General features: G+C 34.4%; 2 long non-coding RNA genes across 5 annotated transcripts; one reads left to right on the forward strand and one right to left on the reverse strand.

Moving 5' to 3' along the window:
• Positions 1-14,530: 14,530 nt before the first annotated feature.
• LOC106032303 (uncharacterized) lies at positions 14,531-121,631 on the reverse strand. Of its 3 annotated transcripts, none has more exons than XR_007168099.2 (12): positions 121,429-121,631; positions 116,587-116,664; positions 98,071-98,237; positions 95,478-95,610; positions 89,294-89,437; positions 88,602-88,663; positions 76,696-76,779; positions 76,044-76,247; positions 71,559-71,641; positions 69,735-69,819; positions 63,657-63,691; positions 14,531-15,658 (listed from the first exon to the last, which is right to left on the reverse strand). It is a non-coding gene; the product is annotated as an uncharacterized lncRNA (long non-coding RNA). The 3 variants fall into 3 exon arrangements; XR_007168098.2 differs by lacking the exon at positions 14,531-15,658 and adding an exon at positions 33,610-35,136; XR_001204767.3 differs by lacking the exons at positions 14,531-15,658; positions 63,657-63,691 and adding an exon at positions 33,610-35,136.
• On the forward strand, positions 35,160-44,433 carry LOC125184307 (uncharacterized). Of its 2 annotated transcripts, XR_007168107.2 has the most exons (4): positions 35,160-36,041; positions 42,659-42,734; positions 43,228-43,278; positions 44,296-44,432. It is a non-coding gene; the product is annotated as an uncharacterized lncRNA (long non-coding RNA). The 2 variants fall into 2 exon arrangements; XR_010831159.1 differs by lacking the exon at positions 43,228-43,278 and having other exon boundaries at positions 44,296-44,433.
• Positions 121,632-121,896: the final 265 nt, after the last annotated feature.

Consider the following 121,896-nt stretch of genomic DNA (forward strand, 5'->3'; position numbering starts at 1 on the left):
AAATAGCAGCTGCACAGTGCTCTAAAAATTTCTAACTTCAGTCTTTTGTACACTATAAAATCCATTCTTAACTTACCAGCATAACTCTCATTAATTAATTAAGCTTTCCATTTGATTTCCAGCCATGTGTATTATATAGGATCTAGCCCTTGTTGGAAAGATTTGCTCCAGAATTTAGCTTTTTAAGGAGGAAAAGTGCTCCATGAAAAATCGCTTTTACATTTCTCATGAATAAAAGGAATTTTGCAAATGAGAATAGTAGAAAAGCTATCTATCTTGCTGACCTTGCATTCCCAAATCTACAGAGAGTTCAAAATGTAGTATTTAAGGGTGTCTGCTGTTCTCTTCAGCTGTTTAGCTTGGTAACCTAAGGTTATAGGGTAAATGTCAGTTCTCTTAATTATTACTGCCAGTCTCATAATTACCCCAAGACCAATGCTTTTTACGTAGTATCTCCAATTACTAGTTTAAAAATCTTTTAACTGTTCAATCTGGGGAATTTATGTAAAAATGAACAATGTAAAAGATTCAGTACTGATTTTTCTGCTCAGTATTTTGCATTCTTCAACTCCTCAGATTCACACTCATGACTCAAGAACAGAATTTTTGCTTGCCCAACTAACTACAGCTGTGATGCCAGCACATCAGGACAATTCAGTGTCACATTATCACAGCAATAGTAAGGCCACTGTATTTTTAAAAAAGCAGAACAGACAATGAAGACATAATCATATGATATGAAATTTTTCTTGAGACACACAAGACAAAGCCCCACCTAATGAAACAGTAGTCCAGTTTTCTTTCAGTCAGACATCTGAGTTTTGGAATGGTTTAGTCCACACAGAGCAATCTTTGCATTACTTTCCAGGCCAGAATAAATTTATGCCCAGCTTACTTGGTACACACATAAAGAAACTCAGATCTGTCTGCAGACATATGTATATGGTAGCCATATCTTGAACTCTTTTCTTCTGTGCAGCGCTGTATAGGTAGGAAGCAGGATCAGAATCATAGCAACTATTCTCCTTTCTCATGCTAAAATATTCTGATGGATCGCCATCAGCTGCCAAGACTTCTGCTACAAATTTGCCCTGGGAAATGTGGCATAAGGTGAAAATTTTCCGTGAGAGTTCACAAAATATATGCTTTCACCATATCAGGAGGTACTTCTGCATCCTGTGAAGAGGTGGTGGCTGAGTCAGCATGGTCCGCTCCTCCTTCAAGTGAGGTAGGACTACATTCATCTTTCTGGGGATAAATATGATATTTTTGACTTAATTAGCAGATGCTATTTTTACATCTCATCTATGAAAATATGATAGCAAAAATTCCTAATTTGATTTGTACATTGAAAACAACATTAACAATCACAACTATCTTCCAGCATTTCTTTTTATCTGGATTTATTATCAGAACATATCTTTTAGTATAATAAGTGTTATTCCTGAGAACATCTCGTGTATTTGCTTGTTTTGTTTAGAACCTGGTTTTCACTTTCCTATCTGTATTTCTCATAGCATGAATAGATACTTTCTCAAGGGGTACCTCTGTTTACTAGATATGGACTGAACTATAAGATGAGCTGTTGAGTGGTGAGTGATGTGGGCTCAGGAACAATGGAACTCTAGCTGGTGAGACACCCATATATGGGATTTATTCCTTTTCTATCATATTCTCCTTTCCACATCTGTTCTTTGTCTTACTGAAGGTGATATAATCCTTTTGGGATCAATCAGAGAACTTCAGCATTTTAATGACTGAGCTCCTAACAAGGACTGACTTCACGCACCAGTCAGTCATCTTTAAAATAAAAAACAATAAAATAAACTTTTCCCTTGGTGTAGCATAAGGAACTCTTGAAATACCAGTGGAGGATTTTCTTTATCTGCTTGGATGCTAAAGGAAACAGAATCTTCCTAATGTACCAAGCAGAAAGATGAGCTCAATGAGCTGATAATTCTGTAAGCATTTTTACCACTGCATCAAGAAATGGTTGCTATGGAGAGAAGTTGCTATGGCTGCTAAAGTGACTGCAAAGCAATGTTTCTTTCTTTCTTCCTTTGTTTTCATGAAAGACCTTATGATTTGCACTTGTTGAAATTAAAACACTCTGCTTTTCTTAAGGAATGGAAAATATCCCAACACCATGCATTTGACTTGAATCAAGAGGATAAAAAAACCCAACAACTCCTGTCTTACTGGAAACCTGGTCAATAACTAAACATTCATTATAATTTCAACTAAAACTATGGGATGCTTATATCTTGTTCCTCACTGTCTCCTATTTCCTCTACACTTTCTGCTGCCCATTTGAGATGTTAATTGCCTAAAGATAAAATTGTTCTCCCTTTCATCTCTTGATCTAGTTGAACTCAGTTTCTCAGTATTCTAAACTCAATTAGTTATCCAGCTCCTATTGACTTCTGTCAAGAGATGGCTTCTGATGTAGCAGAAGGATGAGCTAATGTTGTGTTCTGAGTGTATTGCCTGAAATATGATGACCATGATACTGCTATGCTATGGTCAGTTTTCTATTACATGTAATGAAGGTAACCTCAGTTTTTTGTTTTTTGTTTTTTTTTCTGTGATATGTAGACCTTTGCAATCAAATAGGTTGTGAATATGGAAAAAAATATATATTACTGCTGCCTGGAATTCCAACTCAGTATTCAATATTGTTTTCTTTTTCTGTTGAAATTCCTGTTTCATAGAGATAAGTATTAGTAGGTTTTCCATTTAATGAATGTGTATTTTTCATATTAATAATACTTAATATTTAAATGTGTCTTAGCAGGCATAGAAAATTATATTTATTATATGCCTTTTCTTAGAGATTATTAATTTGTATGTGAAGGTTAAAATGCAATACTCTAAAAACCATGAACTTCATTCATTTCAAAAGTTTTCAAAAGACCCACATCAGGACAGGATAAGTCTGTATTCCTACATGGTTGCATTGTGCTTATGCCATGAATGAAGTCAGATCCAGAAAACAGAAGCCAATGAAAACAGCATATTCTACAGCTAAAAGTAAATACTGTTCCTCTAAATGCTTCTATGCTCCTAACAACATATTGAAAAATATGAAATAATCATCTCTAACTAGAGAGGTTTTCTCAGAATCTTCACTTACTTTCTCTATTTATTTACCCATTCATTCTCATTAACAGCTCTCAGAGTTCCAGGATGCCACGAAGGAAATATAACAGGTATATATAGAGAGATATCAGCATCTAAGGAACAAAGATTGTATTTTCTTGAATTCATAAGCTGTCGAAAAGAAGCTATTAGTTATCGCAAATAAAATTTCCTAGATAATAGATATTCAAGTAACCTGTTTCACCTTTTCCTATTTTTAAATTTTTATTTTTATTTTCATCCTAGAGTGCTATTTGAAAATGGGATTTAATACCAGGGCTTGACACTAAGAAGGATGATGGTGTGAGATGGTTAGCATATGGTGAGTAAAACTATCTGTAGCAGAAAGCACAAGTCTGACTCCCTAGACATGTTTCTTTTTTGAACAGATGTGTGGGACATAAATAGACAGAAACAGGTTGTGGGAACCATTTCATCTTGAATAGTGGTAGACAAAATCTGTTGTTTCTTAGTAGTTCCACAGTACTGTTAATCTATAGAATCTTCTTTTAGGGATTGATCAATTTTCTCTTGGCACTAGGGACTAGCCAGCAAGCAAATATATTACTCTTAAGTTACAGTACCATGTGTATTCCACTGCTAGAACTCCAAAATTGGAGTTTCTGCTTTTTGGTGCTCTATTTTCTCCTGTAATTATTAAAGAGTTAAAACCCACTGTTCTACAGTAAATAACACACTGCTGCAATAATTTGCTTAGTGTATTTTAAACACTGCAGTTGCATAGTAATCTGAACTGTGAAGGAATGCATCCATTTTTTCAAAAAGCTTTACTTTGCAGAATAAAATTTCAATTTCCGTAAAGGTGGGATATATATAAAAATATGTATATGTGCATCTTGTGTGGTTTATATGCAAATACATATATTCTGGAAAAAATAACTGGAAAAAAAAATCTTTCTTGTTCTATGCTTCCCTAAAATATATTTGCATTATGAAACAAGCTCTTAATGTTACACTGAGAACAAATGGAAGTATAACCATTTTGCAAAGGCAGAGTAATCACTAACATCTGCATGCACTTCCTACAATACTTGTTGCTTAGCCTCCTCTCATATCTTGATGCTCTTTTTTTTTCCCCCCTCACTTTTCCATTCATTAAGTGGTTTTAGAAAATCTTTTCATGAAGCAGAGGCAAATAAATACTTGATCTTTTCATCTTTATACAAAGTACTTGATATTGAAATTCGTTTGATCCTTTTCATGACTTTCTTGTAGGTGCAATAAAAGCATACATAGCCTTCCAAATAATTCCAGGTAGCTCTCTCATTGTAGGGTGCCATTATATTCCCTAAATTCCTGAACTTTAAAATTAATTTATAATATAAATATATAATTTAATTTAAAATATAAATGTGTACATGAGTGTACAATATTTGTATGTGGTATCAAAATGGAGAACATATAAATATTTTATGAAGACAAACATAAATTGAAAAAAAAAAAAAAGAAAATGCCACCACCTTTTCCTATTTCTCATATATGGAAACAACTGTGATAATTCTCAGGTATCAATACAATTTATCCTTACTTTTAATATCTTATTTTCACAACATTTTGGAAGAATCATTGTTATTTTACTCTTATGACTTCAATATTAAAGGAGTAGAGCAGAGGACATGAATGATATGGGCTGGTCCACAGCTGTGGTGCTTTGTAAATTACGGTGTAAGAGAATATAACTGTAGCTAGATATAGAAATCCTCTGAATAAATCCAAGTCAGCTCTCAAAAAGTAAGTAGCACAGCCTTTTTGGTGTATCAGTGTGAATGTAACAGCTCAGCTGAGGGGTTAGATTAATTATCCTGGTGTCATTGCTATAAAAAAAGTCTATCTTCTTTGTGGGATCCAAGTTAGTAAGACCACAGAGTACAAGGCTGTGCTTGTCAACATGTTCAGTGCTTACTGTGGCATTTCTATATGGTAATGATGTGCGTAGCTCATGTGACCTCAGAGACTACTCAACCCTAATTGACTTTTAGCTCCAACATGCTATTGCTTTCCCCTCCGTTTCTTCTTCTGACCTCTTCTATATCTGAAAATGGTTGTGTGTATATTCTTGAGCAAAGAGAAATTTAAGTACATCTTTTCCTCTGATTTTGATCGGATGCTGGAACTCAAAAATGTAAAATTTGTATCTCAGGATCTTCACCTACTTCTTTGTTTCAATTTCTATCTCATGAATATTCCATGGTAAACTGCTGTCCTGAATTTGTAAAAGAGAAATCTGAGGAGATATTCTGAGTGTCATCTCTGATATTTGCAGTCCCTTGAGTGAAATGTTCGGGAAAAATTATCATAGGCAAAGACTCCTAGTTTTAGATCTTTCTTCTACTCTTTCCATTTGCAATATTTAACTCTGTGAACATTAGGGTGTGCGTACTGTATTTCTGATTCTTTATGAACTATACGACACACTTTCTCTGGTATACTAACTTGGTTATCTCAATTTTCTTTGCACTCACTCTTTCAATCTGGTTGTACATCCATGTCTGCAAAGCCTTGTAAACTCATTCGTGGAATACTTTCATGATGCTAATGAACCCACAGTCTAAACTCTTTGGGAGATTTCATGCCTGCATACTTGTAATTCACCTCAGTATAATATCCTTCTATGCCAGAAACCCCTCTCAAAATATCCAGCATTCTGGCATGTTTTGTTTTTATAGTGACAAAGATGATGAGAATAGTAGACTTCCAAATTGAAGAACGATACTATTTCAATTTGTTGATGCCTTTCTGTTCTCCTTACAACCACTCGGACAAGAGTTTGTTTCTGAATGCTCATAAAGATGTATCTGTTTGGAGTTAATGCGATACAAGCTGCAGATTTGGAGTTAATGGCCTTGGAAGGATGCCTTCTCTTCTTTAGTTCAGTTATATTTAGAAATAAGTAGATGCTGTAAGCACCTCTTATTCAACTCTCATTCAACTTTCAACAACTTCTGCTCAGGGACAGTAGTTCTTTTCTTTCACGATTATCTGATTTGCCAATATCTTCTCTTTTTCCCTACCCACTGCTAAAGATGAAAAGACTGAAAAGTAACACTAGTTACAAGAACATTTTTGTTTGGCTTGTTTTTCTTGTTCTGCTTTGAAATTAATCATATTCTTGCCCTTTCTTTTACCCCTGCCCTGTGTGTTCTACTTATTAGTAAGAAGATTGGAAGCACACAAGCAGATCTGCTTTCTTAAAGCACAAGTGAAAATAACTGCTTTGACTTCTGTGTATAAGCATTTCTTAAAATCTTTTAAATTGCTATCTTTATAAAACAAAAGCTTTGTAAGAACTTAACTATAATTCACTGTAGTTCATTTATGAATCTACAGTTATTATCAAACCAATTTTATGAACACTAAGCTTAGAAAAACTAAGGTTCCTTCTTTTGCCCTGCTTGTACTTTATTCCTACAGAATCCTACTGCTATAGACCAAAAGTAATTTCTCAAGAACAGAGAAAGTCCTCTGTCAGTACAGGTGCATGTGAAACTATTTTATCTGGACAACTCTTAAGGATACATGCTGTGGGTTTTTTTGCTTTATTTACCAGCAATATTGTTTCATTTTTCCCTCCCACAGAAGTTGTATAGATCTGTGCTGCTGTTTCAGGCACCCTTGCCTTGTGCTAGAACTACTTCAGGGAGACATACATACTGTCTCCACCCTCAGCTGGTCTACAGAGATTGCTGTCTGCAGGCCTCATGTGGAGTACTGTCCACTGCAAATTGAATACATACTAAATGGTTCCCCAGAAGCGTCTCACAGTCCACTAAACAGCCTCAAAAAGAACTTTCTCTTTCTCTTTCTTACTAACTCAAATCACTCAAACCAGAATATTACCAAAATTATTTCTGATTATCAATTTTCTGACTTATCTACAGTGTCCCAGCTTGGGGCTTTTATATAATTGATCTATGCTTTTTTTTTTTTCCTTTTTTTTTAAAATTTTCTTTTTTTTCCTTTTTTAAAGCAATAGTTTTTGATTCAAGCAAACAGCTCTTGAGAGAAACTCCAAAGATTTTGCTCTCGCTCCTTTTCTTTGTGTATGGTAAAAACTCTCTATCTTAATGGAAACAGAAGTGCTCACTCAGCCATTTTGGAGTATTTCTTTGTCCTTATGTTATCCTCCATAGGTTCTTCAAACTGTCTCCTGGTTTTATTTTCCAGTGGTTTCAAGTATGAGTGAGCCCTAGTGAGAAAAAGAAGTCTTGAGATACAAACTTTCCTCTTCTTTTGCCCTTTTAATGCTTTAAAATTTATTTAGATGCTTAATCTCCACTTTCCTTTCTCCTAAGAACCCAACAAAATGACAAAATTTTGATGTCGATCTATCACAGAGTGTAAGCCTCTGTCCTGATCTACATATAGGTAAATTGCAAACGTGGATTATGGTCTGGTAATATACCAAACAAACTGCCTCAAACAGGTTGTGACATTTTACTCCTTAGTCTTCATTATTTACTTTATTTTAGATGTCAGTACACACAAGGTGGAGTGGAGGGAGAATAGTTCTTCCGTTGACTCCAGGCACTGGCCCACAGAGGGACTTCTGTAAATAGCACAACTTGTATTCAGCACAGTGCACTATTGCTGGTCTCAAGTACAAACAGACCTTTTACATCAGCCATCAAGAGCTTTACGTTTTGCTAGAAGAATACATGTAAACACAGGGACAGATTAGCCTCTGGATGGATGGAGAAACGAGCAGAAAATAAGTGATTTATGCAGTACACAAGTCAGGTTATGTCAGGCAATGAGTTATTTTGGTTTTGGAGATTTATTCATTTTCTGAGGGGAGAAAAAAAAATGAAAAAGAAGGGGAATATCTTTATTTGAGAAGAAAACCCTTCATTGGTTTCAAATGGCGCACAGAATATAGCCAAAGATTTCAAGACCTGTGAGAGAAATGTGTAAGACTCTGGTACCAGGTGCTGGGGCACAAGTGATGGAGGCAAGGCTGCAGGACCTCCAGGAGGGAAGGCTGGTGCTGCCCTGTACCTGATGCAGACAACCCCAGCTGGCTCCAAGGGCCCAGGGCATTTGGCTACAAGCTGGGGACAACATACCACAATTCTCTAGACTCCAGGGTGAATACAGTATTTTAATAAACATAAATTGTAATGAAATTCTACAGATGCATTTTACAACATGCAAATGAACCATAAATTAAAGGAGTAATTATGACAAATGCATGCTTGTTTGTTCAAAAAAAAAAAAAAAGATTCAAACTAGAGTGCCTGGTGCCAAAGCAGTTACAAAAATATATGAGAGTAGAAAGGGAAGCTGGCATCTGCCTTCCTCCTTTCTTCTCCAAAACTCAGCACTAGAAGCGATCAAGCAGTTCATCAGATTTAAATGTTTTTTGCTGCATTTTGTAGGGACAAAACGAGAGAATTTGGAGAGATCGCCACTGAATGAGAAAATGTATACTGTTCTGTACTATAGGGAACTTAGATATTTTGGTGCCCTGAGCAAGGCAGATATTTTTGGCAGTGTGAGGAAGGGCTAGAAGATCAGACAAGTGTCATTTGTAGCTGTCATTATTGTTGCAAAGTTATTGGTCTCCTAGGAGGCCAAAGAGAGGGCTTAAAGCTGCCTTAACTGCTGTAGTTTTTATTTTACACTTCACCTCCACCCTTCTCCATTATGTTGCTAAGTGAACACCATCTCTCTTTGTATTTTATGGTAATGTTTAAGTTTAGAACAATATTTTGTCAAGTAAGACATCAAAAATGATAGAATCATAGAATGGCTTGGGTTGCAAAGGACCTTAAAGATCATATAGTTCTAGCAGGATGCCACCCACTAGATCAGGTTGCCCAGGACCTCGTCCAACCTGGTCTTGAACACTTCCAGGGATAGGGCATCCACAGCTTCTCTGGGCCACTTGCTCCTGTGCCTCACCACTCTCTGAGTGAAGGATTTCCTCCTAACCTCTAATCTAAATCTCCCCTCTTTTAGTTTAAAACCATTCCTCCTTGTCCTGTCATTATCTGACTGAGCAAAAGTTGCTCTCCATCTTTTTTTATAAGTCCCCTTTAAGTATTGAAAAGCTGCAGTGAGGACACCACAGAGCCTTCTCTTCTTCGGGCTGAACAGCCCCCACTCTCTCAGCCTTTCTTCATAGGAGAGGTGCTCCAGCCCTCTGATCATCCTCGTGGCCTTCCTCTGGAGCTGCTCTAACAGGTCCACATGTGTAGAGCCCCAGACCTGGATGCAGTGCAGGTGGGGCCTCATAAGGGCATAGCAGAGGGGGACAATCCCCTCCGATGACCTGCTGCACACTCTTCTGGTGATACAGCCCAGAATGCAGTTCATCTTCTGGGCTGCAAGTGCACACTGCTGGATCATGTCAAGCTTTTTGTCCACCAGAACCCACAAGTCTCTCTCTGCAGAGTTGCTCTCAATGAGTTCTTCTTCCAGTCTGTACTCATGTCTGGGATTGCCCCTGCCCAGGTGTAGCACCTTGCACTTGAACTTGTTGAACCTCGTTAGGTTCATGTGAGACCACTTCTCAAACTTGTCCAGGTCCCTTTAGATGGCTTCCCTTCCTTCTGTTGTATCAACTGCACCTCTCAGCTTAGAGTCATCCACAAACTTGCTGAGGGTGCACTTGATCCCATTGTCTATGTTGTTGAGAAAGATATTAAACCTTACCAGTCCCGGGACAGACCCCTGAGGGACGCTACTTGTCACCAGGTCCACCTGGACACAGAGCCATTGACCACCACTCTCTGGGTGTGATCTTCAAAAAATAGTGTAATTAATGTAAACATTGCATTAGGTTTTTTAGTCACTTCTTTTTTAAATATTGGCACAGGAGATTTGCACTTGTATGTAATGGCTCCAAGGGACTTACACTGCCAATATTTAGGTTCAATTAATAAAAGCTATACATATATGTTAAATAAACATATGGCTCCTTTACAGCCATTTATGCAAATAGCAACCAGAGATATTTATTTGTTTTCCACAGGTATTAAATTTCTGTTGGCCAAATTGTGCCTGCAGCTATAACCATGCTGAGGTTGTTTAAAATAAGTTTTTATTTTCTGTAATGACGAATGTGCTATGAGGTATCAGGAAACTCGCCTGAAGAAATTTTTCTTGATAGTCATAGGAACAAATCCCTATTCATTGAAAGGATAAAAGTGAACAATTTTCTATGTCTAAATAACATTATAAATTAATGGAACTCCTAAAGAGGGATCAGAGTGATTTTGTTTCAAAAAGTATTTTCTTTTTCTAAGTGTTTCTTATTAATAAAATATGATTTCAAGTATGAAAGTAGATCAAATTGATTTTGTATCAACTGACACAAGTGCCTATAAGACTGGTCTGAGATCAATATAGCAGTACTTAGAACAATGTTCTTAATTTTTTGCTAAGCCAACAAATTAAATGAAGTAAATAATACATATGCAGATTTTCTGAGAAGGAAAATAATCAGACTATTATTAGCACTAGCAGTATTCTTTATTCACCTGTCTCAATAAATCCACAGACTTTTCTGTTTTTGTTTTGTTTTGCTTGTTTTAGCATAAAAAGGCAACAGTGGAAACCAATTTCATGTTTTCTGGAAAGTTTCATTTAGGCTCTATTTAATTTGTAAAATGATGTGATTTTCTTGTTAACCTGAACATTCAGATCAGTATTTTCTGTTTGATTGCTTAGCATTTTGGGGTAATTATTTTTCTGGTCATATTTAATTCCATTTAGACTATAAAGCTGTTGTGATAAACATCAAGCCTTTACATGTTTTTGTACTAGTGCAGTGGTGGTGTTACGTGGATAAGAACCTCTGAATTCATTTGTAAGATAAATTGCAAAATAATTTTAAGTGACTGTCAGAAGTTGCTGAATTCCAGTGACCCGGGATAGTTTTTGTTAGTATGTTCAATTTTAATCATAACTGAGAGAAAACATACCGTGAGATTTTAGTGCTAATAACTAAACTACTGTCAGCTCAAACACTGGAAATGTTTGAAAAAGTCTAACTCCCTGATGCTCCTTGATTCATAAACTTGTCAATTATTTGCAGGAGAAAAAAAAAAATAAAAAAAAAAATGGAAGGGAATAACACTCCAGTACCCAGCAATTTACTAACGTGTTGTAACTGGCTTTTCTTGGAACAATGAGATTATCCCAGAACACATTATAGTTGAAATTACTTAGAAATCTCTATACCCAGAAACACAAAAGGACTTACAGCTGATAAAACCTTCCTGTGAGGCCCGGAACAATCAGAGTAATCATGTGGCTCCTTTGTATTTGTTCTCCAAAAAATGTTAACAAGTCTGACTGGGATTTAAATATTTAGAGTAGAAATCTAATTTTTATAGTTACTATGTGGAACTATAGGGACTGTGGCGAAACAAGCAATAGCAAGCTTACAGTAAAGACAGTTTTAGGAGTGACATTTAGTTCATAAGTGGCAGTATATGCTTTGTCTACCGTCTTCAGCTGTGGAAATGCCCAAACTTTGGCTCTGTTCTTACAAGATGATGACTACCCTCAACTCCCCATGGGCTAAGTTCTGCTGTCTTTGTTTACTGGAGTAAATTTGGAGAGATCTCATTTATCAGGGCAATTGCCATGGATTCACATGAGTGTAAGGTAGCAGAATTCAGGCATTTATTTAGGCTGCAATGCAGGGTGCTTCTGAACATGCAGAGTGAGACCCTTAATTTGCCATATGTTTGAAACAGCAAAATCTCACCAACGAAGTTAGCATATATTTTTGTAATTTTCTCTTGGTCTAATTGCTGGATGTTATCTTTTTTTTTTTTTTTTTAAATCTCTCATAATGTGCTTTACAGATCAAAGGGTATAAAATGCAGAAATATGCATATGAACACCAGAGTGAGAACAAGTCAAGACTGTGTGTCTCCTTCAGATCACCACTGGGTTATTTGCAAGAAATGCCTCCTGGAGATGTTTTGTCCACAAGCCAGTGTAGAACCTGTAGATCCCAGTAGTGGTGCAGCACTGTTACTCTGCACAGTCCTTCTCCCTAGCTACAGCCAAACTACAGTGATTGTTTTCTACCCCTTACTGTACACCTTGGAGCTCTGGGGTTGAGACATCAATTCCATCTGGTCCATGTGCCATCTATATCTAAGATGGGAAAAAAGACAGATGGTTCTTTATCCCACTTGCCTCAAACAAGCCAGCCAGGCATATTGCAGTTCTAATATGTTTTTTTCCATTAAGCTAAAAATTAGCAATTCATAAAGAAGAAATTCACTATAGCGTGCAATCTTTTAACTTCTTGAATTTGCAGTATAACGGTGATCCAAAGTAATTGAAACTATATAGATAAATCATGCTAATACTATAGATTACTTTGGTTTCTAAATTCTATATAGTAAGTTAAGTTTTGTTAAACAACTGTTTATTTTCAGTTAATGTAGTTAACAGTTGTGATATTTGCTACTTTTATGGATGAGTGAGTTGTAGCATTAGGCAGAGATAACTGTTACCCAAAATTGAGTTATTAGTAGCCCTTCAAATATTGAGAGCCAATTTCTCAGTTCAGTCACTCAGTCAGTTAGGGATAATTTGGGACTTGGTGTTTCTGTGGTGTAGGGTTGCAGGTCTTTCTCTCATTGTTCTGGTGCATTCACTGAGTAGAGCTGTTCCTTCACTTTACAGTCTTCTCCAATGATTTTTTTTTTCTTTCTAAAATTTATCATTTGTGCTAGACACCCAAGGTAACACCATATTTAGAGCTCTAAAGTAGTAATATCATGAATTGTGTGTGTGGTTCAGATATTTAGGTAAACTCTGCAGTTTTATTTGTCAGTGACACCATCAGCTGAAAGCAGAGGCATACAATTTCTCCTGACAAAACTGCATCTATTATAAGCAGGAAGAAAGTTGCATGCTATGCCTGATAACTTTCTGCGATCACCTTCCTGCTCATGTAGGAAAAATCTTTCAGGTTGTGGATCAAGTAGATTTAAAACAATCTTAGCTTCATTTAGAACATCTTTGCTTTCAAGAGACACCCTACAACATAACCCAAAGTCCATTCTTTCAGTGTTTGCAAATATTATTAATTACTTCTACGAAGCTTTTATTGTAAAGAAACAAACAAACAAAATATCTAAATATTGTGTAGATTTGTTTGGAGATCAGAATAGTAATGTCTATGTGTATGAATGATTATTATAGAAGAATAAACTACTGATACAATAGAGACAGAATTTGTGCTATCAGCCACAGTCATCCATTTTGTAATTATGGAAATATAGATAACTTTACAGTAAGAGTATCAGTGTATGGGTTTCCATATTTCAGATATATAGTTGCAAGTCTTGTTCTTTCTCACAGAAATGTTTGTGCCTTAGCCACAGAGAATCTGAAATTCAAAAGTTTGCACACAGGTAAAATGAAGTTTTGTTTGTTTGTTTTGTTTTGTTTTGTATCAATCAAACATATCAAGCAAGAAGGGCTTCTGCTTCTATTTGCTTCATCTTTTTGATTGGATTTCTACAGCTAATGACTAGTCATATTGTTAGTAAACAACTTCAGAGAGAAAATAACTGAGGTAAATCTGGGCATACATCCAGTCCTGAGAGTGGTGTTAAAATAAATTCACACAACGTAATAAAAGGACTGCTGCAGGTAAGGACCAGTGTTAGCCCTAATCACTCAGAACGGAAAGCTTATAAGATTGATTTATATTATTGTTTGGTACTTACAGTGTTAGATCTCATAAATTTTCTGTTAGGTAAACTACCACTTTGACAAGTATTCCTGTAGTTTAGTACCTCTGAGCCTCTAGGAGTTGCATTGCAACTAGAAATAACAACTATGAAATGAAGTTTTCTAAATATGCCCCAAAATGAAAGCACTAAGAACTGAGACAATGAGATTTTTAGGTAAGACTCACTGCTGAGGTTTATTAACTCATTTAACTCTTTTTAACTCATCTGAGGTTTATTTTTATTTATTTATTTATTTATTAAGAAAAGAAGGGCAAAATGGTTAATTTTCAAGTTCAAGTTCCACTTTCTTAGATATGGGAATAATCATCATATGGGCATAGAAAATAAAATATTTGCCTTATTTATCTGTTCTGTTTTTGAAATAAACAACAATAAACAAACACCAAAGAGGTACAAGACAAAATATGAATCAAAACAAATTTGTATTTGTTTACAGTAGAGCAAGTCATTTAGTTCAACTTGTGATTGTGAGATGATGCAGTATATTACAGCTACATTTGCAGTTACATATTTTTAACATCTAAACTATTATTTTTCTTAACTTTGAAGTGAATAATTAACTATATTGAATAAGATGCAGCCCCATGTATACTTAGTTTGATTTAACTTTAAAAAAGGGATCAATAAATTGATCCCTTGATAATATTAAATGGAGTTTTATGCCACTTAATTATAAAATTATTAAGTACATGTCTAAATTATTAAAAATAATTTAAAAAATAGGTATTTGATCCAGTATTAAATTTTCAGTGCCAATTCCCACAAGGAATGGAGGGACTTCAGTGTTAAAAACTTGGTCAAATTTTGGGTGGGATGGTCACAAGAACAAAGCTACATTAGTCAGAGGTATATAACGTAGAATTTATTTTAAGCAGGATGGGAGTAGCGGGTGAATGGCAATTTAAATTTAAAAATTTCTGTTATGTGACACTCATACCATACATTCATGCAACACATGGCTCCAGACCCTCATGTCCAGTTCAGACCCACAACAAGGATCTGGGAGAACAGGACATCCACACTCGTGGGACCTTAGATATGGCTACTCCACCCTAGGCTCAGCCTTCTGTACCATGTTGTATGTTTGTTCCTCCAAGTAATACAATGCAAACACTCAAAAATAAAATAAAGTAAAATAAATCCAGAACTAGTTATACTCTATATTCACTCTTTCAATACAGAATCAGTATATTGCCAAAAGGTTACTGTCTCAATAAGCAGCTATTCAGTCTTTGCTTTCAGCCTGTTTATTTGATAAATGTTCATAAAACATTTTTGAAGCTCAATATCTGAGTTATGCATTGAACAAAGAAATACCAATTTCTTCTTAAACCAGCCCAGAAGGCTCACTAAACAATATTTAAGTACATTAGAAATAATACAAATAATACAAAATGAAATAATACAAATGTATTTTATAACATTGAAGTACTAGTGAGTGAAGCATTGATAGCTCCTTTTAAGAAAGGGAGAACTTTGCATGCTTAATTTTATAAATCTACTCTTGAGTTGATGGCTTTTTTTTCTTCTTTTGAATTTTCTGTGGAGAGGTTAATAATTCTGTAGTGTTGCACATGTTCAGGACTGATTCTGATTGACTCTGGATGCAGTCATGAATGCTCACTGTTTCTATACAGGTAGCTCCCGTTGTCTTGGACTGGGCATATAGAACGAAATCTTACCCCTAAGCGCTACTGTCTATTATCATTTGGTGTGCATCATCAATTTGTATTTAGGCAGCTTGATTCCATGTCACAAATTGTACCTAGCTGAAAATAAATAAACAAACAAATAAATAAATAGTTGACTAAGGAATTTAAATAATACCACCATTATTTATCAAATAATTTATTTGATAAATATTATTTTGGCTGCTGCGGTATTGGTTCAATATCATAAGTATTTGTTTAAATAAACTAGTCGAGGAAAAAAAGACAAAAAATCAATGGGTAGTGTATTTGATAAATTATATTTGACAAGCTCAACTGTAGGCAATGTTTTATTTTCTATTCCTGTATTAAATAATTTTCTTTAAAAGCGAGAACTCTAGTTAATTTTCTGTTCCAGATGATTCCCTTTGGCCAGGTGGAACTGGATCTGAAACAATGGATGCTGTTTTGGCTCTTGCAATACTGTTCCTCTAGAGGTCCATGAATGAAACAGATTAGGTACTTTCACTAGAAAGAGTTTTTGTAGCACCCCATATTTTGAATGTAACAGATGGTGTTTTTCAAAACCAAAATTCAATTTTAATCACACCTATTCTACTTTTCGATGTGTTAAATGCACAATGATGATTTGAGACATGCTTTAATAAAAGTGTTATTTCTTATTCTGATTATAAAAAATACCAGTAAGATCTAGAAATGAGTGTCATTCAAAAATTCAGAGAAACGGATATTTAAAACTTACTTTACATGTTGAATTGATATTTTTCGTAAGTATCTTTAATGTACTAGAGGTTTTAGCTACTTGGCTGAGTAGGTGATGACCTTCCCTTACGCTTTTTTGTATGTGTGTGTGTCTATTCTTCCTACAACCTGAGAATCATGATCATTAGTTCCTTAAAGATTTTTTTTTTTTGAGGAACTTCAGAAAAAAAGATACCTGGAAGATATCATCTAAGCTGAAACTGGTGGAGGTTATTTAAAATCAGTTTGTTTTTTTTTTTTTTTCCCTCTAATGATATTTCAAAGATTTAAGATATTTCAAAATCAGCATCAAAGAGATACAGCATCATGTCCTATTTCCACGCAGGCTTCCCTGAAAATGCTCTGAAACAAATAAGACTTATTCACCTCAGACCAGGCAGGGCTCAAATCAACATATATTTCAAAATGTATCTCTTCTCAAACCAAATGATTTCAGTTCTTTGTTTTCTTGGGCATCATGTTTTGTAACTTCCTATCATCCTCTCAACTCCATCAATTTATTTCTTTGGAAATACAGTGACCAAACCTTGATATGGTATTCCAGCTGAAACATTGTATATGCTGAATAAATTAGGAGAAATTTCTCTGATGTCTTACAGATGTCATGTTTGTTTATGCATCCAAGTATACTTTTTCTTGTTTTGTGACAGCTTGATGTTAGTAACTAATGCTTTCTTTGTGATCTGCATAGACTACAAAATTGTGACTAATGAGCTAACTCATATCCGTCTTGCATTGGTGCTTAGCTTTACCTTTCAGTTTATGTTCTACTTGCTTTTCATTACCTTATTATTGCTATTGGGAAGCTGTATTACCACTGGCAAGCTGTGTTTACAGAGGTAGTTTTAGAGTTGAAGTTTTTTCACTTAAAAGCTCTATTCAGTTTTTGATAAAATTGTCAGGTAGATATGAAGGCTCAGTATTGGGTAGGGTTATTTTCAGTAAGAATGAACAGTAAGGGACTCCAACTAGATTAGGCTGTCATATTTCTCTCCCTCTTGCGAGATCATGAATAGAAGATACTTAAGGCAGCACATGCTGGTTTGGTAAGGAGCAATTAAAAAAATGCATACACAAATATGCATTAGATTTGGTGATAATGAGGGCAGTATAGTATTTGTTTCTGGCTAACAACAGCAGATATCAGTGTGTGCCAATGGCAAAGAAAAACACTCCATGTTCTGATTCAGGACGGGATCTTCACCTCTGCTATATCTTACTTAGCAAGAGGTTGTATATGCACTAAAAATCCAGAGTCCCATTAGGTCTTTACCGCTCTTTGTTTCTCCTGTTATTTAAGGTCCTTTTGTAGGGGATTAGTATATCTGGGTAATACCGTTCTCCAAGTACCATTAGGATATTCTGGTTATTGCCTGGAGGCATATAAGATGAATTCAGCAAGAGATGTAGATCAGAAGAAGAAAAAGATGTCAAAGCTGAGAAGCCCCCCTGGCCTTGCAGAAGTTCAGAGAGAAGTGCAGGAATGGTAGGGGAGAATCTCCATCTGTTTGGGGCCTCAGGCACCAGTGGTTCCTTAGTGTCTGCTGTACTCACCTGTAGCTTGTGCTTTAATTTTTCTGAAGACTGAAATATTTTGCTAACTACAGTTTTTCCACCTGATAGAGCATCTCTAAGTGAAACCCAGTGGCTTTTGATGTTCAGAAGGACAGACAAAATAGTAATTGAAATTTCTAAAGAAACAACAGGGGTTAGACATGAAAAGAAGCTTTTGAGGCCTTCGGCTGCCTGTGTGGAGTATGCTGCAATACCCTGTGGGCTGCTTGAGACTCTGCAGATTTTTCTTTATCATTCTGCATTCACATCTTAGGAAGACAGTGGTACTTGCCTAACATATGAGAACATCTAATGATATCTCTGGCTTTAATTTGTATGAAATTATGAAGGTTTCTACAGAAGCAGGCATTTTGTCTTATCTTGTACCTGAAAAGTTCAGTTCTGTCATTGGCCAGACGAAGATAAATTGTGTAAAGAGTCTGTCAAAACTTGAGTGTATTTTTCTGCATGTTAATGATACAAACAGGATGAAATACCGTTTTTGTTGCAGTCAGTGAGATATTTGTTCTTGACTTAGTCAAGACAGAAGGTCACCCACAGAGGCAAAGCTGAAGCTAAAATAACTCTTTGGTCTTCTTTGGATTCAACACTTATTCCAACCACCATCCAAGTTAGATAAGAAACTCAACAGCACTCACTTAAACATTTACTTGGATAGTTTAAATGTTATCCCAGTGGAAACAGTCTCATTCTTTCCTTACTCTCAGGGAGTTTAAATGCAAAATCGTATGTTTTATGATTCAGAGTAGTGAATATTGTCTGAAAAGTCCCAAGAGTAACATCTCTTATTTCTTTGTGATATATAGAAGTATATTCTACCAGTTTCCTTGCATGCTACTTTAATGAGGGGAAAAAAATAATAAAAAATAATAATGAACAAGCATCCAACAGCAATACCCCAAAATGACCTGTCTAAATATTACCTTTACTCTTTAATCTGTAAACAATGTTGCATCGGGAAGCAGACCACAGAACAGCAGTCATTAACCTGAGTGTTGCTAGATCTTAGCAATATCGGTTTATCAAACCACTGCATTTGCTAAAACTATGCTACTTTGCTATGCCAGTGCTTCTGGCATAGGTCCAAGTAGTTTTTAGACTTCAGAGTGATGACAATAGGATTCACTTGCCTGCACAATCAGATGACTGCAGACCTTTCAGCTGTCATTGAATATAACAGCTTTGACAAATGTCACGGTCACATGGAAGCTTGTGGGGTATGTTATCTTGGTTTCCCTCTCATTGCATCCAGAGCGCACAGAGTGAAAAATATCTGGAGGACCTCTTTGAGTCAAAAAAGAGTCATCACAGAGTATTATGAATTATTATTATTATTATTTTTCCTGAAACTGCAGGGTTAGGATGTCTTTGTTTATTTCAGTGAAGAAACTAGGGACTTGATATAATATCGCCTTTAGTTTCTTAATAAGTGAATGCACTCATGTATGTCACCTCTAATTTAACCACAGGTAGTCTGCCTTCTAGGTGTCATGTTGTGCTTTCAGGATAAGATATAGTAGTTTAGACAAGTATATTTTCCTCATGTTCAGCTGGACTCCTACTGAAATTTTAAAGAGAAGTGTCGGATTCAAAATGCTATGCAGGTTTTTTAATTACGTTAATGTAAAATAAGTATCCCACATAGGTATACAGTGCTTTAAGAACCTTCATGTTGTTGCCCAAAGCTGAAGCCATAAACTGCAGAATATGGATTGTACAGGATTTGAAGAGGAGCTACTCTAAAGTAAATAGCATATATATGCTGCGGCCAGATGGGGGGTAATATATTTTCATAGGTTTGTCACGGAGAGCAAACAAAAATATATATTAGTTTTTCATGATGAACCATAGGCTTTTCCCACTAAAGTTGATGTCAAAATTGATATTGACTTCAGTGCTGTCAGAGCAACACACTGACAACTTACAATGCCAAAACACATTCTGACTTTTTTTGTTGTTACGTTTTCCTCCTAATGTTTCTGTACCTTTCATTGTAAAGATCCACTGACTTTTTCTCTCACTTGGCTCAGGAAAAGCATCCTGTTAACAAGAGCAGTGTTTTTTAGCCATCCAAGCATAGTTTTCAGCAATACTGTTCTAAAATGTTTTAAATGATACTATTAGTGTCTGTGTACTGACTGTGTTACCCCAAAGAAGACTTGATTTCACTTACACGCAGAGTAATGAGGTATTAAGAAGTGGATATGAAAGCTTGTGTGTCATGCATTAAAAAAAAAAAGAGAGAGAGAGAGAAGTGACACTGAGCAGGCTAGTGAAGGAAGGGTTGAGGGAATGAAAGGTGAAGTATAGATTTGGCAAATGGAAAGAGCAAGAAAATATAGAAGAAAAAATAGAGGGATGTAGAGGTAGGAGGGGCTGGCTTTAAGCCCAGGACACTGACAGCTTAGATTTCACCATACACGTACAAAACGTGCAAAAATTTTTACATGTAAATATTTGAGTACATATATTAAATAATCATTATATAAAAACGTAAATCCATGCCCGTACATTAAAAAGTAAACAATACTTACATGTGAAATATTTACACAGACTCAACTTTCTGTGAGAAAAATGGGGAAGAGAGAGGGTAAGCAACACATAGCATCCCTCATATTTATCATAACTAAGCTGAGCAGAGAGGAGCACATTTTCAGGGTATCTGTTGGCCAGTCATGCAAAAGGGTTATTTTGTAGGAACAAAGGGGAAGTGCAGGTTGGAATGGGGCCTAGAACTCTGGCTCTGGGACAGTTCAAGTGTTGATTTAGCCATATTTCAATATAAAATTAGACTAAGTAAAACAGTCTGTAATTTCAAGGCAAGATATAAATTTCATAACACAAAAAGTTAATAATGCTAGTGTCATTGTGCCAAGAACAGAAGACTTTCTGGAGTACGTGCTGCTACTCTGGCAGAACAACATCAATTCTCCTGCAGATTAAAATCTAAATTTTATTGAACAAGATCAGCAGTACACAAAAAGGCATGGAGTCTTTTTGACAACAGCTTGCAGAAGCACTGAAATTAATCACCTAATAGCTTTAAGTATCAATCTTATTCTCACCTTCCCATAAAATATTTGCTTGTCATTAGCCTTTTTGAGTTTGGGTTTTGGGACTGGAGTTGCCTTCATAGCACTCTTAATCTAAGTAATTTTTGTAAGTTTAATCTGTGTGAGAGACATCCTGGGCTCAGCAAGAACTACTCACTAGATACTAATGAGAAAAATCCAGTTTGTGGTACCTTGAATATATGCAGGTTAAGGAAAAAGCTTGTGCAATCACTGTGGTATCTTAAGAATTGAGAAGAAAAATAAGCATTCTTACTACTTTGCAAAAGGTTTATAAAATGATGTTTCTTACATTTGCAACTGGCAGCTGTTCTGTTGTTTCTGATGGGGTCCATTGTAGCAGAAAGTGGGCTTAAGTAGGTCACGAATATAAGCATGAAGTACAGAACTTTTGAATTAACACAGATTGTCACACTCAAATATATATTATGACAGTTGAAGGTTTTTTTTTTTTTCCTGTTTCGTTTATATTGTCTGAAACACCAGTGATTATTTTTATTCAGAATATTAACAGCTTGCAGAACAGGAGAATGACATGGTGTTTCCTAGCTACTTTGAGAGAGCAAGGTGCAAAGATGTACAGTATTTTGTTTTCTTGCATTGTATCTCTGGGCTAGCCTGGGAGATGTCACAACTACCAGGCTAAGGAAGGTGGCTGGTCTCCCTAGGTTCAACCTACAGGCAAACTAGAGAGGGAGAGATCCTTTAGGCAGTGAGCCAAAGAAGAAATCAGCATAATTTTCTTCAAAGTACTTTTACAATTGTGTCAAATGACTGGAAAACACTATGAAGGGTACTTGACTAAACTTTTTAGTTTGGGTGCCCAAAGTCAGGTGGTGTGAATGCTATACGAATGTTATATAGATTATGCGATCTCTATAACATTGTCACTGCTGCACAGTGGACTTTTAAGGCATGGAAAACAAAAGCATAGCTACAAATGAAATAATAATTTGTGTGATCCTACTAGCGATGTTTCTGTCCTCCCACTCTGACTGTCCCCACAATTTTGCTACAAAGAAATACGCATTGAATTGCACCTTCTTAATTGAATGAAAATGCATTTTTTGCAATATTTAGATGTTACAAAAAATATTAATTTTGATTAAATATTAAAACATGTAACCTGAAATCTCATGAGAGTCTGACCCAAGCTCCGGAAGGCTGCGGTTTTCTCCAAGAGCATTGTTTTCATCTTGACGTTGCTGCTGACTGCAGCTCAGTATGGATACATAATGGCCCAGTCTACTTAGAGGCAATCAAGAAACATTGCTTCTACTAAGATGTCTGACCAAGTATTGCATTATATTTCAACACCAACCTTTAAATTTGGGGATTATGAAAACCACTGTAAACCACAGAGACTGAAAATTACAATTAAAAATACATCTTTTTGTCTGCAGTGTCATAAATTAAATGTATTAACATCATGATAATGATTATGGATAACATTATCACGAGCAACTGAGGTAAAATGGACTACACAGAGCATACACAGCTACTAATGCCCTAGTATTTCTATTTCCTTCCAGGGACATTATTCTTATTTTTTAATATCATAACCTACTCAATTTGAGTTAGGTGTGCTTGTGATGTTGCCAAATCCAGAAATCCAGGCCTAGTGTTCCTGAAAAGCAAAGAACACATTCATGGTAAATCAAGAAAAGACTAGTTTTCTTTTCTAATTCATGGATATATTGAAGTAACTCGTGGCATTGCAGCATAATGGCAACAAAATGTATGTCTAATCAAGTGTATTGCCGAAAAGCAAACAAAACAACTATTTTTTCCCTGCTCTGTACTGAGAAAGATGTAGTATATTCTCACTTCACAGAATGACTAAATTTTGAATGATACATGAAATAACAAAAACCTCTGTGACCTACTGCTCAGAGAAAATGCAGACAACATTGTGCTTTCATATTTAGGAGAGCTGTATCTGCTAGTTGTGAAATACACAATCTGACTGTAAACTAAGCCCAAGAAGCCTCAAACATCTTCACATTAAAGCCAAAGTAAAAGAGCTGTCCACCTCACTTTGTTTTTTTTTCCCCCCTACTTTCTTTGCCTTCCTTATGAAGTCAGCTGGAATCACTGCAAAACAGAAAGCCCTGCTTCTCACAGACTGCAAATGCACCCTTTAACCTTTAAAATAAAAAATGAAATCTAGAGTATGTATCAATTTAACCTTGGAAAGATCTTTAACAACTTCTGAATAATTTCTTCATTTTTTTTTTCCTTTTCATTTGACTGTTTCTTACTATTTTTTTCACATTTAATCCATTAACTGGTTTGTGTAGAGAAAAATAACTGGAGTTGGGAAGTTAGATCAGAAGATGAAGAAAGTAGCTTTTCAGGGAAACAGAAAGGTGTTATTTATCCTGTTGTGCAGCACAGCTGGAGTGCTCTCAGGGGCAGAAAATGTTCATGCTGAAAATTCAGTGGAAAAATCAATAGCAGTAGGAGGAGGATGCTTTTATCATTTTAATGATCATGCACTCAGCAAAATTTTTAAAGTTCTGACTAACAGCATGATCATAAGTGAGAATGGCAGGTACTACTGGAAAGAACAGCATAATGTCTATCAAAAGCGGTAAGCTGTATTTTTTACACCCTTATAAGCAGAATGATTGTTAGTATTATTCATGACTAGAGACCATGTGGTGCAATAGAAAGTCTTTTACAATGATCTTCTAACTAAGAGTAAAAAGTGCATGGGGCCAGTCCTGTTCTAACTGGAAAGTAAGAGTTTTGCCAGTAATCATACTGCAGAATTTCTGTATCTTCAGTGTAACGCACAGAAACAGTGAATCCTGAAAAAGAAAGGCTCTTGCAGAAGACCAAGCCTTGCATCTCTGGGTAGCTCTGAATAATAGAGCAAACCTTTTCTAACAATTCTAATGCCTTCATTCCCCACGAACTGGTAAAACACTAGATCTCCTTTTATTACCTTACTCTTGCTTGCGTCTTCTACATACTCTAAATGGAAATACATATTTTTCAGCATATATGTAGGAAACATAGGAAGCATATACAAAATGAACTCCTGGTTCATGAAAAATGATACTTATTTTATAGTTACTCTGCAGAAAAAATATGCAAATCCCTTTATGTGAAGAAGTTACTGTGTTTGACCCACCATTATTTACTGAAGAAAAGAATTATTTACTAGAAAAGAACATCGCTAGAGTTTCTGACATCTCTGATTTATCAAGCAGTCTGTGATACTCTAAAGCATTAATTACATTTAACTGGGAAACGTAATATAATGATTTTTGCTGACTTATTTAAGAGATTAATATTTTAGTTTTATGAATAGGCAGTTTTATTTTAAGATGTACTTTATGATCTCTTTTGGTAAGTCCATTCAAAAATGTATATTAAAGTTGTGGGCATTTTTTTAACTCTTACTATCCCTTTATTTGGCTATTATTGTGTGTTTACTTGGGTCTTCTCATTTAGGGTCAGAATTTGCCTAAATGTCAAACAGTTAGGAAATGAGAGCCCAGAGTGAGGTATTTTAAGATGTAATTTGAGAAAGAAAAACAAATCTTTTCAAAGATTGAACATAACCTTGAAAGCTTGCTAACCCCTTTCCTAAACTGTAGAAGACATTGAGAAAGAGAGAGGGCAAAAGAAAGGGTCAGAAGGGGAGAGAGATACAAAGAGCTTTTCCTACTTACAGAAGAATAGTTTTCCTTATATCTTTACATCCCTCATTCAAGGACAGCATGAGTTTAATATTAATGCAGATGTTGGACCTAGGAACATCATAATGATACTGCCTTTTAAAGACTAGAAGCAAAGTGTTACCCCAGTACCTGTAAGAAAATAAAGTGAATCTACTTCTGAACTTCAGATGTTTCTTGTGGTGTGTTGTTCTTTGAAATCAGGGAGATTTGAGAGATTCCATATCTAAAAATCCAAATCCAAAGTCTGAGAATCCAAATTGGAAAATACTTTGAAATGCTTTGGCTTTTGTTTTGTTTTCTTTTATTTTTTTTTTAAAGGAAGTCCAGGTAAACCTGGACTTACTAAAGCAAAACTGATGTGCTGGAATAATACATATTGATATGTCTGTAAATACTTTGTGTCTATCTAAGAATGTAACACAATATCCAGTCTGAAAAGAGACAGAAAGAATGTAAATGGTAATACAAAGCTACAGTTAAGTATATATAGTTAGGGATACAGGTAAAAAGAAGAAAATGTGAAGCATCATAATTTTTTTTTTTGTTGGCCTTTTGAATCTGAGTTAAAAAAATAAAGATATAATTAAATAAACTTTCCCTAGAATAAGGCTTTATTACAACATTCTCTAGAATCTTCATATAAATTGAAATTTCTTTAAATTATAGTGTAAAGTATAATAAATCTATTGTATTTTTTCCAGAATTTCACAAAAAGAAATAAATGACATCAGACTCAATGCCTGTTTGAAGAGAAATTATGCTGCCTGTGATTCTGGAAATGGTGATAACTACACATTAGCAACAATGAATATTTCAGGGTACTCCATCAGGCATTTCATGTTCCTGGCCTCCCTATCCAAAATGGTAGAGATTTTGTAAATTAATGCCATATACCAGGCCTGGACAAGGTTCTCAGAAAATGTAAATCAGCATAAATCTAATGAAGTCACTCGGCCAAAACCAGATGAGAATTCAAATTTGTTCAGTTAATCTTAACTCTGATTTAATTTTTAAATAGTTAATTTACAATCTTTTTAATCTACTTCCTTGTTTTAATAAATACTTAATAATGAATGGTATCATATTCCATCTATCTTATTTATAGCCAAAACAGGAAACTGTGAATGAATCACACAGAACTCTCTCAGATAAACTACTATTTCTGTTAGTTCACATTGATTCAAGTGCTGCAGCAGACAGATTCTGCTTGTCTTCTTTTTGTCCCCTACTCGTCTCAGCATTTTTATTTTCCCTGTCATACCCCATCTCATATCTTACATCCTATATCCTGTGGTTATCTGGGAGACATTGCTAGATATTGCTTTTTTTCTTTAGAGTTGGAAGTAAGGTAAATAAGAACATGCTGATAGAGAACTGCAGAGAATCTGAAGAATGGAGGAAATGATGACAAAATGAGAGGCTACTGTCTCTTTATTCTTGAACAGTGCCCTAGTGAAAGATCGCAGTGTCACATGGTAAAGTCCTGGTGGCTACTGAGTTGGTGCATAAAAAGAAGTTTAGTTTTGAGAAGATTATGGAAAAGAGAAGAAGCTTTGTGAACTTAGAAAATGGAGAAGAGTGCTCAGAGAAAGATTTGCTGCTGGAGAAAAAACAAGTCATATTAGGTGGCAGGTTTAGAAAGAAAAAAAAAAAGAAAAATAAAAGAAAACAGCAGCTAGTACAGCATAGAAGGGAATGATAGGGGACAACTACTACAACTTAGGAAAGCAGGAGACAAGATACCAAGTCATACGAAACAAGAAAGACCAGCAGATATTATCTGAGGCTGAATTAAATTACCAGGGGAACACAGCAGAATCTGCTGTTGACAGGACATTTGACAGATTCCTGCTAAAGTATCAAGAATGACTTTGCTAAATTATGGTACCGTCAAAGAATTAGAATCTTAATTGGCCTGGATCAAACTCAAATTAAAAAAAAAAAACAAATTGTAAGACTGATAGAGTGATGACAGGATCTTTATTTATTTATTTGTTTATTTATTTTGCATTTTATTAACTACCTCTTTTATTCACTAAATAATAACAAATAAGAGATGACTCAGTTTCAGTAAGAAGTAACCAAGATTTATGGGTTGTAGATAACATGGGGAACTGCAGATTCATCTCTGTACCTGGGAAGATCATAGAGCAGATTCTCTTGGAAGAAATGTTAAGACACATGCAAGAGGAGGAGGTGCTCTGAGACAGCCAGCATGGCTTCATCCAGGGCGAATAATGCCTGACTGATCTGGTGGCCATCTATGATGGAGTAACTGCATCAATCAACCTGGACAAGCTTGAAGTGGGCCTTCGTTAGTGAACCTACTGAATTTCAACAGGTCCAAGTGCAAGGTGCTGCACCTCTGTCAGGGCAATCCAAAACATAAGTACAGATGGGGAGAAGAACTCATTGAGAGCAGTCCTGTGGAGAAGGACTTGAAGGTTCTGGTGGAAAAAAAACACAAACAAACAAACAAAAAAACTTGACAGGAGCCAGCAGTGTGTGCTTGAAGCCCAGAAGGCCACCTGCATCCTGAGCTGCATCACCAGAGGAGTGGCCAGCAGGTCGCAGGAGGGAATTGTACCTCTCTGCTCTGGCTTTGTGAGGCCCCACTTGGAGTCCTGCATCCAGGTCTGGGACCTCCAGCATAAGAAAGGTGTAGACTTGTTAGAGCAGGTCAAAAGAAGGACCACAATCAGAGGGCTGGAACACTGCTTCTATGAAGAATGGCTGAGAGAGCTGGAGATGTTCAGCTTGGAGAAGAGAAGGGTCTGGGGAGGCCTCATTGCAGCTTGTCAATGCTTAAAGAGGGCTTATAGAAGACCTAAAAATGTGCCTGGCAATCTTATTAATAAAAGTGCAGTGTAGTGCTTGAAGTAAGTTACAATTTAAAAATCACAGTTCATTCAACTGTTATTGTTTGTTTGTTTTAATTTGTTGTGTTTTGTTTTTTATTTGTTTGTTTTGTTTTCATTTTATCCTGTAAAAAAAGCATTTCTGGTTATTTAATTCTGTACTGAAAATCCATCATTTAAATGTCAGCCCCTTCTTTACTTTGTATTGTGCATTCATGGTGGTTAACTATTGTCAATATAACTTCAGAGTTCTACCAATTATTTAGAAGAAAGTGCTGCTGTTATAATTGCTAACTATATATCATTTTTCACTGTTCCTAAGTGCAACCAATTTTTGTGACAGTTCAGGATAATCACATATTAAACCTTTCTGAAGTAAGCTTGAATTTTAATAAAGGATTTCTACCTTCAAAAACATGAACCCTTCCAATGCTCAGATCGAGGGCTTTAGATTTAATGCACTTATTTGTTGCTGAAAGGTGTGAGAAGGTCAGGAATGAAAATACAGATACTGCGCTAATGCTGGCAGTTTCAATTCTGCATCTGTTGGCTTCTCCATATTGCAGCTGAACTCTGATAAATTATACCAATTTATAATTCTAAAGTGGTCCCATGGGTATCTTTTTCTTTTGCATTTTGGTATGTATCTGCAGTGACACGGTTTTACAGGTTGCCTTGACATAGCAAATATAGCAGACTGCTTTTCACTGCAATTGTCATGCTGTGCAGGAGGACTGTATTAGGATTTGGGAAAAGGCCGTTGTGACACTATCCTTTAGGAAAGCTCTCACCTCAGCTAATGTATTCTTTCATCCTGCGAGTTCCAGCGTGATGTGAAAGAAGGCATAGAGAGTTATTTTTTAGTTTAACACAAAGTCGTTGGAAAAAGCCTGGGAAGTATCGCAGTGGGTCAGCTCATCTGAAAGCCTGCACGGAGTGGACCTCTGCATAAGAGAAATTTTCTGTGCTACATTTTGTGGTAGTCTCTAATCTGTGATTATACTTTTATTCATGATTATACTGCCTTATTGACATGCACAGGATGAAATATTTAAGAACAAAAATTAAATTAAATGAAAAAAACTTACCATTGCATTACATTTTATCTATTTTTATTATTGTTTATTTTTCAAGATCTTCTTCCAGCATAGCCTTTTTTTTTTGGTAATTTCAAAGTCTGTGAGTTTCACTCATCTACAGTTCTTTTTCTGTTCAGCTTGATTACATTTTACAAAGAAGAAGTTGTATTGCTTTAACAATCTTACATGAGTCAGTATTTTCTGTGTAAGAACAAATATATCAAACATGATGACGATTTTGAGGTTTTATATTGTTTTTGTTTGTAGAGGGGTTTGTAGAATAAGAAAATTTATAATAAAATACTGGAATTCTTCTCTTGATGTTTATACTCCATTATAAATAATTCATTTAAGCTTAGACCATGGTTAAATATTATTTTACAGCTATTTTAATTTGATTATTAGTGGATCTTTCAAATTTTAATTGATGATGAATATGATCCAATATACATTTCTTAAATAAATATGCAATCCTGAATCCCATGAAGTTGACCTAGCTAATAAAAACATTTGAGTACCAAGAATAAACTTCATCCTACATAATAATTCATCACTATTTCTGTCATTTCATAGTTTTTAATGGAATTAAGTGATGTTTATATATTTATTGCTGTTTAATTTCTTTATACACCACCGAGTTTTATGTCATTTCTAAGTAAATTAATTACATCTATGTTTTTCCCTGCTCTTCAATCTGTACACATGATTAGAGGCCATTTGAATTAATATCTATATATATCCTGAACGGGAGAGGTATGTTTGAGGTAGTTTTCCAGATGTTTGACTATGGAAATACTATTAAAATGTTAGTAAAATAATACATGAACACCTGAAGTAAAAATAAGCAGAAGCAGATGTAATCATTCTGTATATAATTATACTGTATATAATCTGTTAGCTCATGCCTATGATAATGGCACTGAGGATATATTTAAATAATGTAAAACTTTATCTGAATTATGAAGTATCTCCTTAAAAATCTGCCTTCTGTCATACTACAATATAATATCTTTCTAACATGTTAGTTGCTATTATGTAGTAGTTCTAAATATTACTCATATTGGAATTAATTTCTTCTTCCAATAAAAACGTACATGCTAAAAATGATGCACCATTAGCTGACAATATGCCATAAAAATCACATCAAGGATAAATAGATGTCTGTTCCAATTGAAAATGAATATTTTAAAAAAATTCTCCCCTATATCTTATAACTTAGAAGTAGAAATGCTTCAGTATTAACAATTAAAATTAGTATTTCAGTAAACAGTAAGAGGAAAAATAAGTGGAACAAGTAACATATATTAAGGGAAAATGGTGGCATATTACCATATGAGCATTCAAGGTAGCATATAATCATTTAAGCTAACATTCAACATCTTATTTTCTTTTTTTTTTTTTTCTTCCCCAGTACTTATAAATGGAACAGAACATTAAAAATGTTAATGTCAGACCATGTACTTAAATAAGGCTTCTATTCCTGGTATTCGTAAAAGTCAGTGGAGCTGAGCAGGTACGAACTTCCAAATCAGAATTTCCAGCAAAGGTTAATAATTTTCCCTCAGTGCTAAAGCACATTAAAGTAGATTAATAATTGCAACAGTTTATACATATATATTTATATAAAAGTTAAAAAAAAAAAAGTGCTATACTACCAATAAGTCTTCCCATTGTTTAACACTGTTTAACCATGTTAAACATGAACCACGTAAGGTTCAAATATATTACATCATAAAAACAAGCTTGATCCCCATCTTCACTGTCAGCCACCATCCGCTGCATGAGCACAATCACAGTCCTCGATGCAGGTTGCACAGATCTTTTTCCAAGACTAGAGATTAGACTAAATGCTGGATTTTAATGTCTTTATTATCTCTTTATGTGGTTTATCACTGAAAACTGACATGGAAATTTAAGTACTGAAGGTTAGACCTGAAAGGTAACATTATTATTCACAATGCTTTAAATGAATTCTCCTCATAATGACTTGGACACAATAACTTGTCTTAAAGTTATGTGGAAGATGGAAGATTACATTTAGATTTTTTTTTCTGTTATTTGTTCATTGGTTTCTAAAGACATGGCTAAGAATTCAGGTTTGATATACAAAGGTCTGTGAATGGGTCACATACATGACTAACTGATTTAATCTCTTGATTGATGTACAGTCCTATGTTTAAGTAAAGTTGCAATACTTAGGAATAATATTTGGTAGCTATCTGCTAGTCTCGATTTAATATCTTTTATAAAATGATAATGTAATTTGATGTATATTAAAAGTTAACATTTTGAGATGGAGAACAAAGAAATACCACCAACTGTAACTGCACAAAATTGTTACTTCGGAAGATATGAGCTGTTTTTTAAACTGATGGTGCTTTTATATGTCGAAATAATCGACGGGTAGTTAGGATGGTGTTTTTAGGGGAGGTTTATTGCCACAATCAGTGTTGAAGTTGTGCAAATGGTGCTTAGTCCAAATACAGCCTCCAGATTCCTTTACCAGAATTTGATCTAAAATGTCTATTTGTCTGTATATTTCCTGAGGGAATTTAAAAGAAAAAAATTTTCGCCTGTCACTGAATCTACATACAAATTACATTAGCCAAGGAAATTCTTAAATTTTAAAAGGCCAGTTTTTGAAGCTTATGGTAATGATGACCGTGATCAGGTAAATTCCCAGAACAGATAGATGGGTTAACAGTGGTAACTGTTAGTACTTTCTACTCTTTTTATTGCTTGATATTCCTTGAAAACTGTTCTGTGGGAGTTAAAACTCATGAATAAATAAACACATACCCATGGAAGAATGCTTTCAGCTTGAATTTTAAGGAAATGACATTGGTGTTTATCATAAGATATAGGTAGAATTTTCCCATTCTCCATGACTCCCTCCTTGCATTAATAAGGAAGCACAAGAATCATGCCAACTTCATAGGATGCCAAAAAAATATTTAGCAATAGATATGTATATATTGCACAGTATGCAGAATACTGATCTTTTACATTTTCAACAGAACAGTCAAAGAATATCAACAATGAGCACTGTAAATCTATGTAAAAAGTGTTTTTTTTTGTTTTTTTTTTTTTTAGTCATTTGAAATCCCAATTGTGATGTTAAGCAAAAAATAAAGCTACAAATGTGTTTAAATAACTTTGGATCTAGCTTAAACTGACGAAGAAGGAAAGAAAGAAAGAAAGGAAGAAAGAAGGAAATTAAGCTGCCTTTGCACCTCTCAGTGCAGTATGCTGAGTTACAAAGAGAGTTTCATAGACAGAATACAATTCAGTTGTTTTTATATCATCATCCCAATATAAGAAAGCACTTTACATAGAGTCAAACACAAGCTGCAAAGTAAAATAAGCTTTTAAAACCAAATTTTAAACAAGAAACATATTTAACGAATGGGTGAAAATTAGAATAAGAGTTTCATATTCACTGGCCATCATTTGTTTAAAGGATCTTGTGCTTAAAAATGTCAGTACTTAGTAATGAATAGGAGTTGAGTTTAGATGGAATAGAAATGATTTTTAAGTACCTAAAACAACAAACAAACAAAAAATATGGATACATACATGCATGCACATACATGCACAAGTTTGAAGGAATATCCTTCAAAGGATATGTGTAAATGTACTTGTGCCACTGGGACTCATTTATGTATGAATAAAATAAAATTAAAATAAAATAAAATAAAAACAAACAAAAAATGAATTCAACAAGTAATGACCAAGTCTTTGAAGATGACTAGAGCTACTGGATCAAGCATGAACTTGAACTCTAAGAGGACAAGGTATTAGTCTGTTATTTTTTTCCATTGTTACATTTTTTCCAACAACAGAAAAATAATCAAGTGGGACTGTTCCTTTCTAGTAAGAACTCCAAAGTACTTGCTTAACAGAGCATGAAGAACTGCATCTTTTGGGGTGATGAAGGGGAAGAAGAAAGGATTCTAAGTAGCTTTAGAGGCATGATTTATGAAACAAACAAACAAAAAAAGCCTTCAGGAAACAGCTATGTCAGAATCTGGGTCAACATGCTAAAGACCAGAGGAAAAAATACATTCAGCTATAAATTATGACAGCTTCTTATTTGCCAGAGGAGTAAACATATATAATATTATTTAAAATACTCATGTTCATGTAATTAAAGAAAGGTGATTAGGGAACTGAAGCATCTTTTATACAAAGAGAGGGTGAGAGATCTGGGACTGTTTAGCCTGAAGAGGAGAAGTGTGTACAGTGTGTACAAATATCAGATGGGGAAAGTACAGAAGACAGAGCTACACGCCTCTCATTGATGCCCAGTGAAAGGACAACAGACAGTGGGCATAAACTGAAATACAGGAAATTTCATTTAAACAAAAGAAAAAACTTATTTACTGTAAGGGTGATTGACCACTGGAACATTGTATCCAGCCTGTTTCTGTAGTCTCCATCCTTGGAGACAGTCAAAACCTGACGACATGGTTCTGAGAAACCCGCTTTTAAGCAGAGGGTTAGACTAGATAATCTCCCCTCCAACCTCAGTGATTCTGTAATTTTGTGACACATTTCATATCAACGTGGATAAGTACGCATTCTAAAGAAGAAATAATTCTGGCAAATAATAATAATAATAATAATAATAATAATAATAATAATAATAATAATAATAATAAATTAGAATTGACTAGTCTCCATTTGTCATACTTGCCAGTCAGATGAGTGTCATGTATTCTTTATTTCTGTTGCTTGAAACTGGCCCTGCCTTGCCAATGACTGCAATGACAATGAATTTGTCAGATATGTCTTTTGATTTACTCTGGCAATAAGTATCCACAAAATATTGTAGTCTCTGTGCTATAAACTATGTCTCTTAGTTGGGAGTTTTTACATAGCTGAAACATTACAGGGTAAGTCAGCAAAGGCCCTCTAGCTGTCAGGAAAAAAAAAAAAAAAGGGCTGCACCAGACATGACTTTCTGCCGGGCACAAGCCTCTTATAAGCAAGCTGTTCAACAAAAGTATAACTTCTTACACATATGAAAAAAGTCAGATTTATGTCCTAATAAGATGTTCATCTTTTCTAATGTTTTGATTGGAAGAAAGGAGTGGTGGTCCTCATACAATCTGCTAAACTATGATGAAAGCAACTAACAATTGACTGACTAACATGAATGGCAAGCAACCAACACTTTATATAAACTTGAAGCAATTATGTTTTTTAAATACTTGATTTTATTTATTTTTTTAATGTTTATGCACTGTGTTTTTATCATTGTTCAGTCCTAGTTCAATTACACATTTGTACTCAGGAAAGAATTTATAACATTTGAACAATTTTGGCTTTAACACAGCAGAAAAGTAAGTTATAAAATAGAGGGAGGATAAACTACTAGTTTAGAAGGGGAAATAGTGATATTCAGATGAAAGAATAGTTGTACAAATCTATATGAGTTGTGCACAATAACTTCTATTTGACACAGAGAGCATCAAATATAGAGGATATAGTCATCTTGGAAACATAAACCTAATTCAGATGGTCTAGCAGACCTTGCCTCTTATGTATATATGCAAATCGTAGGAAATCCCATATTCCCTCACAGATAATTTTTCCATGTATATCACTAAAGGTGTTCCCTTTTTCATTGTTTTGCAGGTCATTGTGTGACCTCAGTGTATTTTATGTCATGGAGGAATACACTTAGAACGTACATGTTTAAAATTCAAGGTAATATTTCAGAGAAAAGGGTACTTTACCCTAGTATATGAAACAAGGCCATGCTATGCACCCAGAATGTAAATGTTTATTCTGTCGCATTTTTAGAATAGATGTTGGCACTAGCAGGAGCAAATAATTCCTGTTGTTTTGATAGCATGGGGTAGAGAATGATTGAGCTGTATGGCCAGCACTGTATCATTTTGCCATGCTACCTTTCTGTTCCATACAAAGATTTCAGTGTAGGCTGATTCCCCACACACTACTTTGCTCATGATTTCACCACTCTGGACGTACATTTTGGTGTCCTATTATAAAACAAAGAAAACCAGACAAAACCAACCAAACAAAAACACTTCTGGCAGTTGTGGAACTTCCCTCTAGTAATTTTTCTCAGGTTGTTCCATGGATCTGGCATCAATGGCAAAGAAACATGAGGAGAGGATAGTAATCCTGGCCTTTATTTAAGGAAATTTGTCCCAGGTGCACAGACAATTTGATTCAGCAGACCTCCTTTGGCACTTAAACCCAGATGGCCTGCTGTGTGGTGGAGAGCTACAGTTCCATGGTTACCCTCGAGAGGCTTGAGCTAGTCTGCTGGAAGGCCAGGCCCCAACATGGCTGATCCCATGTGACTTGGAATAGTTGCTCTACATGCTCCAAATTGCAAAGGAGGTGTGCAATTCTTAGTTATCTTGCAGTGGCTCCTATTCCAGATGCTTCTCCTTTCTTGGATTAACACTGTCCTGATGCAGCACTTCCCCTTTGAAAGATGAATGGGAAACTCTTGGGAAACAGCCATCTTCTGCCCTGTGGCTACCATCACACACGCTGCTGAGCCTGGCAGTAAATATGGATACGTTATCTACACAAAATGTTTTTTTTTTTTTTTTTAAAGACAGAATTCAGATGCAGTTTAAATGGTAGCAATGGCATTGTATTAATTATGTTTGACTGATTATACTTTAAATTGTAGCTCCTGATTATACTTTAAATTGTAGCTCCTGGTATATAATTCAGCTGCTAGAGGACCAGAGAACTAATTTTCACTAATAAAGTGAGAATTTACTGTCATATTTTACCTGAATGATGTAATAAGACTGACTTAATGACAGCAGACTGAGATTGGGATGTATGTTAGTTATGACCTAGGTAGGTTCTTCTCTGTTAACTTAAAAGTCACTTTAAAATAGATCCTTTTTCAGTTGTTTTTATATTACAGAACTGTACTGAACATCCTATTAGGGCCCATTCATTAAATTTACTGTCAGTTGTTTCATGTGAATAACTTACAGCAAATAATCTCAAAAAAACAATATTAGACTTCTAAATTTCCAAAGCCTTAGGATATGAAGAAGTAAAGCTTTTATATTAATTAGCAATAGATTTTGCTTTTTTCTCCTGCCATGTAAAAAAAAAAAAGACAACAACAACAAAAAAAAACAACAAAAAACTTTCTGAATCTTAGTAAATATTAGTACTTTTCAGTTATATACTAAAACATGGTATGCTATCCTAGGACTGCTTCTGGCAATGATTTCCTTATTTGCATGGTGAGGGCTGATGTATAGGAATTCTAGTCATGTGGTTTAGTGGAGGACTTGTTAGTGTTAGGTCAGAGGTTGGACTAGAGGTCGGAGTTTGGAGGTCTCTTCCAACCTAGATGATTCTGTGATTCCGTGATTCTCTTCTCATGGACTCTTATGCTGGGAACACAATCAGTCAACAGAGCATGGATCAAACAGGTAACTACAATGCTTATTTCTAACATTGATAGGTAAAACTTGCTTTAGTGTGCAAATAAGCAGTTGTAGCAGTCTCCACCACTTCTCAGAAGCAGAGGCTCCCAGCCCTGTGTGTGTGAGCCTCTATGGCCAGGTGGCATCATAGCCCCACGATAAGCCCATGGTATATCTTTCTAGCAGGCTCAAGTATTTTTCTCCTGTTAGTTCTGGATTCATGGCTCAAGCCAAGGCTCAAAAGTCTGTATTGTACTCAGCTCTTGTTCAGGCCAAGGACTTGATAGTCCTATCTCACACAAATACAATACCTTTTTAATGACTTTAGCATGAGTTTAAGATCTGATTCTTTCCTTTTTCAAGTGGATCAAAAATCTGACAATTAAATGCTTACATGTTACTTTATAAGGGGAAAATCCTGCACTATACATCATATGATTTCCTGGAAGAAATGAGATTGCAAGGGGAAAAATAGTAGAAATAATAAAATGCATTTCTGATTTACATTCAAAGAGAAACAAATGTTTTCCATAAACATAAACATGCCAGAAAGATGTGAAACTGAGTTGATATGTAACTGTTTGTGCCCAAGAACTGTTTAATTCCTTAGTTGTGAGTTTTGTACCTGCCATCAAACTAGTTATTGAATCACAGGTATTTTGGAAGGGGGGAAAAGTGAGGAGTTCATTAAGAAGCTATGGATTTTATTCAACCTTCAGATGCAGAGTGCATGTGGTATACCGGATATGGTAAACAGCATTTTAAGCTAAGCTTTTTTATTTAGCACTTAGAGTATCTATAAAGAGTGAAGGATGGCTCTTGTCTGTTAAGTCTGTTATTCCAGCCTTAACTATTTGCTTTATAAATGTGTATTCATGAACAAACGCACACTTCTACATAAATTATATATGAAATAAAAGGGAGAATAAATCTGTCAGGTGACTCACAACCATAAAGGTGAATAGCCATTTAACTTGTGTAGTGATAGGGACCTCACCTGCTTCCACCTCAAAGATCTTTTAAGCTTGTAAGGATTTAAGGTTTTTTTTTTTGTTTTTTTTTTTTTTAGAATATAAGCTCTTGTGGAACGAACTTTAACATCTTGTTTTTATAAGATAAAACAAGTGGGTTTTATCATCTTTGTTTCTACCTTTAGATACTAACAAAATAAAAATTCAATTTAAGCTTTAGTCTAAAAAGGGCCCAGGTCTCTCATTGTTTGGAAGGCTACTAGATATTTATTAGCATCCAACAGAGTATTAGATTTTAAAGGATAAAGTTTGTTCTGCTCACCATTTCAGAAGCTACCGTAATGTATTAAGGTATCTAAGAAGTAGCTGAATAGCCGCCAGTACCTCTAAAGACATCATTAAGTTGTGAGATGGGATTCAGACACTGTTGTACTTAAAATTTTTCGCTGGCTGACTATTTCCTGCTCAGTGCAATTGTTCCCAGCTCTTTAGGAGCTTCCTAAACATCAGATACAGGAAAAAAAAAAAAAAAAAAAAAAAAAGTTCTTTCAGGCAACTAAATTCTCTACCAGCTTTCCACTTTTTTTCCACCTCTTTAGGATAGTATGAATGTGACAAATAAATAATTGCTTCTCTCTCTGTCGTTATAACATTCCAAAGCTTTTCCTTTGAATTTCAGAAGCCAAGAAAATGAAATTAGAGAAATGTTTTATTGCTTACTTTTGTTAATGCTACCTGTCAGATATTAAACAGAGTGAGAATTTTGTGTAGTAATTGAGGTTAAATAATTTATTTTTAAGTAAGTATACAAACTAGCATATTATTAAACGAGTAGTTTTTTTATCTCTTTCTAAAGCCTGCAGCATGAGGGCAGATATTATGCAAGCACCCAATGAAATGTCTTTAACATCTGAGGCTATTCACATTAGAACAAGTAGAATATTGTCTTCAGCGGAAAATCAACTGACCCTCTGCTAGCATAGCATCTATTATGCAGATCCCAGTTGCATTCTTGTAGATTTGATTAGGCTTTTTATTTCAAATAACAGCGATAAAAAACTTAGCTTTCACATGTGAAAATACTTCATTAATCAACCCTATTTTTTTAATAATTCATTTGCTACTTACATAAGTATTTACAGACTAAAGCAATGTTTTGGATGATGGTGTTATTTCACCCTTTGTGGAGAACCATTCCCCCGAGTCATGCCATATTAATTCTGATACGCATGAGTGAAATATTTCAAAAAATGATTTAACAACAGAAAAAAATGGTACTCTGTGCCCCATTTGAATTGTCAGAGCATCAATATGTAACCAGTGAACAAAAAAGAAATCATTAATGGGAAGACTAACAAACAAGTAGGAGCCGAAGTCATTGTTCTCATTCACATATCATCAATTTGCATTACTCAAGCAGCACTAGGAAAAACCATGTACAAGTTCAAATTAATGGAAAAAAATCAGATATTATAGAGGTAGGAGTAATTGATAAAATAAATGTATTTGGAGGAGACTGAAGAAATATGTGATATATGTACATTAGGAGACATAAGTGGGCTGATTGTCCTAGAAAAAGTGTAGATGAAAGGCTAGTATGGTACTGGAAATGTGATTATTGTCTGATCTACAGACAATTGGAGATTGTAAAGAAACAAATAATCCCAGCAACATTTAGGTGATTGAAAGGTAGCATTTGAAATCAACTAGATGTCAATAGGCTACTGAAGCTTCTGTAGATGCCAAATAAATGCATTTTCTTAGGCTGAGTGAGAAGATTAGCAGGAAAGAAAACAAAGGGCACTGCAGTTGCGCTGAATTAGTAATCAGTTGCTAACCAAACCAAGTCTGGAAAATGTGATTTTTTTCACATCAGGAAGTGTGGTCCTGATGCAAATCTGGGAAGATATTGGATACTTTAGGTTGCATGAAACTACAAGGAGGATGATCCTGAGAACTGAATAATCACAAATCACAATATACAGGTTGATGGATAAATGTCTACTTTCATATATATAGAAAGAAATGTAGAAAAAAGCAAGAAAAAAGCACCTAAAATGGCAAATTCTTATACTCCCTCTATCCCTTATTCAATAGCATCTACACTGCTTTCATAAATTACACAAGTGTTAGTGTGTGGATAAGCATTAATATTGTCATGCTGGGAGCTCCAATCTCAGACAGATGGTGTGACACAGCACCTGGAATGTGAATGGTAACATTTAGTTCAAGCAATTGTTCCTAATATTGTTCCTATTACTGGTTTTACAGACATTTTTAACAACAAAAATCCTCATATTATTAATTTTCTATTGACTGCATTCTAAGTTGAGCATATTTAAGTATGGATAATATTGCAACTTTTTTTTTTAATTTTGATTTTTTTTCCTGTCTTTTTAAATTATTAAGTAATATCATTTTTTTGTCTTATGCTTTGAAGGACAAGGATACTCTGATTATATTTAAATGGTAACTATAGCTAATAGCTTTAGGTTTAAAGAGGAATTTGAATTGTGTTGATATCTTCATACAGGACTTTGAAAATTAAAATGATTTATTTTCTACATCTGCTAACAGTCATGAAATGAATTTGACACTTTTGGAGACTTTTGAAGACTTTTTCACTTGCCTGCCTTATTGCTGACATGTCAAAGAACATGTTACATAGAAACCTTTCTGTGGTACAAGTCAATAAATGTAGAGGACTTTGTGTTCTCGATTTTTCCCAGGTGTGTATCTATACATTCTGACAAAACCTCCCATGACCTTTCCTTCATCCCATACTGATTTTTTTTTTATGTAATCAACAGTCATGACCTGCTTTTGTCATTACTGACAGTGTTATGAATCCCTCATATAGTCACAACAGTCTGATTTTATATGAGATATTTGTTCACAGTAAGAAAGAGAGTTTTTGATGATCAACAATGCTTCTGAGAAGCAAGTACATCTTAGTATGTAGCATGTAAAAATTATTTTTTCTTGGTAAAAAAAAATAAGATTGTCCTTTTATTTAACCGTGTCTTCTATTCTGTGGGTAAAAACTAATTTCAAAGCTATTTGTTTTGTGATCTGCCACATTTGCAGGTGAAAAAATTACATGTATAAAATTGGTTCATGTAGGGTTTTCACACATTATCTCACATTGCATTTTGTTTGTAAGTGAAAGTACTTTCACACAATTATTACTCTTTGTGAATGATTTCAGCAGAACAAAAATAGGTATGTGTTGACACAACTCCACTGAACTGTGGGATGATTTGCAACGTTTGAAGATGTAACTGAGAGACCACATTTGAACTCACTTGAACTACAGTCCAATATAGTCTTCAGACTGAAAAACAGAAGAAATATCATATAAAGCCAATAAGACATTAAAAAAATGTGCATTTTTTGACTGCCTACTGAATCCTGATCATGTACATTATATTCATTACTGAGTTGCAGAGACTTGTTTATAAACAATATTAAGTCCAATTATACAAAACCATGACAACGGGGAGATAATGCTGACATACGGTTAATTATTTCACTGCCTTAACACTGCTTTTATTCAGCTTTTGTTTACACTATATGTAATGCCCTTGTTTCAAAGTTATACTTCTTTCATTCCAAATTACTTTGTATTGCTGATACTTTTTTGTATTGGTCCAAAATTACACTTTCAAGAAGTTGAATAAGTAGATGCACTGTCTACAGCATAGGCAAAGTAAGCAGGAAAATATTGCAGGTAGTTCCACATTCCCACTACTCAAAAAATCCTACATTCCTGAAACGCATAGAGGACTATATTTGACAGAAAGACTTAAGCATTGCAATGACTGCTGGTCAAAGTTCTACTACCAGTTTAAGTAAGTCCTCAATAACAAACAATACATTTGGGCTTACAGGGAACAGGAAGAATATATGGACATGGATAGGCAAAAAGGAGCTTCCCCCATACCTCCCCTGTCCACCCAGTAGCTGCCTAGACCAGTTATAGTCTCAAGTAATTCAGCACAGCAAGTCTGTGTTAATACTTGACCAAATAATTTAATCATTGGGCAGGCCTGTATTCCAGGGTGAATTTCCCCCCTTTGGAAAATGCCCACTTTCAATTAAGCAGTTTCAGTGTTCATTGGAGCAAGTACTAGACTCCACACATGAACCAAGTTTGCATTTCTTCCCTCTACCTTCTCTTTGTTCCAGTGACTATTTCATTATTTTCTTGTAGAAAAAATTAATTAAATACCTTCAGCTGAAAAAAATTCAGAGCAAGAGAGATCTGTCTCAAACTATCTGGTAACATTGCAATTAGGGCGCTCTGCTGAGAAGTAAAATACTTTCATCAAAATGCAATCAGAGAAGGAAGAGACATTAACTGAGTCCCAGCTGAGCACCCTGTCAGCTTGCAGCTGTGCTCTGTGGCAGGAGTGGACACTTCTCCACATTTTTTTTTTTTTCCTTCTCAGGGAATTCAGATTGCTCAGAGCACGCCTGTGAGATCAGGTCCTGAAGGTCTAATCTGTGAATCCCACTGTCAGTGGGATACAGCATAGACAAAAGGCAGCTTTACTATAAGCATTTCTCTTCATCCCCAGCAGCAGAAATGTAGGCACTCCTAAGATTTGCTGGGTGTTTTGAGGCTGTAAATTTTGGTCATTTCACATGGTGTGTGCCAACCTGTCTAGCTGCACCTGATGAGGAGCTACAGTAATGGTACCTCTCACAGGCTGCTGCAATGCACTGGGCATCCTCCTGCTCCCAGTACAGAAGATACAATTACACACTTTGTGACTCAAGGACTCATCACATTACATGCTGCTGTAGAGTGCCATTAATATATTGTTTATTTGAGAAGTTGCTTGCCTGAAAGCTGCGATACTGTACCCAAGTTTGATGTGTAATCTTCACCTTTGCATTACCATTAGGTTTGAAATTATTTGTCAATTTGGGGGAAAATGTTACCTTTCGTCTAGATAGGATATCACACAGGGATGTATATGTAAGATATGTAAACCAGACAAAAATCTTTTGCTAGAAAATTCAAAATATTTTATTTTCAGTTTCCTTCAAACAGATTTAAAAAGAAAGAAAAATTAGGTCAGAAACTATGACACCTAGAACAATCAGAAAATTCACTGTAAAATGCATCTGTGAGAGGGATAAGCAAATTACAGTCCAAGGAGGAAAAATAAGATATTCTAAACTGATAAGTCTGTGTAAGTCTGTTTAATACAGTGGTGCCTTGAGACTTTGCATATCCTCCATTTTCCTGGATGTTTAATAGTTTTATATTTTAAAAAATCTGAATAAAATACATTAAAACTCATAGGGTTCCTTTTTCACTTTCTCTCTTAAGGAATCCTTTCACGTCAGTCTGCTTTCATGCTTGTCAGTACGTGACTATCTGAAAGGCTTCTGCAGTGCTGAAAGTGACAACCATACATACCCATAACTAAACCTCACTGCTGGTCAGAATCTGTCATTCCTTTTCCCCTTTGTCACTGTCGTGGTCTATACCTTAGCAACAATTTGAAAGCTGCACCTCAGCTCTCTGTGCTGGAGGGACTTGAAAGAAGTTTCTGCTGAACTTATATGATTGAAATGAAATGAGAATAAGACAATAGTTGACCACTTATATTATAAGTGAATACTTATGATATTTTGTAGATATAGTTCCAGTTGTCAGCTGGAGTCTGACAGCATCCGGCCATGCAATGAAGAACTGCATCAACATAAGAAATAGGTAAGGAATAGGATGATTGAGGATTTTGCACTTTACCACTACTACTTCTGATGAGAGTGCATTGTTCTTGGAGGCTATATAAACCACCACCAAAAAGAAAACTGTTCATTGTTATCACATACCTGTGATGTTCTGCTGCAAGTTCTTGTTTCTATACGTTAGCCCTCTGTTCTTTAACTGCCTTTGCTTTTTTTGATTTGTTATTCTTTTCTGTAGCTTTCCCCCCCCTTTTATTTTTTCCCTGAGGAGATTTTTTACAACCTACCCTCCAAAAACAACATACCCAATGGGTCTGAACAGACTCCTCTAGAGGAAGCCTGTTTATACTGCTTTGTTTAATTTAGTGTAATATTATTGGCTTTACAGGTTGAAACATTTTTTACTTTTCAAAGAGCAGCTCGAAAACTTTCAAAGACTAAATTGCTCACTGAATATAGTCCAGGATATGTGAGTAATTGCAATTTCCTTTATCTCAAAAAATTTCCAATTTTAGACAGTGATGAAGAATAACACTAACTACTACATAAAGATGGAGAAAAGCAAGGTAGGGTCAAAAAAATTTCTTCAAACTTTTTTCAAATGTTAGGTATCTTTCAAACCTGAAAAGTAACCAGGTGAAAAGTTAAGAATTATAGACTCATTAACTTTTGTTAAATGTCTTTATGCAAGTTTTATACATTTACATTTGGACTGCATTAGATGTCTAGAAATACATGTAGTCACATCACCATATAAAATCAAAAGTTGAGTATGTAAGAACTCTTACAAAGACAACAAAACCAAACTGTGTTAGTGGTATAAGCAACCTGTGTGCATACTCATGCTACTGTATACAGCATTGAACATTGTTTGGATAGGACAGTATTTAAAATAATAATATTTTTTAAAAGAATATTTCTCCCTCTATAAGCCTGTAATATTCACAGTCTCTTTGTAAGTAAGGGCTTCTTAAAGACTATATCTCTAGACACCAATATGCCTAGAATTAGGACCACCAAACTGACTAGTTAATATCAGTGCAGTGGAAACATTAATATAGTAGTTAAAAGGCTTATGGAAAAGTAAATCATTAATCTTTTCAGTAATTCATTCAAATCCATTGTATGCATATCGGTACCTGGGACTAATTGTCCCATGTTTACAGGTTTTACTGAAAGCTTTGTCTTGAAAGAGTGAGGAAAGATTTCCTAACAACAGCCTAATTCTTTATTTTCAACTGTTTCATTAACATTTTAATTTCATGTGTTTCAGAGGTGTTGCAAAGTCATCATGTACATATTTAAATACAAAATACTCAGAAGACATCATTTCACAGAACTGAGCCACACTTAATGTGTGAGGTGTCAGTTTGAAATGTTAAACTATAAGGTAACATTTAAACAAGCCTTAAGGCCAAATTTATCAAGAAATTTAAGAGAATGTTTCAGTACTTTTTTGAACTGCAGTCTTAATCTTTTTGCCAGAATAATATATGCATTATATTATTCTAACAAATCTGATCACCTTTTATAATGTCTCATTCAGATAATAATTCTTGTTTTCTAAAATTTTCAATCTTCAGGAAGAATAAGGATGCTTAAGAAGACGCAAAGACACAAATCAGAAAAAGTGAAAAATATTTCTGTGAAAGTTGAATTCCAATACCATTTGATGTTCTTTGGAACTAGAGAAGTTAAGCAGACTCTGTCTTAAAGGAGGCCACATGAAAAATTCATCACAATGCTAAAGCAGACTTGGAAGAAGAAGCTGCATGGGCTACAGAAAGAGTTAATGGAACTTTCTCTTGTGTTACAGTTCTATTATTGAATAAAATAGCTGTTTTATTTTTCAGAATTGAGATAGAAAGTTGTATAAAACTGTTATAGAGGAATGATGCTGTCCCTTTAGTGCGAGGAAACATAACAACACTAGGAACTGGTTTATGATACTCTTCCATTAGGCTGTCTGCTTAAAGTTGATTGTTACTTTTAAGTCCTTTTAGGACAGACTTATTGCTAAGGAATACCACACACATTTATATAACACATATAAGCAACTAATAGCACAATCCCTTTTACCACCCCTTCATACTATGGGAAAACAAACCAAACCAGACTAAACCAAACAAAAAACATGCTTTCACTTAGACAAAACATTTTTTGTCCATGGCACTGAAGTGCTTTATTAGAAAGTCCCTTTGACACAGAGTATAAATGCCAAACCTATTCTGTAATCCAGGCCTGAAAAGGATGATTGTATGGTCAGTGTAATGTGCTGGTATGCCTAAGACACAGCAGGCCAACATGTGAACTTCCTGCCCACGGCCATACAAAGGGGCAGTAGCTGGCTCCTGGACTCTCTCCTGGTGCTCTTTTGGATCTTGTATCCCTTAGCAGACTCCTAATGCATAACTGAATGAGTTCTTGCTTCCTGTTCAAAGGAAAACTATGTAAAGTCTTAGGTTTAAGGCTCAGAACTGGTCCATATTAGCATATAAAAAAAATTCTAGCTGTTAATTATAAATCATGTATGACTAAAAAATTGTTGGTCAAATTAAAGTTATTTAGAACCTCATCTTCCAGGCCATTAAATCACTTGGATTTGTACAGCACATTTGTGATCTGTTTTCTATTTTTTTTCTTTCCTTTCTGTCACTGAAAATAACATTTGAAAGATTTCTTTCTGCATCTGACAAATATTCTATCTTAGGAGTTCTCTTACCGTTTTCTGCACACATATGATTGAACTCCTAGGGGACTCCATGAAAGCTTATTTCTGTTACTTTAGATTTTGTTACTTTTGCTACACAGTGGCAAAAGCGTAATTTTTTAATGCTATATTTAAAATGATAATGATATACTGAAAAAAAAAATGACAAGAGAATTACTGTGTGGGAGACAGCCTTCTATAGTTACACTTTTTTCAGTACTTCAATGACTGAATGCCATTGCTAGAGCTACCAATGTGCATCTGAATGCTCTAGGAGGAACATAGTACATTAGCTCAAAAGAATTGCTGAACAGGTTTTCCTTACTACAAGACCACTTTGAACTTCACTAATCTATGTGGAATTACATTGAATTGCTATCCACTATCTTTTTTTTTTCTTTTTTTTTTTCTTTTTTACAACCTTATTTATAATTGTCGAAGTGTTTTCTTTTTATTGGAAAAAAGTATTTGTGTGCTATCATGGCCATTATTTGAAGCCTCCAAAACGAACAACAAGTAAAAACACACACGAACAAATACACACACCAAAGAGAAATTTTTCAGATAAAAATCTCTCGGGTATCTGAACTAAAAGAGCATAACTTCTGTCATTTATTGCTGGTTTCAAAAACACCAGTGTTACACTTCAAGGTTCTACCAAAATGAAAGTCATAGCACACATGGATTATTGGTAGGAAAGTGTCTTGGAGATGCACTTGTTTGTAATTTAGTTTAGTTTACAGTAATTTCTCCTTATTGGCTATTGACTGGAATTGATTTCTTCCTGTTTTGCCACTACAGGGACTTAATAAGAGAACACATTCTCGTTAGAACTTATACTGGTGCATTTCATCGCCTGCTTTTAAAAAAGTAGGCATGGAGCTGCCATCCATTCTTATCCCTCCTCCTCTTCTCCTCCCCCCAACCCCTTCACATAGCTCTCTTTGAACCAAGAGTTTGAGGAGAATGTTAGAACTTTCTTGAATTTACTTGAGGACAGTTTAATAATGAATGTTTTGAGTTTTACATAAGTATGTATATGAGGATAAACCACATTATGACTTTTACAAATGAAAGATCTAGTCACGAAATAATGGAGTTTATATTAAAGCAAAAAAAAAAAAAAAAGCAATTTACAAGAGATAAAAATAATAGCAGTTGGGTAAGAAACTAGAAGACTAAGAAAAACACAACTGAAAACAGTAAGATATAAAAACTGGAAATGCACAAGTAGATGATTAAGGGCTTCAGATGAAAAGGTAAGAGAATGCTGAGGGAATGCTGACAAATAACAACTCACCTGCAGCATCCTTCTCAATATATTTGCTAGAGTACATTTTCATGTTATGATTTCTCTTTCTATTGTGTTTATTAAAATAATTGAAATAGCAAAGACTGAAGTAAGAACTGCACTGCTGATGTGCAGGCTGCTTGGTGGTACCTTGAGGTTGCTCTTCCTAACAGGTAATGCTGGGGAACAGGCCCTGCAGAATGTTCCTAGAAAATACTGTACGTATTTTGTTTTGTTTTGTTTGTTTGTTTATATCATCTGCAGATAATCAGGTTACAGAATGCACCATTCATCTGATCTGAAGTTCTACCTTGCTATTGATAGGATCAATGATACAGACCAATTTGGGAGAGAAAAGGCTGCATGGAGAGAGAGAGGGAATGAGTCCCTGTGTCATCTGAAGTTTTTTCATTGTTCTCCAGTATGATACTAATGCTAGTCAGAGTGTGAAGACTGAAGGCCCTGAGGGCAGCATAGATATGATAGGAGGGAACTTATAGATCCTCCTCCCAGGACACAGAGCAGCCATCTGGACAGTAGTTATGTTCATCTTTATTCAGGGAGGTTATACACACCTCAGGCTCTGAAGAGCCATAAGGGTTGACTGATTAGAGAATATTTTCTGAGACTAAATACTGTACTTAAAACACCATGAAAATTAATACAAACACAACTGAGAATACGGACTGGGCATGGGTAGCCATGGTTTTCAAATCACTTGCTGATTTTGTAATGGCTGACTTGAAAGTCCAGCTGTGATATGCAACTGCTACACATTATAATTATTTGAAAGGGAATACACTAAATGTGAAAAGAAAATGCTAATGAGTTGTTTTGCTTGTCATTACATTTTATTGTACCATATACTGACAGTCTTCTCAAGGTTTATGGTGGTATGTCTTCCAGAATAGTAAATGCTGTTTTATTTGCTGTGTATCTCAGAGCCCCTATGAATATAAAGACTTGGCTTGATACAGAAGGGTGGGTAAGCAGTGTTGTGGGTCTTTTGTACCATAGCAGACAAAAATATACCATATTAGGTGGGAAATAATTGATTTTGGTAGAATGGTTATTAATTATCTCCAGTTTTAAAACTGTATTCACATCTTTTTTAAGCACTTAATTGCTACAGGAATCAGAAAAGAGAATCGGCAATCTTGCCTTTAGATAACCACAGGAAGCAAAAGCTAAGCAATGACAGCTGAAATGATCAAGTATAACTGCATATATATGTATAAAGAGTGTTTTGAGTAGCTTTTTAAAATAACAGCTTTACAACTAGCAGTTACTGACTCCTGGAAATTCTGGTGGCCGAGTCAGAAAGAGAATAGCCACCTGTGATGAGGGTGTACTAGCAAAGCAAAGCTCTCTCTCCATTCCCTACCCTCCTTATCCCATTTCTAAGCAGACTGCCTTCAGCAAATGATCTCTGCTCACACCACTGCAATGAAGGTGAATCCAGTTTGCACAATTAATAACAGAAGACATTGCATGCTCAAATCAAATCAGTAGTTCAAATCAAAACAGTAGTTTCTTTCATATATTAGCCTTATCTTCATTATCAGTAATTCTTTTCATACGTATATTGTATTCTAAGTTGGAGTTGTTGTTTTAAATTGAGACATTGTAACTGAACAAGTTAATAAGGCTTTAGTTGAGCTGCAGATAGGAACAAGGAATGAAAAGATTTTTTTTGTAGTTTTATTTTGGTGGAGTTTCGAAAGCTGATGTTAGAGATGTGTATTAGCTAAGAATGGTAGAGATTCAGCAAAACGAGGGTTGAGGGCTGGGGGCTTAGGTGAAAACCAAGGTTTACTAATGGCAAGCAGAACTAGGAGACAGTAGAAGAAGATTCTCCCGTGTTGACACTGCCAACTTACTGGAATATTTCTCAAAAATCCACCAGGAACAACATTAGGTGTAACAGAGGCTTCTCCAAGTAAGAGGCAAGAAATGATTGGGTTGTACTTGCTGCTATGACAACTAACTCCTAGTTAGTTATTTTGCATTACTTAATACTAACCCTGTTCTAGATCAGTTCATTTTATCCCATTTGTTTAATATTATATTTTATTTAATATTAGATTCTAAGACTGAAGGAAAATGATCCCTTAGGTAAGCAGAAGAAATAAAACTTGTTTTTTGCCTCCTTCCCTCTCTCAACAGTGAGAAAATGTTGATTTAGCAGAGCAAACATTATACAACTTTACAGAGTTTTTCAGTTATTATTATTTATGATAGCTATCCTGGTTTGCATAGATACACATTGAAAAAAAGGAAGTAGTAGTAGAATGATGAAAAACACAACAACACAAAAGTAAAGCAAAATAAATCCTCTAAAACAGGAAAGATTCAAGTAAATATCATTTCTCTGAATAAGGCGAATTGGGACTTGAATGTACATAACTCACAAATGAATAAAAGGACTGAACCAGGCTACGGGATGTTTGACTATAGTCATTCTCATTTTTTAAAATGGAGGAAAAAATCTGGAAGGCTTTGATTTCATCTAAAATTTTTTTGATAACACTATCTTTTCCCTAAATATATTTTTTTAAGAATTTATACAATTTTAACACTTTTAGCAGCAAGTGCACTTTACAACATTCAAAAAAAAATAATTAATGATCCTCATTTTTAACAAGATGCTAATGAGGAATACTGCCAGGGGAAACAAAAGAAAATAAAAAGAAAAGATGTTAGAGGCATGTATGCAGCCTCTTGTAAGGGTAGCATTCATTGAATACACTAGACTTCAGTTAAACTTCTGTGGATATTATTTCTGGTTTTGTCTTTTTGTCCTATCCCCTTGGTGATACTCTTTACAGTAGACTGACATGCATTCACAAGATGCATCGAAATGAGCTTGTAACCAGCCTTCCAAAATACATGCTCTACTGCATGTTTCAGATCATAGGCACCACTTTTTTTGTAAAGCCTAGGAAAACTATCAGTAGATTGAAATGTGGTTTGATATAAAATAAATTCAAATCTCATGAAAATTTAGGCCTGCACTCGTCTGAATGTCATCTTTGTATACAGAACACATTCTTGGCCAGAGCACATTCTTTGCAAAGATCCAGGTTGCCCAATTTAGCTGCTTCATGAATAAAACATAGGTGTTTGGTTCTGGCACACTCATTAACATATCTAACTTAAGGTCCCTCCACACACTTCAAGCTTGGGTGGATCTAAAACTTCTCTAGTAATATCGGCCAGACATAAGGCAACTCTTTATTGATAGTTACAGACCTGTCAACAAAGTGTTCAGCCAAATGCACTTTGCCTTTCCTTGGAACTGCCTTGATCAGAAAGACTGTTCATCATAAGAAGCAGCAGAAGGATACACAAATTAATGCAAAGCAAGCAAATGATCCTTGGGAAGGACCTACTGCCTAATTTATGATTCAATATGTATATAAAATCTCTATAGTTCTGTACTTAAGTAGTTTTGTTTGGAGGAGATTTAATTCTATTTTCCAGGACGTAGTACTTTATGCTTGTCTTTAGTCCTTACTGAATTTTATCTTATTGATTTCAGACTGTTTCTCCGGTCTATCAAGAACATTGCAAATTCTAATCCTGTCCTCCAAAGTGCTTGCAAACATTTCCATTGGATTTTATAAGGAGACCCTTTATTCCACAATGAAAATCATTAATGGAGATATTGACCACTTTCTTGTCCTGTACAGACTGCTACTAAACTCCCCTGATGTAGCCTGAGAGTAAATCATGAATCAGTAATGTCAGAGTGTCAAAAAAGTAGTGATTCTTAAAATGTCATAGCTACAGCTTTCTCCACTGTTGACCAAGTGAGTTCTCACACTGAAAGGAAAAAACAAAACAAAACAAAACAAAAAAAAACAACAAATCATCAAACAAACAAAAACATATAAACAAAAAAAAATCCACTGGTTTGACGTAACTTCTTCCTCATAAATTCCCACTGGCCATTTCTTATGCATCTTGTTATTCTAATGAATCAAACTCTGCTCTTCTAAAATTGATTCAGCAATTAAGCTTGCACTTTACTTATGGCACCTCTTTAATCTAAGTGACTTCACCGGAAATGATGCCATGTTTAAGTGCTTATTCTGTCAGACATTTATTTCTGGAAGCTGATACTGGGTATTTTACAGTAATTATTCCAGTATTTTGAAGACTTAGAACACAAACAATTAGCATAGGTGCCCATTTTTATACTTTTCTCATAAGCATGTACTGTATTCTTTGTTTTACTGCATTACTCTTAATAGGTTGAAGCACAGAAGATTTTTCATCAAAAAGGAGGGGGAAGGAGAAGAGAGACAAGAACAAGTTTATTTCTAACTGTATACTACTGAATTCCTCTCATGGAAACAGACTTCACTGACACATCTATAGCCTGTTACTTGGCAACCTTGACACATTAGATATTAGATGTCATCTGTGTCCCTTTCTCACCTTGAAAAGAAGGGAAGGGAAGGGAAGGGAAGGGAAGGGAAGGGAAGGGAAGGGAAGGGAAGGGAAGGGAAGGGAAGGGAAGGGAAGGGAAGGGAAGGGAAGGGAAGGGAAGGGAAGGGAAGGGAAGGGAAGGGAAGGGAAGGGAAGGGAAGGGAAGGGAAGGGAAGGGAAGGGAAGGGAAGGGAAGGGAAGGGAAGGGAAGGGAAGGGAAGGGAAGGGAAGGGAAGGGAAGGGAAGGGAAGGGAAGGGAAGGGAAGGGAAGGGAAGGGAAAACCAAAGTTGGGCTTTGTCTTTCCAATGCAGTGAAACATATTATTTTCAGACAGCTTCAGTCAAAGTCTATGTTATTAGCAGTTATTCAAACCAGATGAATATACCTCTAAAATCAAGCCCATAAATAGAAAACTAACAATGAGTGGCTAGAACCAACAGAGTTTTGTAATTCATGCTGTTATTAATATCCAGTATGTCCTTTTACCATTTTCTTTTTCCGTCTCTGTCTGCCCCCCCCCCCCCCCCCCCCCCCCCAGCTTTTGGAATGGCAATTAATACAACAGTTCTGTGAAAACAATGAAGTGAGGGAAGATGGGGGTTCAAACTATTGGAACAGATAGCCTTTAGTATAAAGCCTTGGCACTATCAGTCACTAAAGGTAAATTATGACATACTAATTAGGCCAAAGTATGGCAATTTGAATGAATAAGCTCTTCAGAATACTAGTCAACTGAAATCCTCACCAGGGAAATCATGAATCCCTCCCTAACCTCCAAAAAAAAAGTGTATTGCAATAGGAATAGGGTGATCAAAAGCTGTACAGGCACCCTGGAAACAAAGAGAACATTGGGGGATTCTGAAAGAGATCTTCAAGATAATGAGATTTTTGGAATGAAGAGGGTGGATTGAGATAAAATCTTCACATCTCTGCCAAGATGACACTTATAAGATCCAGGGAAACTCATAAAACTGCCAGTCGGTAGGATCCATGTTCAAAACATGAAAAAGGTATCTTTCCTTACAACGGAGTTTTGCTAAAATACATTCTGGATTTAAGAAGTTAAGAGGGGCTCAGGGAAACTTTGGAAAAGGCTGAGAGGGGCAGCCAATGTGGGTTGCTAAATAGGCCTACCCTGCTGGGCCTGAGAATCCTTTCATTTGACAACAGTTTGAGGTTTAGAAGATATTGCAGGATATGGGTAAATCTATTTGCCCTGCTTCTAGTCTTCCCTAGGCATCTGCTTAGGTTCAATGTTGGCAATAGAATGCTGGGTTGGACTGACTCGGTTTGGACCAGTGAAGTCATTCTCATATTCTTCCACCAGATCAAAGCATATAAAAGCCATCAACTTTGATTGAGTGTGGACAATGTGAATCAAGTCCTGCACTGGCAAAAAGATGCATTCTTCAGTGGATGGGCATCCTTAAGTTTGTACTCAGCTGTGCACCTAAGTATTCTCATCAAACTGTTTATGAAACAGTAGGACAGCTCTTAATCTGGACAAAGCATTCTGCAAGAATTCCTTGCTGTGTGATAGGCACTATGCAACTGCCATAGTTTTGCACTGAAACATGAAATATGACTAGACCCACAGGAAACTAGAACCTTCATTACTTCTGTTATATTTGCCACCATGCAATCACTATGCTCTGCTGTATTCCTCAGTTATTCCAGGAACCACCTGGATTGACACCATTTGTTGTTGTAGCTGACAACATGTACTGGACCACAGTCAGTAATAAGCCCAAGGTTCTTCTGCTGAAGGTAAGAGAAAGGTGATAAAGCAAAAAGTGGTCTGCCAGGTAATGGAAAGGCTCAGACTTCTACTAACCCTGCAATGAACTCTTTCAGCAGGTACTACCTAGCACAGACAAAACTTTATTTTCCATTTCTTTGTCCTTCCTGTCCACCCCTACCGATCCATAAAAGTGCACAGGCAGTTAGGATATCTGTCAGTTAAACCCTAAAATTAGTTTCATACTTAAAGATGCACTGAAGTGCTTTTCTGGACCAGCGCCAGATGCTCAGCATCTTACAAGATCAAGTTCATATTTATGAGTGCTTCATAAGTGAAGAAAATCATAAAATTGAATGGTTTCATTCCCATAAAAAGGAAATATGAAACACTCAGTGAAAAGTAACCATGTGTTAAGCGCTCAGAGAATATTTTTTCCTTTGTTAATTAAGCAAAAATTTCATCTGGGTGGGGCATTTCCTGGCAGCTAATGTTCAGATGAGAGTCATGAGTTTTAATTGCCACTTAAATCTAGGGCATGTTATTGAGCAAACAGGTGGAGCATATCCACTTTGAATGTATGCAAACAGCTTTATTTATTGTAGATATGAGAATGAGTTTTCTGATTGGTTTCTTTTTATTCCAAGCAAGTTGTGGCCAATTGCAGCCAATGCAGATTTTCTGGGTGGGATATAACACTGTTTACATAGAGAAACATTTCAAAGAGAACCCTTACTGTTTTAAAATCTGTACTAGTGTGAAAGAAAAACTACCAAGCAAGCATATTGCATTTATATCTGTTAGAAATGAGGGTTATTAATTGACATATGTGGCTGAAAATAATCTATTTAAGACTGACGGGAATCACTGGCAACCATTTCTAGGCTGACAGTGCATGATATAAAGGTTGGTTAGGAATCAGCTATTAAAGTATCTGAAAATCAGTATCCAATCTATGTACTGGGATCTGGAAAACAAATCAGTGTTTTATATTCAGTGTTTTACATTCCTGTTTCTAGCATACAGAGAAAGGGAGAATGCATTTCTGAAATATATTCAGTTTTATTCTAATAGTAAGCAGTTAGCAATTAAGAAAGCTTTCTCTCCTTTGAATCACCTACCAATACAAAAAAATAAAAAATAAAAAAAGTCATGTAAACAGCTCTCAGAGTCAACATACTAGTTCACTGAATTTTTAAATGAAGTAGTAGGAGACGATATGCAATCTATTTCACCTATTTGGGGCAAGTCTGGAAAGCACTTCTGAGCAAAGGATGTAGATGTAAATTGGATGTGTCTTCAACCTTTTAGTTTATACTTCTGATTTTCAGTTATCAAAACCCTTGATTCCTTCATCAGTATGAATATGTGAAAGGTGGAAGTTGACCCTTGCCTATGTTAGTGTTGTCAAGCTTTGTGACATGTATCACTTTAATCATGACACCTGAAACTGTGAAGTTTACAACGCAGACTCACACATTAGCTTACAAAGGACTGCATCTGATGTTCTTTCATCTGACTAACATAAGACAAGTTTGCAAAAACATTTACCACTATGCTTTTCTCTTGCATAAATATATATATACATTTTGCTATATCCAACATTTCTTCAAGAATAGTAATGCTTGTTCCTATTACACAGAGTATTAAAAGGATGTTATTTTTTGAAAGGAAAGTGATATCCAATTTATGAAATAAAGCTTATGCATTAAAAAAATGGTTGTTGTTCTTAGGGTTGTTTGTTTGTTTGTTTTTCCCAATAACATGAATTGTAAATAGTTAGTGGAGAATTGAGCCCTGTCAGGTAGAAAAAAAAAATTGAACCCAAATTCCTGTGGTAATCACATGAATGTTGCGAAAAAGAGATCACCACTTTTGCTACATTTTTATATGGGAAATGACCTGTGAGATGTACTTTGAGAATATGCTTGTGTGCCTGTAGGTCATCTTGAGTGTTTACGTCTATACTGGGTTTGGTTTGAAGACAATGTCAGCTATAGGAAATGAGATAAGCTAATGTCTAAACCACAAACAAAAGGGAAGGACTAACTTAAAGACCACTTTTGTGATTCAAAGCAAGCCAGGATATATTAGGGAATTCAGGAACTATAAAACAGAGGGCCAAAGGCAAGAGCATGGTTAGAGGCCAAACAGATGATCGGTTAAATAGGGAGTCATAGCACTGAAAATGACCGTGGAAGAGAAGCAAGAAAGAAACAGAGGGATGCAAAGCGGTTATAAGTATAAATAACATCTGGAACAACAGGAAGCATGGAGAGCAAATGGTATGGAAAGGGAGTATCAATGAGGATCTCAACCAAAGAATTGTTCTCCAGGAAATCTATGTCATCCAAAGAGTCCTTGTCAAGGCATTAGCTTAGCAATTTTGGCTTGGGATAGGGTCAATTTCTACGTGTGAAGAGTAATAGCCAATGATGGATTCTTTGCAGACAGTAAAAGTATTTCTATATAAGAAATATAAACAAACAAAAAAAAGGGATGTTGAAGTCAATTTATTCTTAGTAACAAGTGGCTACTGACTCTCACTGTGGTAGGCAGAACATAACTTTTTAATACAGCCTGAAAAATGTTCCAATTTACATCTGCTTAGAATATAACCAAAATTCATAACTTTATACCAGGAAACATAATAGCAGAATTAGAACAGTACTTCAGAAAGGTGGTTACAATGGTAGACCTGAGTTACCAAAAGAAAACAATCTTAATTACAGTGAACTTTATCTTTGACATGAGTTTTAAAATTACCTCTCTCCTCCTTCCCTAAAGAGTGAATTAATTTAGTTTTGTCATATATCTTAATAGGATTTGTTTCTCAGTAAGGCTTTTTTAATCAGAGCTCATATTTGAAGGTGACAATAACAGTTTTCAATGAGGAGGGATAAAACCAAATCATGAGGAGCTATTGTTAGGACACAATGACAAAAATAAGTGTTTTTCAAAAGAAGGAATATATAAAAAAAATGTGGACATTAATGTTACACAAAAAGAAAGTGGAGATCTTAGAAAACATTTGAACAATTTAAAGTTTGAGAATCTGTTTCACATTTTTCACTTTAAAGTGTCTTCATTCATTAAGGCAATTGCTAATTGTTTATTAAAAATTTTGAGACTTTAAAAACTATTGCTGTTCTTTGGGACATAGATCCCCCATGAGAAAACGGAACTTTTATTTAATTATTTATTGAAAATAAAAAATAATGAGTGATGAGAGCTATTTGGATCTTTGTTTTCAAGTCATTAATTTTGCCTAAGAATTAAAATTAAAATCATTATATAGGTTACAATAATGGGTTGATAATCTCTCTTGGTGTTCTATTTGAATGTACAACATGAGGAACAATTTGAAATGAATAAAAATATGGCATGATGAGAACCAGGTATTACTGAACGCCAGAAAAAATCTTTAAACAATAGCCAAACATAGAGATTGCTTTAATGGTACCATATCTGAAGAACCGTTTCAGCAGAATGCAATTGGGATAAAGATGCTGCTTTAGCATTGTAAGGCCATTTGAAGAAAATATATTTTGGTGTTTAATAGCTAGGCTATTTAAAATGATGTCACTTTCAAAAAGAAAAGCTGAATTATCTTGTGTTTCGATAGTGGACTAAGATGGATATAAGACAGATCTTCCAATGCTTAAAAGGATGTGGCAATAATAGAAAAAATCATTTTGGGTAGAAAAGTATGGAAAAAAAACGGGACAGAAAAAAATCAATTCCTTGAAATATATTTCACCTCAAAGTAGAGTTCTATATATTTTGCTTCTTTTAGAAGACTTGACCAAAGACTTTAGCTTATGCTAGCTGTCTAAAAATTAATTGTCTCAGACCCTGTTCCCCTAGAACACAGGAGAAAAATGAGCTGATGAAAAACATACCAAAGAGATAAAATCTACTTTCAGACAGGAAACATACCATCTTAATCCTTCCTCACCCCTAACTTCTGAAGGCAATACAAGTTGTTACAACTGTTATGTTACAAAATTAGGTACAAAATTATCAGTGTTCAAATTGTCTCTGGTTATCTGCACCAGTTTCCATCATGTACTGTTTTTTGCTAAGACACTTAATAAATTTCTTCATAGTATCTTGTACAATGACATGTTTTGGATTTGGCATTTGTATTCCCAAGTCACTGCTACATGTGATGAGCCCTGCTTTCAAGAAAATGACTGAACATCTGCCTGCTGATAGGAAGTAGTGAATGAATTCCTAGTTTTGTTTTCCTTGTGTGCATAGCTTTTGCTTTATCTATTAAACTGCTTATCTCAGACCACAAGTTCTCACATTTTTATCTTCCCAATGCTTTTCATCACTGCTGGGTGTGAGTGAGCAGCCATGTAGGGCTGAGCTGCCTGCCAGGTTTCACCCACAACACACCGAGGTGAAATGATCTGGATGATCAGCTGAAATGATTAGAAACAGCTTTTAAAAATATGATGTAACACAATATAATTATCTGTATCAATGTCAAATAAGATTGCAAATTTAATGGCTTGATTTTTACATGTTATTACAAGTCAGTCTAACTACTGTTTTCACCCCCTTTATTCTGAAGACTTAATTTTATCACATATTGTTTATAGAGAGGGTATGTGCTAGCCTAACCAGCTGTGACATGTGAAGTGAAGGCAGCAGAGCCGTACCTAGAGAAAGTCTTGTGGCTGGTTCACACAGGTGACTTCTCACTTCTCCACAGAGGAGTGTTTCATACAGACTCATCACTGCATGTGCATGATATGACACTGCTTACATCATCTGTATAAAGTATCACAGAGCAAGACTGTTTTCAAAGTTGGCTCAATGCTCTATACTTAAGCCCTTTTCACCAAAAATAGCTGTTTTTTCCTCTTATGAACACTTCTGGTAATGGGCCTTTTGAAGATTTTTAACTTACTCTATTTTATTACTTGCAACATAGTAGTCTTGAAATGGGGAACATTTAAGTTAACCATGACCTTTTTTAATCTTACAGTTTAAGGTTCATCTCTGTACTAGTTTTTAAGCATGTTGTCTCTTATTATTCAACTAGTATGTGATTCTTTTGTCCTAAATTTATCCTTGCCCACATAGCTCCCTTTGCAAGATAAGTACGTAGTTGCAGTTGTTCTTAATATCCATATTTTAGACACTCCTCAGGAGTTTTGTCTTTGTCCATTGACTAGGTAAATCACTTTACACAATATGCCTAACTTTTATATAGTTAGCAGGATAACCATTCTTAAACTCTTTTCTGGAAAGCTGAAGCTTTCCAAAGTTTTTCTTTTTCCCTTTCTTTTTCCAATCTTGTATGCATTTTTTCTCCCTCTCATAGGCATTAATTTCTCTGCAGGCTCTTCCTTCACTGTTATTGATAATTTATTGACTTGAAAAGAGTTGAAGGGATTTATTTCTTGCTTCTTTCCTGCTATGTATTTGGCATATGCTACTTTTTGCTTTTGCAGCACTTTATTTAACGTTTGTGTAAAGAAATAGAACCAAGTGCTACAAAACAAAGAGCATTCATGAGAATGCTTTTTCTTCTAATAGTATTACAGTGAAGTTGGATAGGTATTACTTTTAACGATAAATTCTTTCCAGAGGACTTTTTTTTATCATCTCATTTTTCTATAACTTTCACCTGAATTTTATATAGATAGAACTCTTAAAATAACCTGGCTTTTTCAAAAATGGAATTCGGCTAAAGAATTGAAATGGTAGTATTTGTTGAGGAATAAGGTAGGGACACAATTGAACTATACCGATATTAGCACATTGGCATCCATATGTTGATTTACTGAAATCTTCATATCCTTTTTTAGTTATAGAATATTTTTAGCAAAGTTATTTTTAAAAATTCTGTTTTTATTATTAGTGTTTCAAAAATCTGCTTCTGGTTATGTTTATTGTTACTATTACTGTAAGCACATGCTTCACAAATCATGTTAAAAAGACAAAATATGTACAATAAAAATAAAAATCTGTCAAAGCAAGAACAAAAGGCTCTAAACTTGATATCTCATTTCTAAGGCTCTGTAAGCAATTTCCTTTTACTGCTTGATAATTGTCTGTTCCATGTTTCTTTTTAGAGTACAATAGAGGGGTTATGGAAATCACAAGGTCTTTAAATATAACAGCAAATGTTGTTTATATTATCAATGGTCTATAGCATCACCTATTTGCAAGGTTGTTCAACTGTGGTGTGTAGGAATGAAAATAGAATTTTCACTCATAGAATGGAACAGCAATTAAAAAGTCATTTTCTGTGGAATTACATCTAGTATGCTTTTACTTAGGCTAAATTTTGGAAGACTTCAAAGTTTTTGCTAGTCATTGCTAGGTAAGGAAAAGTAACTTTTAATGGAGCTAAGTGATTCTAACAGTTTCTCTGATGAAATGCGTTATTTCATCATGTGTCTTATTGTGTTATGAGAAAGATATCCAAAATTTGATAGGATTTGGTCAGGAATACCTTACTTATTACAGAAGAGGGGAAAGGTTAAGACAGAACTAAAATGTTAATTGATGTGGCCAGCATTGATTCAGCTGTGAGACAGATTGATCCATAAGGAGGGGAAACATAAAGAGACACAGGTTACACGGACATGGACTGTGAATAAAGAACTATGACCAAACAAATGATATAGTGGGCTAAACAGGGAAAACCCTGGCGTGAGATAGGTTGTTTTCAGATTGGGTAGAGAAAAGAGAAAATGACTTGGTGAGAAACAGGAAGCAGACAGAAATTATTCTTTCTGAGGAAGGAAGGATACTGGCAGAGACACACTAGAAAGGAAAGGTTACCAAACTAGGAAGCTGAGGAGGAGAGAGCCCTAATGGGGACTGGGTAAATGGGGTCTGGAACGAGCAGCCTGAAGAAAAGAACACTGCAATACATATTTGTATTAGGAGAGGTTCTAACATATAATACTTAAAATAACAAAGAGTCCTACGACAATTCTTGGCAGTTTGACAAGCGCTACGCATATATGGAAAAAAGACTGGACTCTGGTGCTCTGTGCTGGAACCTTCAACACACAAGCTAAATGTGTCGGATGATAGGAGGGTTAAACACAGACTAGGGTGGACTGCAAGGTAGGAAGAGAATGCTGTATTTGCTCAAAGTGCACAGCAAACAATGTACAGCTCTGTATATACACCTATTGTGTCTCAATTTCTGTCGATCAATGCATTTGCACAAAGGCTGTCTCAAGGTTCACTGGCAAATTCCAGAGTTTTCTAACTTTGAAACAATGTTCTGACAGTTCTTTTAGTGAAGTGTTACAATATTTTTATATAAGCAATATTTAAAGGAAATGTATTTCTCTAATACTATTATTACCCAGAATTGACTTTTTCATGCTGAAAACTAGGACGATGTAATCTATCTGCTGGAGAGCTTGTAACTCAAAGCATCAGTCCTATAAAAAGCTCTTATGGGATTTTTACATTTAAAGGCTGAGGGGTGTACCATCTCCTACAATTGTTAAAGAGCTTAAGATATTAAGTCAGAGAACATCTTTCTAACAGTTGTACACCAGCCTAAGCCTCTAATAGAGCTATTCAAGAAACAGCCTACAGTAACTTCAGAAACATTTGGGTCAGCATGGTTCCTCGGGGAACCATAGAAATTTCTGGATGCCCAAAAGACAAATTGCCACTGATACTAGCTGGAAGTGCTTCAGCAGAGCTATGCTGAAACAACACATCTCTACTCAGCCACAGTAATAGAGTCTGATATCAATGCGATCAAACACCACTGGAACCAAGAAGACTGGCTGACTCTGTCAACTGTGTTAACTAGGTTAGTTTGCTTGTGCCTGAGAAACACCAGCTTCTTGGATCCAGACTTGATTTTTTATATTACAGATAACAACAACAACAAAACACAAGGAACAACAACAGAAAAAAAAATCATCAAATATTAAGTCCATATATATAGTTCAATATATAGTCCATTTCTTTCTAAGGAAGCTGTAATCCATTTTAAGGGAAAGACAAATAAGTTTCACTAATTCTATATTCTCATCTATGGCATATCTTTTCCTCAGTAGTATCTGCTAAAAAGAAGTCAAACGGAAAACAACCCAAACCACCCCATCCAATGAAGATGAAGATCAAAATGAAGATCAAAACAGCACTGCCCCAATGTACAAAGTTCCTTCTCAAGCTCAGGTCTTTGTTCAGAGAAAATCCATCTGTGATCCTGCTAGCAAGTTGAAATTAATCTAACTCCTGGTAAGATTTGATCTCGGGTAGATCTGTAAACCTTGACTCATGCTGAAGTTTATGAATATCCAGCTCTAACTTCTGAATCTAAACACACACTTGTGTTTTGAAAATCCAGGGAAATAGGTCCTTGCTTTGTCACTGACTGTGAGTGATTAAAGTATAAGATTAAGCTAGTTCTAGAATAATCTTTTCAGTAAAATATGAGAAAAAGAACAAGCAGGTGCATCTGCGAGTACCTAAAGTAAAGGGAGCTATGATAGCAAAGACAAATGTTGGAGAAATGGGTCACACTAGGGGCCTATGAGTGCATGAAGTTGTAGGAATGTGTGCACACATGCGTGTGTGTGCACGCATACCTGTGTTTGTGTGATTACAATACCTTGAGGTTAGCTACAGAACAGCATTTAGAAATTTGTTGTTTCTCAACATTTCATAACAACTTAGTGTTATTGTTTATCTGTTGCACTAATACAGGTTTTGAATGTATAGTCCATTCATTGTTGTCTAATAATATATCATTAACAAATCAATAAAATGCTTCAATCATGATTTGGCTGAAGCTATGTAAACTGAGTAGTTTTCTCCTGTGACAGTCACATTCCTTTAGAAAGAATAAAAATTCAGTTTGGAAGGCTGTAATATACAGTTTACATAATTACTTTTTTTTTTTCCCCCTCATACTAAGGGAAACGGAATGCAGGTAAAGTCTGTTAAATCAAAGAAAGGCATTGAATAAGACTAACAAATTCTTTGTGGTGAGGCACAAGACAGGAAAAGAACACATAAATATGGTAAAAAGTATTTTAGTATTTCTTCTATATAAATGCAAAACAAATGAAATAACAGAACCCTTTATGGGTTTCTGTTATAATGTAGAAAATCTGTTATGGTATTTGTATTATCCTTTCAATGATTACATATCTTTTGAAAAGGAACATAGAAACATTAATGACAATGTATGTGCTATTTATTCACAGAAGAAAAAAAGGCAGTTAGGGTAGAGACTATAGCTATATGTTTTGTATAGCCAGGTTCATAATTAACGTCTCAAAGTTCAGAAGATCCTTCAGCTGTCTTTAAAGTGAATACTGCAATTTAGTTTCCAGAAAATCTCCATTCTTAACCTCTTCCTGAGCAATCAAATTGCCTTTCAGGTTTGCTTACTTAAAAATGACCTGAGTTATTCAGTTATTCTGAACCTGAAGGGCCCTTTGCTATGCTTAAAAATGGAAGGTCTAAGAGTGTGTAACTCTTCACTAAAATGAGACACTACAGTTTAAAAAAAAAAAAAAAAAGGTCAAGTCCTATATGCTGTATGTCAAGTTCTTTCTTGTTTCTTGTTAATCCCTTCTTGTATTGGAAACTCCTTTAGAGAGCTCCAGGACTGATCTCATATTAACCAAGAGATAAATACACCACAGAAGTGAATTTTGCAATAGTCAAATTGGGTGTTAGCCACTGATATCATCGGAACATGATTGATTTCTATCACAAAGCAACCGATCTGCCATGACTAGTTTTCACAATGGCAGAAAATTACCTAATTCTTTTTCCTTAGGAGTTGTTTAGAGCTGAAGAAGGGGTGATACGCACTGGACTGAGATTAGTTTTTGAAGTTGTATGGCAGAATACCTAGAAGTCTTCAAAGAAATATCAACATAATTTTCAGCAAATCAGGAAGCTGCAGCTACTTACAAAGAATTTACTACTACTACTAATAATAATAATTTAGGTATAAAAATTACAAAAATGAAATTACCTTTAACTTTCTGCTTAGGATCAGCCTAAATAAAGCTGCAGCACCAAAGTGGCTGCTTGATATTTGCAGCCAACACAACTTGAGCTCCTACCAGATGACTTAGCTGTTTGACAAATTTGTAGGGAGGATTGATGTAGTTTATGTGCAGCCTCAAGAACAATAAGCTTATGATGTCTATGCTACTGAAATAATTGGAACATCGATTTAGTGGTTTTGAACAGAAATTATGAGTAAGTTGAGGATCTTAATGTACCCACATTAATGAATAGGTTGTTCAGATTATAGTATTTTCTGAACAGATGCTTAAGACTGTCAATAAGAGGGCAGCCTTTTAAGATTTTCTTTGGCTGAAAGACCAATTCCTAATTATGTCTCTGACTTGAGGCATTTTGGCTTATATTCACTAAAGTTCTGAAGCGCTGAGTAAAATCAAAATCTAAAGCTTTCATAATCTGCACAAGACAAAAACGGAAATAAATATGGAAATGAACCAAAATTAGCAGACGGGAGAAATCTGTGCCATAATTCTCCCTCCCCTGGGTTGACTTGGAGATGTTTTCCTTTTATCTCCTTCCTGAGATTTTGTTGAGAGGGAGGCATTCAGCTTTTCCATTCTAAATGTTACTAATGCTTGAAATACGCTGCTTTAAAGTGAAACAGCTTAAAAACTTTATAAGCAGATCCAGAAATGAAGTGTCATAGTATACAGGAAGTAATGCAGTTTAAAAAAAAAAAAAAAAAGCACAAGCTACAAACAAACAAAAAACCAAACTCACCCAGCTCTAACATACATGGGTGTCCTTCCTGAGGTCTGAAAAAAACCACCACAAAAAACAACAAGTAGTACAAATCAAATTGAAAAGCCTTTGATAGATTTATTAGACTTCGCTTAGACTCATCTGAAAATGAATATTGCACTATATTGCATCACCTTAATAAAATACTACCTCTCTAAGCAAAGAATTTTCATTTTATATAGTGATAATGTTCTAGAATGATTCCACAGAGTCAACGCAGACTTTTGATCTTTTGGAAGGTTTGACACTGAGAACAGATGTGCTCAGTACCTGAGAGTTATTACATTAAGGCTTTTTTTTTTTTTAAGTCAACAGTTACAGGCATATTGAGTGCTGTAGTTGATTTCACTGTCATTGCATTTCTACAGCTTAAACATTATAATATGTATTTTCAGTTAACACTTCAAGGGAGAAATTTACGGCAATTTCAGATGTGCCATGCCAAAGCTCCTGTGTGTTTGTCTGCTTCATGCTACAGGAGAGAAGTACTTGCACAGTCATCATTTTAATCAGTTCTTGCTCAGCTATTGTCTGTATTAGTTGCTTTCCTCTCCAGAAACACAGACTTGTCTATCATGATGATTTTAAAATGCACATTTACAACTAGAAGGACTTGATCTAGAAGCACGTTATAAAATATTATCAGTATACAACCTATCAAATTCTTAAGACATTCATCTTGTTTCAACTCATGTCTGCTTTGTGTTCATTTTCAATTACTCATCTAAACAGTCTCTTATGACAGTAGGGGGAAGACTCTAGAAAAAGGGTCTGAAATTCTTAGCTATGACAGCATAGAGGTTGCACTCTGTTCAAAAATCACTTGGTTTTGTGTTTATCAGTGCACTCCTGTTGTTTTTTTGTTCCCCTCCATATGTCTGTTTTAGTCAATGATTCTTTTTCTGTCCATCATTATATTATTAACTCTTTAGGACAGACAGCATCCTTTGTTCTTCCCCTTCTTTAGTGTATAATCTATGAGCTATTGCTGAGACCACCCAACAGTACTTCTGCAGAACTGTTGTCAGATGAGTCATCCATACTGCATTATTGTATTAAATTCAATCTCCTGCAGAAAAAGGAAAGCAAAATATATGGTTTCTTTAAAGAAGAATACAGAATTTGATTTCAAGCTTTCTTATGCCCTTTAAGGATTGGAAAAAGAGAAAGAAGTATTTATCTAGTAGTTATTAAGTATTTTTATTCATATGCACGATTAAACTCTTGTTCATTATAGGACTTACAATATTTTAACTAAGTAGGTTAAGAAAATAATATAATTCTTTTTCTGGTATGTGTCTCTGTGAAGTGTCAAAACCTCGGTTCATTGCATGCAGCCTGGTGGTAGTTACTACAGCTTCAGATGTGGTGAAAAAAGTAGGAAATAGTTTGAAAATGTCATTCCAGTCATAGGAATAGAATTACAGAAAGACTTTGTAAGAATGCAAGTTTTTTAAACCTTCATCCTGAATTATAAAAGCTGTGACAGTACCTTAGGAAAAACTAGTGTTACTTTGTGTTATCCATATGTACACATGTACAGTGTCAGAAGGGCATTTCTTTATCAGGGTTGACATTAGTACATTCAAACAGAGTCTGTCTCAAGGAACATTACTAGGGACTCATCTAACAGATTACGTTTTAGTAATACATTGTAAAGACAGAACAAAGAAAAAGCACCATGATGTGACTGGTAATTTTTACCATTAAAATGTGTTTTTTTATGCATATATATGTAATAATGTACAGCAAGATTGTCTGGGGCTTATGTCAGCTCTTCATATTTACAACAGGAAGCTACCTAAAGCAAGTAGGTAAGTGAAGTTGACCATGAGGTAGCTCCCATTCATTTTAGCTAAATTTATTCCAGCATCATGATATGTCTTTTGGGAGACTTCAGAACAACAGTGGGTAGAAGACTGTGCTCTAAATGGCAGATCTTGTGGTTCAATTTTGTTCTGTTTTGTCCTCCTTTACTTTTGAATATACGGAGAATGCTGCTTTAATCAGCATCATTATCCTGTAGTTTTCTATTTCTTATTGTTGTGTAAATACTTCACTATGGCTGTTCTAATTATAATGACTAGCAAACAAGTGTCCTGTTTGGTAAATTAGAGAACCTTAAAACTACCACATTTTCTCTGTAGAATGCCTCTCTTTTTTCCACTATGCTTTCAATATTTTGTCTATATGACAAATCTATAAGTAAGGTATATCTAAGCTTACACTGTATTTAATTTTCCTGTTTGTTTTTCTTACCCTTATCCAGTTTCATCTGCCTAATCTAATCTTCAGCATCCTTTCAAAATGCTCCTCTTTCCTATCCACTCTCCCTGTTATGCACAATATTAATATAGTTTTATTGATAATGTCTATATGATTCTCTACTCATACCACCAGAGTGCTCAGCTTTGGAAACATGCATTACAGGTAGGTCTAAGGTCAGCAGTAAAGTCTCCTGAGCATTTTCCACCTCCAATTACAATCAACTCCTCAACTAAGTGCACAGCCAAACTCCAGCTGTCAGGCAGAAGAAATTCTGAGAGTGAAGGTCACCACTCTAGAGAAAATTTTTTATGTGGTGAACAGACAGGCTCAATCAGGGAATAACTAACTATGACAGATAAGGTGGTCTTACCAGGCACATTGTCAATGAGCAAGTCCTTTGTTGAAGCCTACACATGCTAGATGGAGAAAATCAAAGTGGGGGCTCTGCATCATTTTTCTAATTGCAACAGGCAATGATGGGGGAGATGCAAAAATGTGTCCTTTTTAAAATCTAAGGGGCAAACAATGAGCATTCATAATTATATGACTCTTGGAATTCTGGGATAAAATGTGCTATCCTAACTTTGGCAATATTATTAAAAATGCAGAAAATAGTGCAATTTGAAGACAGTAAAATGTAACACAAAGTAAGCCTGGCAATAATAATGTAATTGAATTTTCTTCATAGACACCAACAGTTAGCATATTGAGAGAATAGCTGACTCCAAATAGCTTATCTGCTTTCAAACACATTTTGTTTCCACCTTAGAAAAATATCTTCTTTAATATTCTTGAATTTATTTAATTTCTTTGTCAATTTTCAAACATTACAGAACAGTGCCTTCCAATGATACAGGAAGGCCTTCCTCTGAAACTTTTTTTTGACTACTGCTTTTCCTAAAACACTGAGAATCAGATAACTCCGAACTCTTGCTTGTCTCAGAACCAGAACAAAAATTCCATCATAGTGGAATATGATTTCTCCCCTGTCCCAGCTCCATGCCATTCCCTCGGGTCCTGTCACTGTCCCCAGAGAGCAGAGCTCAGTGCCTGCCCCTCCACTCCCCTCATGAGGAAGCTGCAGGCCACCATGAGGCCTCCCCTCAGCCTCCTCTGCTCTGGGCTGAAAAAACCAAAGGACTTCAGCCACTCCTCATGTGTCTTCCCCTCTAGACTCTTCACCATTTTCTTAGCCCTTCTTTGGACACACTTTAATTGTTTTATGTCCTTCTTATACAGTGGCAGCCCTCTAATTTTAATTTGTCAAGCTCTCTCTGTATGGCATCTCTGCCCTGGCTGGAGTCAACAGCTCCTCCTAATTTAGTGTTGTCCACAAACTTACTTAGTATATGTTTGAGTCTTGCATCCAAGTAATTTATGAAAACATTAGAGAAACAGCCCTAAAATGGAGCCCTGCAGAACCCCATTAGTGACTGAACTGAAATTATTAAATAAAAAAAAAAAAAGACATAAATTTACTTGGATTATTTTTTTATATATATATATATCATATCCAGAGCAGGTTTTTAGACTGCAAAGCTTAATTATAATGTCACAATGTAAGTCACATTCTACCAGCTGTGGCTGCAATTGAGGACTAAATCTTTCTTTGTAAGAACAAAGTAGTATGAAGAAGTCCATAATTTCTCATCAACTGCCAGTACTTATACTTCCATTTCATTTCTCTCTGGACATTTTTTTTTCTCTTTCTTTCAGAATGTGTTCAGATTTCACATTTCTTAACACACTTAACCTTTTCCAATACACCTTTAAAATTTACTTCTCTATTGCTTGCATGACCACATCTCTTGGCCTTTCAAATTAGCAGTCCTCTCAAACTTACTGAAATACATCAGTCTGCTTGAGTTCATATTAATGACTATTTATTGGTAACTTCAAACCTTTCTTTTTTTTTTTGTTGTTTTGTTTTTTGTTAGTTAGTTTCTTTTTAATTCATAAGCTTAAACCTTTTCACATAGAAGAATTTCAGCTTCCTTGCAGAGGATGTATCTAATAACTACTAAAATTAGGTGGAAGATGGTTCTGTGGAATTGGAGTATTTTAAGCAAACTTTAGTACAAGCAATGTGTTAAAATTACAACTACAGAAAAAAAAATATTACTTTGCTTTGGATCTCACATATCTGGGCCATACATCATAAATCATAAGAATTTTTTTCCCACAGCATTTATTTTTCACTGCAGCACCCTCTTGGTCCAGAAAGAATAACATGATCTGACCATTTAATCATTCTGTGACAGAGAAGGCTAACTAAATCCTCTGGATACTGCTTCAGTCTCTACTACAGGAGATAGGAGTCTCTCCTATCAAGGAAGATAGTCTAGAGACTATCCAAGAGTTTGGCCAAACTAAATACATTTCCCTCATTAATAATGATGTTTAGAACTGAAACAGAATTCTTTTTGCTTCTCCTTGGCTATTCTTCCTCTACAGAATTTGTGTAACATTGCCCCCATCAAAACAGAGGTTCACTTTTTTGTTTTTTGTGCTGAAAGAATGAAATTATATGTTGGAAACCCTGGCATCAGATGTTGAAATTAAAATAAAAAAATAAGAAAAAAAAGAAAAAAAATGTTTGCTTTTCATCTCAAAGATGTTTATCTCCTTTGGCACAGTATTTTCTCTTATTCTTCCAGCCATCATTAGCTTGTCCACAGCTTCCCCTTTCTTCCAAACCCTTCTAGGCTTTGTGCCTGGCTCTTTGTAAATCACTCTATGCTGGAGTAGTCTGTATCCTGTCTAATTCTCCTAAAATCTTTATCCAAACATATTAATCATAAGTAGCTATCAGCTAGCCTTCCTTCTTTCCATTTCTGTCTGAGAACGCAAAGCTCTGTTATCTTTCCTAAGAAAGACTTTTTACTTTTTCACCTCTGTAAAAATAGACTTTCTACAGCATCTCTTGTTAAAGAGGAGGTAGAATAGAATAGTTCAATTGGAAGGGACCTACAAAGATCATGTAGTTCAACTGCCTTATCACTTTAAGGATAACCAAAAATTAAAGCATGTTATATTGAGGGCATTATCCAAATGCCTCTTGAACACAAACAGGCATGGGGCATCAACCACCTCTCTAGGAAGCCGGTTGCAGTGTTTGAACACGCTCACAGTGAGGAATGTTTCCTGGTGTCCAATCTGACTCTCCCATGGAGCATCTTCATGCTGTTCCCATCCTTCCTGTCACTGGGACCAGGGAGAGGATACTGGCACCTCTCTCTGCACTTCCCCTCCACAGGAAGTTGCAGAGAGCAGCGAAGTCACCTCTTGGCCTCCTTTTCTCCAAACTAGACAACCCAAGTGTCCTCAGCCTCTCCTTATAGGACATGCCTCCCATCCCTTTTACCAGCTAGGCTGTCTTCCCTTCCTTGACTTTATACGTCTAAATTACATTCCAGTGAGCTTCAGCTCAGGAATGGCAAGATCTAGGACTATATTTGGAAAAACAACTCCCTTAATAGCTGACAAAAACATAGAGAATAGAAAACAAAATGAAACATAGTGCCCCAGTACTCCTTGGAAAATATTATTGTAATTAATTACTCAGAAATAGTCATCTCTTTATAACCCATCCACAATCTAAACAAAAGATACATATTAAATAATATGCTAAGCTACATTAAATAGTTATTATGCAAACAATTAGAAAAAACCATTCCCGAAGGGTACTACATGTGTACCATGTATCGTAATGCAGATTTGTTATTTGGCAGCATGGCAGAATTGCCTAATAGACCTAGACATATGTAACAGATGTTGCTATGCACTGACCTTGAGTTGTAAGACAGTTGATCTCCCTAAGCAAGGCTCATATGTGTCATATCAGGTAAAACAGAATATTCCCCTGCAGCTTGCTCTAGATAAGGAAAAAAAAAAAGATTCGGAATGAAATTTGCATTTTTGTTTCTTCATTTTAGGTTTTTAATGTTATGTACTTTCTAGAAACACTGACTGTATATGTCTTGATATTCATTTGAGAAGTGTACCTAAATATATTCCTGATTTTTTTAAATTACACTGTTCTAGTGTATTTTTGATGATATTAAGTGCACTAACCTTCACAAAAACTTTTTTTTTTCACATATACTTGTTTTAGAAATAGACTTCTAGGTTTCCTCTTTCTTTCGTTACTTAGAATATTGTTTATTAGCAAGTGAAATCAATAATGGCAATCACAGTTTTAACCCTTCTAGTAATTTCATTGATATAAAATTATGGCAATGAAAATAAATAATAGATAATTATTAAAATATATTATTTTTATTACTTTTAGATGTTTGTTGTCATGGTTATCAGTCTAGGAGTTCATGTTTTTCAGATTGTTGCTCTTTCTCTCATTAGGACTTCATGGGAGAAACAGAAATGAGGTATTTCGTGTAATTTTGTGAGTTTATATAACCTTCAGTTAGCAATAAAAACACTATATCTCATAATGATCCACATAAATTCAGTACAGTAGGTCATATTTAGTAGTAGCTTATGGAAGAAACAGCAATTGCATTATACATAAAAAGTAGGCAGTTATTCTGCATCAAATTCCACTTCTTGCTTTGATTAACCATCCAGCACAACAGAAAAGCAGTATACAACACCCACTCAATTCCAATACACAGATACAACATTCAATACAGTAATAAATTAGCATAGGACTCTGTGTACTTTTTTACATTACTTGTCTGATTTTCTAGTATATTTGTAGAGGACATGCCTAAATATTTCAAAAGCAATCCTTCCTCAAAATTTCTACACTTGTTTTCAGTTATAACTTCAAATACATTTTCTTTTAATCTTATATCATAGAGATGTTGTGGAGATAGCCTGCTTTTAAAGATTTACTCTTAATTTGCTTTATCTGGATAAGCTGAAGAACATCTTACTAGACTGTTTTACCAAATCACAAAGTTTATGGCACATACATTCTGTCTAACTTCTAGATCTCTAACAGATACCTGGATATCTACTTTATTTCAATAATGGACCTCTGGAGATTGAGATTTTAGAGGAGAAAAGCCTTCAAATCAAACTGCAAGAGGTATTAAAATAACAGCATTGAAATGAACACAGGAATACCCTAGAAAAAGTCATTCCTCAACTTTATTTCCTTACAGTAGCATCACACAACTTAAATGATGTGCTGAAAACAACTTATAAAAGAAAGGGAACAAACCTAAAAACAACAACAAACAGACTATAATGAGCAGTATTTTCAGTCCTGAAGTTCTTTTTGTTGACAATTATTTCCCTTTTTTTTTTTAATTTAAATAGAAATTAATTGTGCTTAATTAGGCCATCATTTGGAGGAATGCCATATGGTATCAATAAATAACTTTTCAGTAAGCTACATCTATCCCTTAAAATGCATAAATGTATGTCAGGTACTGATACTTAAATCCATATTATTCCACTGAAGTATATCCATAACACTTAACCACTTAGAGCTGACTGACAATGGCTTCATCATATGACTGATTATGGACATCCCAAGGATATGCATGCCATGAGAAGCATAGGAATAATTTGCTTAACATACTTGTAAAAATTCTCCCACCTGCATCATGTAATCCATCTTGTGAGATTGCAAGAATGTAACCTTACCCATTTCATTGAAGGTTTCCTTGGTCACAGCAGGTGTCCACAGCACTGTCAATCCTCCTGAGTGAAATAGCTGTTAAAAATAACTAAGAAAATAATAATAAAATAAAAAATCAGTCATTGCTGCTGTCTCTATATAAATCTGAACACAAAGAATTTCAGTATGCCATAGCATAAATGGGATAAATAAAAAGATAGGGAACAAATATTCCTTAAAATAGTCTTTTCTTTCCTCAAAACTGTTAGAATCTAGGGAAGGGGAGTGTTTTTTTTTGTTGTTTATTTTATTATTATTATTATTATATATTTATTTTTTCTGGAAATGAAAACAGAAAATTTTTGACAGGGTATCTTTTCACTTAGATTTCTAATCTGTCCAGAGAAGATATAACACAGCTTGAAAATAGTTCATTTTAGTTCTGAACCCTTGTAAATCATTTTTATAACTGTGCCTTCACTTCTTTTTTCATGTGTACAGTGACAGTGCATAGTGAGACTTTACATATAAAATCCTATAATTTCAGTAAACCTAAACACACTGTTTATACTCAATATTTACTTTAAGTTTCATAACTAACATTATTACTGATTTCTAGGATTGGAAAGCTATTAATTATTTTATTTTTCCTCACAGGGCCACCGAGAACACTTGATTTACATTCTGTTTCATGTACTAGTATAGCTGGTGGCTTTCTACAGAGAATTACTTTCTGCACTTAGAGGAAGAGATAGGTCAGATGCACTTCAGTAAAACAAGAGCTTAGAAAAAGAGATTGCATAAAGTTAGAAATGAAACACTGCAATCACCAGATTGCTGCTGCTATACCTCTGACCTATTCCTAACTTCTTGCCAAGCTGAAACTTCTGTATCTTAAAATATTTGTTCTGAGCACCACTTTTTATCAGTTTAACTACTGTAATTTATTTTATTTTACTGAAAGCATGAGAAAAGTTATGTTTAACACTTTAATTTCTATGTAGAACTTTGAAAAAGTAAAACTGGCTAGACAAAAATCACCTTATGCTTATATCAGCAACCTTGGTTCAGAGCTGTTGGAAACAATCACTAAAAAGCCAGCAACAAAGGCAAGGAGGATGGAACCTGGCATACACATGTAAAATTCTGGTAAAACCTATTACAATGATCACAAATACAAAAGAGTCACTTTTAAATATATTGAAAAATCCAGGATTCTCATGTTTTAGTCTACATGCAGAAATGTTCTGCTGACTACTGGCTGATTTACTAGAAGTAGCTCAGCTACTGCAGAAAGCAATGCTGATTAAGATACAGCTGTACTATGAGTAGGATGCTTTTAAGACTGAAGTGTGTCCATTCAGCTGCTGTAATAAATGATCTATTCAAATGAATGGACTGCCAGAACACATCAGCTGTATTTGCATTTATCAGCATTAAAGAACTTTTAATTAATTTGTGTTCACCGTTCCCATGCTAAAATATATTTTAATTTGTTATTATGCAGATTAAGCTTTGCATCAATATTTAAAAGTGTACTTCAACTTTCACCACTATAAATAAATCCAAGACACAGCAGAAACAGTACACTAAGGGTGCAAGATGACATAATTCTTTCAAGACAACTCTTCAAAATACCCAAAATAAGCACATTCTTTATCTGAAGGCTAAAATTCCAGTCTTGGATAAAAGCCTACCACCTTGGATTAAACTTTCTTCTTGATCTTCCAGGCAACAAAAGCCTTAAACCAAGTTCATTCAAAACCTACTCTATAATATAAAGCTTTCATAAAGTTGTCAAAATTTGTAGAGCTCAGAAATAACACATATCAGGACTTCCATTAACATATGCAGGAGAGAGCAAATCAAGTCACCCAGATACCATCACATGGGCAAAAACTGACGAACATATTCTGCTTCTCTGTATTTTGATAGAGGACAAATAATAAAAACATTTCATAACTTTCTTGCCCATCTTCATTCTTTTTGAGAAAAAAAATATCTACCTGTGGCAACTGAAGGCATTTATACTCCATTGAGGGGAACAGAAATAAAAAAGTTATGCTATGCCATTCCATCCTAATCTCCAGGTTTATATTAATTGACCTTTAATGTGGTGGTGGTGCAGTAGTCGCTGTGGTGAAACTCTTATCTGAATCCCTGATCTTACCCCCTTCCCTACAAAAAGATTCAAAAAGATTTATTTTCTTTAACTTTGAAAAAAAAAACCAACACAAACAAACAAACAAACAAAAAACAATGGAAAAGTTCCCAGTTTTGTTCTAAGTATGGGGCAAGTTGTCACATGCCACATAGTATGTACTGTAGCTTCTGGAGCTGCTCGTCTGTGAAAGACAGAATACAGTATCACCCGTCGCATATGCTGCTACTTACGATTTTGTTTGTTTGTTTGTTTTGGTAAGTTTATCTGCTTTTCACAAATAAATGAAGACTTCCTTGGTGACATTAAAACTGTCACACCGAATACCTGGCAAAGAGTCTTAAACGCAGAAGGCAGAATTTAACAGTAATAGTCAATAGTCAGACTGGTAACAAAAGAATCAATTTTATTTATTTCATTTAACTTAATCTGCTTCTGACTAGAACAGTGACCTGAGGTGTTTTGGATAACTTGTGTCTTGCATAAACCATTCTCATTTGGCCTCCCAAATTGTGAATTACTACTTTTTTTGAGTCTTATTTCAAGTGGTAGCCATGTTTAAATTATTTAGAATGAAATCAACACACATGAATACCTAATAAATAGGCAAAACATTTGAAATATATTCTCTCCTTTCTAGAATATTCCTTCTTTGACCAGTCTACTCCACTAAAGTAGACAGGAAAGTTAACGGTCTTTACATGGTGCTTGACTGTAATCACATCTGCAGGCTGATGGCCATAGGTGTGATTAATTTATCATCATTCAGAATGTCATAACTGACTTATTTCCATGTGCCTGAAAAAGCCTTAAATAATCATGAAATCTACCTTTAAAACTCACAGACATCTGCAAATATATGAACTCTTACATTAAGTCTTTCTGACCTGAACAACACATCATATGAATATAGCAGGATTTCAGAGCTGAGTTTTGAACATCACACATACATGGAAGTAAGAAAGATATTATTTTCTTCAAAATGTCACTATTTTTAGGGACATTGTTATTTTTAATGACCTATTATCATAACTGTAACATCTCTCTAGGACTGCAAATAAATTGGGCATGTAAATCCAAAAAGAAATTATAGTGAGGCAAAATAAAATTTAGTTTGACAACTACATTTTACTGGACATTTTGAGGAAGGACTTAAATGTTTGAGAACTACATAATATAGAAATAGGGTTACTTTTTGTAAGGAAGATCTGTGTGAAATTAGATTGAATATGGGCTGAGAAAAACTAGTTTATAGACTGCTGCAGAGAATGATATAAATAGAAATATTAATTTATGCTCTGCTTAGGAATTTCTACCTCAAATGTTACCATGCTTTGTAGAAGGTGACCAAATTTAATGAGACAGACAGTAAAAACAGCCGTGACATTTTAAGAGATTGTCTTTCACCATCCTATTCATAGTCTGTTGTCCAAAGGTGCAGAAATGCTCTGTTAATACCTAAGTTAAAGGTGAATGGAATTAGTATGAAAAGACACTAAAAATGTTTTGAATCAATTCAGCCAACTTTGCGTGAAAGCAGATAATGAATGTTCATAAACTTTGTTCTTCCAAGCAAGTGGTGGTGTCAATAACCTCCAAATAGAGGAGTAAAACCAGACTGTAACTAATTAACAGGTTTCACTGACATGGGATCTTCTGTGGTGCATGAATACTGTCTGAGATTACAAGAAATTTCCCAGTTAAATAAATCAAGATGAAAAGGTAATGGTTTACATTTTTTTTTCTGGATTGTTTAAATGAGAAAGTCTCCTCCTTTTAAAGCAACTAAGTGTACCCTTACTTCATTCACAGAACTCCCTTTGAAATAGCAATGTGAAGAAAAGAACAATGTAAAATAGGTTTAATGTACTAATAAATATGGAATATTTTTCAATCTTTATTATTTTAATTAGAAACTTATTAAAAGTTAAGTATTGTCGTATGGTGAAAAAGAAATTATAACCATCAATCATTTTATTTCAACAGCATGTGTTTTATATGTATACATTTGTCTAAGCAGAATGCTTGAGAAAACATTACCTGTTCCCAATTCAGTCATTTTTCATTTAGCTGTATCCTTTGTAAATCTTTAGCATCTCCCCTATTCTGTTTGCATTCTATTTTAAACTAATTTTTCTTGTAGTTTTATTTTCCCCTTGGTTTCGTCATGAAATTTTGACACTGAAATTCATTTCAATCATCTAAAATGTATGCTGCTCCATGTACTGTAGCAGCATGGAGAGAAATATAACATTTGAATTAGCATAGGGAGAAAATTCAGTAAACTACTTATAATAATACAATAAAAATTTTTCCAAGCAGCAGTCTGAAGGAAAATGCGGTTTCATACCTTAATTTATCATTTCAACCAGAAAACTTGAATCATTGACAGAAGGCTTTAATGCTATGATGTGGGTGGTACAGGTGGCATGTAGGTGCGATGATTTTACAGCTAAGAGACATTATTATTTTTAAATATATACGTTATTCTTTCTTTTCTCTTATTTTCTCTTTCTCCTATGGTATGTTTTCCAATACATCCCTTCATTTCAATCTGCGTGGAAAGCAGAGAATTCCTCTTAATAATAGATAACATAGACTGGAAAAACAAGTAGATTGAGTTGTAACATAAGACAATTAAATAAAAAAATAAGCACTCCAATTCACTGATACTTATTCTCACCTTAACTGATTTTTTTACTTCTGCAAAAGAGGACTAAATCTTTAGAAGAAGGACTTGTTCAGTACGTTTCTTCTAGTCATGTTGAAGGTATCATGAATATAGCCAATCTCAAGTCTACACAAGAAATTAGGTGGGTACATACTAAGTTGAGGTGGGAAATATTAAGTTGAACATTTTTGGAAAGATTCACATAATTATATATAAACATATATAAAAAGTTCGGTTTCAATAGAAACAGTAATAGCACTACTGCAAAATCTGCTGCAATCTGCTATCCTACACTTTAGGGGTGAATTTATTTCTTTCTTATTCAACATACCTGTTGCCTTCAAGGAAAAAGCACATGGAGAACTTTTTTCAGCATTTAGTGCATATTTCATCTTCTAGTTTAGAGGCATTTGTACTGCAAATAAGTAAAATTTCTAGCATTATCTCCTGGACAAGAAATTGTTGCTATAGTTTCTTTTTAGCTATAATAAATACTTACCAAATTAAAAACTCACTTTGTCTGGTTGGCTATGCATCCTTTGAACCCACCTCAGCTGGAGTAAAGCAAGTTTAATTACAGTATATCTCCATTTTCATTTGATTGACAGCTTAAGGAAAATATTAAAATAATAGGAACTTTGTACCCCATGAAGCACACCCCCCCCCCCCCCCCCCCGCAAAGATATTAATATTTCTTACCCAAAATAATAGGAGGAGTTATAAAAGTTTTGGCTAAGTTAGACTTTTTTTTTTTACAACTTAATCTTAAAATTTACTGTGTTTACAAACGTGGTGAATAAATCAAGAACAGTTATCTCACACAGTATACTGTATAGATAGAAATTAGAGAAGTACATAAAGTTACAGCACTTCTTTTCAATATATTTGAATGACCAGTACAATCCTTTGCAGTTCATTTCAAGACAGAAGCTATTCAAATTATATATGTATGGTGTATTGCTAAAGCAAATTTTGCTCATGATCTAATCTTTGCATATAACCCTGGAATCAAGAAAGATTTTACGCAGAGCAAAAATGATCTTTGAAGATCAGTTGTATTGCTCAGGTTTGATACCATGCTCATATGCAGTGGTACCTAGGATTTTTGGACAATTATGATTGGATATAGGAACTTTGATTTCTGGTAAATATTATTTGCATCAATGACTTTAGCAGTACAGCATATGAATTGCTAGATGCTGTGGCAGAGATTGTCAACATTCTTATCTGAAAGCTCTTTGTATAATTTTACATTTCAACACAAATAATCATAATGAAAAACTGTTCCAACTGTATTTATACTACTATAAGAACCAAACTATAAGAGCCATACAATTCGTAAATACTGGCTAGAGTCCTTGTACATTGCATCCAACTCAATATGTTGATAAATTAACAGGATTAGAAAAAATGTATCAAAATTCGTCTTTTTTTTTTTTTTTAATTTCCCCAGAGGCAGTACCTGTTAAAATGATGTCTGAAAACATTTACAAGATGCTAAAAAAACTGTAATTAAAATGAAAATATTCATTTTCAGTCTTCATTGATGAGTATCCTTAGGTTTAAATCTTCCCCAACTATGAAAGGCATATATAACAATGTTTTATTAACAATAGCCCCTGTGCTGCGTATTATATATGGTTTTGGGCTAATATATAATTATCAGTTTAAATAAATAAATAATAATTCTTCTGGGCTTTCTATATATTTCTGTGTGTTTAACAAACCAAAGGATTACATAAGCATTCATTTTAAATGTGTGAATGTGTGAGGTTTTTTTTTTTTTTTGCGTGTGTGGATGGATACATGAGTGTGTTTGTTGACATAGGCATATTTGGCAATTTCTGTGTAAAAAAGTGGATGCCTTTGTATGTAGTATTATAATGAAGGCATAAGTTTTTAAGTAGTCACACAGAAGATTTATAACAAAAGACAGAAATACTTTATCCTAAGGCAGTTCACCACCACAAATATTCTTTTATCATCTTAGTTGAAATATTCTTTTTTTCCTGGAGTATAGTGTATATTTGTAGTTGAAACACAATGTTTCCTTAAAAGGAAAATATCTTCACATTAGGAAAGGAATTAAACAGTCTTAATGCAGGTAAGAATATCACCCTCCTCCCATTCCTCCAAAAAAACACCCACAACCAACCAAACCAAACCAAACCAAACCACAAAGAATAAAAGCCTATCATAAAATAAGCATTCAGTAAAACAAAATAAAATTGAAGTGAAATGTCTGGCATAGGATGAAAGAGCCTGTGTAATGGTAGTTAAAGCATAATATCTTTACGCCTGAGGATACAATGAAGTGCAGATGTGTCACTCTTTGAATAAAAACAGACTAATAGTTTTGCTATAGAACCATAACTGCAAGATTCGTAGGAGCAAGATTATATCAGTTTTTATGTGCTGTTTAAGTGTATCATGGTTTCTAGCCGAACTTGTCTTTGGATTAAGAAGCTCTCAATTTCAAAAGTGCTGTCAAGTATTCCAAATGTTGACTTTACTTTTCTAATTAAGAATCATAATTCGTGGCTTCTATGTACTTGTTTGTTTTTTAAGGGAGGCTTTTTTTTTCTTTAATTTACACAGGATCTGAAACCACATACAATGGTACATCTTATATTCCGTAATTTCTCATTCTTCTTGAAAGCATTCATCCTACTTTTGTATAACTGCCCAATAACCAATATTTCGCACTATATCAAACTGTATCATCAACTTTTCAGAAATAAGTGAGGATAAGGGAAGTGGTCTTGCTGTAAAGGAAGCTACTCTTTTTTAAAGGTCCTGTACATGAAGATTTGGATATGGCTGTTCCACAGATTTCCTGAGCTACCTGGGACAAACTGGGGAGGCCACTGCATTTACAAGTTGTCACTGAGTAAAAGCTAACTACCTCAGCATTACAGCATGGAACAGGACATTACATTTTACCCACAGGTACAATCTTCAACTTTTTCCTCTATGTCCCTGATCCAAGGTGTGCTAGAGGAGAGAAAAGAACATCTTCTTATAAGTGAACAGAATCAGAAGATACTTTAATAGAAAATTACCCTCCTATGTACAGCAGTTTGAACACACTTACTTAAATGTCCTCCTGGGAGAGTTCAGAAGACATGTCATAGCTTGTAAGAGGCAACTGTCCTTTCACTCCCTCCAGACATCCACAGCCATTTATCTACTTTCATATTTTCTAGATGTAGATATGCTTTTCATTTACATTACGTCTGCATTAATAATCCTTCGCTTTGTCATAATTTTCAAGTTAAGAGCAGGTAAAACAGGCAAGAGGACTGCATGTGTAGCTCAGTAGAATATTTTTGCTGTGTGTACCATTTACACTACCTGATGCTGCTATAATATGCTGCATAGATGCCATCTCAAATGCATGACTGAATAAAGGGAGAAAGTCTGGGAATACGAAAGATAATGTTTTAGTTGTGAAGAATGTTTTCCATTTTCTGTACATGTAATCTTATGTTACAGAAAATAATATTGCAGTAAAGAATTCTTAGAGATATAAATTTACATAGAGAGAGAACAATGTTCCATGGCTTGTCCAAACATGACAAGCAAAATTTTCAGTAGGAAAATAATATGCAAAAGTTAAATAATTTTTCTTTTCAAAAGGGTGCTTATTTTCATTAATTTTCTTTTTGTAGTCACATTAGCTGTAGAAAGAAAAAAGGCTACACTCTGTTAATCAACATAAGCTGGAAACACAATATTAATGCTTGTTACAAATGATACTACAGAAAACTGAAAATCTCTGTGTTCCAGCAATAGCAATATCTAACATTCAAATGTCATAAACGTATCTTAGAGGCAGAAAAGCATAATTTCTCAACATACTTTCACTATTAAAAATCAAAGTTATGCATTGGCAACATATTTAAGAGCTCTTACTGCTTCTGCTTAGAAGAAAACTGATTATGCTTATACTGCAGGGGGAGAGTTTTCCAAATCACTGATTTTTCTTAAGAATTGAACTAAGTAAAGCATAGTAGCAGCATTTTATAAAATCTCATGATAAACTTGCATTATAACTTGCAAAAGAAGTTTGATCTTCATTTTTTCCCATTTTATTTCAAGACCTACTCAGTCGTATCATTATGGCTATAATAAAAATCTACCTTCTAAGTATCATAAAATAGCCTAATATTGTGCAGACGTGTAAGCTGTAGTTCTGCTTATGTGGTAAAATTTTTATTGTTCCCTGAATTTTAGTTTTTGTCTAATAGAAGGGAACAAAACTACAAGCAGGGTAAAAAACAAAGTACAATGTTAAATCAGTTAGAGAGGTGAAAATGTATTTCCTGAAACTCTCATTGTCTGAATCCAATTCACAGAAAGCACACAACATTCTTTTCTTGCTGAATCAAGTCCAGTAACTCAAATTTGAATATCATTAACTTCTCCAAACATCCAGGAAGAGCTGTTTCAGAAAGAAGTGGAAAATGTGAAAGAGAAAGTGAACTAGTCCAAGTTATTTCCATTTCATTCACTTGATTCTCTCCAAATAAACAGTCCAACTCTTTAAACACTATTAATTAGCATTGGGATGTGATCTGTGTTTCATATTAGAATTTGGAAACAACACTAGATTTTTCTATGTGTAAAAACTTCTGCAGAATGTCTGTAGTGCTGTAGGCCAGACTGGAGCCTTTGGCTGTTTATCTGTGAAGGTGAGTAAGAGAAATAAATTGTATGACATCACTGAAATTTCTCCATCAGTGTTAAGAATAAGAGCAGAGAAGAACCACACTCTAAAAATCACTCCCTAGAGAAAGAAAACAACACGAACATGGAAAAGAAGAAAAAAAAGAAAAAAGAAAAAAAGACAAAAGAAAACATAAGATATTCTTTAAAAAGCTGAGTCTTCACAAAATGAAATGAAAACAAACAAAGAAACAAAAACCTGAGTATAGAATATCATGAATGAATATGTTAAATGAAAGTGATGCAGTCACACAGAGAAGTTGCAAAAGGCAAGAGTTGTTCCTTGCCTGCTCTATTCCAAACCTGTTTGATGGTTTGGACAGCAGTCACAAGGGATGCTACTGTTCCCTCACTTCTGATACAAAAGCACTCACATTGTTTACTATTGTCAATTTCCTCTCTTGCTCCAAGAGAACTAGAGCAGCATGACTCCTGGAGAGACACTAAACCTAACTCAGGATTAGAAGGGAAAATGAGTATCCCCTATTTATTATTTTCTTTTCCTTCTTCACTGCTTTTCTTTTACCTTATTATTTATAGCTTAGTTAGTGCTGAAGTCATCCAGCCAAATAGCATTTTCTGTTCTACAAAATACAAAATGTATTGCTTGGACAGATTTACAATTGCTCTTAGATTTGGAGAATGATTCATTCCACAAAAAATGGATCCGTTAAAGCATACTCCTGAGATCCTTTGGTAGTTATCATTGAACTGTATCTTAACATACAATGGAATACTTTGAAAAGTTTTGATTTTTCTAGTAAGTGTTCTCTGCAACAGTTTTAACAGCAGCAGCAATTCAAGTCAGTTTTTTCTTCCTATTTTACTTGTCTTCTACAAGTATGCTCTTTCAGTCATTTTACATGGAAATTGTTCCATGCAGCAACTAAAGTTTTCTTTCAACATTCAACTAAACCTTTGTGAAGAAGTATGAGGTGGGGCAACTAGAGCCAAATATTTACAATTCTATGAATTTATGTAGAGAATAATTTCTAGGGGTAGATTAAAAAAATGCAAAAAGGAAAACTATTAAAAATGTAATTTATGAATTTATATCAAAATTACTGTTCTCAGTGCATTAGTAATGTATCTGTCTAGAGTAGTGTTGGTTTGTGGAGATGATTGTTGATTCTTTAGTTTGTTTTGCTTTGTCTTGTTTTCAACAGCGAAATTAGATTCTCAGCTGAGCTTTTGAGCTTTATAAAATGTGCTTTTTTTTTTTGAGTGCTCCCATCATCAATAGGTATTGCTATTGACCGCTTTTATGTAACTGGTTTAAATTGTAAGAACAGAAACTGCAAGAGTACAAAATAAGCACTCAAAACTATGAAGGACATTTTGAAAGGGTTTTACCATTGTTGCATTTGATAAAAACATACCAAATAGCATGAGAAAAGGATATAAATGTAAGAGCAAGACAAAAAAAGTAAAAGTGTACTGAGTTAATGAATCATTAGAAAAATAGCCTAGTCTCAATTGTCTGATATATCTCATGGAAATTATTTCCAGTAAGGTGTAGAATTTTAATTCTACTGTATGCAGAAATAGCACTACCATAAAATGAGGCTCACTTTAGCCAGAAGCTAAAAAATGGATTTGTGTCATTTAATTACCTACAATTTACTAATAGCACATAGCCTCCCAATGCTTCAAATCAGGCCTTGTCCATGATTTGCTAGCAAAGCTAATACAATTTTAAAACAATAAAAAAAAATAAATGAGAATAAATATCCAACAGGAATATCCAACAGCATGCAGTAGACAACTGTACTTGCTCACTGTGACCAGTTTCATTCTGTAACCTTTTCCTCACAACTTCTACATTCCAAATTATGTGTTTAGTGTTTATGTGTATCTGAACTCACCCAAAGAGAGGTTGGCTCCAGCAGAGAAATCTGGATAGGGAGAAGGCCACTTATGTCTCCAAGGAGCTGCTGAGTATCATCAAGGGAGTATCAGTGGGATTGGCTGGAGAACTGACAAGAGAAATCCAGTGCCAAGGCTGGAGCTCCTGCTCCAGTCTACAAGGACACAACGGGTGGCAGGAGAGTAATGTCTTAATCACTTTATTTTTTATCCTTTTTGTTGCTGTTTTGACTTCTCTTTATTTTGAAATTTGAGTAGATCTTTTTTACATTTTTAAATACAATTTAGCTTAATTTGAACCTTATGCCTTTTTGTCTTTTGGGGGAGTTTCTCCAAGTGGAATTTTAAACATATTCTGCAGCAGTGGCTAAATCACTATCACATTTTTATGTATGCACAGATGCAGAGAAAGACTACTGTTATGGCAGTGTGCTCACAAAGGATTAAAAAAGGGGGGGACTGTGCACCCTTATGAAATGATGATGACAAAGATGGCTCTTAGCAGAATATTTCTGTAAGAGATAAGAAGTTCAGGCAAAATGGCAATTTCACCTTCACATGTCCTAAAAGGAGATGGCAGAGTAAAAATCAGCTTACTCTTCATTTGTTTCTGTCTCAATCGTATTAGTTTGGGTTTGGCTGACATACCACTTGAAATGCTTTTCTGCTCTTTATAATCGGAGTAGCACTGTTAGCAATTTCACTGGCCTGCAAGTATTTTTTGCAAGTATTACTGAATTAGGTCCTGTAATATTGGTCCCTTTAATAACTTACTAATGGATTTCAGGTTTTTGAACAGATATTTTCTTATATTTTTTATGCCTTTGATGTTATTTTTCTGTCTTGCTAACCTCACTTTCTTTATTGTTGACATTTCCGTTATTTTCCTTTCCATTCTCTATAATAACTTCATGTCATTTGCAATGAAGTTGGTAAACACTGATCATACCTCTTTTACATCTGTTGTTTTTCCCTACAGTAAGAATCATTTTTATCCATCCATTTTCTGCTGTATTTCTTCATCCCCTCGCCTTCAACAACAAACACGGTACCATTTTTTTCCTCTGTCTCCTTTCTCTGCATCAACAGAAGAAATCTAGATTTTGGTTTAACATCAAAGACCTAAATAAAACACATCATCGGGAAGTCACTTGCTACAGTGGTACATAATTGTTCTTTATTTCAGTCTGCATTAATATGATATCACTCCAAATTCCTTATCCTTCTCTCAAAAAAAAAAAATATTAAACCTGTGTATGTCAACTGAGATTCATGCCAGTTCTTGTGAGAGTATTCTGGAAAATACTTTACTTTTTCTTTCTGAAGAAGTAACTTCTTTTATAAAAGTATACAATTTTTGACTTGTGCAGAAAAATATCTCCGTTTGCTTCATTATTTCTTTTCAAATTTTCAGGAAAAGTCTATTCTAAGTTAAAAATCAAGTCTTCTCTGATTAGCTGTTATAGCTGGGTAGTCTTTTGGTATTCTACATTGCACCTTTTCTGCGGAAATGAAAAACTTCCATAACTGTGTAAAATAAAACTTTCCACTTTATACAACCTAAAAAGATTATGCTGACATATGCTTACTTTTTCCCCTCAACAAGACTACTTTGACCATTGGTTCTTTTTGCAAAGAATGTATATTAAGATTATTAACTTCCTATTTGATTTGAGTCATAGGAAGTATTATCAGTCGCCATCAGAGAACACAGGAATCACACCTTTGTTTTATTAGATGCAGTATAAAAACCAGAAAGATGGTGTGTTGCACCACAACTTTTCGATGTAGAGACATGGCAGATACAGAAAAAATATCAATCGAAAATCAGTAAGCTTCATGCTTAGTCATATACTTTTATTTTTCTCTTGTTTTCTTGATCCTAGAATAATTTTTCCCCAATCAAATGGCTATATGTTTACTCAAACAAAGCTTTCTTCCTGAATGACTTTATTTATCTCTTCTTCCATATTTACAAGTGGATGTAAATGTGTATGGCTTGCTTTATCCAACTCAGTCAAATGTTTTAATTTCTAGATTAATCTTAAGGTTTACACTCTAGATTACAGGTGCAGCTGGATTTAAAAGAAAGTCCCCTTAATTTCAATACAGACACTGATTTTGTATTAATGGAAATTGGGGTGAAAGTCTAATTCAGGAAGTAACTAATTTTATTATTACTGACAAAACTCAAAGAACAAAAGTAAACAATCTTACCTAAACTATAAACTTCTGCAACAGTAATAAAACAAAAAAGTAACAATATAAATCATGCATACTAAGATCTACCTTTTTTTCACTTTCTTGATAATAATATTTTAGATATCTCCACAATAACATTTCAGAAAACCTACTGTAGTAATACTTGAAATGCAACTAAGCTGTAGTTTCAAAATACTAAACTGTAATTTGAGATTCCATTAACTGTCAACTTCTTCTAATTATACTAACAGTCAACGAGAGTCAAATTTGTAAGTTACACAACTGAAAAAGAGAGGGAGAAAACTGTATTTAACAACCTCACTGGTAAGGGGCATTAAGAGAGACAAGTACAGAGCAGGTGAGTGGAAGGAATGCACTGGGGAAGGCTCTAAACATAAAATAAAAGAAGGATGAAAAAAGTAGAGCTCAAATTCCACCGCGGTTTTCCTAAGAAAACAAGAACTAAATGTGGTGCACAGAGATGTTATAAGGTAGAAGGTTATATCTTGGACACATACAAAAAAAAAAAAAAATAAAATACTTGCAGATAAACCAGTTGTACAAATGCGATATTAAATAGTTAATTTTAAAATGTGTCTTGTGAGCTTTTCTTATGTTATTCTGAGTAATTGAGTTTCTAATAAGAATCTACTTTTTATTAAAAAATAATGAAAGCAGGGTTTAATAGAGGAAATGAATAGGATACAGGTGAGTCTTTATTATCAGCGAGTTGAACAAACTGAAAAAAAATCATCTGAGTTTAAAAAGAGATTTTTAGTTTGTCTTAAATCTATTCTACAGAGGAACCCTACTACTTTTGTTTCAAAGAAGCTTAGCAGCATTTTTTATTGTTGTTTCAGTCATAAGATTCTTCTTTCTCTGTAGGGTCCTTCATATTGAAAAAACAATGAAATTCTAAGTATACGTATTTTCCTCGGCAGTTTAAAGTATTCCAAGTTATGTCTAATGCTAACATGTCATATGGAAATAGATACTTCATTGAAATTCTTGAAAGAGAGCTGTGGAAAAAGATGAGAAGTAGCACTGTTGAGGAATGTATTTTTTTCTTAGCACTCAGTGATCATATTTTTGTAGAGTTTGTATATCTTAAATTTGAACTGTACAACCTAAGAAGAAAACATATTCCGCAACTAATAACTTATAATTGTGCAAGTTATAATTACTGGAACTAAGAGAAGCTACAGTATGGAAAATGGGCTATTGCCCAGCAAAATTAAATACTTCTGTTTGATTTCCAACATTTATACCTAAAGTGTTCACCATTCAAAGGTGCTTATCTGTAGTTAGCTCTGGAAATGATGTTCCTTCAGTGCTGGCACCCACAGCAATTGTCCAGTTTGCTTACAGCATAGTCTGTTTCTACCAGCACTTCTGTTCAAATTGTAAAGGATAAACTGGCTCTTCTACCTGCACAGTCATCACCACCAAGCCCCCACAAAAAGCATCTCATTTAGTTCCACATGATATTACTTGAGACCCTACTTTTCCTAAGGTGCTGGAAAAGATCCTGCCACTAGAGTCTCAGGACATTGCCAGCTATGGTAACTGATACGTGGTGTGAACAGGCTGCTCATAACTTTCCTATGACCAGTTAATACATGGCAAATGGCTGAAGAGAGAACACCCAAAATAGTATAAGAACAAGCTCAAAGCAAATTTCCAGCTGTGTTGCATTAGTTCCACTCCCTGGAAGACTGCCTGCTTCAGTGTACCAGGTGAAGTGGTGCCATCAAAACAAGTGTACAGGATTTGACTAGCACAGAGCAACACAACAGGAAGCTGTGCGAGAGGAAAGGTCTATCTACAGTAAGCTTCTTTTGTGGCTTACAAGCTGTGCATTTCTCATAAAACAAGCTGCAAAACCTCCATGTGTGGCTTAATGTATATCCTTTTCTTTAGCTTTCCTTCAGAGGCAGCAGCACTACCAGCACCAGGCGTTTGGGACAAACACTGAAGTATAGGATCTCTCAGTCAACATATATATTGAGTGGATTACCTGAAAATCTTGTAGATTCTGAGCAGTTTTACAGATTTGGGGAAGTTTAAGAAAATCTCTTCTACTACTAGAGAGAATTCATCAAGAGGAGGAAATTGCATATATTTCCAGATCATAACATGGAGTAGAAATGCAGAAGAATGATCAAGAAGGTGATTTAAATTAAATAAATAAATAAATAAGAAAGGCTATATAAAGTTGCTTTGAAACTCACCTCTCCTTAAAGGATAGAATAGTAATTGCACAAGTGCAAAAACCAAGACAGCTGACTGCACTGATTCGAAATCCACCTTTTTTTCCTCACATTATATACAATTCCTCGAATATTGATTGCCATTGCTTTCCACCAGTTGTATGCTTTTGTAGTCTCTATGACAGTGGTGTTATATACCAACTTAAAACTAAAATAATTCAGTGGCTGATGGGGTCCTGAAATATTTTCACTGCCATATACAAACCCCTGTACATGTATGCATGAAGTAAGCAGACATAGATATATTATGAACGCTCACAGATGTTCTGTCTCCCCAAGCCTTTTCTACATGGTGTTGTGGTAAACAGTGCATAATAGTGTGCATTATTTTGCCAGTCTGAAATGCCATAATCTAACATGAGCATTTATGAGCATGAGCACTACAAGAAGGACAAGGAGGTGCTCGAGAGAGTCCAGAGAAGGGCAACGAAGCTGGTGAGGGGTCTGGAGAACAAGTCTTATGAGGAGCGGCTGAGGGAGCTGCGATTGTTCAGCCTGGAGAAGAGGAGGCTCAGGGGCAACCTTATCACTCTCTACAGGTACATTATTAAAGGAGGCTCTAGCAAGGTAGGGGTTGGTCTATTCTCCCACGTGCCTGGTGACAGGATGAGGGTGAATGGGCTAAAGTTGCGCCAGGGGAGGTTTAGGTTGGATATTAGGAAGAATTTCTTTACCGAAAGGGTTGTTAGGCATTGGAATGGGCTGCCCAGGGAAGTGGTTGAGTCACCATCCCTGGAGGTCTTTAAGAGACATTTAGATGTTGATCTTAGTGATATGGTTTAGTGGAGGACTTGTTAGTGTTAGGTTAGAGGTTGGACTAGGTGATCTTGGAGGTCTCTTCCAATCTAGACGATTCTGTGATTTCTTATCAATTACCACTAGGGAGGAAATAGTACCAGAAAACTTCAAAATGCTAAAGAATGTTGCTGATACAAATACCAGTGTCAATTATTGTTTAATCAAAACACAACCATCCCAGCCAAAAACAGTGCCTAGAACTATCCGAGTAGAAAATGAGGGGTTATGAGATTCTCATAAGATAAAACAAACATGGGAAATCAGATAACAAATAAACAGTGAATGTAAAGCGTGCTTACACTTGAAGAGTATCTCAGCATAAATACGACCACTTAGGTAAATGGACTTTAAGATATATGACAAAACTGCTTACCTTAGAGTACTTGATTGACTGATAAGCTTGAGAAATGTGAGAGCTGATGAACCAAAGAGCTTCTGTGAAATCATATAAAATAAGAATATCATTATCTTGTAGCACAGAGAATAAATATCCTCCAAAATAATAAAAATTTTTAAAAACAATAAAAGGTCTTTTTAAGAGTATGTGAATATCATAACACTTTTATAGGCCTGAAAGCATAGATCTATTTGATCACACCTCTGATCTCTCTATTCCCAAATGCCAGTGGTGTGATCATCATGGAATATCTTCCATAATGATTTGGTCCTACATTTAACTCCATGGAATCATTCCAGTCTTTTTTTTTTTCTTTCCAGAAACACGTTCTTGCTTTCAATTCAATTCATTTTTTGTCCTTTAAAATACAGAAACAATAGCTAAATGCAGATGAGTTACAGATGCTAAATGAAGATAAGTTACAATAGCTAAATGCAGATAACAAAGATACCTTTTATTCTCGTATGGACTTTAAAAAAAATAATAAAAAAAAAAACCATCCACTATAGCAGTGAAATGATTCAAACTCAGATCTGCTGAGTGTAAAATGCTTTGGTTTTCCTTTTGTTTTTAAAAAAATATATATATATTTTTTAATGTAAATCTCTGAGTGTTAAAATTAGAAAGAGAAAGTTTAAATAATTGCTTAACACACTAATGCTTCCTACCTTAGTTCACTGATCTGGTACAGTCTCCAGGCCCACTTTGATTCCATTGGGATTTTGGGCTCAGAGACCACAACGAATTTCTGAATTTATGCTCTGTTGCCACACAAGTCGTCTATTTATTTTTATCAGTGGTAAAGATTGCTTCTAGACAGGAAAAAAAAAAAAGACATAACCTTCGACAGTATTTGAGTACAACAGCTCATTACAGAAGAGTAGACAAGAACAGAGGTTTAGCTTCGGTGAATAAGAAGTTACCATAATCTCAACTTTTATAGAAAGTGTGTCAAGTGGTGAACACTAGGGTTGGGAAGACCAAATGGGTGCAAGTTGGATATGTCGAGAGGCAGGAAGATGCAGAAATAAAGGTCTTCCCTATCATATTAAAAATGTCAGAGTTTTAAGAAAATAAGGGGTTGGTCCAAAGCCAACATCTATTCACTCTGGTGCTGCTTTGTAAATAGAACAGAAGTAATTTTAGTTGTTTTAACAAAGACAGAAAATTGCCGCCTCGTCTACTGAGCACTGCAAGAAGATCAAGATTATGCAATGATTCTGAAGTTCATATTTTCCAGCATTGCTCAGATTTCCCAATCAGTCCATGGCATTAGGCACTCCTTTTCTTGATATCACAATCCTGAGAGAAGCTCAACTTTTCTTTGATTTAAATACCTTCAGTGTTTTCAAGCAGAACAGGACCATTAGGAAGGACTTTATAGCCTTGGTTCACAGACTATCATGAAAATTCTCCTTCAAAACTGATAACAAAAAAATCTTTTTAGTTCTTCCCTAAATTCCACTAATGCACAAATTCAACTATTCTACAGAGTTCCACCCAAAGAGTAGAGCTTAACCTCACAGAAAATCCATAAACGTTTTTTTCAAAAATGATTTTTCAAAGAAACCCTCAGCCTGAAGCTTAGCCTAAGGATGTTATTCCTTTAGAACAGTTGTAAGAAAATATATTTTCCAAGGAATAAATACATATGGAACCAGATGCTATTATTTGTGTAAACTGTTAGTGCACCATGGAAAAAAAAAATAAATATATATATATATTTTTAAAGCAAGTCAGACAGTCTTATAAAGAGTATAAATACTTCCCTAAATCAAGAACATACAATGAAATCAGAGGAACCGAATAGTACTTGTAGTACTTGAAGTGAGGCAGGTGCTGAAGTTCTTATTGCTTGGCTTTTATTTTAAAATAAAAAAGTAAAAAAATAAAATAAAAAATATCAAATACTGACAGTTGTAATGTAATTCAAAACTTTCATTAAATGATTCAATAAATATTTGAATACCTATGGAACAGGGAGAAATAGGTCATGAATAGTATAAATATTTATTATTTTTTTGCCTATCCTACTGTGCATGCTAATTAGGAAAATAAAGTTATTAATATACACTAAATGACTAAAATAAAGCACCTGATTCTAGCCTCTAAGAATTATTCTCAGGAAATCAAAATTCCAGTGGTGTAAGTGTAAGCAAAAACATGTGATTATACCATCAGGGAAATTTCACAAACCTTGAAAATATTCTGTGGTAATTTCCTAATATTTATTATTAATTTTATTTTAAAATATCTTACGCACCAAGAAATACACTGTGTTTCCTGTGAAACATGAATAAATTATTTTTCACAAGGCCCACTCCATTAGTCATTAATTCTACAATATCATAAGAATTGATCCATGATATAAAACTAACACAAATTGGTATTTAACGGAAAGAAGGTACTTAAAGACTTGTAACAGAACTAGCAATGAACTTCTTAAGTGAAGTAGCCAGCAAATAAATCTCTTAGATTTTAATATCAAGCTGCATATCATGACAGTAATTGCATATATGGCATGGCAGAGATCCCATGTGTAGCCCTACAATTGCCTCGCTAAGAAGCTGTTAACAGTTCAAAGAGAACTCAAGAAATGGCAACACCAAGTGAACATATGAAAGTAGTTTTTGAAACAGAGAAAAAGGAAGGCACATATACCTTGGTTAAAATAGAAATTACAAATGAATGGCTTAGGAAAATAACAACCTGCTACTAAAGGATGTAAATCTTTCACTAAATAAGTGAAAGGAAGGTGTTAATTGGTCCAGGGATGTAAGTACACTGACAAGTTTAGCCAATAAAAATAAAGGTCAAAACAAAAACAAAACACAAACAAAACCAAAAAAGCCAAACAAAAATGACATTGTAAATAATTTAATTGTGAAACAATATCTTAAGGTAAACAAAAGAAATTATATAATTTTCTTCATTTAAATAATATGCTTAAATCAAAGCATTAGAATACATATTGAGCCCCTCACTTCAGCAGCTATTATTTTGCACTAATAAAATATCCCAAGCCTAGTGATAATATCAAAGACTACTAGACTGGAGCAATTAGCTAGAAAAAAAATAAAAAGAATAGCACATTATAAGAAAGTCTTACTTTCTTATATCTATTGCTATTATACCTATATAGCTATTACATCCATCAGCATTTTTCAGGCAAGACTACATGCTTCCAATATTTCAGATAGAGTAAAAGCAAAAATTCCTGTATAAAAGTTATTTGTAATTATCAGAAGACAAGAGAAGCACTGAAAAGAGAGAAAATTCTTACAGTATTTGATGTTATTTTTGATTGCCTGAAGCATAGAGAGCTAAACACAATAAATACATGCTGATTACTTAACTTAATTTTTCCTCTTTCTGCAAGCAAAACCTCTACTGACATAGCGTAATGCAACTTGTTCACTGAAAATCTGAAGAAATAAGTCAGTTGATTTTTCTCACAAAATCCAAAGGACAAAATATACACATGAAACTGAACTTAGCCTCTGAAGACATATAAGCATATAACAAAGAAAACTAACTTAGAGCAGCAGAAGCTGTTATATTTATCAGTGAGGTATATTACATGTTAAATAGAAAATTTCTCATGGATGTTCCTAACTAAGTTGTTATTGCTATCCATTACAGAAGTTGTTTACAACAGAAAATGATAGTAGAAAAGTATTTTTAGCTGCCTTAGAGGATACAGCAACTGAAAACAGGAGAACTCATGTTGTTGCACACCAAGATGTTCTTGTGTACCAGGTTGTTTGGTGTCCACTGCCCTCACACTATTCTTTGAGAACCATTGCTGTAGAAAAGGTTTTTTTACTCCAGCCAAAATGGCTTCTTAACTTTTATTTCCTTTTTTCACTGATTTTCAACTACTTTCACAGCTAATATTTAAGTAATATCATTGTTGTAGTTAGACCACTATTGGTCAAAGCATCTTTTCAGTGTGCTAGGACTGCTGAATACAGGCCTCCTACAGTCCTTTAATTCATTCCCATTCAAAATTTCCTTTTTTTTTTTTTTTTTTTTTTAAAGGCAAGATGAATCTTCAGATAATTTTGCTTCTCTTAAATGACTAAATATTCTGTCAGTGTTGACTGTTCTTGTGAAGGTAGTTTCTTTGTACTAAATTTTGGAGTGATGAGTCCTGCATATGACCTTGTGTCACATAACAGTATGTACCTAGCAACGGTAATGAAGTGGTAAGGAGAGAATAGAGGAATCTGGAGTAAACCTACACTGAAACTTGGACATTTTTACATTATTTGTTAGGTAAATTGGATTGCTCTTCTATGAAATTTCATTGAAACTAATTATGCCTGTGTAGATTGCCTTCCTTTACGTTCCATTCAATTGACTCCACCAGAATTGAATTTCTATTTTGTGAACAATTTCCATTTTGATTTAATATCTTCTTGAATAATTTAAAAATGAAGAGTTGAGGATGTACTTATAAAGATATGCATACAAGTGTAAGAAATTTTCCTTCAGAAAGATCAATGGCAAGAACTCTACTAAACTTACTTAAAAATCACTCATAATTGAGATCTGAGTCTTTCAAATAAGATTGTTCTTTTGCAATTAAAGAAATGTCAACATTATGTTGACAACCCCTGCTGCACTGTAGCTCAGATTAAGATAAGACATAGCAGGAAGTATTCAGTAAAAAAATCTGCTATCAACTGCGAAACAGTTCATCTTTTCTTACACATAGCAACACAGACATCTTTGAAACTAGTGACAGCAGTTTCCCATGCAAAGAACCATATAGTCACATATTGCATAGAGCAGAGAGCATAGAAGACAATATATGACAATGAGAAAGAGTCATTTACGATTACGTATTTTCACAGGCAACACTGATGTGCTGAAGTTGGAGAATGCTAATTTTCTGGACTTCTGAGGAGTATTAAACACATTGAGATTTTTTAGAAATGTGGTTGGTTAAAAATAATATGTATTGATGCAACAGGAGATGAAAGGTAGGAAAAATATTAAAAACATCTTGCAAGATTAGATGACCATACACCTTTCTGGGTCAACATTTTTATGCCCAGGTGCATTTTTTATGCCTAATGCATTCTTAAATCTGAACACTAGTATCTAAATGCAATTGGAGTGCTTTCTGCTTGTTTCATAAAATGGCATGCAACAATATTCTTATCCAAAATTTCTTCCTAGAAAGACACCTCAAATTCATATGAAACTAGCTACCTCACATTATACCCATTTGGACAAACATGAACTTGGAGAGTAGATTTTCTGAACGCGTTAGTAATAAATTAAATAAATACACTGGTAATACAAAGAGTGACTTAGTTTGAATTTTATTACTAGAGTTTTACTTCTGCTCCTTAGTATGTGACCTACATTTAGTTTTTTTCTGAAAGCAGGCTCCTCCTTAAGCTCTTGCTTTAACCCCAGCCCTGGGGCTGATTAACCCCAAAGCCAACAACAAATAATATCTTTCCATAACTTAAAATGTGTGTGTTTTTTTTTTTAAAGTTTATTATTTACAGTTTGCAAATCACTTTAAAGAGAAATGTTTACTAAAAACAGCGCAAGCCAATGTATTTGTTTTGCTGGCCAACCAAACCATAGGAATTTTATGAAAATTTAAAAACAGAAAATAAAAACATCAGTAATGAAATATATTTCCAATGTCTTAAAATTTTTGGTAGTAACATTTTTTTTTCTGAAAATTTGATATAAAATATTTTCAAGACTTAAGCTTCCCTTTACATCTAAATCAATAATATTTTTTTCTCTACCTTTATTGTTTCTATGATAAGTTTCTAAGATAACCTTAACAGACTGAAAAAAAGCATGTGCTCACTTTCAGGTGATACAAGTTATTAGTCCATTTTCTTCACAAAAGGGTTTTTTTCCTACACAAAGTAAAACCCCAAAGCTATCTCTAACCTCATTTAATCCTTTCAATACCTTGATAACCTGCCCTGCAGTATTTTGTCTTTATCACACTCATGAAAGAGAGTGCTTCGTCTGCAACTTTTCATGGCAACAAAAGTGCACCTCAGACTTGTGCTGTAAGACACGACACTGCAATGTATGAAACATGAATTATTGAAAAAGTAAAGGAATTCTGAAACCGAATCTCTTTTCCAAAGGCAAAACTTCAGTGCAGGTTATCAGACTGGATAGCCTAAACATCAAACCCAGCCAAAATATGACCTGCAGTGAGATGAGTCAGACTATCTCAGGTTGCTTCCTGACAATCAGGATTTGTACACTGTCCACCTTCAGTATGAATTTTTCACTGAGAGAGACAACAAAACAGATAGCTGCACATCCATGTTTAATGCCTTCTAATAATTTCCTCTTTTCCTTTCCAACTCCAACCATAACCACAGATGATGCAGTAAGTGGGAAAAAAAATAAAAACGCCCTCCCTAAAGTCCACACACAAAAAAGGCACCACCTCATCCCCACTCCCCAGAAGACTCCTGGGATAGCTCACAGACCCTGCAGTGTTGAAATGTTAAGATTACTAGTTAAACTTAGGGTCTTTAATTTACATATAACTTATAGCCACATTCAGTGGAGTGAAGGATGCATGTGGCTCCTTCTCTCCGGGGCTGGCTGAGAGAGGAAAGAATGTGACCTTACTTCCAATTTAGTATCACACACAGACTTGCCTATCACACTATTATTTGTGAAAAACTAAATAAAGTATCCTATAAAAAAAAGATTAGAAAAAATAAAAATAGATTAGTGCTGATTCATATGACAGAAATTAGAAGCATTAAGACATTTGATCTAAACATCAAAGCTCAGAGTAAGAAAGAGAATCACACTTCAGTAAAATCTAGGATGGACTTTAAATACCTTTTCCCTCCAGTTTCTTCTTTTCATTTTCCTGAGATTTTTTTTTATACATTCCTCCACTTTCACCAAAACACAAGGAAGTTGATAACTTTTCTTCACAGTTTTCATGAACAAAGTGAACAATCAGTGCTCCCTTATCAAAAACAAAACCAACAACAAACACACATGAAAACTCTAGAAAAATCCATAGTTACTATATCTTTTTTTCCTAATTGATAATCTTAAACACTTTCTGTAATTTTCTGAAGGAAAAGAATATTCTTTTTAGCACATATGGGAGCAAGGGGACATTTTTATTTGTTGTTACTATTATAGTACTTTTATCTGCTTTTTTTTTTTTGTGTAATGATTTTTGTATGTCAGGATCAAATTCTGCAAGGGATTTGGGAGGTTCATCCTAGATATGCTGAGTGGCTGTCTATACTTGACATGAATAGAAGAGTTAGCAGCTATTGAGAATGGCTTCCAGCTCTCAAATGATGGAAATTTGGGAGGTTATAGGTCATGTCTTAAAAATTATGCCTATGTTGTCCTTATGAAGTAAGAACTGTAAGGTGGGAGGCAGATAAGGAAAAAAACAACACACAAACATCTCAATTCAAAAAGTACTTACACATGCATGCTTTACATTAATCCCACTGTTTTACTGGCCTTTAATGGAACTCAAACCACATGGCTGCAGAAACAAACTGGATTCAGAATAACTTTGTTATTCTTATTCTCTGTAGGATTGTATTTTCTTAGTTTATAATTAAAAGTTTATGCTTTCTGAAATTAGTATTTCTGACATGTTTGGTCTTTGTTTACATTTCTGGTTTGCAGGGTCAGTTTTAGTTCTTTTTTTGCTGGAGTGCTTTTAATCCGCAGGCAAAATGTTTCTATGAGTCATTTAGCCTTTGCAAATGATTTTCTGGTCCTAATGAGTAAGTAGTTTCACTGAGATGTGAGATGAGTTTTTCCACATTAAACTCGATATGAATGCATTCCTATAGACTGTGTGTTTCTGCCACGATTCTTCTGCCATTACCCCACACAGTTTTGGATTTCTATTTTTCAGTATGCTTGTTCTTTGCTAATTTTAAGCTATGCCTGATATGAGCTCACTCCAGGAAGACAATCACCAGAAGTAAATGCTACCTTGCTTCTGCAAGCATCCACATCTTTTACAGCCTAAGGGAGGCATATTTTACATTAATCTACTACCCTTGTTCCATGTTCCCTGTCTCCTTTGCCTCCATTATAAACCATTCTACATCAATCCAAGTAATTGAAAACTATATGGGAATTGAATTTGTAAATCAGAAACAAAAAGGGTAACGCTTTTTATGAAGGTTGCAGTCATATCAAAACTCTTTGTCCTCTTCTCTTGCTCACTTTCTAAACCTCAGTTGCTGAGACTAGCATATCATTCACTGAAAGCCAGATCATACATGTAAGAAGAAAAATGCAATATAACTTTAAACCTCCTAGATATATCTGGAGAAGAGATGTATATATCATTAAACATTTTGTCAGTTCAAAACTCACAATAGTCTTCATATCAATTGTTAGTAGTGATTAGAGATTTTCATGCTGAATGTTACACACCAAACTTAGGTCAATCCAGTCAGTAACAGCTTGCTTACAGAAGGTGACAAGAAGGACAGAGAAGTTTATTGCTAATGCACAGAACTACTAGTAGGGAAACCAGAACTCTTTTCATAAACTTTTTATATGACATTAAGTAACAGATGTATGTCACCATCTATGAAACTAGAATAATTACTGTTTCCTTTTCATGCGTTTTAAGGAAGGTTTGTCCTCAAACTAAAAAAAATATATAAATAAATACGAAACAAAACACAAAGGAAATTGCAGAAAATATTTTTCAGACAGTTACTAATAACCAAACATATGATAAAGAGAGAGAGAGATTATATTTTCTCTGGTTTTCATTTGCAGTGTATTTTACTTTTTTTAAATGTACAAATGTACTTCTTGGATTTTTTTTTCCTTTTTTTTTCCTTTGCTATGATCTTTCAAATCTTACATGTTCATTGATAATAAGAAAAGTATTGAAGCAATCCTCTGTTTCTTAAGTATTAAGACAATCCTACATTCTTAAAGCCTTTTCATGATCTACACTTCTATTGTTATGCCTCAATTCTTAGGTCACATTTGTGAAACATAATTCATTGATCTTTTTCCTTACATTTTATTTTAGCCATATCTGGATATAATGCTAGCAAGAATTCTGTTTCCAGACTTCTCTACTTGCAATAGTGCTTTGCAGATCTTCTAGTATTGGTCCTCTCCAGGAAGAAGAGTTAAATTAGTTCTAATGATGATTATAAAATGACCGCATGGCATGAAATTTACCAAATATAATTGTGGGTGGTGACATTTCAAGGCTTGAAAGTTAAACTTTTTTCTTCCCTTTCTAAAAGTAAACAAAGTAAAAACTTTGTTCAACAGATATATAAGGCTTTTGTGATCCACAAAACTATTTAGAGAAGTTATTTTAGTTAAAAATGAAAAAAAATCCTAACAAAAACAATAGACTATCTTCATTTTAGTTTGACATTGTCACATCTAACTGTAGCATGAAACTCACCTGAAACAGTCAAATGGGACTGCTCTAGCTCTTGATTATTGCTGCTACAATCTGGTCTAGGATATGACGTCAACGTCCAGGACCCCACAGCTTTGAGCTAACTGCAGCAATGGTAACAGCTGTATTTCTTCCATCTTCAAAGCCAGCTATGTGGAATACAAGACTACCTAAGTATGGAAAAACATAACCATCATGTAAGATTTTGTAGGACAGGGAGGAGAGTTTCACTTAGTTTCATTATTTGTCAAGAGAGACCTTACATATATTAATTCTGTCCACTTTTGTTATGACAGACAGGTTACATAAATATGAGACAGTATGAACAATTGGCTTTCCTGGTGTGACAGGCTACACATTACACATCCATAATTACCTTGGACTTGTAAAAGGGAGAGACAACTGTGGACTACTGATAGTATACCATTAACGATGAAGCTCACGTGAATGAATGTGCTTGCCAAATTTCTACTCCTTCAGACAATTAATACAAGATGCTTAGGAAGCAGGTGGTCAGGCATCTAAAAGTCAAATCAGAATCTCTCTTATGGTCCATAGGGAACAGTTACTGGCAACAGAATTGAAGGAGATTAACATGTTGTTGACAGCCTATTCAATCTTCTCTATCATTTATTTAAAAGAAGTAATTATTCTCTGCAAGACACCTGACTTACCTTTCTATCCTTCTAGTGAAATTCTGCCTGAGAGAAGACCTACAAGTGTTTTCTGTCACATTGAGTTTAGACATATCTGAAGCACAAGAAGCCACAATACTGGTGTTCTCAGTATCTAAAGAGACATTTGGGGAAATGCTAGTCCTTGCCAGCATGCCTGTCAGGAGTTAGGAATGTTGTGTTCTTTTATTCAGCTTAACTTCACTTTTTTAACCTGGAGAATGCTATTGTATTCCCTTTTATTATAGACTAGATAAGCAAACTTAATGGGAAGTTAGCCCAGTGATGGGTTTAGTCACTTTGAAATTTTACCCGTCTTTGCAACTCATATATTTTGTTGCTTTTCACATGAAGCCTTTCAGTTTGTTTTCTGTCAGTAGGGCACACTATACTGCTGTGTACTGTAGATATAACACTATCTGACTGCTTAAACAGAACCTTTATCATTTGTCATATGGTGCTTTTTTGTGCCTCATAAAAAGGCACCATTTTCTTCTAGTCTCTTCCATGGTGTCACAAAAATAGCCTTATGGATAGTATATCAGCAACTCCAGGAGATGCTGCTGGGCTCCTGAAAAACTTGGACAGGTGGAAACATTCTGATATTTCTTTTTCTTGTTGCATTTCACAAGAACATTCCCTTGTTCTGGAGTAAGTATTTGAGAATACTGTCCTGATTTTTCTGCCCCATAAACTGATAGGGATTAACCCTGACATGCACTCAGGTCTTTTGCTGAATAGGAGTTCAACAAAAAAAGTCCCTTTATACACCCAAGCCCTTGGCAAATTTAAGATGGACTAAAAATCTCAGACCACAACAGTTTGTGCCCTCACTGTGCATAGATTTGTTATAGCATTTTGAGAAAGCACAATCAGATACTGTACTGAGATTCATATAGACAGAATTCCCGAGGGATATTTTGCCTTCCTTAAACTATACTTAGAAACAATATTCTAGGCCACAACATCTAAAAAAGATGGTAATCCTAGAGGACGTTGAATCTTTAGAATAAGATTTATTCTGTTGCCCTTTGATGAAGGACAAATTTGTGTATGCTATCAAACAGTAGATAATTATAAAACTGTATCAAAATACTTCATACAGACACTGAAACTACTTTCCTTTGATTTTAGGTATTCAGAAATGCTACATTTTTGTTGTTGTTTATAAGAAAGAGATAGCAAAGTATACTAAAAGTAGAATTAAATTTATTCCTGATTTTTTTTTTTTTAAACCTTGAAAACTTCAGAGTTTAGAAACCAGGCAGGATTTTTCTCTATGTGAAGATTGGTCTACATAATTCCCATGAACAGATAACTTTTAAATAATATTAGACCACAGAGAAAATGGCTCAACTACAAACATCTAATGAGTATTATCAATGAGAAAGTATAGCATTTGATCAATCAATGTCTCTGCTCTATATGAACTCTATTTTGCATTGGTAATTAACACATACAGATCAACTTAGATTAATGTAATATATTCCAATCAGGCAAGCAGCTGAAGAAAGTGACTCTCAGCTGTTCATATGGTCCAATTTGTGTTTTTTTTGTGTTTTTTGTTGTTGTTTTTCTAAAATACTGATATTTATAATTGTAGATTATCATTATAAAATGATGTTTGTAATACTTTGGTGCAATAAAGGTAGTTTTGAAATCGGTTCATTCTTCCTTTGATGTTCATAGACATTGATGCTCATAAGACAGGACTCCGGTCATTTTATGATTTTTTTCATTTAACTATTGGCAACTTTTTGAGCGCATTGCACAAGAAAGCATTTACGAACAATACTAAGATAATCTTGCATTGCTGAAAGGATGAAATAGAAATTCATAAAACCCACACAGCACTAGATACCTGGAGAGCAATTTGTTAATATTTGGATGGGTTGTAAGAAAGTCTATTGTCTCAGTTTGATATCTCTAATCCTCTAGACAAAGGAGTCCTAAGTGTAAACAAAAGTTTCTAACAGTTTGGGCTTTTTTTTTCTTCTTCTTTTCTACAGATGGAAGAAATGACTATTCTTTCCCCCAAGCTCAGTCGACAGCTCTGATGGTTTGATGTCAATTTACACTATGTAAAACAAGGGAATCTGCACTTTATTTCTATGTACAAGAAGGTAATCTCCTCCTTGAAATCATGAATTATTTTTTTTTCTTTTTGTTATCATAATAAAGATATTTTTCTCGCTTTGTTCTATGATATGATATGAATGTATGTTTACACCAAACTTATGAAATGGACTGCTGTATACCTATTGATGCACTGGAGATCAAAGATGGAACCCACAAAACTGACAGAAATCCCATGTATTATTCTTGGCTTTTCTTTTGTGAATTGTGAATATTCTGACAAATTCTACCACTGATCATACGTTAACAGACAGCAATTTTTACTATTAATATAATCAATCTCAAAGACATAATTAGCCTTATATGTCCTTTTAAGGAAGTTTAAAGATGACAAATTTTGTAGGAGATACCATTCAAATTTGTGCTCAAGCTCGGTATTGTCTCAGACTTTCAAATTGCCCTCTTCCACTTATTTGTCGTAAATAGAGTATTCTTATCCCCAAATGCAAAAATTTCCCCTCATCTTTCATGAAATTCTACATGTACCTAGCATAATACAATAGTGTGTGAAAAGACTTGGTTCATTGAAGAACATAAATTATAATTAACTTTACAGTCTGATACAGCTTGTCTTTCTACTTTAGTTTCCAATTTTGTACACTGTAGTTGTCTGTTTGACTTCAGCCTACTTTTGATCTAAGAATCTCAAAAAATAGTCAATTACAGATGACTCACAAAGTGCTTTTGAGGTAATTAACTAAGAATTCTTATTGAGACCTATATGCAGATTATAATGATTGACACTAAGCAAAATCTTAAATTAATGTGTGAACCTCCACAGACTTCCTCATAGGTATAACCATATTTACATGCAGATCCTCAAATGACTTCAAAGTTGTTCATAAGTAAGCCTTTACAAATCTTACCCCTGCTTGCCAAAATATCCTTCCTAATCTCCTAATTTTTTTATTTACGAGCAAAACACTTGGAATCATTTGACACTAAATAGGGAATATGTGATGGCAATAATTACCATCATTTTGAAAATGTTGAATATGAAGTAGGAAGACCTAAAATTTCATAATTCAAATCACATTGACTGATCCTGAAAGAACACACATTTTTTTTTCCCTGATCAGTGTATTTCAGTACGGATCCCTACCTTGGTTTCCTTGGTTTTCCCTGTTTTCGTATACAGACTTGCATAAAAATTTCTGAGCTTATACCAAAACAGAAATAACAAAAAAGATTTTTTTTTTTTTTATGTTTAAGGAAGATAAAGGCTCTTCAAAGTACACAGTCCCGTATACACTTCTTTAATTAGTCACCAATTCTACTAAATCCTTTCCAAAACAATTAAACTCTGTTATAAAACCAGGCAAGATTTTTCTTTCATTCCTCGTATTCTGATAACAAACTGCATTTTCTTTTGCAGGCTAACTTAAATAGTAGGACGTTTGTATCCCTCTGTTCTGGTATCTATATTTTCTTAGCCGTTTTTCCCCTCACTACTCTTAACTATCATCTCCTTCTTCCACTATGATATATTTATAGACCATCCAGCTTTTAACAATACTGTTAGCCAAGCTTTTACAGATTCCTATTAGTAAATACATTACTCATTTCCATGTTGATCTTGAAGGTAAAGATATCTCTTCCTTACAGTTAGACCAAATTTAGACTACTCACTTTTTAAAATGGATGATTCAGTATTTCACAGAACAATGCTAACTGACCAATCCTTCCAAAGGCTGCATAATCCCCCCTTCATTTTTTTTTTTACAAGTGATTTACATCTGTGACTTCAAGTAACCTGTGACTAACTTAGAGAACTGAAACATTTTTTTCATTTCTACTTGTAGCCTCTCCATTGTGTAACACAAACTGTTGCTAAATGTACGTTTTGAACTCTGAACTACTGAATTTTATTGTTTCTATTACCTTAATGCTTAAGAATGCTTAAGAAATCTGTCTTATTGTATCTCAGTCCTCCTCTGTACTATCAGCTTTATCGCATCAGCAAATTTCCACTGCCCAAGCATTACAATGCATCAATGAAAAATATTAAACAGGATTTGTGCTAATACTTATGCTTGAATTTCACTACCATCCTCCTAAAAATCCAACAATTGTCCAGCCAACATAACATCCTTAACCATCTTGTGTTGCTGTCTTTCTCCTTATGGTATTATATCAAATGTTTTGCTGAAATTACATTAAAGCTATTGAATTTCCCTGTCTAGACAATCAATCAGTTGTTTTATCAAAGGCATGTACAAGGTTAGTCTGACACAATCTACTTTTGATAAACTGATGCAGTATTTTCAACATTTATTCATTTACAACCTTGTCCCAAATACTTACTTTAGGTATTTATTCATAAGTCTTGAATACTATCGAGAATAGACTAATCAGCCTGCAGTTGCTTTTTTATAAGCTAGGTACTATATTTTCCTGTCATATGATGCTATGCCAACTTGGCAGTTTCATTACAAACTCCTGCTACTAACTGTTGATTTCACAAACCAGCTGTTTTGAATTTCTGAGACTAAGAACATCCAGTCTCTACACTATTCAAACAGACACTTTTTTTGTCACCTTTCCCTAAAACACATTTGAATCAAACTGATTCTTTTATCCATCAAATAACGAATGAGGATTCATTGTTTGCTCTAGCAGTAATATGCAGTGAATGCCCCCGTCCTCCATTTTAATTTATTTCTCCCTTTGCTGACCAGAGAATCTACTTCATCAGCTGGAGACATAACTTTTAAACACTCTTCCTTAGTCTGTTTCCCAGTATTTAAATGCGATTCCACTGCTGACAGCTGAAGGAATAAGAAGGCAAATTAATCAGCCTAACATATACCTCCAGTACACTGGCAAAATAAATAAATAAATAAAAATCTAAAAATAGATATTTTTTGCAGCCCATAGAATTCAGACTATAACTTCACTTCCTCCCCCCCCCCCCCCCCTTTTTTTAATTGTGGTTGTTTTTAAGTACCTTTGTAAAAATGCAATATGGCAGACTCATTTTTTCTAAAAAACTGTCATTCCTACAAACAAGGCTTTAATGCTCTTTCGTTTTGTTATATAGTGATGCTGTTCCATAACTTCTTTAATATAAGGGTGGAGTTCAAATGAGTATATTCTACTTTTTAGAACTCAAATGTATCCACTGAGTACACTGAGTAGTTCATTTGTTAGGGCTCCATAGTAAAGTGCAACTGTGCTGTGCTTTTTTTTTTTTTTGCATGATATTGTAATGATAGCTTCTATTTTTATTACAGGGTGAGCTGTATTTTGACAATCTGAGGAACAAATGCTTTGATTCAATAATCTTCAAAAAATGTTGTTGTTATTGCTTTTAAGATCCAATAAAACAACAAAAAAATTCTTTTGGCAGAATGACCCTATGGTCTTCAGTATTTGCAATTCCATTTTCACGTTAAAAATTTGAGGATTCCAGCCTAGGCAATTTAACCTGGTTGCTTTATAACTACAACTTCCATTTTAAATTCTAAGTTCATGAACATGAAAGGAAGCATAGTTCCTGTTCACATAATGTCCTAAACATACCTGAGCTTCAGTATCGTCAAAGCTAATATGTGCAATCTTGTTTCAAGAGACTTCATATCAATAAATATGTCACAAATGCTGCCTTGTTAATGTTGAATTACCTTAATTGAGTTGGCATCTGATTCTGTTAATCAACATTCATCTTATCTTAGTTGAAGTAGTTTAACCTGAGTTCAATTAAATTCATTTTCAGGCTCATTCTTAGAAAATTACATCCACAATTATACTTTGCACAGGAATATCTATATTGTCAAGAATGAGAACTGTGATATTTCAATTTCTGTATATGCCCCCAAATAAAAGTTACATCTGATTTCCCTAACTGTTCTCTTATAATTAAGATTTTGGACCCAAGCATTTAACCTACTTCACCATTTTTCTCTATTGATTGTATTTTCCTAACAGGGATTAATAAGGAATACATGCTCATTCTCTCTTCTCTTAAAAAAGAGGGAGAAAGAGCAAGTGAAGCCATCAGGCAGAAAGTTCAAAGCAATCTAAGGGAAGGTAGATACCTAACTTAACTATGGAGTGATTTTTGCTACAGGATGTTCTGGATACTGAAATTTACATGGCCTGAAAAAGTAACAGGACAAATACCTGGAGAAAAGATAGATCAGTGGTTATTAAATATATATATACCACTTCTTGCTGAAAAATACCCTGAACTTTGGAAGCTAGGTTAGAATTCCTGGGAAGTATCACTTCACATTTAGCCTGTTTTTGTTCCCTGTTCTAGACATATGTAACTGGCTGTTGTTTGCTGCTGAAGAGAGGTCACTTGGCTTAAGATGTATTTGATCTATACTTACATATCATTATACATATTTGTATATTCTAACTGTTCAGATATTCAGAATTATAATCCTGTTCAATGACATACAAAGACATTCATCACTTGCACAATGTTTAAACCAGCACAACCCAGTAATATCAGGGAAGTCCTCTCCTGACTACATTATTGTAAATGATGAAGGAACTGCAGGAACAGTAAGTGATAAAGGAACAGCACCTTCAGGAACAGGTGCTGTCTGCAATAGACATGAACGAAAAAGTGCAAAGACGTGATCCTTTCTGTGGTCCACTCTTTTCTCTGGCTGGCCTCTGTTGTTCATGTCTATTAGTAATCACCATCTGTGTCAGTATAAGTTACTTTAAGGAGCAAAATAACTCAGTATTTTTTCCAGTAAGAAAATTGCTATGAGTCCATACTGTGGTAATGCCATTGAATTCAGACAGGTCCTACATAAATACAAAACATGTCAATAAATTTTGCAGTCACATCTCTTGATATATTTCATCTGCTGTAGCTTTTATTCTGTTTTCAATTTTTTAAAGAAATTGATCCAAAAGTATATACTGCAGCTGTCAAACTACTTCTGTTGAGATTTAAAACCTATAAAAAATATTTTAATTACAGTATGTTCCGATATATGAGGAAATACATTAAACTATGACTCTGGTGTCTATGTTCAATGTTTTCATATAATTTTTGATTCACGAGACACAGATATACTTGGTTTAATTCTCTATATTTTACTGGGTAAGAATTTGACATTCTTTAATGGGAAATATAATATTAGAATATGTTATATTAGCTTCAGATGTTTGCTATGGGGTAATATTTATTGATAGCTACATATTCACTATGTTGCATATACATTCACTATGTTATTAATGTATTTTTAAATCTCTTGCTTGCTTTAGAGATGGGAAGTTATTTCTTATTCAGTTCATTGCTTGCTGTCAAAGAAGCAGCACAGACTGTTCCTAGGGTTTTCTTTCTTTATTTTTTATTACTCGTTTCCAACAGAAGTCACTTATGTTTTTCCATAGGTATGAAAGCAAGGCCAAAACTGTAAACTCTATATTCAAATACTAACCTCAGGATGTAAGAGAAGCTTAGCTCACATTAATTGTTAAGAAATACGTGCTTTCACTGTTTTCTTTGTTTATTCTCTTTTGTAGCATGTCTTGGAGACATTAAAATAATCTTAAACAGTACAATACCAAGACAATAGAACTGACATTCTGTGAATATACAAAAGTGAAAGTTGCAGAAGATGCTTTTCTTGGAATAATAAAGTCTAGCAGTTTTTATTTTTATCCTAGCAAACTCATTTCTCAGGTCAATTTCCAAGTTGAGTGAAACAGTGGTTAAAAGAAACTCTTAGTTTCACTAGCTGCTCCATTCAAGAATATTTCCTGTTAACACGCAAAAGACTTATAAGATCTTTAAAAGCAGTTCAGTAACTAAATTTGACTGAAATCAGTCTGCTAATTGCCTGAGTTCCTTTGATAGTCTGTTTTGGGGCTGGGATGGGTTATTCACAAAGGATAATTTTAACTCAGCTTCCTGAGGCTTTTTCTACTAGTAACAGAATGAGAGATGTTCTTTTAAAAGACAAATTGGAGCACAAAATCACCCTCTGGTAAAGGCTTTCCACTTCCCTAAGTACAGATGAAGCCTGGCAGATGCGAAGACCACAGAAATAAGAGGGTTTTGAAAATCTGAATGTTTGTTAACTTCGGCAATTTTCTTTCTATATAGTTTAAGCAAGGTAACGTTCTATAGTAGGAATAATAGATACTCGCTAAATAATATTCATGTATTGAACAAAAGATGTTAAGACCTATCACTTAGAATTTAATATCTCTCTTTCAAAGTAAGTCTCATATCTTCTCCTGAATGAAAATAAGAAGATACTTCAATAATTCAAGACCTCAGTTATTCAGGGAGGCTAGATCTATTTAACTGCTAAAGCACTGGTGACAAGGATGGCTATGTCTGTTTTCTCATATCCTGCTTTTCTGTCCTGCCTTGACAAGCCCATGCATGACTTCTTTCAAAATGATACCGTGAATATGAAAACTATTGTTCTTCTGATCACAAATTAATTCCTACTATCAGGAAAGAAGTTTGGCTGGTACAACAGCTAATAAAAATATATCAAACAATTTATCTACTTGAATATTCTGTATTGTTACTGCAGGTATAGCCTGAAGTTGCTGTTCCAAATCTGAAAATAAAGCTTAGATGAAAATACTTAGCTGAAATATACAGGAGCTCATCTCAGTGAATCTACCACAATGCTACTAAATGAACCTTATGTTTGCTGATATAAATAATTTTGGCTTAATGTAATGAATTTTTGACAGCAATAATATATGTATATGTACATATCATTTTTAATCTGTCCCAGGACAGAACCTTCAAACTTCCTGTAACAGGAAATTCAAAGGAAAAGAACCACCACTATTCTGAAATAGAGATGTGATATTTCCAGGGCCTAGGATTTGAGTCAGTATTATGACCCAAATATATGGACTAGAAAATATTTCAAACCATGGCCTCTGATGAAATATTTTTGGTTTGTCAAACTATATTCTGAAACAAAATCCTTTTTGGGAACTTGTTTCATGTTCTTGTTGTACATCTACAACATTATTTCAGTTTAGAAAACTATAAATCATAAGCTTTTATCACTTAGAGAAAAAAGATTTTATAGGGCTATATTATTTGCTAACCACACAGGCACAGAGAAAAAAAAAAGGCACTAGCAATACAGACCTTGAATATTCAGTTCTGTCTACATCTATCTTCATACCTATTATACCTTTTCTAAAGAAGGAAACCTATAGTCACACATGCATACATGAAACCTGTTTGCTCTGCACAGCTTTGGACCTCTTTTCTGGAAATACGTGGTTTTAGCATTTTAAATGTCAAAATGAATACTTTTCATCCACAATGGTACAAGAACACCTACTTCTAAACAAAGTGACTTGCTATGGTAAGTTATAATAAAATGAAAACTACAGAAAATACCTACCATAAATAAATATCTACCATATACATTAACAAACAAAACCAACCAACCACAAAATCTTAAGACATATTACTTGATTTACCTTACAAATGTTCAAAAGTTAGTAGGGACTAATGTTTGTATCTTGGGATCTGTAAATGGTTGAAACGGTAGATTGAACTGAGTCTCCATGATAGATGTTTCTAGGTGATGATACTAAACAAAACAAAACAAACAGACCAAAAAAAAAAAAAGCTACCTACCTGATAGATCTTTGTTAGATGTTCTAATATACCTAATACTGCTGTATCTATACATTGCAGTTTTCAGGTCTTTCTAATTCTGCTTTGGTAAATATCAGTGCATTTTTGAAGTAACATAAGGAGAATACTTTCAAACCCATTACCGCAACTGGTTAGTTCAGAAAACCATCAGCTGTTGCATTAACTATCCAGACTTCTCCCTCAACAGTGATCACATTCTTGTAAACAACTTTCAATTATGTGGAAAATCTGAGAAAACTAGTGACTGGGAATGGAATTTCCTTTTCACATAGGGAAACAAAGATTTCTCTGAAGTCGATAGCTCTAACAGATATATTTTATGTGCTAAATATGAGGATGTTAACAAAGAAATTGAATGCTCAAATTAAATAATGACTATACTGTGACCTATAAGAGAAATACAGGATATTGGTGTTGATTTTTTACTTTTATGCAATTAGATGACAGCATGTTACAATGAAAATAATTTTCACAGAAATAAAGTATTTGGTTAAGTCAGTTTTCAATAAGCATAAATCTGATAGTGTAACTTTAAGAAAAACATTGCATTTTAGTCCACTTGCAAAATCTCCATTGTTAATTAATAACACTAAAACTTTTAGCTAGGAGTTTCAAGGGTAAAGCAAATGTTCAGTGACATTGACTGTGGTACAAAATAATCTTGGTAGTGCCCTCCAGATTTTCATTCTGTGTTGAATTATGACACTGGTGTGTGTAAAAATAAAATATGAAAATAAATATCAAGGCTTGGATAGTAAAACAAGATTAATAATTCCCTAGGATTTCAAAGAATTACAAAGAACTCTTTTAAAGCATTACATAATGTGGGCCATTGAACAATATATATCTGGCAATAACTCTGTCTGAAATAGAACATATATTCAGAGATATATTTAATTTTAATTTATGATATTTTATCTGGTTATTGAGAATCTATTAGTTTTTCTTTTTAATGATTCTATTCTGTTATTAACATTAAATCATAATATTAGCATTAATATTTGCTTTTTTTTTTTCTTTTTCCTGAACATATCCAGCATCAGCTTCTGAGGAACAGATTCTGGAATGTCTTTGCCTGGGTAAAGACATTTCATTCTAACAAAGATGGATTTTAGATGTAAATGACAGTTGATTATAACATTATCTTAAATTTAATTTTAATAAGCTAAAGTTGGTAATTGTAGAAGAACTCTAGAATATTTTTCCAATCTTTTCTTTTTTCTTTCTTTTTTTTTTTTTGTTTTAACTGCGGACATCAAAACATTCATGATATAGCATGACAATAGAATTGCAAATTATTGACTTTTCTGATTCAAGTATTTTACTGTTTATTCAAGAATCATATAAGCTACTTTCTAACCATTGCATTCCTCAGGTGTTCTCTAATTTTCCAGCCATTGGGATGCCTAAGAATGCTTCCAAAAATTGGACAAAAATATATGAGTTGCAATATTCAACCATATGTTTGTGATCCTGATTTTCTTTATATTGATTCATATGGTACAATGAGCTGACTAAAACCAGATTCACCTGTAGAATTTATTTTTCCTTTATCTTGTACTTCAGCACTAACATTTTAAAACTATAATGTTTTATGGTATACAATTAATTAAAGCATGGACTAAATCACTGAACATAGTCCTCATTTTTACCTGGTTCAGACTTGAATTAATCTAGTTCTCCTAAACACTTCCTTTCTTTTCAGAACTTTCTGCAACACACAGGCTGCCAAACATTGTGTATGCTTAAAATAATGGAGATTTCCTTTTTAAAATATTATAGTGGCCTTTAATGTGTATGGATATATACTTCTGAAACTTTTTGTCCCATCTCTTTACATACAAATGAAACAGAAATTTAACTGCTATATATACATTATATATATTCTACTTTTTTCAGATGTACATACAATCTTTGAGCTGTCTGCAGATGAGTTTAGAAGTGGTAAGAACGCATTCACAGTACAAGACTTCAAAATATGACTTTAATATTAGTCTAATATAGTGAGATAGAATAATATTCTGAGGCTCTCTCTACTAATTCCAAATTTTAAATAATTTCCTAAAAGATTTCACTACCCATACTGAAATAACCATCAAAACTAACAATTGACAGCACCAAATTATTTTTCGTCACATGTATACTAAGCAATAAAATAAAAAAATATCAAGAAGTAAACAAATAGTAAGCAAATATGCCATTCATCAATAGGTCCTCCTATTTTGACAAAATTGGTTTCCAAAAAAGGACTAAACACTAAAGGGAAGACTTAAGTCACTCCCCTCCTTTCAAAACCCAAAAGAACTCAATCTTACACAAACTGCCCGAGCAAAGCTAAGATGCATCTTATAGCATTCGTTGTTAGTAATTCTAAATATAAGGTAGTTGCAAAAGGTTAAATGTCTTCAATATTTCATAATAGGAGATTCATAGATGTAGTAATGGCATCTTTAACTTGGGGCAAAGGGGTATCAGTGTAAGAAGTACAGTTAAAATGTCACAGGTTTACACCTCCTAGCCCTACACTAACGCTCTTTGTTCATGCTTATTTCTAAGACGTCAAGAGCAAAATTATATCCTACAGCCATTTACTAATGTAAAAGCCTTTAAAAACTGTGCATTTGGTTCGTAATATCATTTATATATCAAAAATGACGTATACCACACTAAGTAGTTCTACAGAGAATCATTAATGTTATCAAGAATTAAAGCTTAAACTTCTGCTGTTGCTAGATAAAGAATAAGTGAAAGGGAATAAACCAAAGAGCTATGTGTGTCCTGAAACGGAAACCATAATTTACCACTTAAAGAGATCATAGAGAGCATGAACCAAAACAGCAGAGCTGGTGATGTAACCTCAAAAGTAACTGAAGAGCATCTTCCCTAAAATTGAGGCATAGGAAGAACCACCATGCATAATAGCAGGATCGAAATATTAATAACAGTACTGTAGGCTTGGAAGAAAATGCATGCTACAGTCTACATGTTTTCTGAAATTTCAAGTGCACATCTTGGAAAGGTAAAATGAGCATCTTTCCCAGTTACAGAGAACACAAAAATGAGTCTTCTCTGGATACCTGAAGGCTTCTTTCAGCAATCTATACACTCAGTCCTGAAACCGATGCCAAGCTACCTTGCTGAGCTTAAATTTAACATCTATGTCAAGAATGAGAAATGAGCTGACAAGATTTAGCTTCTACAAATTGCATTTATAGGCTGTGAATAAGTAATCTAGCATGTTCTTGATTGATTACAATTTGAAAAATTGCAATATAAAAGTGACAATTTCTTCAACTATAATTCCTTGTTTGGACACTTGTCAGGAAAAGTGATTACCATGGAAATAATAGAGCATCTGAACACATATCACCTTTGTGTTTAGGCTTTTCTCTGTAGTGTAGATCCCTTAATATTTATGTCATTCATAGTGATTAAGTTATACGGCATGATTTTTGTATACATGTATAGGTGCACACATGTATGTGTGCAAGTATATATATATATATGTACTTAACACATCTGTGGTTTCCCACTGATTCTTCAGTTTCTTAGAAATCTAAAAAACATCAAAAAGGAGAGAGGAATCGTCTCATTTCCTCTCAATTATCTCGTTCTTTCCTTCTATCAACTAGAAATACTACAGAGAACCTTTGAATGTTGCAAAATTCCTGTACTTTTGAAAGTACAGGAAGACTAAAAAGATGTCAAAGAAATAATTAGGGTCAGAAAAAGAGAAGATTATTATTTGTTAGTTTGTTTTTTCTTAATTTGCAAATACACTCCTAAGTAAAATAAGTAAAAACTAAAACTATTGCTATATATATATATATATAATTTTTTTTTTGTATAACATTGTAAGGCCAAGAAAGGGTGAAAAAATCCTAAATGTTCAGAATACATTCTCAAAATATGTAATAATATTAATAGGAAAAACAAAAAAAAAAATTGGTGCAAGCATATTTGTTTTACTGTGTTTTTCAGCTCAAATAAAAGGAAGCATAAACAAAATGTTCCCTGGCTTCCCTGATGATTCCAATGTGATACAATAAATAAATAAATAAATAAGGATTTGAGTGGTCTTGAGGTTGGAAATATACTACAGTACAGCTACTGTTTATTAGTAAAGCAAAGGTCTTGTTGGACATAGTTTTCTTTTGCAATATTATGTTTCAGCCTGGTTCTTTATTTACTGAAGGGCACTGGCTCACCATCATTTTAGTATAAATAGAGTGTAGTTCCTACTGTATCTTAACTAATGTATAGAATCTAAAACCTTTCAAAGTCTCAGATAATGCAATATATTCTCCCTTCCCAGAATTAAGAAAAAAGTAAAACCAACTCAGTGGCCTTAGCCTAAATAATTAGCTGTCCCTTGTCTATAGCATGTATTAATCAGGATTTTGATTCACCTTCACAGAAAACTGTTTTGATAGATACGACCTGTTAGACAATCAGAGAGAAAATAGAATATGCATTGTGTCAAGAGAACACTAGCTGTGAAAGAGTCTTTACTTGTCATCTAAGCATTATTTCTTTGGCACATTCACTCCTTATTCAGCTGTACTGAAAAAGGATAGAGCCATACACTTTTTGTCTCTGGGCCTTTTCTTCTGGTAAAGAACTGTAGTAGTCATGATTTCAGGAACATCTGTTTGCATGACTGCTGTCTTGGCAGCGAAGAGACTTTGTCCAGTAGAATGCCAACACATTCAATATGCTGTTAATGGGATGTTCACACCTATAGTCACTCAGTCATGAAGTTCCTGAACCCCAAGACATTTCAGCAACTTTTATTCAACTAGGTAATATCTTAAGAAAGTTTCCTGTTCTCATCCTCTGCCTCTTCTGATTTTTACTGATTAGCAAGAAACTACATGAAATGGGAATTACTTCTTTACCACACATGTTCTGTATTCTAATTTCAGAAAGGCATTTTAGTTCACAAATTTAGCTTGTTTGCCTTTAGCTAGCATTGTTTTTCCTCCTGTATTCATGACTGCTAAACACTATCAATATCTAGCTGAAGTAGTTAATAAAATAAACAGTAAAAAATTAGCAATGTCTTCTTGAAAAAAAGATCTTTGTAAAGCCCTGAAGGCATAATCATGACATAACTGTTATTATCTAACTACCTGGTTATTTAGTTTCACTATTGGTTGGCATAGGGAGATTTTTGGCATAGTGTTCAAAAGTCACAGTCTCTTCCTATATACGTAAAATCTCATAAATAACACAACATCAAAATGTCTCAAAAATAATTCAGAAAGAAACTAAGGATATATTTTGCCTTGCCCTCTAATGCTTGCATCCCAAAATTACAGACTCATTTCTTTCAGTGCTGCGATGAGAACACAGAATATACCCAGGAAACATTTTGATTGTCCCCTGCTCCATCAATAGTTCAAGTGCCACTACCAAAATTAAATAATGTGAGTTTATAAAAAGCATAGGAGACTTTCTCCAGCTGAAATTCCTAGTTATCTGAATCTGGCCTTTTTATACCGCTAACCCACTCTGCTTCCTCAGTCTGTCTTCCTAGCACAGTACAGTAATGATGAGAGAGAGAATATTTTCCAAAAACTCTCAGCACATGGAAAGCAATGTCAGTAACCACATTTTAATATGAATGAGTAGAAGTTGGTTCACAAACCGTTAACAGCTCCTGATTGGCACAGATAAGGTGGATTTTAAAAGAAAATTAAGTCTCTCATGTACATTTTCAAAAACTGGTGAAGATCACTACATTCTCTAGATTTATTGCTACTTACTACATTTTATAATAAAAAAATAGGACTTCAGGACTGAGAAATTAACATTTGAACAGAAGCCATTTTAATATATGGTAATCAAATAACTCTTATGGCAAGGACTGTTCTAGAAAAGAATGGCCAAAACCAATTATGCTATCCAACCATGCAATTATGTATCACTCAGAGTAATTTTGTTCTCTTATGAAAGCTTATATATTAGAAATATTTATAGGATGTTATGTTTCTTTTCTGTTTTATGAAAAAAATACTTCAGTATAATAAAATGATAATTGAACAAGAAACAAAAGAACTGGATTTACATTTTTTCAGTACATTGAAGTTGCTGGATGCACCTATATCACTATACAGAAAACAGTTTACTAAAGTAAGGATTGTTATCAATCTTTCTGCTAGTTAAGAGCCACCAGTTGTTTCAGGTCAGAATTATGAATATTTAATACTAAAGACAAGTGCTAATTGTGTTTGAGAAACACAGAATTGGATGCAGATCTTCTGCACAGCCGTTATGGGAATGTAAAACATTATTCTAATTGGGCAGTTATAAGTGCTGGGAAAGAGGAAAACCATGAAAAAGGGACAGATATTTTTCTCAGACATGGGAAAAATACATGCAAATACAAACAGTGGAAAAAGCATTTTTATCCACAGACTGCTTTATGTGTATCATCTGCATTGGAGCCCAGAGTTTCTCTAGGACAGAATGAGTTTTCAGGATCCATATTTTCAACAGCAAGAAAACACAAGAAGCCATGATGCTGAAAGCTGTCTGCAGCTTTACTGGATCATCTATTCATCATTATTGGCAAGGGCTGGATACTAAGACAGTCTTTAAATCGTTGCTGGGCTTTTTTTACACTGATAATAGTAAAAGGAGAGCTCAAGGGAGGTGCATATGACAGCATGGCAACCATTTATAACTACCAAAGGACCGACTTGGTGTTGGACAAAGGGCCTAATTTAAAAAAAAATAAAAAATAATAAATTGCCACTTCATGCTAGAAAATGGTTTCAGAAAAGATTTGGCCATAAATTGGTCAGTTTTTATTTATGTTTGAAAGTAAAAATTACCTCAGTAACCTATAAAACACCATCAGTCCTTTACATTTTCCCTACATAATAATGACAATGTAATTACTATTAGAAATGTTTTCTGGTTGTATGTATTCATATTTACAATATGGAAAGAAAGAACATAAACATGCACTCATAATACTAAGATCAAACATCTAAAGATCTTGTTATTTAACACAATTTGGGGACTGAAGGGACACAAGTGGGTATTAATTTTTAGAATGTTTCAATTGAAAGTTACTGGTATTAAGAATAACAACAATACTGGTTTTATTCATGTAGGCTTGCAAGCAAAAGCTATCTTAGCTGGTCACCATTTCTGAGTGCTTTAATTTTACATGGTTCCAACTTAAAGTGAAAGACTGGTATATAGGAGCCTAGTTACGTTCTTCACTTAGGTAAGTACCCTTTTGTATCAGTAAAAAGACCCTATTCAGACTTTCTGTGCCCTTACACTTGAAGAAACTTAATAATCCCCCATTATGGTCAGTTATACAACATTTTAAGTAGATCTGAAAACTGAAGATGCTACATCGTTATCTCAGAAAATGAAGACAGAAACCATAAATAATCTAACTGTAAGCACACTAAAAGACAAAAAATGTAAGCTAAAACACTCAGCCATAAAAAAGCAAATTTATAAACACTGAGATATTTCAAACTTTACATTTGAAATTTATTTTCTTAAAATTCTTAGATTCTCATGTCAAAATTGTTCTTTTACAAACTTTTCTATATTTTTAAGCCAAAAAATCTTGAGCTTTTATATTTTTAAGCAGTTGTCATAAAACCTATATACATAATAAATATAACTTTAATAAATATATATTTTTTAAATTGAGGGATAGAAAAATGTATTTATTTCATACAATTTTTCTCAGAATGGGTTCTTCGTCTTTTTTAATCGACTCCATGAGATCTTAATTGGATACCTACCTACTATAGCAAAGGAAGAAGCGGGAACTGTGTCCATTTAATTTTGTGTAAGACAGGTGTTTGGAAGACAGTCATGAATAATAATGTGAGAGGGCTTTACTCTTTTTTTTTCTCATTTTCTTTGGAAAACTGAAATGCAGGGGAATTCTTATATATCCCACTTACATTTAGACAGTGCACACTTTTACTACACAGCTTAATGCATCTGTGCAGAAGCCAAGCCTCTTTTACCTTTACTCGTTGTCAGAGTTTCCATTCTGATGAAGCTACAGAAATACAATGCCCAAAAGACATACCTCTGCATTGTAAAACTTACACATTCATCTTGGTTGCAAACGTTGACTTGTCTTGACTTTGGGATTCACTATGTCAGCAGCTCACATTGTATTTTACTCTGGAACAAAGCATCATATAAAGGCAAATGCAGCATAAAGGGAGCTGAATAAAAGCAAAATAGTTCACTGTTTTTCTGGTAATTTGGTCATGTCATTATTTTACATCATGCTGTAACCCCTCAAGTTTTTAGAAGAGCTTTTTCACTGAAACTCAGTGATAACAGAACACTAACACTGAGAAACACACCTTGAAACAGAAGGTTGATCTATTTTTGTTATTCAGCTGCAAATATAAAGAAATGAGAAATACTCCAAAAAATGTAGCGCATATTAATGATGTCTGTGTTCATATTTAAATATCAGATTTTCACAATGTACTTCAAACATAGGAACTCTTCTCAAACATACCCACTGGCTCCTTAATATGCCTCTTTCTGGCAAAGATCAGTTAATTTTTTGTTTATTTTAGTCTGTGCTTATAGAAATAAAGAATACAGACTGAGAATTGCAGTATCCAAAAACGCATTCCATTTTAAATGTTTCCATAACCATGGGTGAAAAGAAATCTCTCAACTGAGTATATTAATTTAACAGAGCTTCACTCTCAAAAAGCAAAACTAATGGATTAAGTCTGGCCATATAAAAAATACACTGTCAAACTACTGGCCAAATAGATTAGAACACCCTGAACACATGGAAAACATTAAAAAAGAAATAAAAATAAAATCTGAGGAAGGAGAGCAATAATATATTTGTCTAATTTATTCTATTACAATCACTGCCAGTCAGCTTTACTTTTGAATCAATTGGCAAAGTCATTCACTTCTCAGGCAGCCAGCATTCAATGTGTTATTCTGAATCAAAGAAACAAACAAAAACAGGTATGTGCCATGAAAAACAAGATAACACTCAAAATGACAAAAACATTTGTAATCATGGTCCGTATAAACAAGACCACTCATCAAATACTAATGCCAACAAGGGTAGCAGGACTTTAGATACTATAGGCAATTATAGTGGTCGTCTCAGAAAGACACAGAGGACTGCCTAAATTCTTTGTTCATGATTGATTGGAAATGCTAAGTTATTAAAACTGTAATCCCAGGGCAAATGTAGTTTATTCAGGGCATTACTTCTTTTTCACTTTTATCCTTCATCATATGTGACAGATACCTACACCACCTCTCCTCAGGCTTGAGCAAGATGAAGACATTAGTCTTCAATCCTTTTTTAAAGGTAATTTAGAGAGGTGAACAAGACTTACACAGAAAGAACCATAAGCTGGTGCAATAAAACTTGAAGAAATGCCCCAAAGCTTGGACAAAACAGCTATGTAGTTTCTACAATTTAATTGGTTCAGCTAAAGAAGATAGACTGCATTGCTTTTCTTTCTTCATTGAGTTGTGTCTTTAATTACCACTGCTCTTTAAATTGTATGAAAGCATGTCTCAAAACAAAACATGGTGGTTGGCCACTGCCTTGCCTAAAGCATCACGAGTGCATTTTTCGATGAAACAGACTGTAGCAGTACTTCAGAGAAAGACAGACATATAATAAATACTCATAACTTTGATGTAATTGGTTGATTGCTTCCTGTTTCAGAAAGTGAAGGGATCACATGGATGCATGATAACATACTTCAAAGTAATGCCCTTCAGGTTTAAACCTACACTCCAGATGAGGACAACACACTCTTGGACACCTTTTATAGAGGGATACTAGTGCACAGCAAGCTTGCGCAGTCTTAGTGCAGAACAGTTTACTTACTCCTGGAATATTTCCTAATCCATACTCCCTTATTATAAACCTCAAGAGACTAGATAATACATAATATCAATGCTAATCCTTTAAACACACCTTGTTAAAAGGTCTCTTAAAATTTAGTACAACTGAAACTAATATTTGCCATAGGTCTGTAATATGAATCTATAGAAATAGGTACAAAAATCTAAGATGTATAAAAAAAGCATACTCTAGAAGCTTTTTGAGTATTACATGAGATGTAATGCAATTTTCTATGACATGCTACAGGACATCTATCACATCCACAAAGGCTTTTTTCAAGAAATGATTAAATGAAGCAAGTATAGTAAAAAAGATCCCAATGGTTACGATTAGTATGAGTGGGAACTGCATGACTGATTCTTAACATACAGAAATTTAGTTATGATAAATGTTGGTCTACATCAACTTTTATTACTGTTTAGAAGAGTCTTGCTGTACAGAGACAGTACCCACCGAGAAGATTTAACTCCTTCCATAGCTGTAGATGAGGCAGAACAGTTGGGACCCATAACACAGATAAGAGAAGATGCTTATACTGGTATTAAACAACTTAACTCTCAAGTCCCTGCAAAGGAATCTACAGTAGTAAGATAGAAGTTGCTCCAATGAAGAAATGGGTGGAACTAGCAAAAGAAAAAAACAATTCAGAAGGCTAAAGAGCACTGAAATAAAGAAAATCCCAAGGTTTTAAGAAATTGAAACAGTTTGTCATATGAGTATATGGGCTGAATATAACACATAGAATTATATCTGAAAGGGTGTATAGAGATATAGCTCTGTTAGGTTTAACCACTGCAAATTGTCAATCTCACAGGAATTCACTATTGCAATTTAGAAGACAAGAGCACAAGAAAAGTTCTAACACTAAGTACATTTTTGAAACCACACGCCATAAAACTAATTATTTTTCCTCATTCTATCTACTACATATGTGGTAGACCAAACTCAGTTTTGTGGATTTGGATTTTGTGGGTTTTGGATTTTGTGGGTTTGTGATTATGACTTGCGTAAGAGTTATCAAAATGTTTGCTTTAATTAACTTTTATATTGCAGTGCAATTTGTCTTTTATCATCTTAGAGAATAAATGATAATCTGCTGTGGGGGACAAGTAACAACTATCTGCTAAAATATTCCCTATTTATAATGTATGAGAGATACTAACTGAAGTCCCTAAGGGAAAACTAGATAGAATTGCCTAATCATGGCATCGTAACTAGGAAAATCTTAATAGAATATTGTATTAAAATATCAGTACAAACAGTTCTAATGGACAACTAGAGGAAGGGGGAGAACATAGGAAAAGCTGTCATTTAGTACAATGTTGTACATAGCTGACAATAAAGCTTTTTACTTTCAGATAAGAAGTTCACTGCAATGATATTTCTTCATTAGAGAGACACTGAAGAAGAGACACACAGCTAAATTTTACTGTTAATGTCCTTTGCAAAGGAAAAGACTGCGGAAGGTAAGGTAAAATCATTATTTGAAAAAAATAAAAAAAAATATATAAAAAAAGAGAAAAAGACTCCCAAAAGCAATTGTTTAGTTTTGTTTCATATGAGGTAATACATAGATAGCTCTACCTCTTCTACCAACAGCTGATCAGAATTACTGAGTTACAACTTATTATTTGCTGGAAGTGTTACTAGAAGAAATATTGTAAATAGAACTACTATTTTCCTTTCAAGCATGAAAATGTTTCTCATCAGATGTTGGGATAAAAGTGACAGAATTCTCTGGTCTTTAAATTATTCTTCAAATAGGCAGAAACATCTCTGTTAAAAAATCCTCCTGTTAGGAATATTTCACAAGTGAAAAGGGGTGAAACAGCTCTATCATTATTTCATGAGAGGAAAGGGCAGATCCTGAGGGAGAACCAAAAAATAAGAGCTCTTCTTATTTTGCGAATGAACAGAAAAAATGGTCAAAGTGTCAGGGTTTAATAGAAGAAAAAGTTTAATTGAGAGAAATGCTAACCTTCTTTCAGCTCTAATAATTTTGAAGGCATTTAGGCCTCCCTTAAATCTTTCTCTGCTCTAAAATGGCTGAGTTCAGCATGAGCAAGCAGGGTACTATGGTTCTTCTTTTTACATCAGTTCAATCAAAGCTGCACTTTTACAGAAGCAAAAATTTAATTAAGAAAAAAAAAATTGCTCCTCCTTTCAGTTAGACAAAATGTCAGAATCCTTTCAGTTTGAAAAAACTGGGAACTGTTCTCAAAATGTCACCTAAGATGTCTGAATTCCTGGAAACAGCCTGAGAAATGTTATACATCCAAATTATCTTGACTTGGATTTTTTTCTGTTAGTGTCTCTTTTCTCGTTCCTGTGCACACTGGCTGCACTAATGATGTGAACTGCTGGATCTCTAACTTTAGTATTACTCATGCATTAGGCATTAGTCAAAATGTCACCGTAAACAGATGCTAGAGAAAGAGGCAAACTATGTATTATGTCCTCTCTATTTTCCTTTTGACTGTGGAACTAGAGGGGTGGGAGTTATTGATTAGTTTTATGTTTATACCTATATTGTTTGCTTTGGTGCTTGCTAGAGGCAAAACACTAATCTTCTGGCTGAAAAATTTTGTCTGTTTCAGGATATTGTGATGACACATTGCTAAATCCTTATAAATATGCTTGTATGTGTACACTGAAACAGCTGCAGAGCATGTCTTTTCAGCATTCAGAGATCAACACCTGTCAATATTGAAGTGTTACTTGTTAGATGTCTTGCACTTCTTAGAAATACTGTATCTACTACTGTAAACAGTTTACTCCATAAATAATAATGAAAAAGCCCCCACTCTCAGAAATGAGAAAAATACCCTCTTTAAATACAATATATTTATCTTAAATAAGAGGAAACGTCAAAGTTACCACAGAGCAACACGAGAGGCTGAAGTCAAAAGAAACTAGAGGAAAAGAGTTAGAACACTTTAACCATAAAAACAAACAAACAAAAATTCTTCCTTGTACTTTCCTGAAGGCAAGTTAAAAATAACACATCTTCCAGGCCAGACTTTTTCAGCATTTCTTACCTGCTCTTACTCATCTGTGTGCATGATGGCAAATGTATGGTTTCACTGTCCCAGAAAGATATGATTTGCAGTATTTTGTTGTGTACTGCTCATCAGCTGCACATACCACTTCTGGAATAAACCCACCTCTGAGAAGGTAGTCCCGACAGCAGGAGAATCTGAGGCACAGGAAAGAGCCCAGAAGAGAGAAAGCTGATCATATACACCAGCAGAGCTCTTTCTCTGTTTACAAGAGTAAACAAATAAATAAATAATCTTGATTTAGTGATTAAAAGATACGACCTCCATCTTTTCCTTGTTAGCTAAAACATACCAAGCATTCACAATGAAGTTGCTTACTTTATACATCTATTAAACATGTATCTTATTTAATTACAAAATAATATACCTATGATTTTCTATGCAAACATAAATGTGTATAACATCTCTATGATTATCATACACATACGTTTATGGATACAAAAACAC

This window comes from Anser cygnoides, chromosome 4 (assembly GCF_040182565.1).
Source record: "Anser cygnoides isolate HZ-2024a breed goose chromosome 4, Taihu_goose_T2T_genome, whole genome shotgun sequence".
Classification (NCBI taxonomy): domain Eukaryota; kingdom Metazoa; phylum Chordata; class Aves; order Anseriformes; family Anatidae; genus Anser; species Anser cygnoides.